The 124307-nt window shown below is 46.4% G+C and overlaps 2 protein-coding genes and 1 long non-coding RNA gene across 3 annotated transcripts; 1 reads left to right on the plus strand and 2 right to left on the minus strand.

Annotated features, from left to right (window-relative positions):
* Positions 1 to 974: 974 nt before the first annotated feature.
* PSMB7 (proteasome 20S subunit beta 7) lies at positions 975 to 19931 on the plus strand. The gene is made up of 8 exons (XM_053996362.1): positions 975 to 1089; positions 1196 to 1289; positions 1450 to 1547; positions 1836 to 1976; positions 2527 to 2642; positions 8983 to 9041; positions 19135 to 19286; positions 19767 to 19931. Exons 1-8 carry the CDS (start codon positions 1028 to 1030, stop codon positions 19876 to 19878), a joined length of 834 nt encoding a protein of 277 aa, XP_053852337.1. The 5' UTR covers positions 975 to 1027; the 3' UTR covers positions 19879 to 19931.
* Positions 19932 to 21352: 1421 nt separating this feature from the next.
* NEK6 (NIMA related kinase 6) lies at positions 21353 to 66370 on the minus strand. The gene is made up of 10 exons (XM_053996361.1): positions 66283 to 66370; positions 49807 to 49928; positions 42365 to 42505; positions 41400 to 41462; positions 40324 to 40434; positions 36980 to 37088; positions 35629 to 35736; positions 28892 to 28986; positions 25100 to 25213; positions 21353 to 22377 (listed from the first exon to the last, which is right to left on the minus strand). The coding sequence occupies exons 2-10, from the start codon at positions 49897 to 49899 to the stop codon at positions 22267 to 22269; spliced, it is 945 nt and encodes a 314-aa protein (XP_053852336.1). The 5' UTR covers positions 49900 to 49928; positions 66283 to 66370; the 3' UTR covers positions 21353 to 22266.
* Positions 66371 to 102037: 35667 nt separating this feature from the next.
* Positions 102038 to 103793, minus strand: LOC128817662 (uncharacterized). Its single transcript, XR_008440251.1, has 2 exons — positions 103735 to 103793; positions 102038 to 102587 (listed from the first exon to the last, which is right to left on the minus strand). It is a non-coding gene; the product is annotated as an uncharacterized LOC128817662 (long non-coding RNA).
* Between the last annotated feature and the right edge of the window lie 20514 nt (positions 103794 to 124307).

Here is a 124307-nt window from a genome sequence, read left to right on the forward strand (position 1 = left end):
AAATGATTTTAGTGACATACAGCAGAACTCCTGCAACTTTGAAAATGGCCTTTTTTTTTTTTTTTTTTTTTTTTTTTTTGTCACAGAACCATTCCATTGCCAGCACGTCACTTTTGGGTTGTTTTGGGTCGGTGTTGGGTCCGTTTTGGGTTGGTTTTGGGTCGGTTTCGGGTCCATTTTGGGTCAGTGTTGGGTCCGTTTCAGGTCCGTTTTGGGTCCGTTTTGGGTCGGTTTCGGGTCGGTGTCAGGTCGGTTTTGGGTCGGTTTTGGGTCCGTTTTGGGTCCGTTTTGGGTCGGTTTTGGGTCGGTTTTGGGTCGGTTTTGGGTCCGTTTTGGGTCCGTTTCAGGTCGGTTTTGGGTCTGTGTCAGGTCGGTTTTGGGTGGGTTTTGGGTTTGTGTCGGGTCAGTTTTGGGTCGGTTTCGGGTGGGTCTCGGGTCCGTTTTGGGTTTGTGTCGGGTTGGTTTTGGGTCGGTCTCAGGTCGGTTTTGGGTTGGTTTCAGGTCCGTTTTGGGTCCGTTTCGGGTCTGTTTCAGGTCCGTTTCAGGTCCGTTTCGGGTCCGTTTCGGGTCTGTTTCGGGTCCGTTTCGAGTCCGTTTCAGGTCCGTTTCGGGTCCGTTTGAGGTCGGTCTCGGGTCGGTTTCGGGTCCGTTTCAGGTCCGTTTCGGGTCCGTTTCAGGTCCGTTTCGGGTCCGTTTCGGGTCCGTTTCGGGTCGGTTTCGGGTCCGTTTCGGGTCGGTCTCGGGTCCGTTTCAGGTCCGTTTCGGGTCGGTTTCGGGTCGGTTTCGGGTCGGTTTCGGGTCCATTTCAGGTCCGTTTCGGGTCCGTTCCGCGCTCTCCCTTCGGACGGAACCCAACGCTCGGGCCGGGCGGCGCAGCGCCCCCCAGCGGCCGCCGCGCCCCGCAGCGCCCCGCCCCCTCCGCGCGCGGCCCCGCCCCTCACAGCGCGGCCCCGCCCCCCCCGCGCGCGGCCCCCGCCGCCATTTCGCTGCCCCGGAAGCGCTCGCGGCCCCCCCGTGCCGGCGGAACATGGCGGCCGTGTCCGTGCTGCGCGCGCCCGCCGGCGGCTTCAGCTTCGACAACTGCGCTCGGTGAGGCGGCGGGAGCGGGACGGGGCCGGGGGCAGCGCGGGGCCCGCGGCGCCGGGCCGGCCGGGGGCAGCCCTCCGCCCGGCCCCACTCGCCCGCTGTGTTGCAGGAACTCGCTCCTGGAGGCCGAGCTCGCCCAGAAGGGGCTGCGGGTGCCCGCGCCGCGCAAGACCGGCACCACCATCGCCGGCGTCATCTTCAAGGTGAGGCGGGCGGCGGGCGAGGCCGGGCCGGGCCCGCGGCGGAGGCTCCGCGCTGCTGAGTCACGCCCGGTGTGGCCGGGCCCACCCCGAGCCCCCGAGCTGCCCCCGGGAGCGGCCCTGTGCAGGGCTCGGCTGTGGGAATAATTCTCCCTTCCTGCAGGATGGCGTCGTCCTCGGAGCGGATACGAGAGCCACCGAGGGGATGGTTGTTGCTGACAAGAACTGTTCGAAAATACACTTCATTTCCCCTAATATCTAGTAAGTGTTCGTTTTGCTGGGTGGTAAATTGTTTATTGTGCACGTTGTTGCCGGGGTTTTTAGCCGTGTTCTTTGCTAACAGGATCTATTAAACTGTTTCAAAATGATATTTTATTAACGAGGCTTGGGGGTTCGTGGTATTTTATTTACACTTAAGCAGGCTCTCGTTTCATGCTATCTGTGCGAGAACTTAATTCCCTCAGTTTTACAATGAGACGGTTTCTGCCTGTTGCCTGAAGCATGGAGGCTCCTGTCTCCTTTTCCTCACTTGCTGATGACGTTCCTCAGCTGCTGCGGTGCGGGAACAGCTGCAGACACTGAGATGACAACTCAGCTGATCTCCTCCAACCTGGAGCTGCACTCGCTGTCCACGGGCCGGCTCCCACGAGTGGTCACGGCCAATCGGATGCTCAAGCAGATGCTCTTCAGGTAACTGAGGGGGTTTCTTGTTTATCACCAGTGCTGGTAAAACCACCAAATAATGCTTAGGCAGCATCCTGTGTCTCAGCCTGCTTGACCTTCACAACAAGACTCCAGGAAAGATTTCATAATTGCTCTTTGCTTCGTGGGCTTGTTAACTGAGGTGGAAGAGAAATGGAGTCTGTGGTGTTTTAGGGAATTACGTAGTGATCACACAACACAAATAGAAGGGTATTAGTTAATTACAAATACATAATCACACCCATGAAAACTGCTGTATCCTTGTGGTGAGAAGGCTGGACCAGTAACAGAGTAACGTGCAAGCTTATAAAACTGGGAGTGATTTGCAATAGAATCATTGCCTCAGAAAGTCTGCTGGACACTGACATAAGCCATATTTTAGTCCATTTCCTATTTTATTGCTGCCAGCTGGTAAAAGCCGCCTGTTTAGTACAGAGCTGTACCCGAGCTGTTGGGGAACAGTTCCCAAACCCTGTGTTGTGTTGGACAGCCAGGGCTGAGCTGTGGGCTCCAGACTCAGCACAAACGTTGCTCCCAGGTACCAGGGCTACATCGGCGCCGCGCTGGTGCTGGGGGGAGTGGACGTCACGGGCCCCCACCTGTACAGCATCCACCCCCACGGGTCGACCGACAAGCTGCCCTACGTCACCATGGGTGAGTGCTGCTCCCGCGGGGCCAGGGCGCGGGCCACGCTGCACGTTGCTACTTAAAGTGGTTTTAGTGAGATCCCGTCGTGTGCTCGGAGCTCTGCGGGCCTCAGACCACAAAGGTTAAGTTGTATTTTTATAAGGCAGGCGCGCTGCTCTGTTTCCTCACAAACGTGGGCTGGGATACAACTCAGCTGCCAGGAAACTGATCTTGGGAACGTTGCTCTGTGTGTGTAACACACCTTAAAGCACAAGAATTGTGGGATTCCCAAAATCTAAAAAAAAAAATCCTCAGAAACTTGATTTGCAGATTGTCCTAACTCGTGGTTCATACAAATTTCGCTTGGGGAACTTGTGTTTTGTTTGGAAGACTTGGGTTATTTTAAAAGGAAGGTTATGTTTGGTAGAGCCATGGAAGTGTAAGGGAAAGCTCAAATAAATATATCAGAGAGCTGATCTGAAAACAAAGTGTATCAGATCAGTAAATCAGTCAGCACGTGCCTGGTGCAGCTTTTATGCTGCTTCTGCGGTGGGAAAACATGCATTCATGGACTCATTAATATTTTCTGTTTGTGGCTGGTATCTTTGGCTAAAACACCTGCCCAGGAGGTGGCGGAGGGTCCCGTTTTCGGGCCGGGGCTCCCGGGGCCGGGGCGATGAGCGCTCGCCGTTAGCGGGGCCGCGCCGGGCCGGGCGCTGCGGCGGCGCGCGGCCGCTGGGTGGCGCCGGCGGGCCGGGCACGGCGGCCGGGCACGTGACGTCATCGTGGGGGCCCGTGGGCTCTGTGGGGCTGTGGGGGCCGTGGGCTCTGTGGGGCTGTGGAGGCCATGGGCTCTGTGGGGCTCTGTGGGGCTGTGGAGGCCATGGGCTCTGTGGGGCTCTGTGGGGCTGTGGAGGCCATGGGCTCTGTGGGGCTCTGTGGGGCTGTGGAGGCCATGGGCTCTGTGGGGCTGTGGGGGCCATGGGCTCTGTGGGGCTCTGTGGGGCTGTGGAGGCCATGGGCACTGTGGGCTCTGTGGGGCTTTGGAAGCCCGTGGGGCTGTGGGGCCCGTGGGCTCTGTGGGGCTGTGGAGGCCATGGGGGCTGTGGGGCCCATGGGCTCTGTGGAGGCCATGGGCTCTGTGGGCTCTGTGGGGGCCATGGGCTCTGTGGGGCTGTGAGGGCCATGGGGGCTGTGGGGCCATGGGCTCTGTGGGGCTGTGAGGGCCGTGGGCTCTGTGGGGCTGTGGAGGCCATGGGGGCTGTGGGGCCATGGGCTCTGTGGGGCCACAGAACCCGAACGGGGCTGCAGGAGCCGCTCTGCATTCTGCACATGATGGCTTTCCTGCCTCGGTTTTAAAAGCTTTAAAACGCAGCCTGTAGGGAAATCCTGGCAGCTCCTCTTTCCCTCCACAAAAATAGCATGGTAGCAGGCTTAAGTTCAAACAAGTGGGAAGGAGAATATCAGAGGTTTGAGTTTCGTGTAGTTTAAACTTCGGTTTGCTGCGGGCAGTACCAGGTGTGTGTGGTACCCACACATTCTTTATGGCCACGCTGTTGGACAAAGCCCTTCTCAGCATCAGGGTCCTTCACCTTCCCAGCCCTGGTGCACTGACACTTCCTCCAGTGACCAGGATAGGTTTTAGTAAAAAATTAGCTAATGCATATAGATGAAAGATAGAATCAAAACAGCAGAAAAACTATGAAGAGTCAAATTTAAAATAGCAATTGGAAATGTATTTCAGTCTTGCTTAGACTAATCTATTGTTTTTCAGGGTATTTTATCCCAAATGTTCTAAATGCGGTTTATTAAATCAGGGTAGGTGTGTTTGGCCAGTTAACTTCTGGAAATTCAGTATTAAATCGGAAGGGTGGTTGAGAAGTTGAGTTTTATTTTGGTGTGCTGGTCTGTCTGGATGGACAGAGTGGTGTCCTGCCTTGCAAGAGAGATTTAAAAGGTACACAGTGCTTACTCAGGAGTGAGAACATCAAATTAAACTGTTTATGCTGACAAAGGACAAAATTGGATTTCAGCAAACGATGCAAGATTGCCTGATTGCTTGGCTTGTCTAGGAAAGCTTCTGGCCAAGGCTTATAACGAAATGCATGCATAAAATTAAAGCACTTGAAGTGTGTAGTTGAGCTTTCGGAAGCAGGCGGAGTGCGCAGGAGTCTCTGGTGGCTGGAGCTGCTCCCCTGGTGCCAGTGGTGCTTCATATTCATAAATCAGCTCTTCACTGCAGTGGCAGTGTCGTGCTGCAGAGCAAGAACTCCCACTGCTGGGAGCCAGCCCCCAGCCAGGAGCCACGCTGAAAAATGATCCCAATCCAAGGGGCTGCCGAGATCATGGAATTCTTACCTGGGATGAGCAGCAAATTGAATAACAATGAGTGCTTGTGAATAAATGCCCTGTCAGGGAGCCTTGGCAGTGATGGATGAGGAAGTGCTAAATGTTGCTCTCAAAGCTCGGCACATCCTCTGGTGTGGCAGCAAACAGGTCCTTGGGTGAGGAGATGGACTGTACCTGCCAGAGAGAACGTGTCTTCAGTGAAGGTTCTGCTGAAAAGATCCAGTGCATCTCCTGCACTTTTAATTCACTGTGAAAATTACTGTGAGCTGCGCTTTTTTGCTATGTATCAATAGTTATCTTTCACTTTAAATCAGTACTGAACTGGTACAACTGCTCAAGTGAAGACCAGATGGTATTTTTAAAGTCAGTTTACTACAGTTGCATGCAGAAAATTTAACACCTTGGTTGGGAAATTCAGGAAATGACCAGTGTTACTTAAAGAAGAGAACAGTAAATTCTCTTATGGTGTCATCACGTACCTGGTTCATGCTAACCAGGAGACTGAAAAGCATTTGCCTCAGAGTAGTTCAGCTTCTGTAGTTATGTAGAATTTGTTTGCAGTCAATATTTTTACATATGTAGATGTTAGATTAATGGTTCCTGAATATTTGGTTATAAAGTGTAGCTTACTGAAAATATATGCAAATTCTTTGGAATTGAGATGGCATTTTTTACTTGATGTTAAGTGTAAGCATTCTTAGCAGATAGTGGTTTTAAAGATCTGAAAGGGTTTTTTCCTGAACGCTGTGTAATACAAATAAATTACGACTTTGCTAATTATCCTTTGTTTTTATTATTCTTATTGCTCGCATACAGAAGAGACATAAACTTTAAACACGTGGAAAAAATAAATCAAAAAAGGAAAATTTCCTACTTTTGCAAGCTTAGTTTGAAATCTTACCTAAAATAAATACCTGGTTTGGTGCTACTTTGAGCTGAGGTAAAGACACTATTTAATGACACATTAGCACATGGCTTTCCTGGAGGTTTTAATGGATTTGAGGTTGAACTGCTGCTGAATCTGAACTGGTAACTCAAATCAGTTACCGTGTGTATGAGGTGGGGAATCCATCCCAAGGTAATGGATGGTGTTGTGCTGTGCTTGGATTTTATCCTTCTCCAGACTTTATGTTTGGGAATTGTGAAGCTTGTTTCTGCATAAAGGCAAAGCATGCTTGTTAAAAATGAATTATTGGTGGGCACCGAGTGCACGGACAAGAGAGCAGCTGTTTCCCCACACACAAACAAGTTCTCCATAGACCCTTAATACCCAAGTTTTCTGTGTTTTTATAGGAGCTGCAGTAAGAAGACCGTGCTTGCAGTGTTTACTTAAGTTCCCGGTTTTATTGCCCGCTCTGGTGTCACAATGCCGCTTTCAGGAGGCGGCTGCAGCATTGTGGGGAGCTGGGAGGGCGGCTGGAGCTGCGCAGGGACAGGGGGTGCAGGGGGGCTTCGCTCTGCCCTGTGCTCCAGGGGATGTCTGCATGCCAGGAGGGGTGTCCGCAGCAGCTCCTGTTGCTGTTGTCAAACAGGCTTTGTTTTGGTGGAGACGCTCAGATGTGTGCATTGACTGGTGTTTCTGAAAACACGGGGCTTACGTCTGGTGCTAGGAAGAGTAAAGAATTTTCATTGTGCTACTTAAGATCAGGAAATTCTGTTCTTTCAGAGAATGCTTAGCTGTGCTGGGAGGCTTTTGCTAAGGCAGATTTTAAATGCAAGCTTGTTTAGGATTTATAAGCACTAGAGAAAAAATGAAGCAAGTCTATTCAGCTTTTCCAGCTTCCTGTTCTGCTAGAACCTCCTTAGGATCCTCCTTAGAACCTTCTTAGAATCCTCCTTAGAACCTTCTTAGAATCCTCCTTAGGACCTTGGTTTTCAGATGTAAATGTCTACATGTAGGTTTAATTAAGTTAAGGCTTTAAACAGCTCTTTGAAAATTTACATTATAGAACTGTCTGGATTTATTTATTTAAGGTTGATACTGGATTTGGCATTTATTTGTCTTGGTAACATAGTAAGATAAATAATTAAGTGTAATTCTTTATGTATAAAGGATTTCATGTACTGTAACATATGATTTCCCCTGCCTTTTTCCTTTTTCTGTTTTTCGTCTTTAAGTTACTGTTTTCCTGCTCATAGGTTCTTTTGGGAACTTCTTTTTAAAAGGAGTTGGAGGAATTCAGCATGAGCTGTGTATACAGTTGTGTTATTATTTTCTTATTTGTCACTAGAAGTTTTAAGAAATTAAGATTGCTTTTCCCCATCTAAATAGCTAATGCAGTAATTTTGGTGAGATATTACATTTTATACTTTCTTTTTTGCACTTTTTCTAGTCTCTGTACTCTGATTTTGTCAACCTTTCCCCAAGAATAGGATTGTTTTCCAGCTCTGAGGCTTCCCACTCAGCTCATGGTAGGCCTTCATTTGGGTATAGCAAGAATGTGGGCTTGGTTTGAGACCATAGCCCAGATTTTGTTCCCCCTCTCATTAGAAATATTCCTGTATAATTCCAGAATTATTGTTCAGATTCCTTTATTTGTTTTGGCAAATGCTTTATTTTGACCTTGTTTGAAGGGTCAGTAAAATTCCTTTTATTTGTGGTTTGTTCTGTGATACCAGCTGTTTGCATCAGCAGTTCAGTTTTGCTATTAGTTGCTTAAAAATCTTCTTTATTCTCAGTTTCAGCATTTAAAAAATGGAGTTGTGTATTGCTCCAAGGTGTAAATGAATAGTCATTGCCAGCAATACAAGTGCATACTTAGAGTGTCCTACTGCTTTTAGATGTGATGTATTTGGTACTGTAAAGGTAATGATCCTCAACCACAGCAATATTCTGTAACAGGAAAATCTGTCATATTCATCAGGATTACCATGTTCATTGATTTGTGTCTGTAAATCTGCTGTTTCAACCCTTTAAATTTGATCTATAATTGGACCTCCTTAAATGGTTCAGCTAAGGTAGTCTGTATTTTCTCAACAGTGTCACTGTCAGCTTCTCCTTTTTCATTATACATTCAGCAGACTTGATAAAATCAGCAGGACACCTCATTTGAAACTGTTTAATCGCTGCCTTTTGCTTTCACTAAACCATTGAGGTGGTCAAGCGATATACACAAATCATTTTAAATAGGAAATATGGCTTTCTCTGTGACCCAGCTAAACAGATAGCACTATGCAAAACAAGTTAAAAAGTAATAAATGCCAAAAAATCTTCTAATTGGAGTAAAAAATTGCAGGTAACTTTATTCACTCCCCAAAAGTAGTGCTCTGAAATATGGGTAGGGCCACCAACAGACAGGAGAATCTTCCTGAATGCTCACTCTTTCTGAACAAAGCAAGTTTACAGTTTCAAATAGTAGCATCCTGCTTTTTGTGTTAATTCACATTTATAACCCTGCAGTCACAGTGCTTTGGGCAGAGATGGCTCCTGTTCCATCACTGCACTTGTACTTCGTTCTTTCTGGAGAGGAACATTAAACTTATAGTTTGTCTCTGGCACTTTGTTCAGCTGTTATTGTTCATTATTGTAAAAATAATGGCACAGAGCAGGAGCACAATTAACTGTTTAACTACAGGGGAAATCTGCTGTGGTGGCTGCAGCCCCTGCCCTGTTCCCACTGTTGGGCTGCTCATCCCCAGGCTTGGAGTCATCTCCTCATTCCAGCACCCCTCTGAGAGGGGCAGGCACGGACGTGGGGTGGGAGGGATGGAGGAGTAGGGGCTGCACACTGTGGCATTCCCTTAACTCTCTGTTTCTAACCTCATTTTTGTACCTTATGTTCAGAATGGTAAGAAAGGAAAGGCTGTCGGGATGGGCCTGTGCCGAGTCTGTGCCCACAAGCTGTACCCCCAGGATTAAATCAGGTTCTGACTTGGTGTAGGCACTGTACAGTGCAGAGGTGGGCTGTGGTGGGCTTCGGATTGGTTTGTGCTGATGAGATGTACTGTGTTTTTCTCTAAAAATATTGCCATACCTATATCCACTGGCTGAAGGGGTGTCCTGGTGTTGTCACCGCAGGTTCTGGATCGCTCGCAGCCATGGCAGTGTTTGAAGATAAATACAAACCCGACATGGAGGTAAGTCCTGGCTTTTTAAACCTCAGTGTTTCTTCCCTCAGCAATCCTCACACTCATAAGAATTTAGGAGGTTTGAAACTCTAAAAAAAGGCAAATATGCTCTAGTTTTGCTGCACTTAAAATGTACTAATGTCAGCTTACTGCAAAGCTGTAAAAAATGATGGGTAAAAGAAATAAATTTGCAAGAAGCTGTACTTATGTATGGGAAAGTGTGTGATTTGAATGTAGGTGAAGGCTTTAAAAACATACAGTTTACTGGTTATAGTTTACTTCAGCAATTTACCAGCCCTTGCACAGTCAGTATTTTTGTTTTTCTGTCCCTCTGTCCCTCTCTCAGTCTTGAAAAGAGAATGCAACTAAAAGTCCTCAGATGCTCTTCTTTTTGTAATGCAGCTGCTGTGGGTCATTTCCTCCCACTGAAGTGCACTGTGGTTTCAGGTGATGGTCCCGTAAATCCTCAGCTCCTCTCTACAAAGCTGGTAAATTAAGTTTAAAATGTGAGATGATCTGTTGTACCTTGGTAAGTCTCCTGACAAATCACAGTGTGCAATTCCAGCAGATTTTTAAAAAAGCAGTCAGTTGCCCCACCTTGTTTTGAGGAGTTTGCCATTAGTTAATTGCTTCAGCATTAGAAAAAAGCAATTTTCCAATTATCCCTGGCCCCTCTCCTGTCAGTACCTAAGCAAGAGTTGTAAGTGTGCAAAGTTAGGGACACACAGTGGGAACAGGATTGCTGTGATTTGGGCAGCATCTGAAGATGCTGGACTTTTGGCCTCTAGAATATTTGCAGTTGTTATCAGAAATATTGGAATATGTGTAATAGCTCCCAAGCGTCTCTGGGAAGGATCCTCACACCAGATGGCTGATAGAGCCACTTGAGAGAGAGAGAGAGAGAGGAAGGCTCTGTGTTTCCTTCTCTCCTCACGCTGCTGTAAGAATGAGAGTCTCCTTTTCCAGCCTCCTGTGTGACTGTGCACTTGGCATGTGTGCCATTCCAGTGAAAACACGGGCTGCAAATCCCTGGAAGCAACAGCTACAGCACAATAGTCCTCTTTCCAAGATACAAATGGCTCGGAGCTGTGCTGTGGAACTAAAGTTTTCATTTATTCTCAGCTAGCTTTCAAGCTTGGATTTTAAGTCATTTCTTGTGTAAGAGCAAACGAAAAAGGCACCAAAAACTGGTAAATCTCTAATTTTTCCTATTTAGAAAGGTCATCCTCATTAAACTGTCTTCACACACAACCATAAGTGGCAGCAGATAGTCACTTATAACAAGCATGTAGAAATACAGCCTACCAATTTGTTGAAATAGATATTTAGATCTTTGAGACTTGCGTGCACCTTAACCCTTCCTTTGGTTTTCCTGGATAATCTGTTATCTAATAACAGTTCAGGAATTCTATTAACCAAACCAGCAGAGTTTCACGTGATAAAGCTCAACAGTACTCTTAAACACGTCCTCATAGTCTGTTACGGCTGTGAGTTTGTATTTACATTCTAAGTCAGATGTGGGGATTTTTTTTCCAATAAATTAATAAAATAACAAATATTTCTATTGAAATGAATCCAAATTAATTCTGAAATATGCTATGTATATTTTAGATAAAACTGGCTATGAAATGGCAATGAAGATAAAATTGCTGGAGATTAATTTAATAAAATTGGTAGAAAATTATTATTTTTCTGTCAAGATCAATGTTCCTTTCTTTTGCACTAATTGTCAGAATAGCTTGCTAGGGCTACTGGAGGGTAGTGGTGTGCTTCAAGACCATCACATCACAGAAAAATGATTCAAAGGCAAACTGTCCTGCACCCTCTGGTATCAACTTGCAAATTAGCATCTGGAATGTAATTAAACAAGCTTAATGAAAGTAGCAGCTGAATACTACCGGAAAAGACAATCAGCTTTTTTGCCTCTGATATATATTCTGTACTATTGAAGCTGATCACCAAACGCATCGTGTGAGCACAGTTAAAAAAAAATTAGCATTTATTTGAAGAATAGGAACTGTTTTTCATTCTGTTATGCTTTTGGCATGCACTGGTGTCCCAGGAGAGCCATGCCACAGCAGATAGTGCACAATATTTATAAATCCATGACAGGCAATAATAGCAACTTGAAAAATTCTTTTGCTAGAATTTCAAGTTGAGAGCTGCCAAAAGCTGAGAGGATCAAATCTGCAGTGGCAGCTGCTGTGCCCTACAGTTAGAATCATAGACTTTGAAGATGCTCAACTAAAAAAAAAATAAAAAAATAATAAAATAAAAAAAGACTGCAGGCTTAGCCAATTTTTGCAGGTTTCTAGAGCCCTGGCTCTCTGCCTTTTGAAGATGAGTTGCTGAAGCTTCTCCCAGTGCCTGAGGCATGCTAACACCAGCAGGATGTGTTTTTTTCCATAGACTTAGTGTGTCTTCAGATTTAAGTAGCACATGCTTTATCAGTGCCAGCTGTGATGGTCCTTTCCCTGGCTGCAGTGCTGGGAGAGGATCTTTACCCAACGTCCTTCAGGAGAGCTGTGGAGATGGATGGTGACGTCCCCGAGTGCCACTTGTGCAGCCTGATTTATGGAGGCAGGCTTTGTGGGGAAGGAGTGCTGGCCTCTAGAGGAACCATTATAGATCGCTGAGGATGGGAACACTTTCAGCCCTGAAGGCCTCTAGATGCTTCAAAAATGTAATGCCAAGCACCTAACTACTGTGGAACAATATTAATCTGTCATGTGGGCAGCTATAGATCTGCTTTAAAAAACATAAGTGGAAGAACAGCACATCTAATGGAGTGTTTTGAGCTTAGATCTTTCATTGCAGCCAATCTTTCTTCCAATAGAGTAACCACTGGTTTTAAACCTTACAGTCATTTTGCAAATGCATTTGTGCCTTCTGGTGTTAAACAATAGCAAAGAAATACTTTGAGTCAGTGGATATGGAAAGCATTGTGAGCTGGGAAAAATGTCTACAGTATTAAATGCTGGAATTCTGGATTTATCTATCCTGTGGTGGTTGTATTCCTCAGGAGAGGGGGAGGAGGATATATTTTCTTCTGGTATTTGATTTCCAGTGTTTGAAAAGTAGAAGCATTTTGTCTGTAGAATTACTTGATGCACAGTCAAGTAGACTTCTTGTTATGTTGTAGTCTTCTTGTTTAAGCAAGAAAAGGCTGCTTGTAACTTCATTTTTTTTCTGTGTTTTATCAAAACAGCCAGGTTTAATAAAAAGAGGGTCCAAAAGGAAGAGAATCAGAAGCAATAGAAAGCAGAACTTTTGCAAGGAAAAAAAAGTAAATCTTGGAGTAGTGAGTTCAGGAACAGAACAGGTGGAAAAAAGGAGATAAGAGATAGTCTGGCAGATACTTAATAATTATTTCTAGGATAGATCACCACAAATGTGTGAGATTATATTTACAGTCATTTATTGTACCATTTCTTCAGTGTGGCAGGAAATCAAGTGGTATTGAATAAAACCAAAAATACCCTGGAGGGTAAGAAAGACGAATAAGAAGAGAGGACTGTTCTGAGTGTGTTCCCCATGGAGCACAGGCCCTCTTGGTGCTGCAGCAGCTGTGCTGTCCCAAAACCTGCAGCTTGCTGTCCCACAAGAGGGGATGCTCCCCTGGCGTGCTTCGGTGACCGCTCTGCAGGCTTTGGCTCACCTGTTAGGGTGGGACCTACGTGGGCTGGGAGCCATCTGGTGAGCAGGTTTGGGAGAAGTGGTTTTTGAGGCACTTCTGGGTAGCCCCTAATCTGTAAGTGAAGTAGCTGAGGAACAGGGAGCACTTTCCTCAGGATGCCCATGTGCTCTGGGATCTTTGCAGCATCGAAATGCAAAGTAGCCTGAATGCAGCTTTTAATGTGCCCCTCTTATTTCAGTAAAAACATGCATCAGGCACACTACAAAATATTATGAAAACATGTAACTTTCTTCCATTTTTAAGCAGCTGACACACAGATCCTTCAAGTGTTCCTCTGCTCACATTTCCTACTGTCCCTCAATATGGTAGAATTATTTTTGTTTATTAACCGCTGACAACAATGCTGAGCTATTTTTGGAATCTGTCAAAAGTCTCTAATCTTCAACAATAGTTGTCTCCCCAGTCTTGTTGCCGTGTGTGTGACGGGGCAGCAGTGACAGGCTGCAGATGAGCCCGGCGTTCATTAGCGATGGTGATCAGCTCTGGGCTCAGGTGTGGCAGCGCGCTGATCCCGCAGCTGACACCGCAGCTTTAATGACTCCGCGGGACGGTGGCCACTTGCTGGGAGGTTTGTGGGCTCCACTCTGGCAGCAGACAATGGAGATCAAGCCAGACTATGGGAGTTAGGCTGGAGAGCCTGCCTGAGATACTTGAACCCCTGTTGGTGTCAAACACGGAATTAAGTAAATGGGGAGGGGGGAGATGAGACGAAATCTGACTTGGTGAGCAAAAAATCAGGACTTTGTGTTCCTATGCCTGTGTATTTCATTATCCGGTGACAGGAACTGAGGCTGTTAGTGGCATATCTTCACTCCTTGCTGCCAGAGCTTGTGGCACTGCAGTTTTCAGCTTTCCTGACATAGCTGTGTTCGTGTCTCCTGGAGACAGGGATTTCCATGGGTAAATATCAGGTCTTAGTGCATACAGTCAGCCAGAAAATAAAGGCTTATCATACCTGTTTCTTATTCTTAGGTTAGATCACAATTATCCTGTGGCAGCCTGGTTTCTGCCTGACACGTTGGACAGTTTGTACAGTTTTCATCATCTTTCACAGAATTGTGCCGTGGATCGGTTTTCTTTGTGGAACTAGTGTTAAACAGGAAATCTGGGCTGATCTGGAATATGCCAGCTAGGTATGCTCTGGCGTGGCTGGGATTGCAGGAGAGGTGACTTGTGGGGTGCTTTCTGAATGAATGAAAGCCCGGATTTGTGCTGAAGTTGGTGGGACACTGCCGGCAGCACCAGTCTGAGTTCCCAGAGATACCCAGCAGTGCTGCCTTCCAGTTTGCTGACCGCAGACTGTATCAAGGGAAATAAATGTTACCTTTGTGTAAATTGGGCCTTGCTGCATGTCAAAGAGCAACAATTTCTTCACCTTTATGAAAGTAACACTTGAACTTTGTCCGTAATAATGTAGACAAGCTGGCCAGAAGAAGGGCTCTGTGTTAAGAGATCATTTCACTGCACAGGGTAGGGGGAGGACAGGTAATTATTTTTGATGCATTTCTCAGGAGCAGGTGTTCCAGTTTAAATTGTTCCAGTTTGTATATCTCCCATAACTGCAGAACACAGGCAAAATGTACTGGAAGATATTTCACATGGCACGAAGCCCGAGTGCTGCTCCCGCGGCAGGGGCCGGCGGGGCTGAGGGCAATTGCTGTGAGGGAAGGGGAGGAGGAGGTGGGAGCCAGCCTGGGCTTTATGGAGCATTTTGTTGTATTAGGAAGAATATATTACCACAGGGCCCAAGGCTTCTTTTCCAAATAAAACGCTGACCTTCATTCCCTTCCATCCTTTTGTCAGAGGTAAAGCAATGGGCAGAGTTTGCTTTATTTGAAGCTAGACGTGTTATTGCTTGATATTAATTTTTTTATCTGCAGTAACATAAAGTAACTTTAACTGTAGTCTTTTGCAGGGTTTGCATATCTGGGTGGATAAGGGTCGGTGTGTTACCACAGAGCAGCACAGGGGGGGCAGAGGAGGAGCTGCAGCCTGGCAGCATTTACAGCTCTGGTGCTGTTAAGCCAGTTCCCATTTTGAGAATCAGTTCCCTAAAAACCCATGAACTTTACTAAGTGATGGATTGAATGAGTTTTTGTAATCATTCTTAGTTCAGAGAATGAGAATAGTGTTAAAAGAAATCCCATAGTTGTGAGAAGAGCTTGTAATGTAATTCTGTGCCATCGGAAATATGGATTGTACTAATCCCCGTGTAGGGAATGACATACAGCAACTAATGTTATTGAATAGTAGTTCCGAATCATAGAAGTTTCTTGTCTTGGCAGGTAATTTGGCATAAATTGTTAATGTAAATCCAGGTTAGTGGGGAAGACATTATTTTACTAAAAAAGATAAACTGCTGATTAATTCAGTATAGAACTCAATTACAAATTGAAAGTGTCTCTGCGGGACGCCAGTACCCTAAAGACAGCAGATGTTGAATTGATACTCCAGCATATTTCACCCTGGTATGAAATATTAACGTGGTTTATTATACTGGTGGTGTATGATATCAGAGAGGGGGTGGGGATGAGCCTGCGCTCACAGGCAGCTTCCTCAGAAAGGGAAAAAACTGTTATCTCTGAGAATAATTGTTAGGGACTACTGAGCAGTTTATTTGAAAGTTCTTAGCAGAAGATGGTTAGAAAAATAAACATTTACTGACACTTCAGTCACAATGAATCCAAACATAAAACACATAGGTCTAATTTTAAAATAAAAAAAAAGAGACAAGTTGTGTCATTCCTTATTCTGAGGCAGCACTGGAAATGCACTTTTTTAGGGGGAGACTTGTTAAACCGGAGTGGTTTAAATGACATATGCCAGCCCCTTTCCTGACAGCCAAACCAAATCTATTCTTGCTGTGGAGCCTTCCAGCCTTCCCTTGCAAGAAATACAAAGTCCTTTGCTTCTCAGGTTTGTTCTCTTTGGACTTAGAGCAGACTTCAGCATCTCTTCCAGGTACAGACTCCAGGTACAAATCTCCACCCCACAGCCCCTCACTCCCCGTACGCTGCTGATTCTCTTCCAGACTCTAATTATGCTCCTGTAAGTGCTTATGTCCTTCAAGAGGTATTGCTTTCCACCCCCAAATTCCCAACACTCCTTTATTGATTTATTTTTTTTGTTGTCATTGTCCTTCCTGAAGCTTCTGAGTTTTTTCCCTTCACTTCCCACACAAGTTTTGGGGATTCTCACTTTAAGTAGAACCAACATTTTATATGATAGCATTTGAGCAAATCTCACTGTAAAAGGCTTATGATAAGTATTTGCACTTGTTTATTCTTACAAAAACACTTATTTATGTTCATATTGTACTGATTGTCCATTGCATTTTAAATCTTTCTAAGAACTGCTTTGGGGAATTGCACTGTGTATTGCATCTCTAACAGCATCCTGGTGACCTGAAGAAGGGATTAATTTTATTTTGGTAAGAGAAAAAATAAGATCAGGAATTTCTAAAGTTTTAAAATCTGGTAAAGACATCTGTTTAATTTGTTTGTGAAGTTACAAAATGTGAGGAAATAGTGTTGACAAAGCCATTCCAGCTGCTCCCTTTGCTGCTGGAGCACAATGATAAACTTGTTTACAGGTTATTAGTGAAGACAGTATTAATACAATGTAGAAGTAGCCTCATCTCCTGTAGGAAAGTCTCTTTTTTCCTTCAGTAGCACTTGAAATTTGGAAATTGCTTAAGTGAGAAGAGAAAGTTGATCCAAGTCATATACAAGAATAATGTGTAAAAGTTGCTCCTCGGTGCTGTTTGGGACTCGTGGCACAGCAGCTGTGAGAGGCAATCCATCAGCTCTGAGTGTCTGCAAACTGCAACTCTCCAGATAACAGGTTTAAAGTAAAGATTTAATACAGGCTCTATCTACTATGATGTTGCAGTGACAGTTTAAAACTCATTCTCTAAATCTCAGCAGACTTTATAGCCAGCAGTGGGCCCATATAAAGCTTAATGGCATTACAACACATAAATCATCTTTTAAAGATGCTACCAGTAGCGCCAATATTAAATGCAGACAATTGTCTGCGTTATAAATAATTTATCAAACAGTGTTTCAGATTAGCCTTCCATGCTGAGTTATTTATTTTAGCCTTTGCTGCCCTATTCCTCAGGCAGCCTTTGGCCCGTAATGAAGCGGGCTGTGTCCCGCAGCCCAGCCGTGCTGACCGTTACCGCGCTCGCTGCGCCTGTGCCAAGCGCTGCCGTTTGTCACGCGCAGGTAAATGGAGCTGCACATTGGAGTCCAGGGACACATTGTGGGGGTGTGATGGGGACAGACAGATCGCTCCATAAAGTGCTGCCTGTCACCGCCGCCTCGCCGCACCGTTCATCACTCGGCTGTAATCTCATTTAAGGAGCAGTGGGGGCCCCAGAGGAGGATATTCCCAGTTAGCTTGGTCTTTGCAACCATAAAGCAGGAAGTGCTCCTTTTATATACTCTGAACTTTTAGGGTTTTTTAAGATTAATTATTATAGTGACTCATTGAGTGCCCTGTACTTGAGACTGTGTCAGCACTTTCCTGCTAACCCCTTATTTTGTGACTGTAAATAGTCCTTGCTGAACTCCATGCAGGATCTCTGTAAGGAATACTTTGGGTTTTTTTGTGGCTACTCTGTTCAGCTTTCTAAATTGTCAGAAGAGGAGCAGGAAGCAGCACTGAGGCAGGGTTTTCTAATGACAGTTATTCCATGTTCACAGACTGAGCTGCACTGTGTCAGTGAAGGAGCTGAGGTTACAGCCTGGGTTCTCTGTGCAGTGGCTGCCTCAGTGCAGTTACAGCTCAGCTCTTCCAACTGCACTTTATTGGGTATTTTTGAACTATTTTGATAACAGTAGGGTGATAGAGTACATTTTTAAAGCAAATCAGATTTAAATTAGAGGAGTCTGTGAGGTTTGCAGTGTTGACTTAAAAGGATGGAATTAAAAGGAAGAGTGGAACAAACTCCACCTATCTGCTGTAGTTTTCCTAAGCTGCTTTTCTTACACCTAACACTCACGTAACTTAAAATTACTCTGCTTTTGCTACCACTTAGTTTTTAAAACAGATCTACACATACCTCTTTGGTTTATTTACTTTCACTATAATACTAAAATAACCTTAGTCTGCAACAAATCATTGACAGTCTTTTGTCAGTTAAGTGAGGAATTACTTGCTTATCAGGATTTTATTGCCCAAAACACTGAAGGAAAGGTACAGGAATTATTTTTGCAACATGGCTTTATTGTTCTAGTCAGCTTTGTAGGAAGTGTAATTCAATTTACTGTTTTTTTATAAAGAGTAATAGTTGTAAAGCTGGGAGTGAAGTAAGCCTTGCTGCTGTTTCTGTAGTCCAGTGGAGGCTGTGCCCTACTCCTTTGGCTGCTGGCACAGGAATACTGTCATTGCCACTGTCCAGAGGGGCACCAGGGAGTGCAGGGCAGGCCCAGGGCTGGCAGGTGGGAGCTGAGCTGATTTTGGGCTCCTCTTGAGCTGCACTCGGGGCTGGAGCAGCTGCAGTCAGGGCTGCTGCTCCTGGCACTGCTGCTGTCACGTGGCAGGGTCCTGGCACAGACAGGCTGTGAAAATGAGGCACACTGGAAAAAGCTGTATTTATCAAATTCAGCGTTGACCCCATCTCTTGTTCCTGGTGTCTGGTGCCAGAAGATCATTCCAAGGTGTGAAATAGCAGCAAAGCAATGAGGAGGGAGCCTGGGAGCCTCAGCATTCCAGCAGGATCTGCTGGGTGAGCTGAGCAGCCACTGCTGCACAACCTGGGGACAGAACGAGTCCACACCTCTGTGTCCATGGATGTGTGCCAGCCTCACTATTTCTGTACTGCAACAGGCAGCTCTAGTTTTCAAGTAAGTAACACACCTTTGAGAGAAAGTAAGGGGTCTTACATTCTGTGGTTTGTATTTTCTATGTATATGATGTATGCATATGTCCATATGTATATTTATATGGACTCAATCTGTTTTCCTTGCATTCTGACCCTTTGGCCAGATGACAGGGGCACAGGCTCAGGGGAGCTGAGGGTGCAGGATGTCCCCTCGCTGGTCAGGGGACATGTGATCTTACACATCTGGTGTAATACTCTTAATGGATACTTTGATTTTGAAATGTTTCTGTGTAAAAGATACTCCTGAATGCTGTTGCATAACATGGGCACTGTTGCACTGGGGTTCCTTCTAACTAGTAACTCTTAGTTACATCCATTACTGTAGCAAAAGTTCCTCTTTTGTTTCACTTCAGTGGTACAAACTTAAGCAATCTCAGCATTTTGACTGCTGAGTACCTGATGATTGAAGGTTTTGGTGTATCATTTATTGTTCCAAGCTCAGCCTCCACAGGCACAGGGAAGCACAGTCCTGGAAAAGCCAGCACTGGGGCAGTGAGAGCTTTTTCCCTTTGCAGGAGGAGGAGGCCAAGCAGCTCGTGCGAGACGCCATCGCAGCCGGCATCTACAACGACCTGGGCTCCGGCAGCAACATCGACATCTGTGTCATCAGCAAGGGCAAGCTGGACTTCCTCCGTCCCTACGATGTGGCCAACAGGAAGGGGGACAGGTGAGTGGTCCTGAAGCTCTTGTGGGGTCCCTGCTCTGCCTGGCAAGGCCTGTTTTCAGTAATACCGAGTTCTGTCCGTGATCCCCAGTCTGTAGGACTTTCAACTAAACAGCGCGAATGAGCAGCTGTGGCAGCAGCTGAACTGAGGCTGATACATTGGTAGAATTATTCTAGAGTTGCAAAACATAAGTAAATTGCTTGTTCTTTGGTTTTTAGCACAAATGTCCCCCACCACTTTGAGAGCCCACTGATTTTGATAAAAACCTTTCCAGTTACATGGCAGTGTTTTTGTGAACAGTTTCCTGCAGTTGCTGGTTTATCTGAAACTCTGTCAGTTATTGCAATCAGTATAAATTTTGCACAGTTTCTTTACTTTGGACTTTTACAGGAAACATCTAAAGCTGACCAGGTCTAAAATTTTAAATGCAAGTTTTCCTCTGTACCATCTTCCAGACTAATTTTCCCCCATTTCTTTACTAGGTTTGGTAGGTACAAGTGTGAAAAAGGAACAACTGCTGTTCTCACAGAGAATGTGGCACACCTGGAGCTCGAGGTGGTGGATGAGACCGTGCAAACCATGGACACATCCTGAGCCCTGCGGGTGCTCAGAGAGCAGCTGGTGCAGAATAAAGAGGCTCTGCCCTATCTCCTGTGTGTGTCTGTACCTGGTGCTGTTGCTGCTGCTTCTCCCTTCCTCCTTTAGAGCAGGTGAGAGCTGTGCTCCCCCTCCAGGCACCACCTGGCACTGGGGGCAGAAAAGGAGCTGCTTTGTTACCTCACTTCAGGAACAAAACAGCAGGAGTAAAACTGCTCTGCAGAAGTCTAATTTGATAAGTTTTGATTTAATAGAATGTAAGGAAACAGTGAGCATTGGTGGTTCTGAATTGCCCCCTCAACAGACACTGCTCTCCTGCTACCTCGCTGCGGGGTATCACCTGACATGAGGGGATGTTGATGTTACTGCTTCTGTTTGCTGTAGATACAGGGCAGATCCAGCATCACTTCAAGTCTGATTGTCTTGTTATTCACCTCCACTTGGACCTTCAATATTGGACTTTTTTGTTTTTTAAACAAAGGTGTTTATTTTGGAAATTTTTTTTATTTATCTAAAAAGGCACAATTGCAAAAAATTACCTTTTGAAATACATTTCTTTATAAGCACTACGAAATTTCATGTAGCAAGAAAGTGACCAGACTTCTCCAGATACACATATTTGAGCTGAGCTTCCCTGGAAGCCATGGCTCCAAGGAAAGCTGCAGTGGAACCAGAGAGGTTCAGGCTGAACCCTGGGAAGTGCTAAAGAAGCTGGTATAAATAACCAAGCTGGTTGGCATGGAAATGGTGGGAGCAATTTGGTGCCTCCACAACGTTCTCCTGCTGATTTAAATTTCCCACATCTCTCCCAAGAGCAGCAGCCTCAACTTTCTGCTGAGAAGTCTCAGTAAAATGGCACCTTCCATTAATGATACCAACCATATTCACAGCAATTCATGGCTTCTTGGTACCCTGTACAAATATTCCCAGATTTTACAGGAAGTAGTTGAAGATGGCACTGCAGTTTTCCTTAAAGTAGAGAGAAGTAGGTTAAAAAATCCACTAAAAGCATATATATGTATGTAACCCCCTAACCCTAATCTTAGTTCAAAAAAGTTAAGGATTGTAAGCTTTTTTTAAGAAAAAAAAAAAAAAAAAAGGCACAGGCTGCATTTGAACTGTCACACACGAATCTATCCATTGGCACAAGCCCCTGTCCCACGTGGAAGCGGCACTGGAGCAGCACAGGCTGAAGGATTTCCTCTGGAGCACCGAGTGCAGCCCTGCTCCTCCTGACAGGCACATGGAATGGAGACACTGGAACGTGAATCCACGGCTGTTCCTAAAGCAGTGAGTATTTCCATTGACAGTAATGAAACAAATCATTGATTCAATGAATGAATTTAGCTGGCTGACAATTTTCATGCAGTTAAAGACGATGACTCCTTCAGATCAGGTTGAGATTTTATAAACATTCACATTCTGTAATGAGTTTTCACAGTTTGAGAGAAGGGGCTGATCCTATGCAGAATTCCATACACAAAGCATTTCATTTATTTTTTAAAAATTCTCCAAGTGCTTAAAACACTGCTGAAGTTCCATCGATAGTACCCAATGTACTATTGAACATGTAAAAGTCTCTGCACCAAAACTGAGTTGGCTTTGATAAACACTGGTTTTAAACAGGAACCTGGAGGTGAAGAAGAGCCATTCCAAAAGGGAAAAGTGAGGGAAAGGAGCAATTCTCTGCAGGAGCAAGGCTGGCAGGGGTTTGCTTGTCATGTTTATCTTCTTTTCTCCAGGCTCATGTTTAACTTATCTCTGACAGAGAAATGCGTCAGCAAAATACTCTTTAAGTTTTCAATTAAAAAAAAAATCATGAAACAAAAGGGTTTCCCACTCCCCCAACCCTTCCCAGTTCCTAAGTCTGAAGAGGAGGAAATTAATAAAAACATAAATGGCTACTTTAAAATATACCAAGTAAAAACTGAATTTGCTATTAACCATTTGCAGAAGAGGCAAAGTAGCAGTTATACAAATTACACAAAATCTATGGTAATCCTTACATTAGTATAAAGTGATTTCACTGAAGGAATTATTTCAATATTTCACATTACAGTTAAGATAGAAGGTCTGGCAAACGCTGAGCCCTCGGTAATAGCTGCTATCCTAGATTACACACGACAGTTTTAAGAAAGGACCCTTAAATGATCTACATCCGTAACATTATTTGCCTTAAAAATAAAAAATAAAAAGAATCACTTGCAATACCTCACAGAATCTTCACGTTAAAGCACAACCACCTGTAAGAGTCCTTGTCAAATAACCTGCAAATGATGGAGCCTCTGCTGCGAGTGCTCAACCTCCCACCTGTGTGACCTGGCACCAGTCGCTTTCAGCTGAGAAAAAGAATTCAAGTAAGACTGAGCTGTGCTGGCTCCCGGCTCATGTGCTCGAGGTCCACACGTGCATTTGTTTGGCTATTTGGTGCACGTAACCGATGTCAGGCCTTTGATCTGGGTCGGGGTATATGCACATGCTGACCAGCTCCCGCAGCTGCAAGACAGAAAAACAGGCAGACGTGAGTGAATCCTCTGCTGCCTTCCTGGGAGAGGCTGTGGGAATGCCTGCCCTTGCTCCTGTGCCAGGAGAGGGGAACCTCTTCTGTGCAGATGCTGCTGGGCAGAATGCAGGCATGCGTCTGTCTCGTGTCTGTGTGTCCCACCTCCAAAAGAGCCAGGAAGAACCTTTTCCACCAAATCTTCACTAAAGATTTAAATCCTCCCCAACCTCTGAATGTTTTACAACCCAGAGGAGGACCCAGCCCGTGCACCCAGGGCTGGGGAGAGCACGGGACAGAGGGAGGCACCGTGGCACAAGCAGAACACAGAGAGAGGAAGGAAGGAAACCGAGATCACTTCCAGGATGTGACTGAGGTGGGAGGTGAGGAGGGACCTGCCAGTGAAAGGGAACTGAGGAAAGGGGGAGCCTGAGCAGAGCTCTCAGGAACTGCAGTTGTGCTGCCCTTCCTGCACCACCCCCAGCACCCAGCACTAACCCTGCTCAAGCCTTCCAGCATAACGAGCCTGACCAGCACTTGTGGATCTTAAGCGACTGGACTCAGCTATGAGACCCTGGCGCTTCCTAAAATACCTTTATGAGGAAGAGAAACTGGTCATTGATTATGTCTAATAAATAAAATGCAGAAGGGCTGGAGTCTCCCCACCTCCCAGCCCTCTTTATTGTGCACATGAAAGATTGTAGCTTTTAATTATACAGATACTGAAAGCTGCTGGTACCCCTGAGGCACCAGGAAAAACAGCCTTGAGCCTCTGATCTTCTCACATCCTCCCAGTAGCCACAGTGCCAATTATTTTACCGGTAATTAAAAGCGTGGCCATAGAGCTATCAAGCACACAGCTTCAGCTGCATTAACGAACGTACCCAAGGTTTCCAGCTCTGGATGGAATGAGGCCCAGTCCTTGCTCCCAACCCAGAGCTGCTGCCTGGCCCTGCCCCATTCTCTGGTGACTGACCAGCTCAGGGCAGGGGCATTGCAGCCTTCATAACCCTGAGACCCCAATGACTGAACACGTATCAGCCCTGACCACAAAACTCCCACAAACAACTGAAAGTGCTTCTAGAGCTCTGCCTGTGCCATCAGTACCATTTGTCCAAAGAGTAGCTGTGCTCCCTGGTGCACGCAGCACTGAAACACAGCCCGGGCAGTTCTGTCCTCACTGGCATTCAGCGGCACCTACAGGAACCAGTGGGCTGAGCCTGGATCAGCACCGCCAGCCAGCATCTCCAGTTACCAGCAAATCTGTTCCCAATATAGAAAACCAATCCTGGCTGGATCCCAGCTCCTCCTCCTGCTTCCAGCAGCATGCAGTTGCTCACAGGAGGATCTGGACTGGTGAGGCACAAAAGGCCACAGAGGAGAGGAACATCCCTGAAAGGAAACTAAAGCAGGGGTTGTGCCCCAAACACTGCCTTGTTCCAAGGAAGTACCACGCTGGATGTGTTGGTGCTAGAGCCCTGTTCCAATTCCCTGTTTGTGTTGTTCCAGGGAGCACCAGCAGCAGCTGAGGAGCTGCAGCCACAGGCACAGCCTCTGCCAGCATCCCGTTAATAGTGCATGAACCATCTGCAGTTCTCTGGGACCCAGCACCTTTGAGCTCTAAAGCATCCTTCTCACCCCGACCGTGTCACTGCACTACACACACTCTTTAGCACTGCCAGAGGGAAGCAAACAGACAGTAATTGTAAAGACAGGAAACACATCTGTCAACTTACACTAATTCCTGCTGCCAACAGGCATATCCTGAAATGCAAGCTGCAGCAGCACAGCAAAGGGACGCGCGGAGCTGGGCGCTGCTACGGAGCTTGGGGCAAAAAAATTTTAAAATTCACTTCTACAGACTAGATCTCAAAGCATCGTTTTGCACGAGTTATTTGGCAAGGAAAAACGAAGCAAAAAGTGAAGTGTGGTGCAGGGTCCCTCCCAGGGCGGAGGCCAGACCGGCTGTGCTCGGCATTTCCCCGCATCCTGCCTCCTCCTCAGGATGCTGAGGTAGAGTGAAACAAAAGAAAAACCCCATAGGATACAGTGAACATTTAGAATGCCATTAGCCATTTCCTTTCAAATAGAAGGCAACTGTAAGGAATGAGGAGGTTAAGGAAAACCAGCTGCTTTGTCTAGGTGAGGCAGAAAGAAGTCAAGCTCATCTCAAGAGGCCCTGAGGAAACCCAGCACACGTGTGTGCAGCTGGGCAAGCAGGAACTGGGACATTGGGTTTAGGCACTGCTTCAGATGCTGCTGCCCATCCCTCATGTTCAGACACACAAACCTGGACAGCTGCTCTAGAGCTGCTTATTGCATTAAACTAAATGGCTTTTCTTTTTTTCTTAAAATGAATCCTTCCCCACTTTGTCACACACTGAAGACTTCATAAACAAACATATCAGTGCTCTTATGAAATGTTTTATGGGAAAGGAAACAAGGAGAGGGCTTTCCCACGGCTCACTGCTGGCTTCTGCCAGCATCACAGACTTCCAGTTTCACAATATTTCCCATATTAAGAAATCTTTTTTGTCTTGATTTAGCTTGTCAGTATTCAGACTCCACTAAAGTAATTTGCTCAGCCAGGTATCCAGGACCCGCTGGCCATCCCCTGTTCTTCCCTAGATGTGTGTGGGGGGGGTTCTCCTCCTGGGTTCCCTTTCCCTGTGACAAACTTCACCTCCCCATTCCCCTGCAACCACACTCCCAATTTACCTTTTCAGAATAATGTTCAGCTGGAAGAGGTGGGTAGTCACATTGCTCTATTTTTTGGCAAAGAGAAAACAGGTTCATTTTATCTCCATAGAAGGGACTTTGCAGAGCTGCCATCTGGAGAGAAAAAAACAGAAAATGTTTCAGAAACACAAAGGATTTGAGAGCCGTCAGTACTGCCAGTTTGCAAGAGCCAATTCTGTTCTCAGCCAGTGAGCAGAGCAAGGGATGCTGCTGCTCTCCAGGCCAGGCTGCTCCCCAGCAGAGAGAGACCCCAACAGCTCTGCAGCCCCTGTAGGGCTGGTGCCAGGCTCTGCCAGGGTTCCTAAGAAAAAAAACCCCAAGAATAGGATGCTCAGACCACCAGTCCATCAGCAAGAACTCATCTGGCTCTAAAACAACTCTGAAACCCTCTCAGATACAATCATCTCTATCTTTGGACATTTAGCTGCTTAGAAGATGAAGAATCTTGTAAGCCTGAGCAATATACTTCATCTTTTAAAAAAAACCCCTAAACAACCTCAAAACAAATGTATCCCCTGCCAGAAATCTGCTATTTAGAAAGGAGTATCCTAGGCAGATTTGAGAACAAAACTACTGAAAATGTTCTTCATCATTTTGGTCTTTTTCAGTTTCATCCTGAGGCCAGCTGAAGTTGATGCTTCTCACTGCACATTAAGGGGGTTATTTGATGATTAATGGTCTGTGCTCGTTACCTGTGCAGTGAAAGTGTCTGGAGAACTCCGGCTCTTTCTGACACACAGCGAGCTCCCAGCAGGACTGAAGAGAGCCAGTACCAAATCCTCCAATCTCTTAGCCCACAGTGAGGAACCAAGATTGATGGATTATTAGTGACTTGGTGACAGAGAAGTTTTGTTTGGGCTGCATTCCCAGAGGCACTGCAGGAAGGGGCTGCAGCCAGGGGGTCTCACCAAAACCTCACCACCACTAACACACATCCAAGTGCTGAGCAATGCAGAACACACCAAGTTAAACCATCCTGGGTTTAAAACTATCTTTTAAAGGACTTGGGGAAGAAACCTATGTTTCTTCCTCACTCCTCACCACTACTATCAGGAGTAACACTAAGTTACTCCTCACAAACCCAAAGACCTGAGGGTGAAGAGTCTCCTGACAGGATCCCAAAGAACCCCAGCACTGGGCGAGAGCATTTGAAGATTTTTGAAGGCAAAAGGTGAAGTGCCACTGTTACTTCATTACTGTCATGAACAGCAGTAGGCAAATCAGTAAGAGAAAAATTACACAGTCCAATTAGAGACTACTCCCCAAGTAGGACTGATAGCAAACTGCTCTCAATCAGCTAAAACAAACAGGAGAACCCAGCACGGACTGTTCCAGGGAGAGCACTAATGGGGGCATCAGGGAAAACACAGAAAGCAAGCAAGGGTTAAACAGGGACTCCAAGATCTCAATACACACATCAATAATGCCAGGGAGGCTGAGAGGGGTTTTCCAATTCCCATTAACGTTTCATTCCAGGCTTAGTTAAGTGCTCATGTGCAAAAGGGAAGGAATGAAAAGGACACACTGTGGGGCTCGGGATGGTAAATGCAGGGAATTAAAGTGGAAAGAGAGAGCACCCAGTTGTGACTACAGCAGTCGGGGCTGCAGGGCCATGACCACAGGCACTCCAAGTATCTCACTAACTACAGTTTGTGATGCTACGTTGGGGTTTGCTCCTGACATTATGATTAGAGCAATTACCCCAGGCCAGCCAGATCTCCATGGAAAACGCCCACCACGCAGCATGACTGGTTCAAACATCCAGAGATGGGAATCCCTGTTAGTGTTTAAATTGATCGTCTTGCCAGAACTGCTGAAGTCATTGCTTGTAGCTACATTCTGGGAATTAACAACTTATTTTTATCCCCTCCAAGTTATCTTGCTGACAGATATCTACAGGAAGTGAGGGATGAAGACAGTTACTACTATATTGATAAGAGTTAATAAAAATCACTATGATTATCAATGTCAAAGTTCAGTGGTGCTATGTGGCATCATGTCCCAAAGCCCTCAATGTTCCCTAAGTGGATTCCAGTGGACACACATGTCTCTGAAGGCAATTTGTACATTAAATCTTTCTGCAGCTTATCTACACAATCTATCTGGAGAAATATCAAAAGTGACTCATACCCAAACAAGCATCTCTTCCTTACTTCTAAGCCAAATGAAAAACATTCTCCTTACAAGACATTAAAGCAGATAAAACAGTTCCTTCAAAGACACCCAGATCTGATGCTTAATTTTCAAAATTCTAGAAAGTTTAAGAAGTCTAGTAGTCGTTTAACTACAAACATAAAATTGGTACTTGTCCTGTCCTCCCTGGAATCTGCAATACCTCACAGCTCCTGTTCCCTAAGTTAAGGTTTACCTACGTAGGAAGGAAATTTTAAAATGCTTCACATGCCAAATTTTTCAGATGTTACTGTAGTACTGCTACTCCTACCAGAGAATTATGTTTAGTGTGCAATTAATTCAGTTTCTTGAAATACAAGGAGTACCAAGACTCCTGTGCCATAAGGGGACCATATTGCCTGCAACAAAAACATATCTCAGCACAACGCTAAATATTTCTCTCTGCATAAATCTGGAATCCCATCTCCAGGAGCTCAGCCTGGAGTGACTCAGAGCACCCTGGCACTGCAGCAGCAGCCGGGCAGTGGAGTCCAGCTGGGGCCACTCCAACTGCTCCCAACTGCCCTGGCCAGCCCAGCACCCCAGGGCAGGGCAGGGCCCCAGCTCAGAGCCTTACAGATGTTATGGCAAAATTTACTTTTATCCCGTCACGTCCTACAAGGTTTGTTTAATCAACCAGCTGAAGTACCTGCTCAGCTATAGTAGTTTTCACATCTGATGTGCTCAAAAAAAGAATTACATTTCTGTTTATTCTCTTATTTCATGGGATTACCAGAAGTTGTGTTGAGAAGCAAAATGTCATCAGTTCCCATAATTTGTTAACCAAAGAGGATGTGAGCAATATTCTTGACTATATATCCCAGGGAGTTTTAATTCTCTGGGTGGGGATAAAAGCTTTCTAAATGCTGGCATGCACTGTCACTTGAACTGGAAGAAGCATCCATCTAAAAAAAAGATTTAGATTAGATTATAAAGAAGTACAACAGTGTTTGATACCCTTTGATCCCTGCTAAAAATGAAATCACAAAACCAAAAGCACAGTTACAAAATCACAACACTTCTTTTCAAAATACATGTAATAGCTTGTAAGAACAAGTTGCACACTGGGCAGTTCATCCAAATGTGTCTGCTCTGAGTCTGTGTCTGAAGCTGTAAGACAATGTACAATTAGAAGAACTTCCAGCCATACTACAGTAGTTAGAGACACTGGTTTCACATTACATAAAACCTCTGCTTTTCTTTATCGGAAGTTCCCAAAATTAAAATACCACACTTGGTCAGAATTCCATCTAAGAAACCAGTACCTTGCATTCAAATGAATTTGCTATTTTCAAAACAAATGCAGTCAGGAAAATCTCTGACTATGCTGCCCTGAGAGAGCTCTGCTCCCAGCAGGAAGGAGGGATGCAGTGAGCTGGCATTTCATGGCTTCATCCTCCACATCTACTGGGACCCCAATTCACTCTGGGTGGCACAACCCCTTCGTTCATGCTCAGAAGGTGCAGATGAACACAAAACGAGTCAGCTTCTTCTAAGGATTCTTAACAGGTTGACTGCAGGCAGTCTGACCTACTCAATTCCTGTCCTGAACTGCATGGTTATGGAAAACCCAGGGGAAAAAAGTGAGAAGATACTTGCCTCATACAATAAACAGCCCAAAGACCAGATATCAGACTTAAAGTTATAGCCGTTCTCGTGTATTCGCTCTGGGGACATATAGTAGGGAGTTCCCACTGCAAAAACAAACAAACCAGGGGTTATTGTCTTACAAGTGACTGTGCAACCTGTGTCATGCAGAGAGAGACTTCATTCAAGGGTCAGGTGTAGCACAAAGAGCTGATTAGAACCAAAATATCATCATAAACAGAGCAGAGAATGGTGAACATGGTTGAAAATATCTTGTGTGTTTCTGACATTTGGGAATTGTTTTGTTTCCCTTCCAGGCTCCCAAGAACCTTCCGAGTGTCTTGGATGGACAGAGCCACTGGAAGGGATCATCCCCTTGGTTCACCAGACTGCACTGGGTGTCATGACTGTGACACCAGAGCAGGACTTGGGGGCCAGCACATCACTGAGTGTTCACCTGGCAGGGCACAGAGTGTCACAGGGTGAGCCAGGCCCCAGGGGACATCTGACAGGTCACCAGGCACTGCAGGGGACACTAAGCCCAGCAACAGCCAGGAATGCAAAACCTGTCTGAAAAAATACAAGATAATAATTCCAAGCTTTAAAACCCTGCTCCAGCTTGCAGTTATGTCAGAAGCTGGGGGATTTCTATGTACTTCCACAAGTCTGTATTTTATCAAAAGAAATTTACTCAGTATTTTGGACAGAAGTTACAGGAAATTATTAATAAATTCCTTACCTCAAAAAGGTTCTTTTTAAAATCCTAAATAAGTTTCAGTTGTGGTACTGAAAATACAAGACATCCTGGCAGTCTCAACTACATCAAATAATCCTCAGATACATCATTTATTAAAACATCCAAGGACTGTATATGCTCTTTTCTCCTGCTTCCCCTTGCTTGTCCGTCCCCTGTCAATTTTTTTTTTTTCCTTTTGGCATTCCAGTGTATCCTTCTCCTAATTAAAGACCTTTCCTCACAAGATGGCAAATGCTTAATTTGCCTGTAATATTCAGTTTACAATTTCTCCATTTGAAATGCTGCCTGAAGACAGCTGCAGGACTAATAAGCTGCAGGATGGTGCTAGAGGTGGAAGAACAGCCACCACCTTCCCCAGCGTTCCTACGGAGGGATCTGCACACTGTGGGAAACAAATGAGTTCTGGGGCACAAAGCAACAACCTTGAGAGGCAAATCCCAGGCCCTGGCACCTGCACATGGGACCCAGCACAGAGAAGGTAATTTGTTTGGACCCTCAAGATGTTCAGCAATCAGCTGCCCTGTGCGATGAACTCAGCTCATGCTTTCAGGTCTTTCACTTTAGAAGTTACTTCCCTTTCAATGTGAAGAGTATCCTAATGAGAAGTTACATTTTTGCAAATTCTATAAAAACTACAACACAGGGAAAGTATCCCAGGGAGAGTACTTTGTTTCCATGCTCAGGAGGCGCAGGTCAGACTGGCACAGCCCCAGATCTGGCTGGGTTTAATCGCCCGTGAAAGGCCCCGGTGCAGGGAGGAGACCAGAGCCCTGCCAGCAGTTAAGGATTTTTACTGGACTACACAGAGTAACTTCCTGGGACACCAGGAGCAGACAGGACTCATTCAGAGGCTTTCCATGGCTCTGTCCCATGTGCATGCAACATCCACACCATGGACAGCACAGCTCTCCAAGTAATTCCCACTCATCTGCCAGGTTTCTGTACAAGAACTGACTTGGCTGGGGCAGCACTGATTCATTTTCCTGCTTAAAAATATGCAGCTGCAGAAGAAATGGTGATTCACTCCAGGAAGTTGTGGAAGGCACTTCTGGAAGTCCCCACTGAGCAGCAGTGTGAGACACTTCCCCACCTGCAACTCCTCCTCGCTGCTGCTGTGCCAGCCACGCCAGGAGCTCCGGGAGCAGTGAGCACGTGGCTGGCAGGAGGAGCCCAGCCCCGCTCCTGCCCCGGCGGTGCCCGGGCTGGGCAGTGCCAGGGCCCTCAGCCGTGCTGCTCTGGCACTCTGCTGTTCCAGGTCACAGCCTGGGCACCGCGAGCCAGCAACAACGTGCGGGCTCCAGAGCCCGGCCCCGCTGCCCTGGCAGCAGCTCTGCTGGGCCCCACTGTCGGTTCAGATCACGCCTGGCCGGGCGTGCCCGTGGTGACAGGGCTGTGACAGGGCTGTGACAGGGCTGTGACAGGGCTGTGACAGGGCTGTGGCACGGCTCAGTGCGTCACCGGCCCCGCTTCGGGGGCACGGGGCTGCTCCGTGCCATTAATGGCTCGGGGAGCCCTCCACGCCTGAGCTCATCTCGTGGAGCCCACCTTGCACATTTACCTATCATTACTGTAGTCTTGTCAGCAAATGTACAAACAAGCAGGCTCTGCGTTTCAAAACTGATGCATTAATTTTTAAATAACTGTCATGATAAAAGACTGACAAGGCCAATTCTCTTTATGGCCTGTCCAACATTACGTGGGAATCTCCTGTAATGAGCATCTTCTAGAAAGCTGCACAAGGCTTCCAGTGCAATCAGTCGGGGCTCGCCATTGCATCCCATTAGTCAATTTGACAAGAACAGTCTAATCGGAGACTATTAATCAGAAACTTTCTTCAGCATTTGCCCTGCTGAAAATACAAAATATTGCTCAGATTCAACATTACTCACCAGGTGGTAGAGTAATGCATTTGAAGTTATAAAGGTCACAAAACCATAGGGAAGATTATTGTTAAGGAAGGAGCTTTCTGCTCTGCTTCTGGAAGCTGGAGCCCTTCACTTGAGCATCAGCCACTTCAGAGATGCCAGAGCATTCCTGCTCTCCCAGCACTGCCCATGGGCAGCGACAACAACCCTGGGATAGCTTCAACATCCAAGATAGGGAAATGCTCATTATTCCCAGTTAGGATTAGAAGCAGAGTCTCTTCTTTCACCAGGAAAACACAAAGGCAAAACTGGCAAAGTTATTCCAAAAATGAAATTCAAATTCCACTCCTCTCACATCTGCAAACATGGCTCAGCAATGAGCAATGCTTCCTGAGAAATTCGTCCCTAGCTGCTCATGGGCACAATGAAATTTGAATTTTAGGAGGCTTTTTAAATGCCTACATGCAAAACAGGCATTAACAGTTTCTAATAGTAATAAAGTTTTTCCAGAGCTATCAGCTTAGTGTTAGGATGAGCAATGCTAGTGCATGTTCCATGAACACACATATAGCTGAGAAAAATATCTGCATCTGTTTTAGTGCTACCTGGTGGTGCAAACACAGCAGGGAAGCAATTCTGCTGGAAAATGAGAGTCTGGGTCTCACCTGGCTCACCCTCTCCATCCACACTTGTAGGTTACCAGGAAAAACATCCAGCATTATTTAAAAGGCGTCGAGTTCTCGAGTATCCCTTTCTAAACTTTTGCGTTCTTTGGGGTGTATTTCCAACAAGGCAGCTCAGGTCTTTTTCCAGGAGAATTTGGGAATTAGCTGAAGTAAAACTGTGGTCAAACACACTCAAATAGATTTTAAATTCCTTCAAATCTCAGTGTGAGATGCCCCCACTAATGTTCATGGGGGAAACAAAAACAAAAAAGCAGATGAAATCTTCTTACTCTTAGAGAAAAACAATAAATATTTTGTGCATAATATTGCAGCTGTTGTAACAAGATCTGTTGTCCTAAGCTCTTTATTTTTTTTCTCTTTTTTTTTTCATTTCATTCATATTATTGAATCACAGATCCCTACCAATCTCCTTAAAGTCCTGTGGTTGGGTTGGGTTTTTTGGTTGGCTGGCTGGGTTTTTCATGTGTAAACAGTAAAATCTATCTGTAGCAATTCTGCACCTCTCTTTTCTTCTGAACTAGAGGCAAACCAAGAACTCCAAACACACTTGGCTGGTGACATGTTCAGTGGATTTCTTGTGTCCATTTTTTTCTTACCAAGTCCTGATTACCAGCCCCTCCAAGCCCTGGGATTTTGTTTCGGATGGCAAACTGGCTTGGCAAGCAAAAGAAAGAAAAAAAGGCAGACAAATGCTCCATTTATTGAAGAGCTCTTCAGTTCCTCCCTGTTCACCCTGACATCCAAGCAGGAACCAGAAGGAACGTGTAACACCCCACGTAGTCCAATCCAGGGCTATTGGCATGTTCTAAACTGGGAAGATTTGACTTACATGAATCTCCCAGAAGGAAAATCTGCTCCAAGTATATTCTTGTCCAAGAATAAATAATAAATCATCTGCTCCAAAACAAGACTATTCTGTGTAAAATTGGTTTTTTTTGGGGTTTGGTTGGTTGTTTTTCTTATTCCTCTTGTTTCTTCAAAGTGTAAAGCCAGTCAGAAGCCCTGGATAATGCCAAGTTTATTTGGCTAAAAATGGACATTATTATACCAGTTCTCAAAAAAGTTATCCGTTGTAATATTAATGGAAATTCTCTGTATTTATTACAGCTCCTATTAAAACAAGATCTACCAGCTTAATATTAAGTTTGCCAAGTCTAAAATTAGGGAAGGAAGGTGAACCACCCTGTTGTAACAAGTAAATTCACCTCAGCTACACCCAGTACCTCTAAAACATGAATTTGCTGGTGAGGCTTGCACAGGCTCTTCCCTATGGAAAAGCATCTCCTGTCTTCTCTCCAGGGAGAAGCGGCAGTGGCAGCCGAGGTGTCGCCCTGTGAACTCCCACAGCCCCAGCTGGTTCCTGCTGCCTGTCCCGGCACCGTGAGAGGCTGGAGGTGCCCATGCTGCCCCTCTGGCAGGTGTGCCCCTGGAGGTTTTCCAGGGGCCAGGGCTTTCCCTGCCCCACGGTCTCCCGCTGCCCCGGCGCCGCTCCCGGCTCCCGCCGGCACTCGGAGCACGGCACTCGCCGGCATCTCACGAGCTGTGTACAGGCAAATCTTTCATTTTTCTTTCATTACCTCGGCATGTACTGTCACTTAATTTTTATGTATGCAATCCTTCCTGACAAATATGATCTGCTGCCTGGTAATTCATCTGACGTTCATTCTGTTCCTTGCTCTAATTACGGCTCCGTTCCCGCCGCGGCGGCGGGCGCTGCCGAGCCCCTGCTACACCTGTCAGCCGGGTCGGGACTGCCTGATGCCCTTTCATGCCAGTCTGCTGCTAGCAAATACAACCAAAGGGAGAAATGAGATGAATATATTTGCATAAGCCGCACATTCAATTCATGGGTCAGCAGCCAGAGAAATGATGGTTCAGGGCGGTTGCCGGGGCAACGCAGCACCGGGAAGGGCCCGGGCTCCGCGTCGCGCCCGGCCCGCGCGGGTGCCCCGCTCTGGTCTGGAGTGCTCGTCCCTCACAGCTCCTCCAGCAAATGTCTTAATTAAACCAAACCCAAGATCAGTCGATTTCCTGCTGCTACTAAACCTCTATCTCTGGCAAATTATCAAAAAAAATAGAAAGACGCTTCACGTCCGCGTATTTTCTGATTGTTAAAATATTCTTTTTCACTTGGAGCCAAGAACTGCTGGAAATGGTGATGTGTCCATCCCTCCCACAGCACCTCCAGTCTCACTCGCTGCCCCCTCTGTCCTGCACCTCTCACCTGCTTGCAGGACACTGGTGATGTGAGGAAGGGCAGGATTTGTGCACCAGGGCTGAGCTCTTCCTACTCCAGCTTTCTCAATTAAGAGAAAGCAGCCCTGGTAAAGGTCACAAGCTTGGCTTACATGTGCAGCCAGTTTCCAAGCCCCAATTTATTCTTATTAATATAATAAGTGCAGCAGTCAAACTGGGTAAGATCATATAATTAGACATGATCATATTTTGGCCTGTTCAGATGATGTGATTGTAACTTCCTCTGAAGAGGATTTATTTTCATCTATTAAGTATGGTGGGGATATATCCTAGGACAGCTTTTGATACAAAGAGAAATCTGAAATCTCCTATTTTATGAAAGGAAACTATAGAAATGCCTCCTATTTTTTAAGCACACACAGAACAAGGCAGGTGTTTTCCTTCCTTGTGCACTGAGAAGCCCAGTGCTGCTGGCCAGTATTAGCCATGAAATTTGTTCACGTCTAAGAAAGGATTCAGCAAGACACACTCAGCAGAAATTGCACAAACAAAAATGTGAAACAAATATTGTCTGTTCCAAAGGCAACTGAGAGACATTAGTTTAAAAGAGCTTAAATATTGCAACAAAAGCCAAAGTTCCTTCACTGCTGCAATACAGAAGCACCTTTGGGACTCAAAAAATTCAGACCCCTTAATAAAAATGGAAAATCAGCCACCTCTCAAGAGGTTACAGACAAAATTATGAAATACTTTATACTGTAAGACTTGAAGAATGAACTGCATAACTGTGCAATTTTCTATAGCACTAGAATTAATGTTAACACTAAAAATGAGGAAGACAACCTTGAGATATGCGGAAGGCACGAATAAAAGGATGTTTAAAGGATAGGCCAGATTTCATCCCTTTTTGGGACAGATGGGCAGTCCCAGCCCCTGTCAGGGCAGAGACCTGACCAGCAAAGGTAAAAAGGTAAAAGGTATTGGGGGAACACTGAATTCCAGCAAGCACCGTGCAGCCAAAGTGCTATTTAGAGTGGAAAAGCTGCATTTGCTACGTTTGCTGTAAAACACACACCAGGCCAGGCCTTCCAGAAAAAAAGAACGGATTTTAAAACAGAAGAGCATTTAAATGCAGTCCCCATCCCCTGACTCCCACTCGTGTCACCATGGGAGGATGGACACCCTGTGTTTGAACATCAGAGCTGACAGTGCACGCCAGGCCCTGCTTAACGAGTACCAGCTTACCTAAGGAATGTGCTGCAGTGGTTTTAGAACTAAAAAACCGGCCTAATCCAAGATCTCCCAGCTTCACCACCCCTGTGGCTGTTATAAACACGTTGGCTGGTTTTATGTCTGCAAGAAGAAAAAGGTAAAAGGTCAAAGCCACAAAAGGTTATTTGGTTCTAATGCTGCAACAGAAGCATCGCCTGGAGCGCTGACGGTACAAAGAGGCTCGAGCAGAACCCTGTTTCTTTAGAGCTTTGATAGGCTCAATCTTCCAAGGCTTCGAGCTCTGCACAGACACAAAAATCAGAGTGTACTTCCCAGCACACAAGAAATACCAATGAGGGAAAATGTAGGAAACAGCTCAACAGAACAGAAGCAACCTCTTTAACTGCTAGAAATCAAAGACATGAGCCCAGTTCTCTTTGGGAATGATCACTTTCCACAGGAAACTGCACTGCCCACCACCATCCCCTCATGGAAAGGATAATTCCTGCTCCACATATACATAAATTTGGGCTCTACACAGCCCAGTTGGTTCATGGAGGGTAGAAATCACTACAAGCCCAGTTTCCCAAGCAGTCATGTCAGAACTGAGTTAGAGGCTCTTCCCTCATGTTAGAGCAGACTCAATGTGAGAGGCTCCCCATTTCAGCCATTACAGACCTAATTCAGGTCCAAGTGATACACTGCATCAGGGGATGTGTAACAGAGTAAAAATGATACCACATTGCTGAAAAATATAGTGAAGAGTTCCCTCCTTCAAAGGAGCAAGGAAATAACAAGCAACCAAGATGGGTGCTGGTACCTTTTGGGAAATTTGCATTTCCTGAGTCCAGTCCTTCCCAAAGCACCCCACTGACATTGAAAGCAATAGTGTAATTTTTGGATAGAGCTCAAAGTTATAAGATGTTCTGAGACAAGAGATTCAAAAATAATTAATGAAAATAGAGAACAGGTTATGAGAGTGTGGGACATATTTGTATTAATATTTCAGAAAAGCCCGCAAGACAGGAAAACTCTTCTCAACTCTCTAAGGTCACAGCTAATATAATGAAGACTATTTCTTAGAGTTCACTGTATCCAGGAGTCTCAGCATTTTATTTCTGACACTTTTCTAATGGCAAGTTTGACACTTCTACTTAATATCAGTGTCTGGAATACAAAGCAGCTCATCTTCCTAACACCACCCTCACTTCGGCCTGAATGCTTTAACGATGAGGCTGAGACAGAAGGAGAAATCCATCTTGCAGGCTCCAGCCTCTCTAAACATGCATTGGCTGAACATCAGCATAATTGTTTTTGAATGTAGGCGCTTACTAATTGGAACATTATATTATTATTCAGTGAAAAGAGACTGAATTAATGTTACCTCTGTGCATCACCCTGCGGGAGTGCATGTGTTCCACTGCACTGCATAACTGCACAAAATATTTCCACACCGTCCTTTCCGGGATTAACCGTTTCTGCTTTTTAAAATACTGTGGGAGGAAATAAATAAAAGATCAGTGAAAAAGCAACATATTTGACTCGTTCCTGGAATTGTGTTAGTCAGCTGCAGGTTGCTCATGTCTTCCAGATCTGCAGCTGCATGACTTTTCTTCTGATTAGCTTTTAACTCCTCCTCTCTGTGCGGAAACTTCGATGCAGTTCACTAATTAACAACTATTATGAAAAATATGCTTAAATAGGTTTGACATTTTTGAATGGACACAATTATGATTAGCATTAATCTCCTTAATTACCTTGCAAAACATATTTAATGCCTCAAAACAACAAATGTCTCAAATATTTTGCCTTAAGAAACAAAAGGCCATTAAATAACCCCCTTGTAAACATTTGTTATTGCATTGACTACTAACAAGGACAAGGAAATCCGCTTCCCTTTTTTAAAAGATGTCCAGAGCATCAATAAAGTATCCATGTTCCTTCTGTGATCAGGTAGAATAATATATTCCATTTCATGCACAATAGGAATACTAAATGAACTGCACTCTCTAGTGAGACAGGACTCCTGATCAGCTGGGTGTGCTCAGGCGGCGCCGAGCGCAGCCGGGTCCCCGTTCCAGGGACCTCTGGTGCCTCAAAGCTCTCAGAATAATGGGCAGCACAAAGCAGCACCACCGAGTGCAGCGTGGCCCTGGCTCCTGCAATACTGAAGTCTTCTTCAAGCCACTACAGGAATAAAGAGCCAGCTGCACACTTCAGTGAAGGCCAAACGTTACAGACCTTCAGCTGCTCTCCTTCCTTTGCAGGGGGGCACACCAGCTGTGTCTGGCACCGCACCCAGGCATCCCAAAACTGCAGGGCTCGGATCCTTGGTCCCTGGCTTCTCACTGAGCCAGCTCTACAGCCAGAGCATTAACAAAATACCCTTCAACACTCCCAGAGGTTTCCCATTGCTCCTCAAGCCCTGCCACACAGGGTGGCACTGGGGGCACCACACACCGCCCTGCCTCACCACAGCTGCACTTCCTTTGCATCGCACCCGTGACAATTCCCATCTGCAGCAGGAATAAAGGAAGGGAATGGCTTGCTGCCCCTTTCTGCATCTCATGCTTTCCCCTCTCAGCACTGACATCTGATGTCCGTTGTCACATTCTCTACTTTATGTGAAATGCTGTTACCAGTTCGTGTTTGACTCGAGCAATGGCAAATTTTCTTTTGCAGATCAGCTGTGAAGGGGCACGACTGTGCAATTCCCCAGGCAGCAAATCTGACAGATTGCAACAGTCTCAACCCAAAACTCAAGAGAGAGAACAGAGGAATTACAGAGGGTGAGGGAGAAAGTGTTATATACACAATAAAATTATTTAATTCTCATTAAAATATTTAAGAGTGGATATGCAAGACCAGAAGTGATAATTTTCTAAATGTCATGTCCAATAAGGTTCGCCTGACATTTACAAGGAAGTCCCAACTCTCCAGTGGGTTTTCCTGCAGCTCTACATCCCTCATAAATAATGCAGACACTGGGGCGTGACAGAGACAGGCCCTGGGTTTATCACCCTCACACCTTGCAAGGGTTGTCACTGCTGCTCCACTGAAAATCCTCACAGGAGCTTCAGCTCCTGGGGAGGGGAGAGGATGACATGGAGGAGCTGGTGGGGAAACTCCCCTGCTGCAGTGGAGCTGCATTTAGGAGGAAACTTTTGTTCCCTCTTGGTTTTGGTGTTTCTACCTCTGTTAGAAATAAAAAAGAATTGAATTCCTAGATTTGCACCAGTTGAAAAACTTCATATAAATTGAAACCTTGAAAAAAACAAATGACCTTGAAAAAAACAAATGCATCTTCTTCATGTCTGAAATACAGAGGGAACACAGAGCTGTGGACACTGGAAGCCAGCACAATCCAGCACTGGGCAAGCACCAATCTGACACTCTATCAGTTATGTTTTGGAAAATGTAACTCTTATTATGACACAAAGTTATTTTTAAAAATTAAATAGCCAACCTTGATAAGCCAATTAACATATTTGTCAGTATTTTTAAACTAAAAACTACAGATGACTAAAAAATACAAATATTTCATATCGTGAAATCTTACAATTCTGTAGGTAAAACTTTTGTAAGCTAAGACTGCAAACTCAAGCAGAACCCTTGCACAGCCCAGGAAGGTCTCACACAGCCCTAACTTCTGCTCTCACAGTCCTGGGTTTTTTCCATCTTTGACCGCAACCACCAAAAGCCCGAGATGAGCTGCAAGTGGAAATGGTGGGAAAAGGGCAAAACCCAGCAGAAGCCCCAAGGAAACAGGAGGACAAAGGCAGAGCTGCTGCCTGGGCAGAAGGAGCTCCCCGAGGCTGGGGCAGATCCCCCTTCCCCCTCGAGTGAGGCTGGACTGGAGCTCCGGGGCTCTCCCCAGGGGTGACTCTGCCCAAGTGCTGCTCCCAGCCCTCGCCCAGGGGCTCTCCTGTCAGACCAAGCAGATTTTCCTGGATCCTCGAAATTTAGCCATTGACTATGGACTGAATGGGTAACTTGTTTGACAGCCTTTGGCCTAGTGCCTCATGGCTCTGCTGGCAAAGAAAACAAATCTGTTAATAAGATATTTTAACTGTGACAACAAGGAGGAGGAGAACTTTCCAAACATTCATTTATGATAATTACAGAATAATGATGGCAAAAACCAGGTAAAACATGGAGAGAAGGTTGAGAGTGCTAACAAACATGATATAACACATCTGTTCTCACAAGGGATGTATGTCTAAAGATTAACATGTCAAAGAAAATATAAAAGCAGGTGGTAACAGCTTAACTAAAGCTGGTTTGCAGCAATACAAGTATTCCTAAGAGCAACATAAAAGAAGAACAAGTACTTGAAACATTTTCTCAAACCCAAATCCCCATTGCAAAGGAAGTCAATAGACTTCCTTGAATGTCTTCAGTGTCAGACAGGCGACGTGAATAGTGAACCCAACAGTAATTAAATGTCCCCATCAATCACAGACTGAGTAAATCAACCTTGTAAATAACACACGTGTCCCACCAGATCACAGACACTCCCCTCTGCAGCAGTGACCAGAAACTCAGGGCACGGCCTGGGGTATTTAAAGTGCCACCAGACACTTGGGTTCAGGTCTGGAAGCAACTCATGGGTGTGCAAAACTGTAAGAGGAGAAAAAAATGCTTCCAACCCAGCTGTGCTCATCCCACTGCCTCAGGTCTGCCTAATCCTGGAAGCCTGCAGCACCTCCAGGACAGACACATCCTTACCTTAATCATCTGAGAGAGATCCCCAGCATCAGCCAGCTCCAGGACAATGTTGAGTTCATTGTCTTCAATGAAAGAATCCAAATACTTAATTATGTTGGGGTGGTTCAGTTGCTGCAGAGGGAGGGAATGCAAGAGGAGCAGTTACAACGTGCTCAGGACAACTCCCAGACACAACACCTGCACCTCCTGTGAGCAAAACCTTCACAGTGGGGGCACCCACAGCCTGGGCCAAACTGCTCCAGACAAAATCCTGGGAGAAATAGCATTTCCCACAGGCACAGCATCCTGGAGATGTCCTTGGCAAAGAGAATTCCACCCAAGGAGACTGAAACAACCTCTTCTATTGCAAACTTCAAAACATTTAAAAGCAACATCCTGAAGGATACCATGTTAAGCAATAACCAATTTTTCTCCTCCATTAAATAGAAACAAACACCCAGATGTTGGTTACAGTACTCAAGGTCTCTTTGCCCCTTAAAAGAACAACAAAACTAAATTAAAACTTTGAAGCAGGACAATAATACACAAATTGCAGACGTCAGTTTATTATCTGATTATTTATGCTGGCTTCTTCACTAATTAATTTCTCATTTCAGTATAGCTCATTCTTATATTCACAACTGATGCTTGAATGTTTTTTTCCCAAAACCCAAAAATATCACAGATCCTCTTTCTGAATGTAAACCTCAGCATTATTTTCCTCCATAACTATTGAGCAACTGGCTCATGTTTATCCTTCCCTACAGCCTACAGACTCAGGCTACAACTGCATGAATTTGAACAGAAATTCCTAAAATCACAGGCACAGAAGTAATTATTTAATATTTTTAGAATGAAATTTACTAGCTAAACTAAATTTTTAGCCTTTTACAGTCTGTTGCATTTACTAAAAATAGATATTTAAACTTACATGACATGCACAGGCAAAACTGCTTTCTCCTTTACTGTGTAAGCTTTATTTGCCAACCTGAAAACTATTTTTTCCACAAAACAAAACAAACAAAAACCAAAGCACCAAAAAAAAAAAAAAAAGAAAAAAGAAAAGAAAGGAAAAAAGTTATTATAAAAATTCTTACCTTCAAGAGGTCAATTTCTTTAATGCAATCTTGCCTTGCCTTGGCATCCATCATTTCAAAAATCTTCCAACACAAAAACATGGAAGATAAAAATGAAACAACAACAAAAAAATACTTTATACTTTAACAAGCAGTTGGTGTTTCCTTCCCCAGTTTGTACATCCTCTACTGTTATGAGTATTCACACAATCCCCAGATCAAAGAAAGATTAATGTTTTCTTTATTTTGAAACCACCATAGGGATAACATTGGGGTAAAACTAATTTTAAAACCCATAGGCAATATTCTAAGCAGCACCAAAAAAAAAAAAATACAAGTTTGTGAATTTGCTGCTGTGATCTTCATTGGTTTAATTATTATTAATTTCATATAGTAAATAAAAGACAAAATGTTTACTTTTCTCTTTAAACAGATACAGCTTCCACTGATTTCTCTGTAATAATTAACAATAACATTGAGCATGAACATTCATTCTGCAACAATCACTAAGTCACTGGAAATGAGAGTTTGGAGGATTTGTTGAAGGATTAAAGGCGAATTTCTTCAAACAAAATGCTGTTCTGAATACTGCCCAATACTTTCAGCCAAGTTTAAAAAAATCTACACTTCTGACATCCAAGTTGTCACAAATCCTTCTCCAACTCCAGCAGCAAGCTCCAGCCTTTTCCCCTCCCATGTTCCTGTGGCTCAGCTGTGTTGGGGTGGCAGCTCCTCGTGGCACCAGGGCCTCGCTGTCTCACACATTTAATAACAATTTGGTGAGCACTCTTCACAAAGCAAAAGGTGAAATGTAACATCACTATGAAATGGCAGTAGTGCTGTGCAATTCCTGACAGGAACCCACTGGGGGTGATGAGGGAGCAAGAGCCTGCAGGCCCTGCAGAGTTCTCAGCCTCCAGGTCAGCGGGCACGCCTTGGATCGTTCCCATCCCGCCCCGAAGAGGAGACTGCCCTGAAACGCTCACCTGCACTTTCTTCAGTGCCACGGGTTTCCTGTCCAGAAGACAAGTTGCTTTGTAAACTTCGCTGAACTGGCCTCGTCCGATCTTTTTCTCAATCTGAAAATCTGCCAAGGTGCAGCGATACGGGTACGACGTTAAATGTCTCTGTCAAAGGAAAGGCAGTCAGGGACCCCAGAGAGCCACGCGGCCCCTCCTGCTCCCACTGCTCGTGGGCGAGGGCTCAACCTCGGCCCGTCACGGTGGAGAACATCCCACCACAAACGCACCAATTCCAGCAGCAACGCAGGCTGGAGGAAGCCAAACGGCTTCTTTAAAAAGGGAATTAAAGTCTTGCCTTCCGTGTAAGTAACTAATTAATCCCAAGCTGCTCTCGCTCGTTCCACAGCCTCTCATCAGCTCTGCCTGCCCGCATCAGCGGGGAGACGCCGATGCCGCAGCCGAGCAGTCCCAGGTAAACACCCAGCCAGGCAGGGAGACACAGCCTAACGAGGAGCACGGAGCCCACGGACCGCGAGCGCTCCCGAGAGCCCCGCCGGTCTCCTCTGTAATTAGCACGGCTGCCAAACAATGTTTAAAAAAGAAATTATGAAAATTAATTACTCAAAGTTAGCACACGTGCCAAGCAGAACGTTTTCGAGTTTCAGCATCTTGAGCCATTTCAGAGTTTGCATGAAAAGCCACAAAAAGAGAAGTTCCCAGCACAGGCTGGGGGTGGGGAAGGGCTTCCCAGGGATGGGCCAGGCCTGCAGCCAAACCAGAGCAGCCACGCCCAGCACAAGTGTCCCGGGAGGGCTGCATGGGTTAAGGAATGGCTATTGCTACCACTGCCATTTCCTAATGCAGCAGGAGAGGGCTGGAATTGAGATTTGAAATGCAGGGAAAGCTTTCAGCCCAGCGTTCGGACCTGCAGCTATTTCTGAAGGCAAGTCCCTCAGAAAGAGGAAGGTCATTTCTCCAAGTGCTTCCTTCAAGCAGTTCAGGGCATGGTTCCCTTTAAGAACCCTCCAGTCTCCCCTACACTCTGGAACCAGTCACCAGCTATTAACTGCAATCAAAGTTTGGGTCAGCTCTCATGCTTGTGCTGTGCTTGGAATTATGCTGCATTCACAGAGAGAACAAAAACCAAACCAAAGTCTAAGGATTCATTTCTCCAAGTTTGGCAGTGTACACTATCCAATAAACTGGGAGCATCCTCTCAGTGATGAGGGAACAGGTATCCTGCAGTTATCAGGTAAAGGGCAGAAGGCTACAACTGCTTTGCTTTATTGTTTATATACATTCTTCTCTAAGTTACTAAATTATCACGAGTAAGGCAACACAGGATGAAACAGACAAAACTTCCAATTAATCAGCCCCTGCAGCCTTCTCAGTTCAAACTGGCTGCAACCTCCCTTTGCAGGGGTCTGATAAACAGAGCCACTCCTCAATCCCCGTCGCAGGGGATGGGAAGGCTCAGCTCATTCCAGGCAGTGTAACAAACACCAGTCCCCTGCACTGCTTGCCTGACAAAGCCAGCAGAGGCTGCACACAGGGATCTGTCCCTTTCGCCCGGGTCCCACCAGGAACATCTCTGCTTCCCAACTGTTTCACACACCAGCTGCTAAGCGAGTTCCTTGACCTGTACAGACAAACCACTTTCCCCAGACAAAACAAAGGTGTCAGCACATAAACCTCCAACGCACTTTTTCCTAATTTAAAAATAGAAAGGAATCACACATTTCCTTCACTGTGTCCATGTGCCTCCTGAGCTGTTCTTGAGCAGTAAGAAAGTCTGAGCAAAAGCTTTTCTAACTTGCAGTTGCCATTCACAATAGAAGCAGCGCTTCTAGCAACGTTTTATGAGGCAACTGCCACAAAACTTTATTTTTCAGAAAGAAATCCCCACTGAAATCAAGGACAGTTTCCACTCGCCTTCTCTAAATCATTAAAGTGTGTGATTATACAAAGAGTGCTTACATGCAAATTAATATTTTAAGCATGTGCCCAGAAATATCTACCAACTTCTGAACTTGAAAGCATAAATAAATGTAAGGCAAGTGTGAGGGGAATGTGCCCCAGCCCCTTGGCCACGGAGAGCCCCAGCTCGTGCTGGTGCTGGGGGTGATGCTGCCCATGCCTGGACACCTCTGCTGATGTGTTCTGGCACCCCCAGGACTGCAGCTGCACATTTACATATGCAATGACCTAGATTTGCATGGGCTATCACAACCTATCAGACCTAATTAAAGTAACGGAGCTTTCAGAGAGGGCAGGAGATGTTTGATTATGGAATAAACCAGAAATCATCCTCAGGTGAGCCCAAACTCAGAAAGCTCCCTACTGATCACAGGCCACCTTCCCTTATGTTTAAGCTTAACCTTCTCTTATGCCCTGGTGTACTTGAAGGTAAGCAGGAAACTCTGCTGAGAACCATTGTGAGGACACACAGAACACGAGGAAACACCTGCCTCCTCAGAGCCCACACCCTGCTCTGGCCTAACACACATTTCACCTATTTCATGACTTTTCACATGGGGCTCTCCATTGTTTTCAAGTCCTTCCACAACTAACCACCACAATTTTTCAGAAAGCTGGCAAAGAACCAACCCCTATTCATTCAAACAACCCCTGATCTTTATTTCTGTGAACCTCAGAGTTTTCATGTACAGATATAAACTGTGTGTATTAAGATACCACAGTCATCTTCTAACTCATCCATTAAAAATACATTTTCTCAATTTTAGGACAGATTTAGGCTCAGGTTTCCATAAGTGCAGTCAAATCAAGCCCCTGCCTCTACAGATCAAGTGTCAAGGTCAACAATGGAGCTTGAATGAAAAAAAAACTAAATGAAAAGAAGAAAAGGGGAGAAAAAAAACCAATCAAGCAAAAAGAACCCCAACCCTGGACACTACAAAAACTGGGCTCTTTGCACATTTCTGATCCCAGGGCAGCTGTAGGAAGGGCACAGTCTGGGAAGAACTTGTTTTGAGACAAAGGCTGTTCTCTTCATGCACACAAGGAAGTCTCATTCTTCTCCATGAAAAAAAAAAAAAGAAAAAAAAAAAGGCACCAAAGAATTCCTCATGCAAATAAAAAACCCATTCATTTTTAAGAAGAAATGCAGAGATCATTCCAAGAACAAGCTCTTCTGGACATCTCCTCTGGCATACATGTACTCTGTGAGATGGAACTGCTGGTGCCAGAGCACAAATTCCAAAGCTGGCAAAAGCAGGCAATGGCAGCCCTTGTCAGAACTTCAGGAAGAATTTTGCCAGGGCTTTTAGACTCAAATTTTGAGGTGTTACAAGATTGTCTGCAGAACAGAATTTCTAAGATTTCATAACACTAAAAAATCCCCAATGAAATAGAAGTTTCAGTTATCTTGTACACACCTGAACAGATTCAGGCAAGGAACAAGGATTCCTGGAGTCTCCACATCCCAGATTATAAAGGAACCCAAAGGCAGGAGAAGGCAGGATTAGGAAAGTTCTTGCTACAGACTTGCTTCTTGGATGTAGTTTGTACTTAAGAACCCCCATTCTGGAGCTGTCTGTGGCAGAGCCACCAGAGGCACCTGAGCAGTAAGAACACAAACACCCAGCTGTGCAACTGGAGATGGACAGCTCCCTCCAAACCCTGCCCTAAGGACAGGCAGGTAGGATCCTACATACCCTGAACACACCTGATGTGCTTTTTCTTCATGAGTAGTCGTCCAGAATTTGTGTTTTGGGATAGGGAAGAATAAGAAAAAACTGTTCTGTAGAAAGACTTTCAATCTCCAGAACAATTAGTGTTTGGCCAATACATTTACCTCTGTAATTACTTAAGAGCCAGGGAAAACCTGAACAGCCCCAAGAGAACTGTGGGGCAGCTCTGCCTGCAGCCTCCAAGGCCTTGTTTTGGGCCAAGGAGCACCCTGAGAGTAAACAAAATATCACAAATAGGGCCCCACTGCAGAGCCAGGCCTGTCCCCTGCTCCCCCAGAGGCACAGGGAATCCAAGCCTGGATGGGCTGAGAAAGGGGAATGTTCACTGCTAATTGCACAGTATAACCCAGAGTGCTAATGTTAATTAATAATCAAGTCAGTTGTTTTACTGCTGATTGGCATGTGGAAAACAGGCACCAGTCAGCCCAGCACAAAGGGCTGCAGGCATTTAGAGTATTTGTAATCAACATAAAAACTGTTAGAATTAGTTAACCAACAGTTAAAAAGTCAGACACTCCAATCTTCACATGCCAATAAAAGCATCTTTCCTGTAGAGCCATGAAATGAAATATTCTTTAGAAGAGTAAAAACATACTCGCCCAATTAATTTTCTGAAATCTCATTAAAAAATTTAGCCCGACTAAGTCATACACTTCTGACCTGAATTTTAATTATCTTTATGCTGCATATAAGGTTTTTTCTGATATTTGCAATGCATCATTAATTTTAAAGGAATGGTTTCTTTGCTTCTAAAGTGCATACTTCATCTGAGTGACATTTACTGTAACTAATTTCACCTTTAAAAGACATCTGCAGTAGTACTGGGGGAGCTCCAGCCCCTCCTGCAGAACATACACACATTATAAGCAATGATTTACTATCAACATCAGTATTTCAAAGCCTTTTAGTATGTCCAAAATTATACACCTGCCTCCATTCAATAATGTCTACCTGAAAAGAATTTTGCATACTTTGAGGCTGAAATTCCAGTGTGAATTTATGAGAACACATTAGAACAGATTGATTAAAGAAAGAACTTCTAAGCTTGCAAGAGATGAGGAAACTTTTAAAATATGGATTATCCTTCAAACAGGTAGCCAAGTAATTATTGAAGAATACATCAAGTTTTTCAATTTGAGCTTCAAAATTAGACTACACAGTCATAAAATATCCTTCACCTGACCTGTTACCTGGAATTTAAAGTTTGCTGAAGAACTTGGCTCAAGTTTCAAAGTCTCAGTATCCCTGTCAGCATGACTGGGATCTATCCTGATATCCAGATATTCTGTGCCTATCTAGATATTTGTACTACTACACCACAAGGGAAGAGAAAAATACCAGCTTGGAAATAGTAGGACAAGGTGACAGTCACAAAGATATTAAAATTACCATAGAAATAATCTCTTAACAGCTCTGCTGCTAAAATGTGAGTATATAAAAGAGCTATTTAAAAGTGAGTTACTGTGTTTATTTAGTATGAAAACTAAGTGAAAAATTACAACTCTATTTTTATATCACTGATCTACGCCTAAATAATTTTTATTGCTTACTGCTACTTAGTGTTTATACACTAAGTAATCTGGAGACTTAAATAATTAACACCTTCATTTTGGAACATTACTAGAAAACGTTCTCCCTCTTGCTGATGAACTTCCTTGGAGTATTTCTGGGCAGGTACGAGAGCCAAAAGCCAAAACTGTCATTTTACTGGACACTTAAAATTTTTTTTCATATTACAGATAACTTCTAAGTATCCAGCATTACTCAAAGGCTTCATCTTATTAACTAAACCACAGCAGTTAAAGGCAGAAAAGCCTGACACGGTTACTCATATTCTGTACTGATGAGTTATAAAGCAGAAACAACCCCTCTGTCAGAACGGACAGAAAAAGAAGCTTTAGGAAGCAGCAGAGTTATAGGAGAAGCTTCTGGGAGAGGAGCACGTGGTTGCTCTGGTCTTTTGGGGGCTGGCACAGTAGTTTGTAATGAAAGGGCTGGAAGGAAGAGAAGGTGGTGCTGTACCAAGCTCCCTCCTCATCCGAGACTCTAAGAACTCCTGTTCTGTTTTTTTTCTGCTTAAGTTTTTTATCTCTGCCATTAATGACATTTCTCATAAGACCAGCTTGGTCAATTTTACCTTCCCGAACTTCCCTCCCACAAACCATTACACAGCATGTCTGCATTACTCAGATTTCCAGAAGAAAGAAAGGATGTAATTTCAGATTCTCCAGGTAAAAAGTACCAGAGATTTGAAAAATTTTATATAAATATATTCCTGAAAAATGGAAAAACAGAAATGTCATCAGCAACCCTATCATGCCACCAATGTAAGGCTTCTAAACACTGCCATTTTTGTATGCATTTCTTCCAGTTCCTTAGTAGTCTGTATATTTCTGTTATTCAGGTCTTTTTATGTTATTTTGACAGCAAAACCAAAGGCAGTGTTCCTGCAATTCTAACTCCAAATTAGATCATTCTCAGAACAGTTTACTAGAGCCCTCCATTAGCAGAACTTGGGTATTACCAGAGTTGAGGGGAGGTTTCACTGAACAATGACCATGGAGCAAAATGAGCCCACTCAGCATCAGCATCACAGCAGAACACAGATTATTAGCTACTAATTACACTTAACTATGTCATTACAAATTCTAACATGTGCTCCAAGATGCCATGAATGTATCTGCTGCACAGGAACACTTCCTAATCTTGTTCATGAAATAATTACAGGGGCACTATCCTGCCAAATGAGGCAGTAATTAACCCTAATTGCTCAAAATGCAACTGGCTAATTCTAGGAGATTAATCAAGGGGATTCAATTATTATTAAATGACTTAATATGACAAATTGCTACATTAGGAGAGGGGGCTTTGCTCCACACCATGGTACTTTCCCAGCAGTGCCTTCACTGTGTGCAGAAAACTCCCCCTTAGCAGAGGCCGTGCTGGGCACTGCCAGAGCCTTGCTGAGGACAGCTCCTGGCTCGGGGACCCTGGCTCAGCTCTGGACTGACGTGGGAACACGAGAGGATCAGCCCCAGCCCTCCCCACAGCACAGCTACAATGCTCTTCTTTCTGACAGCTTTCCATGATGCTTTTGGTTTATTCCTTAAAATAACATAGGGGCAAAACTGAATTGCTCTGATCAACAGAAAACAGGCTGAAAAGTCAAGCAGGCAGAATTGACAAAATCCAAGTTTTGTGATTACGCAGACTGTGGGTTAATCCTGGATTTAACTCCCTTCTGCAAAAGGCAGGAAGAGAGAGGAGCTGCTACAGTGAAACTTCATTATAGTATGGACAAAATACATTGCAGGATGAGTTCCAGGGACTCACAGGGAGCCTACAGTTCCATGGAGAATGAGTTTTTTCTTTTATCTGGTAATTACTTCTTCAGCACTTACTATAAAAAGAGATAAAATACATTTATTCATTTACACAATAATCTATTTTACTTTGGCCTTTTCTTCAAAGACAAGAGAAAGCCAACTCAGTATGTTTCCATAAGATGATTTAAAAACACTTGCTTTAAGCAAAATTCAAACTATTTCCTTTTTTTCTTATTATAATCAAAAAGTGGGTTCAGGAAACTCTGGCTGGCTGGCAGAATCCCAAACTGGATATTCCCTAAAACTGCTATAACTGCACTAAAAACAAAAGGAGGGGGGCAAAGGCAGCTAAATGCTAAGAAATCAGGAGACCTTTACAGAACGAAGGTAAGAAAAGACAGAGGGAGAGGGGTCGGACACCCGCACTCACCTGAGGATCATGCTGGAATTCCTGCCCCGGCAGCTTGCACAGAGGGTTGTTCTGGTCCCCTAGATGATGAGGATGGTTGTGCTGCCCTTCCATGGTATCATACCAAACTCTGCCTCTCGGCTCTGCTGAGGCAAAAGAAAGGGGAGAGGTTGGAGTCTGCCTGCCCGGCCGGCTCAGGGCTGTGCCCACAGGGGGCTGCAGCAGCAGCAGGAGCTGAGCCTGACTCGCACAGCCCCGGGCTGAGAGCAGAGCCACTGCTGGAAGGGCCCAGCCACAGGTCAGAGGCACCCACCTCCAGCAGAACCACCACTGCTGCTGGTATTGCTTCACAATAAACAAAAGCGCAGAAAACGGGTTTATCCGGTCACTGGTTTGTTATTTACCAAAGACACTGCTTTTGTCACCTCTAACAGCATCTACTGTCACTTCCCCAAGGATTCATGGTCCCCAGTTACTTAGGAGACATCCCAAAAGGTCTGCCCATCTCCATTTGTAAAACAAAAATGACAAAGTCCCTCCAGACTGCTGCCACTTTCTTTGGTCAAAGACAAGAAAAATTTACCCACAGTCTTTCTTCCCCACCCCCAAATTACAAGTTTTTATGCAGATTTGCAAAATACGGGAAGCAGGAGCTAGAAACCATATTGAATTAAACAAGACTGAAGTGTTGTAGGAACAACAGACAAACAAGGGAAAATTCCATGAATTAATTCCTTTGCAGCAGTTTCAGGGCAGCCCAACACAGCAATCAGAAATGAGAATCTGCTCCCATTCAAAAATGGTACCAGAACATGCAGAAGTTGTAAAGAGCTACCCAACAGGCAGCTGAGACATTCCAGTACTGGAACAACACTGTGATCCCAGATTAACTAATTCTCTGGCACAGGGCTGTGCACGCATTTCAGGAACACCGTGGGCAACAGTGACAGGGCAGCTCTGGGAACCTCCTCTGCCTGCAGAGAAAGGAGAACTGAACATACCCAGATTTTCCAGCCCTTCTAGGAAATAAAACCCGTACTTGAACCATTTGTGTTGAAGCCTGAATCGGGGACAAACTCTGGTAATTCTATCAGCTGCTCAGGGAACCAGGACTGGATCACAGCACTCCCTGCTCCACACCAGCTCTGGGGCCAGGCTCTGGCCCCGAGCAAAGTCAGGCCCCAAAATACAGTCACAGCACTTAGAGAACACCCACAATAAATACAGCCCTCTCTCTTCCCCACAAAGGGCTGTACACAGGTTTTGCTTATCCCTTACCCACACCCTGTCATTCCCAGTTGCATCATTCCTGTCCTTGGCACTGGCTGAAGCCTAATGGAGACAAGGGAAGATTTAGTGGCCAACACAAACATTTGCAGAAACTTATTTCAAGAGTTTTGGCAAGTATTCACCCAGTGAAAGAACACAACCTGACCTCATTAGAGTATTAATAGTGCGTGCCTGGCACTTGGGCAATGACTAAGTCTTAATTTAAAATACAAAGGTATTTTAAATATTTGTGGGAGTGGGGGAGAAAATATGATGCAGAAGAATTTCTGCAGCAAGTAGTGCTCAATTCTTTTAACAGTTGTCTGTGAAATAAACCCTTCGCTCCAGCAGATCTTTCCCAACACCAGCTACCATAACACAGGGAAAGCAGAGAGAGGCTTTTCTTATGTCTCAAGCAAATGAACCTTCACTCTGACAAAAGAGCTGCAGTTCCTGCACATTACACAGGTGAACACATGGGTTGCTCTCAATAAAATCAGTTTTTCAAAGACAGTACCATGAAACTCCAGTGGGGGAAGGAGAATCACTGCTATTATGAAGAAGTTTGATTTTAAGATCTTTTGTCTAAAGCATCTGTAGGTTTATTAGTAACCAGGTGAAAATACCTAGATAAAACTATGTCTCAATATTGACATTAAAGTGCCCTATGAAATTCCTACCTTATGTTATACTGCTGGAACTATCTTAATTATTTTATTATTCAAGATTTGGAGACAGGCAGTTTACTTGAAGGGAGAGCCACGTGTTCTCTCTCTGCCAAGCCCACAGGCACAGAGCAAACCCTGGTTCCCACACAGGAACCTGGACATGCCACATTCCCAGCGCCAGCACGGAGACACGTCCAGGCAGTGCCACTGAAGTGTCTGCAGCCTAACACTGACCAAACTGGGCATCCACTGTGTCCTGCCTTCCGAAGGACTAACGCTCAAGAACAGGGAAGGGATTTACTTCTGGACACAGGAACCTGAGCGATCTGATCATAGCCCAGTCTGGGCATTCCCATCGGAACCCTCACTGTCCAGCTGCCCTAAGGAGACTCAAGGAGCAATAATCCCCTGCTGTGAGGGAGCACAGGGGCAGGCAGGTGACAGCCCAGGAGAGCCCACCTGCCACGAGCAGGGACGGGCCAGGGCAGGATCTGCGCTCGGGCACTGCTTGTTTGAAGTGCTACGGCTGGAAGCAGAGGAAGGAGTAAGAACGAAATAGCAGCTTTGAAAAGAGATCCAGCAGAGCTCACATGACAGCACCAGCCCGCTGACACCTCGGGACAGCGTGTCCTGCCTGCCCCAGGCTGTCAGCTCTGCTATTCCGGGCTTTGGCACTGGGCAGGGAGAGAGAAGGGGAATCCCCGGGAAGGGGCTTCACAGAGGATCCTCAAATAGCAGCCAACAACAACACAGGCACTGCACTATGTCAGAAAAGGTACAAGGTACACTCAGCACCGGCCCATCTTTACTTGACATTGTCTTAGCTCCGCCCTGTTCCTTTTCTTCCCGCTTCCAAATTTCCTACAAAGTTCTGCAGTTTCACACATTTCCACACTGAGTCTTGACTAAGATTGTACATCAAAACATCTTTAAATTGCATGAAGCATCAAAAAGTGAATAAAAGAACAGGATCATCATTACCATCACGTGAAAAATGGCCACAACCCACACGGGATGAACAGCTCCTTCTCCCAAACTACTCTCACCTTACTGCTGTACAGTTATTACTCCATGCAGCGGCACTCACAGGTAACCTGGAGCTTTTCCAAATACAGGGAAAACAAAAACCCTCTTGTGCAGTCAGCTCCCCCGTCACATCCCCAGCTGCAATTCCTCTCTAGGTACCCGAGTGTCCTTACACCTAATCAGTAGAAAGCAAAACACAAAATCCCATCAAACCCCTGATACCTTGCAGGTACCTGACAGGTGGGATTCTCAGGGCAGAACAGCCCAGGGCACTTGGTAGCAAAGGCCAGGATCATTAGTTACAAGACACTCATTAAGGAGCAGAACCTCATCAGCATCCTGGCATTCAGTCCCAGCCGCCCTGGTGCCCCGGGTGCTCCTCGCTGAAGCAGCTGTGACCAGTCTGATCGGGTATCACCATGTGTCTCGGGATGCCTCCAACTCAACTGCAGGCCAAATTATTTGCTCCCAGATGTATAATCAACATGACAGGACCGTGCACCTCTCGAGCAGGCAGCAAAGCAGCAGCTTGTGTTCAGTGTTACAATCGCTTTCTGTACCAGCACTTTGCGCCTTCCTGCAAGACACACCAGCTGCTCTGTGTGCCCCGTGCTCAGCCCTGCTGCTGCCCACCACACACACACACACACACACATAACTGAGTGTTAAAGCACAGATGTGTCACATATGCAAATCTGCTTTCCCCCTCAGTTACTCTATGCCTCTCTTACCCTTCTACACAGGGACTTGTGGGGGGAGCCAGGCAGGTCTGTTTGGGTACCTTGTGTAAAACAAACAGAAACAAAACAGCAAGTCGTATATGGTTCCAGAAATCCACAAGTTGATTAAAACCAGTCAAGTACAGGACTTAACCTACTGCACAAATGTCCATCTTTTAGCACACACGGGGTATGTGGAGACTGGAATGCAGCAGTGCACACCCAGCAGCCCCCAGCCGGCTGCGATGCCCGCAGGGATGCGCTGCCCTGGGAGCCAGGCTGCCACTCCTCCCAGAGCCACTGTGCTGCTCACCGCAGGCTCCCCAAAGGCTGGAGCAATGCAAACTGTTTTACAGAATAAACACAACCACATCAGCACCACTTTCTTCCTCTCTACTGCCCAATAATATTCTTCCTCTTCCTTGCTCATAAAATAAATCTGCCAGGATACTCTATGAGATTACTATATATTTAAATGATGACCTAGGCTTATGATTACCTTATCGCTGTGGTTCAGGGTATGTGCTCTGGGGAAGGCAGCCCAATCCTAGGAGAGTATTATTTTCCAGTGACTTTTATTGTCCATTACTTTACACCATTTCTGTCACAGCTATGATGCCTGGTAGGAATAGTTCACCACAGAAATATCTTTGTCGTTAGTATTCTCATTGCAATTTAGTCAGATCAACCTTTAAATCTCATCCATCATACTGAAGAGCTTTGGCAAAGCGAGCACAGTAATATATGCTTCCATGCAAAACCTAATTACAGGCTAGGTTAAAAAGCCTAGCCTGTTCCTTCTGCAGTGCAAGGTGACAGGAAATCCTGAGCATCCCTTGGTTTCTCACTCTCTCTTTTTGCTGGTGAAGTGTGTAACCCATTCATTACAGCAGACTGATTCTGTCTGGCACATGACAAACTTACTTGAACCTAACAATTAAACTTCTGACAGCGTTTCCAAAAGCAGAGAGTATTTACTGTAAATGCCTGACAATTTTTTTCCTCTCTGCTCATCTCTCTCAACAGTCACCTTATGATGACTGGAAATTACCATAAGCAAATAGCAGTCTTAACATCCAAAAAACCCCTCATGTTAATGTGAAATACACACCTGCCAACACTGAAAAAAATACGAATATGAATGTTAAACGAAACAACATGAGGAACGGCACTGAAATGCTTGAGGAGAGAGCACTGCAGGAGCACAGTTAGAGAATGTGATTCAATAAAAAACTGCCCAGCAAGAGCTGCCTGTGGAGGGTGGTGGCCATGGCATGGCCACCCCTGTCCTGAGAGAGGGAGTGGAGCCTCTCTCACCAACAGCTCTGGCTGCACCGAGGGAATTCAAGCAAAAACTGTTAAACAGAGTCCAGTAAATCACCCAGAAACAGTTTCTGAATTTCAGGCCTATCTTCAGGATGAAACCACATCTATAGAGTCACACACACAAATTACAGCGTGGGTTACCTGCAATCTATAACCCCCTGGGAAGGATGAGGGTCCTTGTAACAAATTGACCACTGAAAAGAAGAATGGTGGTTTAGTCAGACCTCACATTTCAGAGGGTGGGATTTACCCTGAGAGCAGGTGCAGATGGGTTTCTGTTAAGGCTTTGTGCAAACCAGATTTTCAACAGCCAGTAAGGGAAGGGCTCCTCAAAGACCCCAAATCCACTAACTGAGAATGTTTTAGTGAAATGGCTGAAAAGCCCTGGAGCTTTTTCATATCCTGTCAACAACTGATACTCATTAAACAAATGCTGTGACAGACACCATAATTCACTGTTCCATACCTAGAAGCAAAATGACATTAAGTCAACTATTTAAAGCTACACAAAGTCATCTCTCTGTGGATGTCAATAAAACAAATGCTTCCTGCCAATAATTAACTGTATGAAACATCCCACTCTGTTTCTAATCACTACCTACACCCAAGCTCAGGTCCATATTCCCATTCTAAGCAAGCACCATGATAACTTCAAACACTCTGTCTTCTAGTTTGGGGAAAAACCTAGCACAATGGCTTGAAAATAGCAGAGCAGAGTGTTCTTGGCTAGATCACTGTGTCTGAGGATGCCACTTGAGCTAATACAACACTTCTGAGAAAACATTTCAAGTGCTCATCTCTCACCAGATAGGCAGGTAGCTGACTTCTAATTTTATTTTTTTAAGTTTTAACTGAGTTAAGGGTTGGGTTTCATTTGGTTGTTTTTTTCCTGTGTTGTAGTACCAGCTCTCTAGAACTTGGTCCTAAACCAAAAAACATAATTGTTTAAGTCTTCTGGACACATTTCAGATGCTCTCCAAATCCATCCATTCCAAGGAATGGTTTCACAAGGCTCCTATTAAACAGCTCCAGGATCAGTGCCAAGAGCACTTGGTGATTCATATTTTAAGGTAAATGTTCCTTCTCACCAGCTTAGCTGGACTATTCCTGCCTCTTCTTTCACTGCACTCAATTTCCTAGTACAATACCACACGTAAATACTTCTGTGTGATGTTTGTGTAGGATGTAAACATCAAATATGTATTCACATCCAAAACTGAAGATGGATAGCAGTCAGCAGCATTTAAAGGGACAATACTTCCTCTGAAGAGAGGAGATACATGGTACAGCAACAGCAGGTTGCATTCTTCCCCTACCAGTTTTCACCTAGGTATGTTTCAGATAAAGTAACAAGCCAACATTAATTTATATTCTTGCTGTTGCAATTCTGAGCCCTCCAGAAAATTCACTGTATTCATTTTGATCACCTTTGAACCATTAGAGACAGATCTCTCAAGCCACCACCGCTGGTAACAAAACACATGTCAAAAATAAACACATACCAAATCTACCTGGAATTTTATTGTATTGCTTACCAAGCATGCGACAACATGCTCGCGTTTTAATTTATAATGCAATAAAGCTTTCAAACACGAAGCCAAATTATTTAAGAACACTTCTGTTATCTTTCTTGGAATTCATTCATTTCTGATGAAGGGAAGATTAAATATAGGCTGGAAATATATTCACAACGTAAATGTTCACAGAAACTGCCAGACATTTTCACATCATTAAATGCTAAGTGAAACGAGTCCCATCTCGTGGAGCCACGGAACACACACTCTGTACCAGCCCTGCCACCTCCGTTCCAGGCTGGCTCCTGGCACAGGAGGGAACCATCTCACTGCACCCCCAGCCAGGTGGCAACGACAGCTGAAATACAGCTCCACTCTCCAGCAACATCTGAAGAGCCCCTGTCAACATGAACAGCCAAGACTCAAGCACTTGGGCAGATGGATTGTTCTGAGGCTATGGTAAAACCTCTCAATCTAAACCAACCCCTAAAATAAGTTTCTACCAGACATAACAAAGAATCCAAACTGCTTCCACAGCTGGTTCCTGTAAGACACCTTTAATGACCCACACAGGAGCACAAGTGAACAGACCATCTTAAGGCAGTAAGACAAAACCAGAACTAAGATCCAAAGTTAAAAAAAAAAATTTGAATCGGCTCTGCTGCTACAGGGCCAAACCCTGAACGTGGGATCCATTCAGCCCAACCCGTCCTCAGAAAGTTTAACGAAGTTTTCTATAAATCTTTATGTACAAATGCGATTGGAAACACCACCACTTAGCACTTACAAATATCTTTTAATTAGAACACTTCCAAGCACTCAAGAAGTATTAAGTAAACCTCAGCAAATACTTCTGAAATACTGCTGTAATTTCTGAAATGTTTGAGAAAGGTAGATCAAAGTACGAGAGCAAGCCCCTGTCAGATGGGCTCAAAATCCACAAAACCTGCTGTAACCACCTCTGCTCATGCAGCTTCTCTCTACAGCCGTGCTGTTGGCTATTAAAGACTCAAACTGTACCTCTAATCCAGGGAAAAGGAATGGAGGAAAATAGAGATATATGTTCCCCCAACTTCAAAACATCAGAACAACAGCTTGAAGTATTTACATTTCCCATAATCAGAAGGAAAAGGATATGATGCTGAGAATTGTGCAGCCCAGTCAATCCAAAGATTCATGTGATTCAAATCCAAAAGCAACTTCAAAGCCACCTCATAAAACTCTACCCAAAATGTGCAGGGAGCCAGATGTTGGCATCACAGGAAGTGCTTTCACAGCATCTGGAAGTTGCAAGCAACAGCCAAACGGAAGCAGAAACTCTTCTCCACGTAAAAATACTTAACGTTTCTCTACTTACAAAAATAGCTATGCTAGAAATAGCGTTTGTGGTTTTTCCACCCCAAAATAACTAGGGCAAAAAAGTGAGACTACATTATCAATATTGCTACCAGATAAAAGTCAGCTTCCCTGCACATTCCTGAGTACCTGGAACCAATGGCACAAGTTTTCCAAAAACTAATGCAGCTCTTCAGTTCGTATGCCCACTTCTGTACCCCTGCATGCAGCACATCGACATCTCCCCTCCCACACGGGCACAGCTGTCCTTAAAGAACAAGACTCATTCACCAGTACCTTGCAGATCAAGGCCACAGGGTAAAACTAAGATCTGTTCTTTATAATGTCTGCAGAGCTACTTTTATTACTTATTTTGATGACAGACAGGGTTAATGAAGTTCTTGCAGAGAACTCTCCCTTTCCTGGGCTAAATGCCCAAATTCTTTCAGGATTCACAAGACTTGTCTATTTAAATTGGGTCCAATTTTTTTTTTCCCTACAGAAAGGCCTGCACAGAATGTTCTGAAGAGAAGCTGGGAATTAACCTTTCAAGAAAATGATAACTAAATGTGCAAGCTCTGCATAAGAGACAAATCACATTTCCCACTGTATTCTGCCCTCTGTAACAATTTTCTATTGCTCTAATAAGCTTCAGTGTTGGAGCATAAACTCAGTAGTATCAGATTATTAAAAACCATGAGCTTACTCACAGAAACAGAAGTCCTGCCCACCCTGCATTTCTATCCCAACCTCCCCAATGCTGACACCTTATTAATACCTGTGAATAACACACTACAACTCATCAAAAGAAAATTTTCAAGTCCAGCAAAATCCAGGTGCAGCTATGCCTGACCAGGGAAGTTGGAAGCCACGTGGCAAAGCAAGTGCAAAAGCAGAACAGTCCCTCTTCCTGCATTAATGATGAAGTAGAAAAGCTAAAATAAGACATTACAGTCACTTCAAAGTGCACACCAGGGGAACTAAAAGAAATCCCAATAAGTCAGTCACAGAATAAGTTATTGCATACCTTAATATACAAAGAACTAAGTGCAAACACAGGTAGAGAACCATCCCAACACTGTTTACTCTTGGACGGTAAAGTTCTTACATCTGACACAATGTTATAAATTGAGTAATTGACCCACAAGGAAGTAAAGAGCTCAAGAGAGTTAAAAATTACCCTATAAATACCATAAAGATTAACAGGTTTGTAATACCCACCCAAGAAGCGCTTACTCTAAGTAGAATGATTATGAACACACAGCAAGAATATTTACTCCATGGCCCTGGGTTCAGTATATACAAACTCCACAAAAGGCAGCACTGCTTCTTAATACAGTGACAGCTGAGAGTCACTCCTTAGGCTTCCCAGGTGATTAAAGGGTGGCACACAGACACTCAGTAGTGACTTACTTGGTTCCTTAAAATACACTCATGTATTTTTAAAACCTTTTAATTGTTTCTTGGGGGCTTTTGTTACAATTTAATGTTTCTGACACTTTCATCTTTTTACAACTCTAATAGAAGAGCTAATGAAACACCAGTAGCTCAAAGAATGATTTAGAATCTCCATGAAAGAGGAAGGAATTTTTGTGTTCATGTTTGGATCTATGTACCCTGAAACCCTTCTCTTGGGGGAAAGAAACCTTAAAATACCTACAGCTTTTCTCCCTGTCTCCTCACTGCAATGACAGAGATTTGTCCCAGGAACCAGAGCCCACCACAAACCCTCCAAGAGAGGCTTCGCGTTCAGTGTTCCTATGCAGGAAACAAAATGTTCCAACAAGGAGAAAACTCACACCTTTTCAGGATGGCAGCAACAAGTGTCCACAAGGTTAAGAACAGGACAAGACACTTCAACTGAAATTCCCAAAAGGATTGTATTGAATGTACTTTGAAGCTGTCATCAGCATTCCCCAATTATTGCACCATCTGCAGCGATTTTCCTCTCCAACTCCACAGTTTAAAAATCACCAAGAAAAAAGTACTCTCCCAAGTCAAAGGGGAGAGCTGGCTCTAAGGAAAGAGGAAAAATTGAAACTTACATTATCCTGGACCACTTGAGGCAGGAGACAGTGGCAGTGTAGGAAGTGAGCACCACCGAGCAGGGGTGAAAGAGCTCGGGCTGTGCCACCCCAGACACCCCAGCTCTCAGAGGCAGCAGTCCCAACCACCCAGCACTATTTTCCTGTCAGCAGGGACTTAAAACTCCACTCCATGCACACCATGAGTTTTTAACAGGCTGGTGGATTCTTCCCACCTCACAGCAAGCGGGCTTCCCAAAGACCCAATGACAAAAGTAACTGAAGAACAGGATCTGTCACTGAGCTCCACAAAATGAAAGACTTGCAAATCCTCCCCAGGGTGTGGAGCAACACCTGCTCTGTCAGCAGGCTGAGCTGGGACAGGGTCACAGCCCTTATCAGTGTGGTTTCTGGTCCCTGCAATACCACCCACGTGGTGAGGAGATCGTGATTCATTTGGAGACACTGTGTGGAGGAGCAGGATGGCAACAGCCTCCCCCAAAGGGACAGTCCCAGAGCGTCCCACCACATCAAACACCGAAGGGTGTTTGGGCTGAAAGGTGGGAGGATGCACTGAAACAAGACACTGAAACCTCCCCTGGAAGGTCCCTCAGGTCTGCTGGCAGTGCTGCCCTGGCTGGTGGGGACACTGACAGCCACTCATTTTGGAAGGCGCTGTGCAGTGCAAAATGTTATCACCCTGCTCAGAGGGGAATCTCTGCCCTTTTCTCCAGCTCTGCCACACTCAGGTTTTTCACCCTTGGTTCCTCCAGCTTGGCTGGTTTGGGAGAGGTTTGAGTTCACACATCCCCACGTGTCCTCCTACCACCAGCAGCACCGCATCAGGAGCGGTCCCTGCCCGCTAAGAGGGCTCACTTCCAAAAGGGGCTTCTGGAACAGCAGCAGCAGCATCTCCACACTTGGGAAATCAACATTTCAACACCATTTCCAACTGATGTTATGTGAACAATCCATTCATCCATCCATCTACTGAATTCAGAAAAAAAGCCTGTTACACCTTGGATTGAGATGAACCCACCCAGAGGTGCAGCCACATCAAGCTTTGGGGAGCTGAGGTGAGCAGGGACCACTGCTCCTGACAGGAAAAGCTCAACAGCTTCACAGAGAGAGCTGCTTCAGACTACAACCCAAACCAGTCAATACTTTGATAAAATAACAAAATAAATTGCCTTCCTAAATCAAATGCATTGATCTGTCCAGACTGGTGCCCAAGGTCTGTCCAAGGGCAGGGGATGGAATGGAGCACACTTTGATTCATCATGTGAAGCACAATTCAAAGGTTGGAGTCCAGAACTGGAGACCAAAGTCTCAAAACAAATAAGCACAAAAACTTTAATAAGTGCCTAAGAAGTGTAAAATGCCTATAAATAGTCCAGAGAGGTTAAAACAAGAAAGACAGCAAGGAAATCACTATAAAGGAGACAGCTGGACACCAACAGCAGCAACAACTTTGTCATTTAAAAAGAATGATCTTACCACCTTCTGTACTTCTGATCTGACATGTGAAAACTATTTTAATAAGTTTATAATAGCCACGGTGAACTAGCTCATAGAACAATGAACTAGCACATCCAATTTATAATCCCAAACTTCATGCAGTTCTGCGCATAACCTCAATTTCTGCCATCTCAAGATCTCAGCAGAAAACACTCAGTCTTAAACCTACATTTTTTCAGACTTACTTATACCTGGACTTGACTAAAAATGTGGATTTGCTGATAGTTTCTAAACGACCTGATCTTGGGCGAAACACTGCAAGCACAGGACAGGCAATACCACCTGATCTTACCAAAACACAGCAGACTATAGAAGTCATGAACTACCTGCAAGGCCTTTTTTTTTTTTTTTTAAAGATGCAATAAATAATACATCTGACTGCTTAACAAGCATCTGTGAGATTTCAAGAATGCTTTGGAGTACAAAATTCCCAGGGTTGCATTCATTTACACCACCTGGTTTCAAATAGATACGAGTCTGCTGACGGTTCACTTAAACGTGTAACAGGAAACTCGAATTTGACTAAAAGGCTGTATTACGTTACTACAGGGTTTATATGGAAACCTTTTTAGAAGGAAGAAGCTAAAGGTTTTTTTCCTCTCCCATCTGCGACAGACAGCTGTTCACAGCCTGGAATCTCTGATAGCAGACACTTAGAGTAGCACCAAGCTGAAGTAAATAATTTAGAAATTAAATTTAATTGTACTGACACTGTAAAATTATTTGCAATTTATTGTATCATGCCGTGTTACAAGCCATGTCACAAGACTTAACACTAGAAGCTACATATACTGTTTTAGCAGAATACAAAATACAGCTTTTTGCTGAAATATTTTTAAATGTTAAAAAACATCCAAGAGACTTCTCACGTGTGGACAGCAATGGCACTTACAGTGAGTCCAGATGTTTAAATACTTAGCACAGGTTAGAACTTGAAGTAATCTTGATTCAATTCAAGGCGCACATAAAAATATGTCGAGATAGAAAAATACTTATCTACCTGTAAAAAGATCTGACAGCTCCACAGGCCTCTGCATTTGAACCACTATTAAAAATAACTCCTTGTACTTTTTTGTTTATAAACAAAGCTTTACTTCCAGGCTCTAGAACTGCCACTTGGTCACACACTCAGAACCTCAGTTCTACCTGTCCTACATTTCAGCCAGCTCGAGACAGCAGCTCCCAGCCTAGCTTTAGAAACACACACCTCCTCACCACCCCCAAAACCTGTGAGAAAACAACTTTGAAGTACTTTATGCAGTTTAATTTTCTATGTAGTTTAGACACACTGCAGCAATTCCAAAAAAGCACTATGACTTTTAAGTCAGACCTAAATCTAGACTTGGCATGCAAATGTTTTGGCTTCTGGATTTTTTTTCTTCAAAAAGAAAAATACTGACTGAGACTACATCACCTTTCGGTTTGAACGCTTTGAACTCTTCTTTTACCTCCTAGCTGCTCCATTTTCTTCCATTTAACTTTAGAGACACAGCTCTGCAGTGAAACATGGAATTCACAAGTGAAGAGACCTGGGGTCCAGCCCGTTTGCAGGGCACACATCCCAGTCCCTGAAAGCAGGCTTGGATCCCTCAGTGCACCAGTCCCACCACAGGAAGAGGCAAGGACACAGCTTGGGAAAGCACCATCTGCCCTTCCAGCAGCCACAACTCTCTTATTTAATCAAGCTCCTTTTGGCTCCTCGGTTTTACACCAGTCCACTGTGAGCTGAGCCAGCCCACAGGATGGGGAATGCCAGCCTGGGAACACCAGGGGAACCCTCCAGCCTGGTGGCAGCAGCTGCGTGCCCTGAGCCCAGCCGCTCGGACTGCCCGGTGCTGACACACCGAATCTTCCCCAGTGCTCCCATCAGCTGTAGATAAACTGCTCTTATCTCCCGGAGTGCTCCCTGACCTGCCAGTGGAAAGCAGCAGGGCCCTTGCTGAGCACTGGCATGTGCTTGTACTGAAAGCTTTACAAAGGGTGAGTACAATAAACACAGCTTAACAGCATTTGGTAACAGAAAAAACTATTTTCAAGGCCTCCGCCTTTAGCAGGACAGTGTTCCCTTTGCCCATTTTAGCCAATCTTTAACTTCCGTGTGATTTTGTACTGGGAAAGGCCGCTCTGTCCAGTCCACGGAGTGTGGCACAGGCACAGAGCCTCCTCTGCTACCGTGCCTGTCTCACAACCAGGAGCACAGCAGGTCACCATTCTCTTGCTACATTTTCAGCATCTTCAGTGACAAGTGGTATCAAGGCCATCATAAACTATCTTTCAGCTGCACGACTATTTAGTTTTTGCCTTCAATATTACAAAATTTTTTCCTGCCTCTTGTATTTATACTGGCTACAACGTCACATATCACATAATTTCCTACAAACACCCCAGTAAAGCACCTGGGGAGGTGTACACTGGGTTAGTCACCATCTGCCCATAAAAGGTAAAACAGACTGGTTCAGTGAGTTTCCAAGACAAATGCAGGAGTGTGTCATGGGCAGAATGGCCATTCACGACTTCCCAAACCATAATTCTGTGCTCACACCAAACAAAGCATCACGACCACTCTCTGTCTATGCAAGTGCTGAGCTGCAGTAAAACTGTGGAAGTTGCAATTAGAAACAGGTTTGTTCAGTGGTGAAGGTGAGCCCAGCTTCTAAAATGAGGTTCCATGTACTTATTGCTCTCATTGCTGAAGATCACCATGAACAACCTCCTTTGCAACAAGAACCTCTAAGAAAAGCAAGTTAGAATGACAAAAACTAAAGCACGAGTTGGGCTATTAAATTAATTTCCCTCAGGGCCCATCTAAGCTTTCATTTAGGACAAAGCAAATGTCCTACAAGGCTCAGATTTCCACTTCCGTCATTTCATTTTCGAAATCTTCCTGCAAGTACTTCCTCTGCTCCTCCAGCCACAGTTCCTTTTTTTTCTTGCTTTAAATTCAGACTGAATGCATTTGATTTCTCTCACCTGCCCCAGCTGTTGGCTGCTGCAGCCACAGGGGTTGGTCTGTTCTGCCAGGCTGGCTGTTGTTATACATTTTTCATAGCCTTAAGGTCAAATATATTTTGCACCACATAAAGGAAGAAAAGATGCTAAAATATATCCACTAATTAATTCTTTACACATCTAGAAAGCTGCAGGTGTTCAGGAAGGGGGCTTGTTGGCAACCACCCCCATTTTACAGCTAAGAGGCAGAGCAGGAGAAATGCCCACATGGGCATTTCTGGCTCCTACTCCCATTCAAACAAAAATACTCATTTTACTCCAAATAAACAACAGCTCCTTCAATACGCAAAAACCTCTTTCAAGCCATTGCAAGAGCCTTTCAGACCAACAGGTAGGTGTGAATAAAGCCCAAAAACACGCTGCATGAGAAGCCTCAGAATCTCTATTTTCTCCAGTACAGCCTCAACAATCACAAGAAATGAGTAAAAGCCACTGTAGGCTCAATATTTTCAATGTATGATTCAGTGTTATAGACTGACTATAAAACTTTTCAGGCAGGATCACAGAGGGCAAGTACTGCAAAAAAAACCCTGTTTCCCAATATATATGGGCTTGGGGTTCAAGTTACTCATCTTCATCTGGTTTTCTCCCAACAAAATGAACAGTGAAGAATTTGAAAAGGTATATAAAATTATTCCAATTATGCATCCATCCTCTCTCACAAAATACCTATTTGTCCACAGACAGAATTCCAGAGGAAGGAGGGGAAAGTTAAACAAGCAGAAGCAGTTTATATGTCACAGGTGTTAAGAAAGCAAAAGTTTGGTTCTGCTCTGACAATTCCTTTGGGGTGACAGCAGTCACTCACACTCCATCCAGAATCTCACTTCCCACAGAAGACGCTCTTTTTCCATCATAATAAAAGTTTCTCACAGCTCCCATTTTTTTAGATCTCTAAGACTCAGAGCCAGAGGAAACAGGCAGCAACAGTCTTATCTAAAAGGAGTTCCTTCTTTTTTTTCTGTTGTTGCTTAACAGAATATGACTGTCACAAAGAATGTCTACAGGAAAAAAAAAACCAACAGTGGAAAGAGTTTGACTCAATGTCAAGAGATGTCTCAAATGTAAAAGCTGTAGAAATGTTGCAGAAGTTAAACGGTTGCTTACAGTGATTCATAAAAAATGAACTTTTAAAGGAGACACAGAACTGACAGCAAGACAGTCACAATGTGTCAGGAACTTGCATCACTGGACTTCTAATTGCTACAATATTTCCTATCAAACTACTTCTCCTGCAATAATGCCATAGGCAATCACCACGGGCAGAGTTGTTCCATGTGTGCGAACAGGCAGACAAACAGATGGGCTCAGAAAGTCACCCTTATTCTAACCAAGCATAAATCACACTTTGGAGGGAAAAGATGGCATTTGATAGTTCAGCTCTACCGTGTGCTCTCTCCAAAGCCATGTGTAATCCTCCGGCACCGGGGTTACCGCGGGCTTCCCACCCTCGGCGAGAGCGCGGCAGAGCGCACCCCGGGAGAGGCAGCGGGGCCAGGGGCTCGCCAGAATCGGCCCCAGGAGAGCCCAGCGTGAAGCAGCCGGGCAGGGTCTCGGGGCCTCCCGCACACCCCGGGGCTCTCTGCGCCAACCCCGGGAGCCCCAGCGAGGAGACAAACGAGCACATCCCGGGCTCGGGGGGGCAGCGGCGCTCGGAGCGGCGCGGGGCCGGGCACGGCTCCTCCGGGGAGCGTGCGCTCGGAGCACAGCTGCTGAAATGGAAAACCCCCCCAGACCTCCCCAGACCCTCCGAGCGACGGCAGAGCGCGCAAACGCTCGCGTTTGTACCACGCTCTCAACTTCGCTCAAGTCGCAAGGCCGCCGCTCGGCCCGTCCGGCGGCAGCGGGGGCTGACCCGCCCGGCGCCGCTCCCGGCCGCTTCCCGCTCCCGCCCGGGCACGTGCGGGCCCCGCGGCTCGGACCTTCCCCCCCCCCCCCGCTCCCGCACGGCCCCCGCCGGCGCGGCCGCTCGGTTCCCCCCGCCGCCCCTCGCTGGGTCCCGCGGCCCGGCCGGGGCTGGCCGGGGCCCGCGGCGGGCGGGCGCACCCCCGGCGCGGCCCGGCGTCGCCGCAGGGCCCCGCGTGCTCACCTGCGGCGCGGCGGAGGCGCGGCGGGGCCGGCGCGGGGGGCGCGGGAGCCCCGCAGGACCGAGCGAGCGGCGCCGCGTCCCGCACGGAACTTCGCCCCGCGCGCGCGCGCGCGCCCGCCCCGCGCTCCCGCGCACGCGCCGCCGCTCGGGGCGCGCGCGCGCCGCCGCCTGCCACGCAGGCCGGGCGGGGGCCGCGCGCGGGGGGCGGCGCGTGCGCGCTCGGCGCCACCTGCGGGCCCCGCACCTGGAGCGGCCCCGGGGGCTCCGGCACCGGCACCGGCACCGGCACCGGCACCGCAACGCCGCGCTGCCCCGCCGGACGGAAGGGGCGCCCGCGACTCTCCCCGCCCCGGCTCCCCGGGCCCGGGATCCCCGCCCGCCGCGGCTGCGGGAGGGCGGCCGGGACCGCTCGGCTGGGAGCGGGACCCCATCGCGGGTCCGGGCCAGGCGTTTCGCAGCCTCGGGCCTCAAGAGCGGCGCAGCCGAGTTCCTGAACTAACCGGCCTGAACGGGTTTGGCTCCAAAAGCTGTCCGGCTTTTGGGATAGAAAATCCTCAATCTGCAATTCCAGACATGTATGAGTACTCGACATAAATTGAATTTGAACTTGAAATTCAACAGGTTTTTTTCACAAGTGAACACGAACTTGGCAATAAACACAAACCAAACGAGCGAGGCTCAGCAATGGCCCCTGTGCGGCGCCAGGGCCCGGGACCAAGCAATTGGTCCTATTTTGTCAACTGTTGCCAGTTCTGTCAAACTTTCGTGGAGATGTTTGCTGGTACAACTGGAAACTCCCAGTGCTGGCACAGCACAGTGCCAACACCAGCGAGCCCTAGAGCAGCTCACAAATGAAACACGCTGTGCCAGCAAAAGCACCTCTGCCACTGAAACCATTTCCATGCAGTCCTTTGCTAGTAAAAATACTACTTTAAAGTGCTTTTTGTTCTTTTTGATCACTCCCGTAGGACACAGGAGTTGAAGTGCCCTAGCAGTGAGCAGGGAGCCAGTCCCAGCAGGAAGGGGAAGGGCAGCCCAGCCCACCCGGGCTAAGGCCGGGCACCTACGACAGAGGGGCCCTGTCCTTCGGGACAGGACTGTGGTTTCACCCCGGTGTCCCGTGCCCTGGCCTCGCTGTTTCCCAGTCCCCTCAGGTGTGCTGCAGCTGTCTGGAGCAGGCGATGGCACACAGGGCCGCCCTGCCCCGCAGCACCGGGGATTTGGAGCAGCGGGAAAGGCCCCGCTCTGCATTCTCTGCTCCCCAACACGCAGCTTCCAAGGAAATGCCTGCAGCCCTCGTGGCGTGCTGCTGCTCTGTCCCCTCTCTCCCGACTGATTGCATCACCTACACCTACTCCAGAGCTGTGGGGAACCTGCTGCCCAAGACATTTTGGTTCGAAAAAGTCACTTTTTCCAGCAGACCCCACTTACATACTTCAAAATAATTCTGTGTTTTACAGAAGCTGAAACATGATGGCAGGTCTTTGCTCAAATGGCTTTTATCCACAGAAACTCATACTTTTAGGAAAACCTTCTTGCTAAAGCAGTGCCACCTCCAGCATCCAGAGAGGCCAGAAAATGCCGTGGTTGTTTGGGAAGACTTTAACTGTTTCTTCTGGAAATGTCACTCAGTTTTGGTTTTGTTATAAAGCTGTTTACACCTAGCCAATAGAAATTCACTGTGTTCAGTTTGGGTGAATATAAACAAGATCCAGGGGCTTGAGTTTCTGATACATTTTAGAGACAGTGAAAGCCTATTCTCTCTCCTGGAGCATTTCTGATGGCACAGAGTTTCTCTCCGGGGTGCAGATGCCTGCACAGCTCTGCAATGCTTCTCACTAGAGACAGAGCAATAGACACAACAGATGGAAACTAAGAGGCCACCTGGTTTTAAAGCAAATCATATCATCAATCTATCAGTACAAAATCTGAAACATGGGAAAGTGCTTAGAGAAACAAAATTAATTCAATTTTTTTCTCCAAACTCAATTTTCCCAAAGTCTGTTGATGCACCATTTGCAAAAATGCATTTCTTTCTCTTAAAATGAGAATGTCAATGGATTGAGGTGGAAGAACTTAAGTGCTTTACATCAAAACAACAACCAAAAAGTATCTATTGTTAGGCTGCCATAAGTTACTGTCTTTCTATTCAGTAAAGCTGTTTTTTAAAATCTGCTACATTCTTGTGCACAGCTCCAAGATCCAGGTTTTTCATGGTTAAATTAGACAGACCAGACAGAATTAATTTAAATTATCAACAGCAATTCAGTTAAGAAAGAAAATTAAATTTCCTCAATTAAGTCTTGACAGAAATAGACTTTTGTTCATATCTGTGCTACAGTTCTGTGTGAAATTCTCTTTCAAACAACCCCTGAAGTGAGAACTTTCAGATGTTTACTTTACTTCTTACGTGGGTCTGTAAGAACAGCCACAGACCAAGTCTCCTGGAGTGTAAAAAATGTATTTTATACACACACATCTAAATGAGGGTTGCATCATTCACAGATCCCAGCTAATCATTTAATTTAATCAGTTAATTATTTTATACAGTTCAAGGATGGGTTGATGTACATCGTAATCCACACTTCTTAAAATTGCACTGATTCAATTGTCCAAAGGAATTCTTAGTTGTTACTGTAAGTCTGTAAGGAATGGAGAATTACCTAAATAAAAGTATTTTAAATAACTGGATTTAAATAACTTATTTTTTAACCTAAAATGCAAAGAAATTGTTTTTTATGCCTCTAATGCATTTATAGCCAATACTCACAAGGCTGTAGAGCACCCACGGCCTCCTCACTATTTACAGCCCAATGTTGTAGCACTGACCCACTGGGAGTGAGGCCACTTCATGATAATTGATCCAACAGAGCCAAGCACAGCAAGGGAGCACTGTAATATCAGGGGCTGAGAACATTAAACCAGGAACATTCCTGTGTTACTTGTGGGTGTGGAGATTCACAAGTCCGTTTTGAGAAAACTAGAAGGATCTTGACCCAAACCTTTAAGGATTTTAAATCAACATACAGTCAATACGATTGATTTACTTTATTCTGAGAGCTAAATGCAACTGTCACTGTATCCTTCATCCTCAGTCCGTTATTGATAAATTCCTGGCCTTACTGACTTAATATATGCCTATTGACTTATTTATTTTCCATTCCTAACAGCTCACAGTGAGCAGACTGCTAGAAGTTATTTTTAAGGGGAGGAAAAACAACACAAAAACAAACAAACAAACAAAAATAAAAACAACCCCAAAATAACCTTCTTCTTCAAATGCAAACTGTAGAGTTTAAGGAGAGCCAGTCTTCCAGCAGTAGCTGGAGAAGCCAGGCTGTGGATTCCTCTTTCCACAGGCAGGGCTGCAGCTCCCTCCACGCAGGCTGAGTTCCACAGAGCGGCTGCAGCCTGCACGCTCCGGCTCAGATTTCCATAAGGTTGGGTCCCAGAGGAAGCATTAATGCTGAAGGAATGCATACCAGCGTGGAACGAGGCGAAAAGGCAGCACAAAATCTCTCCAACAGATTGCTCACAGAAACACCTCTTTTGTACCATATTTAAGATCTGTAGATTGATCTCATGAGCATTTGTGCAGCAGTTTAGTCTCAAACTGATAAGCGTGCTCCGAAAGGAGAGAAACAGAATCAAGGGAGATTAAAAAGCGTAGGGCTTGGGGAAGATAAGGAGCCGAGAGCCACCACGTGACTCAGCAAGCGCTCCAGCCTGGCCGCCTGCGGATCTCATCAGGGAACCAGATGTGACCGGTGGCAGAATATCCTTCTCAGCGTGAGATCTGGAGGATGTGACTGCCATCCAGGAAAGGGGAGATGGGAAAGTATGATGGGGAAAATGGCCTTTTTTATAGAGTTTAATTGCTTAGAAGAAAGACACGTTTTCCTTTAAAGAAGAAGGGATGCTCAAAAACAGGCTCAGGAAGGTGTCTGGAGGAAGGAGCAGAAGGATTTTTCACATGGACAGAAAACTGAAAATCGCTTCCTCTTTTCTGGTGGTTGTGTGTTTGAAATGAGGAAGCTGCAGCAAACAGTTCTCATTCATTTCTTTGGTCAGTTGAAACCAGGGCAGGGCAGTGCGGAAAAAGTGGAAGAGGCCTGTTGCCCTCTTCTCATAGAGCAGGAAATTGTGCATTTTCATTCATGAATTTGCTTCTTGTCCTGCATGGAGAGGACAGCTGGGAGAGGTGTTCCATGCCAGTGGAGGGAACACCTCGGCCTTAGCACACTCTCCTTGTCACACCCAGGCTGGCTGCAGGGTGGTACCTACACCACCCCAACTGCAGAGAGTGTAAAGCATGAGCTCCACTGAGCCTCACAGGGGCTGTGGGGCTGCTGTTACTGTTGCTTTTGTGGAAGGACAAGTGGAAGATGGAGTTTTTCAAGCCAGTCTTGTGGTTGCTGCTCATTTTGGGGCAAGGAGGAGAAGGAAGTTTGCTGTACAGAGTTGGAGCTGGGACACAGAGTAAGCTATGTGTCCTGCACACACAGGTAGCACTGACTGTGCTCTTGAGAGAGAAGGAGCTGTGGATGCCTTGCCTCAGCCCCAGCAAAGGGTTTGGAGATGAAGCCCGTGCCCTTGAATCCGTATTGCAGCAGAGCACAGAAGTAGTGCAGGGAGCAGCGTGCTGGGGTGAGGCCCCCAGCAGCCTGTGCTGCCAAGCAGATGGGCTGCCGTGTTCTCAATCAAGTGCAGTTTTTAAGGTCATGCCTAGATAATGAGCATCACAGCACCCAAGCCTACAGATCATGAATATATGGATGAATATTGACGCACGCGTTTTCCTTTCTGCAGCTCCGTCCCTGGAGCCGTCCCTCTGCTCCAGCTGTGCCAGTCTGGAGCTGCCACTAACCACGGGTGTTAGAGCTCACCCTGCCCTTGCTGGGCTTTGGAGCACCTTCACTCAGGTGCCTGCCTCACTTCTCCGGGCAGGGTGTGAATGTGGCTCACTGGGCTGGGGCCACAGAGCAGCAGCATAACTGCAGAGCCTGGTCTCAGGTGTGAACCCAAACCATATGTTAAGCTGATGGTGAAGATAAACCCTTCTAACTACTTCATTATTGTGTAAGCAAGACACAAGCTTTATTGCTCTGTCTCCCTGTTTTCTTAATGAACTGCATTAAGTTGGTCCCTGTTTATACAGTTTATTTGGTTTATATAGTGTCCCTGGTCATTAGTGAGGCTCAAATGCCTCCCCTTGAGCAGGCAGAGAAGAGAAGAGAAGAGAAGAAAGAAATAGAGAAAAGAGAAGGAGAAAAGCAATTGAAGCCAGATTGAGCAGCTCTGGCTTTAACAGTCCTAGGCCCTTCCCCTGTTTTTGCTGACATTCCTCCTGGTGACCCTTTCCAAGTGTTCCGGGCGAGTTTCGCAGGAATGCACAGCTCTGTCTCCGTGAGCTCGCCTTGTTATTCCAAAGGAGCTGGCACAGCTCCCCAGCTTTCACAGCCAGATGTTACGAGGGTGACCCTGCCAGACACTGCAGGCATTCCCAGCCCCTTGCATGGGGAATAGTTTCTGAGGAATCTATTCTGGGTAATACTTTTCTTTTGTGATTTGTTGTCTTCCTTCACTCTGAAGATTGGCTCATAGCACCAATGCTGTATCATTTCACAGCTAGGGAAAGTGAGATGAATTTTGTTATAAACTTTATTGGCAGCAGGACAGATTGGTACCTGAAGGATTTTTAGGTCCTACTCGTGAGTCAGGACCCAAGCTGTGCTTGTTGTTGTGAAAAAAAAACCACAGGACAAAAGGAGACTGCTGCCCAGAGAAAGCTGTGGGTGGTTTTACATTTCAGACTAATCATATGGATCCACAGAGACAAAAGAATGCAAATGAAAAATGAGGCATTACTGGTAGCAGAACACACAGGGATCATACAACCATCTTTTCTTTGCCTGTCCCAGGTATTGCTGTAGCTTGTGGACAGTTCTGGGGATGCTCACACCGAGGTGCAGAGCCAGGGCCTGTCCTTTGGCAGAACAGCAATACACACTGACTGACAGCACAACAACTTTATGATCATAACCTCGTGTCCTGCGTGCTGTGGGACAGCCCACAACTATTTCAACCTCCAGCCTTCCTTCTCTTCTACTGCTGTTCGTAGTTTTGAACTAACTATAAATTCTGTGGGACAAAAACTTTGTCCATTGTAGGACCACACTGGATTCCTGACCACTGTTATGCTTTCCAAGAGCTACTGCACTGCAAATACTTAAAGTATGTCTCAGAACTAATGACTTGTAACTTCACTTAATTCATCAAGATGTCAAATGGAGATTGCACTTTAGCTCAAAATGAGCTGGGGTGGAGGTGGAAATAATGTCATTTAAATTTAATACCATTTTATGATGGTAACATTCAAACAAATTACAAATTTAACCTTTAAAATAGTATTTTGAAAGGAAGCTACAATAATTGCGGAGCGTAGCTCTTAAAGTTGAAGTGCTTTCTGTTTCTGCACTGAAAGGTGCTGCAGAAATGCAGAGCATTATGTTTATTTATTAATAATCCCACAAAGAAATTTTCATGATCGCCAGTGGGGACTGTCTGACAGGTGACACAGGCGACCTTCTGCCAGGAGTGACATCTCTCCCCTACAATTTACATTCTCTAAATGATTTGCGATCAAATTACTTACAGCACAAATTAGTTTCTCCCCCCACTGTTCACTCCCACAGCACCATATTCAACTGTTTGTTCCACAGGGCCATAAAAATAATAATATGGAAAGTCAGTGCCTCTGCTTCCAACATGGAAACAGTGCATTGGCCAAGAGATCGATTCCTGCACTCATTTTCTCAGGCACTGGGATTTGCATCTGGGGGAGATGCAGGTCATTGGCTGGAAAAGAGCATCCTGGGTTCACATTTTGATTGCACAACCAGATAAACAAACCAAGTGTCCCAATTAGAGGGAAGAAAATAATCAGCATTCAGTGGTACAGGAATGGAGCAGACTAAGGAACAGCTTTGGAACAGCCAAAGAACAAACCCCAGACATTTACTGGGTGTTAGGAAGACTGTAACAATCGGTGGCAGGGAAATGGTTAAATAATGGTTAATATATTAAAGGTGCAAAGGGTCTCCTGACCTCTGCCACTGTCAGTTCTGTCAATGGGCCAACAGACGCCAGAGGAATAATTATGGCCTATATTTAGATTATGGATGCATCGGACAGGGTGAAGGTTGAACATGGGGAACATGGTTGTTTGCAGTTCATTAGTGATAGGAGCAGCCAAGGGTGGGAGGAGGGCACTGAACTGGATTCATCCCACCTGGAGTACTTGTGCTGAGCTGCATAATGTCAGGGAGAGAGATCTGATTAGATGGGGAAACGAAAGCAATAAACAACTGTGTTCAGCCTGTCACACCCAGCAAGCCCAAGGAAGGAAGGAAGGAAGGAGGGAAGGAAAGAGCAGAGAAAGCAAGAGCAGGCTCTGGCTCTCAGCCATGCTGTTCCTGCAGCAAGGAATGCAGCTGAGACACGGGGTGGAAACGCAGAGCTGGGAGCTCTGTGCATGTGATTGTGGGGTGTGTTTGCACACGCGTGTGTCACACAGAAGAACATAAGGAGTGTTCTGCAGCTGTACCCTGTGCCTGTGCATCCTGCAGCCGGTCCCAGCCCGTGTCCCTGGGAGTGGGGAGGGTGCTGTGGGCTGGCGTGGGCTGCTCTCCACGGTGCACAGGCAGATGCACAGCAGTGAGGTGTGGAAGGACAGTGATGACCCTGCTGACAAAGGCCTTGGGGTGCTGCTGCACAGCTCTCCATCTACTGATCGGTCAACACAACTATTAGTAAATGGCAAGTCAGGAAAGAAGAGGCTGCAGGGAATGTAAAATGGAAACCAGATGCCACAGCATCACATTAATTCTTCAATGCATACTATAAATGACTGACAGTTTCCTATCATACTGACTACACAGGGCCCCAGTCAAATGGCTGGCAAAGTTTCTTTGGAGACACTGGGGATAATGAATTCAGAAGTTTCTGAACAGCTGCCTTTCATGGATCATTTGGAATTTGCGATGCAAATATGAAAAATCCATGTTAAATGCCCTCAACTAATTGAGTGGAGAACAGCGAATACAAAAGAATAGATCGCTGACCTTGGTAAAAACAGCACAAAAGCCTTAATCTGCCCAGAGAGACCAAGAAGGGAACTGAGGAGTAGGAGAAAGCAGAAGCCTGTATACTCTCCTTCAGGTTCCTAATTCTGCTTGCCAAGAGATAAATACAGACTTTCCTTTTGGGACTATACAACAGCACCTACCTCCCTTCCCTACAACCCACAGCAGCGGAGAAGGAGTGGGTGGGAACTGGGGTTCTGACAAACTGCCAGTGTCAAACTTGGCAATTCAAGGCAGAATCTGACACTGGGGGGGAAGAGACAACTGTTAAAGGGTAGCTGTTAGCAAAGGTGGGGAGGTGGGTTTTAAGAGTAGAGATGGCACAAGATAAAGGGAGAAGAAAAGCAGGGCTGGGTGGGAGTGGGGCGGGTGAGAAGCATGACAGCTCAGACCCCTGGGGTTACAACACTGCTGCTCACAGGCAGGGATGACATGGAAAATGCAACACTGGCAAAACATAAAACAAGGGACAACTGTGGCTTTCTAGGAGGACGTGGTAGAGCTGCTCACCTTGGAAAAACAAATTCATGTTGCCTGCGTCTATATTGCAAATCCCTAACACTTTTCACTAGCTAGGTGTATGTTCTGAAGGTATTAATTGTTGACCATCAGCTGCCTGGATGAGGGGCTGTTTCTGCTGAGCAGGCTGGACAGATAAGACATTGCTCTCCCGAGGCTCCCTGTATGGAAAAGAGCAGCAAGGTCCAGTGAGCGAGCAAGTCTCCCCAGTCGTAGTTTTCCAAAATTGGAGCGTCATGTCCGCTGGGCTGCACATACCAGCTCTGGTCCTGTCAGCTGTTTCTCACTTTATCATCGTGCTTCTTCGAGGGAGACCAGATAACTGCTCTTGTGTTGCTGCAGGCACCACCACACCTTTCCCAGGTTGTGTCTGTGAAGAGCAGCAGAACAGAAACACTGGAGACAGAAGAGGCCAATCTATTATTTATACTCAGCTACTCCCCTTGGGCCTGAACAAGCAAAAAGCTCTCTTTAAAGGCTTATAGTTCTTGGTCAGGTTCCAAGAGAGACAAAGGGATGTTGTAAAAAGAGTTTCATATGAGCTTGGTAAAACACTCTCCTAGGGAAGAGGCAGCAGGTTTCCTTTGTGTGGGAAGGCAGGAGGTAGACGATTTTGTTTAAATTTACATTCACAATGAAAGATTTTCCTGTGTGTTTCAATGGCTCTCATTCAAATTTACATTTCTTTGAGCAGTTTTCTGCATTTGTAGGGTTTCTGTGCCATTTCTAAAGCAGCAGCCCTGCTTTATGCCCTCTTAAGTCTGTACCACTCAGGAAGTTGAAAGTGCTGACTCAGCTCTCTGGAGAGCCTCTGAAGCATCGCTGTCCTCACTGTTTGCAGTTCTCAGATGTGAATAACCACAGAACAAAAATGTTTTGGTGCCCCTGGCTCAAATGCTGGGCAGATATGGGGCTTTCTTTTAAAGGAAGGAAACAGGGAGGTACCACAGGAGTGCCACTGCTGCTGGAAGAAGAGCAAAGACAGCAATCGAGTACTGGGAAGAAAGCAGCGTTGCAGTCAGGTGTTGTGCTAGAGGCCTGGGAAAACACTTGGAACGTGCTTTTGCTCCACTAGCTTCAGCCAAGATTTAAATGCCCAGAAAGGATTTGGAAGTTTGCCAAGACAACAGCGTTTTTGAAAACCGCAGTGTTCAGGTTTGGGTGGGGATGAGGAACGTGTTCAAGTCATCCTGCACTATCTGGAGTCACAAGCCAGCAAGAGAGCACATGCGGTCGGTAATGCCCAGCAGGAACCGACGCAGCCGGCACAAAGTTCTATTATTCCTTTTACTCTGCACAAACCACATGTTTTTCATTAGGTCCAAATTGTAAAAGAAAATATATACATATTAAACCAAATACCAGAGTTGTGTGAACGTGTGTTTGGCAGTTTGCGTTCAGGTTACAAATGCTCACAGTGTATTTTACAAAAATGCTGTTTTACAAGGTTGCGATCCGCAGTCAGTAATGCAAGATGTGCCATAGTCTCAACCATCATTTTGGCCCACACTTTCTCAAAAAGCAAATAAACAAAGTAAACTAAATCATCCTGCACTTCCAACAGCTTGCTTGGTTGGGTAGATTAGTGCCTCAGAACAAAAGGGTTCATGGATCAGAGACCTCTTCGGTTTCCTGAATATTTTAAGCCTGGCTTCCTAAGGACGCAAGACTCCTGCATTCACACCATCCATCTGTCATCTCCCCCCAGCTCCTCCACCCCCATCTTTTTAGCTCACTGGCCAATTTTAAATAATTTTATGTAATTTGGCAGGCAGTTGAAAGAGGCTCCAACACCGAATTCAGTTTGCCAAAGTTTGTAAAAGATCAGTGGGCTAGAAAGCGATGAGATGAGTGTCCGTGCTGAGCCCTGCGGGCCAGCCGCGCGCGCGGCCGGGAGGGCACGGTGCGGGCCCCGCGCCCAGGGAACAGGGGACCCGTTGTGCCCAGCAGGGCGGTGTCACACGCACACATCAGGGCACTTGTCACCGGAACGGCGGCTCACGCCGCTGGCTTTGGATGTGAGATGCTGCCGGCCCTTCCTCCGAGCATGCTGTTCCCTGGCATTGTGCACGGCCTGGATTTCACTGTTGAGAAATCGCTGAGAACAAGCAGTAACTGTTGAGCAGCAATATAAGCGAAGGTGGTGTTTATGCCATAAAAGTATGCTGTGCTGGTGAGACATGTATAGAAGGAAGCAGGATCTGGGAAGTGATTGTTTTATGAGGGACTGACTTTAAAATGACTCATTTAGCACAGAGCAGCAATTGTGACTTTATTAAAAATCACCATGTTCTGGAGTGAGCTCCTTGGCTTGGTTACATGAGCTGCCAACTTCAGCTTCATCAGAAAATAGGTCTTGCTGAATTCCCATGGAAAAGTCCTGGAGTGGGTCCCAACTTTGTCTCCCTCTGCAGGGATGGTGCTGGCACCCCTACTGCAGGGCAGCGGGGCCGGAGCCTGATCCTGCCCTGGTGCAATCACATCTCCTGCTGCTTTTGTAACAGCTTCCTGTTGTTATTTTTGTTCCTCCACATTCTTTAGGTACATTTTGTGCCGTGCTCAGACACTTCAAAGTGCTGGTATTAAATAAAGCAAAAAACGCTCACTTGAGATAAAAATCTTACTTCTCACAGTTTCAGGATTTCAAACTGCAGCCCCTTCCCCGCCACTGCCAGCGGCTGCGGCACACACTGGGCAGGATGCTCAGAGAACACAAAACCCAGGGAAAGCAAGTGTGGGAGAAAGAGGACTTCTTGTAGTTAAGTTTCCACTGCCTTTAAGAGGATCCAACAAATTCCAATATAAAACAGACTACTTCACAGTTTAAGTGTATGGACTTTACATGGCCAATTTAGAAGTCTGCATCAAACTGCTTTCTTCTCTCCCTTCCCCCCAAAACAGATTTTGGGGATGGAAATACTGATCTAAACTAAATCCCAGGAGCCTGACAATCCTTCTGCAGAACTTCCCTGAGACCCTGGGATGCTGCCAGCTTCAAGCGATGGAAAGGAAGATTGCCAGGTCACAGGGCATGCCACAGATGGGATTTGACTTCTGAGCAGTCATTTAATTTAGGCCTGGAACAAGATTTACGAGATTCTATCTGAAATCACAGAGAAAGAAAAAGATAGAGAGCTGGGGGGACAAGGCAGGGAGATGTGAATTCAGATGAGACAAACTGAAGTGTGTAGAATATTCCTGTGAGGCTCTAGTTTCCATCTCTGTTTTACAGATTGTGAAACTAGTGCTTCAAGTAAAAAATCCATGCTAGCAGAGAGAATATTAGCAGAGGGAAGATTAAGGACATGCAAGTCCTGCTGCCCAGCTTTATGGTCTGAGCCTCCTCCTCCTCCACACAGTCCCCGTGCAGGGAGGATGGGGCAAAAAGGAAGAAATTTTGTGTTATTTTCTGCTTGTACCAAACAAGGCCTCCACAACTGGAGATGCACCATGGGTTGGCCTTGCACACACATTAGGCAGGAGAGGTCCAACCAGCAGCCACAGAGAAGCTGCCCGAGAACAATCCCTCTGTGCAAATGAGGCCTCAGCTCAGTGAGAAGGACGAGTATCAGTCCTGTACCTCTGAGGCACTGCTGCTCCTATGGGGCAGCACCTCACCCAGAACAAGCTGGTCTTCCCAAGTGCTTGTCATTTTCTCTCTCTGGTCTCCTCCCCCTCAAACCAAACCAAACCAAACCAAACCAAACCAAACCAAGAAACAAACCTGTTTCCCCATAGGCTGCAGACATAAGTGGAGGCTGCAGGCTGCACAAAGCTCATGAGTTCAAATCCCAGCTCCCCACACTCCCAGCTCTGTCTAGGAGATGCCCAGCCCTTTGAAGAGTGAAAATGAAAAGAGAAGGAGCACAAATGAGTGCACCTGTAGGAGCTGGTGGCTGCTCCTGTTCCAGTGGTGTTGGTGGCAGGACCCTGCTCCAGGATGCCACACTCACTTCACAGTAATGTCTTTCCCTGAAGCACTTAAAAGCACAAGTCAAACTTCAGCCTTTGTAGCACTGCAGTGCAGACGGTCATTGCTGTCACCATATTACAGCTGTTCAAACCAGGGTGTGGGTACAACTGGGAAGCTGTCAGTGCAGATCATGAGGTTTGTCAGGACAAAGACACTGGGGAGCTGTGCCCACCCTGCTGTGCTGCTCCCTTCCCTGTCAGCTGTGGCCCCTGAGGTCCCAAAGCTCAGCCAAGGAACTCAGTTCCCTCCTTCTGCTAGTGGCAGTGACTGGTCACCATGGCAAATTTAATGTAGAGGGAGGAAATTATAATGTCTTCTTTCCATTTTAGAATAGCAGGAGCCATGTGAGACTCAAATTAGGTCAGGGGTAGCAACGTGCCACCACCTGCCCTGTGAACAGCACAGCTCACGGGTGCTTTCCACACCAGGACCCACAAAGCTCCCCACAGGAGAGATGCCTGAGCCAGGACCAGCTGTGGATGGAGCCAGGGACCAACATCTCATCTCCTATCTCACTTCAGATCCCTGTGAAGTCCTGTACCTCACCCTGTCCCACAGGGAAACCACCTAAGAGCAGCTTTACAGAGGAGTCCTGGCAGTGATGTGTCTTAATCACTGCAAAGCTCTGAAAGTCAGTGGGAGGAGAAACATGTTCCTACAGCTTTAGATGGTGCTTTCCAGAAGCATCTCTCATTTTGCTGCTGGCAGCTTAGATTCCTATTATTCTGCCTCTTTGGCACATCTGGAGATGGGGGGAAGCTGCCTCCTTCCCCTGCCCTTGACTGGCCGTGCTGCTGCCAAGCCCTGCACACCACTGCAGTGGAACGAGGGGCTCACACTGCCCTTGCAGAGACCCAGCTCCACGTCCGAGCTGTTCAGTTGCCCCTCCCTGCCCTCCCAAGGGCCACCTTTCCCCACTCCTCAGCCACAGCTCCGACACATGTCATACTGCAACTTGGCAAACTTTACAGAACGCTGCAGCACCTCTCCCACACCCCAGGCTGACAGGGACATTTTTCCGCTCCACAACATTCCCAGTCATGTCCCACAGAGCTCTGCTGTTGTGATGCTTCCTATGCAGAGACTGTAAATATGCAAACCCCGGAACAAAGACACAACACCCACTCCTACATGCCAGTGCCTGGATTAAGACAGAATCCACTAGATCCTGCAGCCAAGAGTGGATGGGCGCTGAAATTCCCCGGAGTACTACACATGAACCACTTAACAGGAACAGAGCAGCCCTCAGTGCCCTTGAGACACAGGGTTGGGAGATCCAGTTACCCATTGGATAGATTCCCCTTGGCTGGTCTGCCCAGAGGGCAAGACACTGCTCCTTGCTTCTTGCTGGGAGCAGCTGGTACTGGTGGGAGTTAACCCTTTTCCTCCATATGCCACCAGTGTCGCCTCTGCAGCTGGTGGAGCACCGCAGGCCGGGGCTGTCCGGGTGCTCTGGGGCTCTCCGGGTGCCACAGGCTGGGACTCTCCGTAGCTGCGGGCTGGGGAAGCCCCTGCGCCGTGCCAGCCAAGCAGCGCCTCCCCGCAGCGTTCCTGCCCGGGCAGCGTTCCCCAGCTTGGCTGCTCTGCATTTACTCATCAGGAAACGTTTGAGCTTCACGGAGTTGCAAAGTTCCTTCTGCCGCTGGTCGTTAACCAGGGCAGGGCTGCGGGGGCCGGGGGGGCAGAAGACGAGCTGGGAGCAGGGGGTGTTCACCAGACCCTGTGCACATTCAGCCCCAGCGTTACAGCTGACAAGGGGCTAAAAAATTCTCGATGCAAACAAGTGGGACTCACAGCCCAGCCCCAAAAGCCAGCACAAAACCTGGCAGGAGCTGGACCCCATGGGGTGGCAGGATGCAGAGCCCAGAGCTCAGAGCAGCTGCCTGTTTCCTCAGGGAGCTGAGCCGGAGCTCTGGCCAATGTGCCTGATTTCCCTCTCATTTATTTTAGATTTTCAGCAAGACATTTCCACAGCTACTCCCGATTTACACCAGTGGGAATAAGCGATGGTCCAGGCCCCTCCTCCCAGAAGCCTGGCCAGGGATCCTCAGATTTCTTCCTTACAGAAAGCATTGAGGGTCCATTTTTTCCCTGTTAAATCATCCAATTTTTTTGGCTTCCCTTTCAAGAGGAATTCTTTCTTTCTTTTGAATTAATTTTGCTCAGTTCCAGCACTGACCCATGTTTATGAAAGGGGCTTATGAGCTGTAATGTTAACTAGCCTCAGTTTGCTGATTCAGCAACAGAGTAAATAGGTAATTACACTCTGCCATATGTGTCTCTAATTCCAAATAGGTGGTGTCCAAAAGGCACTGTGCATTACCAGTGGATGACTGGAGTTGGGACTGTAAAAATGAGTAAATTGGTCCCCAAGGCCAGAAAAAGCTCTGTCAAATCCCACTGTTTATATCATACTGAGTGGCTGACTTGTGGTTATTTTGTAATTTAATACTGCTAAATGTCAACGGGAAATCCTTTCAACTGCAGTTTGATACCTAGTGACAGAAAATCATTCAAGACTTAGACAAAGCAGCAAGCTCAGAGAGGAGCATTTTTTTTCTTTTAATCTTTGCATAAAGAGTGATCCTGCAGCAGCTGCCCTGCCCCGGGGGGGACAGGGCAAACACACTGCTGCCCCCAAAGATGCCCCTGTGCTCTGCTGTGTCTGTGGCAGTGACTGCCAGGCGCTGGGCAGGGCTGCCTGTGCCTCCACCTGGAGCAGCAGTCAGCTGGGCTCAGTTACCTCAGTGCCTCCCCAGTCAAGCCCAGCTAGACAAGTTTCTTTAGTCCTTGTCTTGCAAAGCTCAGTGCGTGAGCCCAACACTTCTGGCTGCATGTTAGTTTTAAAAAAAAAACAGAAAACCCAGAATTGCCACATCGTCCAAATATTTTCTGTAAACAAATCCAAACATTCAAGCAAGGGCTGCTCAAGCTCTGCTGGTGAAGAAGCTGCAGAGGAGATTGCAAATGACTTGCAGTGTGTTTCCTTCAAATGCTGAGCTGAGTCTCACAGGCTGTGTTATATAAAAGTCCAAACTCTCCCAAAGCAGCCTACTGCACTTATTCACGGTGCTCTCTGAAGTGAGACAGCAAACTGGAGTCACCTACTCTGGTGCTTCCAGCTGCTGGTCACCTCCTCAGTCAGGGACAGTCATCTCCTTTTCCCTGGGATCAGAGCATCACAGTGGCACATTGGCAAGGAGGAAGGGACTGGGCTCAGACTGCCCGGGCACAGCCCAGGGGCACCTGCCATCAGCTCTGCGCTTTGGCAGGACTTCGTGCCGTGGGGGAGCACCAGCTTGTGGCACACACGGCCTGGGGGATTCTGGTACAGCCCAGACATGCAGGTAAAGAGTTTTCTTCTTCCCAACGTGCAAGCATGGAGCTCTGCTCAGCCCAGGCTCAGGCGGTGCCCCCGCCGCTCTTTGTGCTGGGCAGCAGCACTGTGTTTCCCAGGGCTGCTGTCCAAGCAGGGTCTGTCGCACCTGATCTGCTCTGCTCAGTCTGCCTGCTGCAGATCCCTCATCTCTGGGGGCTGAGCAGAGTAATTAGAGGGCTGAGAACTGGACAAAGCCTGTCTGGTGGATGGCTAATTTACAAATGCTCAGACCGTCCACAGTCCTAAGCCAAAGAGGAAGCTTAATTAGAGGCACAGGAGAAATTCATCTGGGAGAAAATTAAGGCAGAGAGAAGCCCCACCCCATCAGAGGCAGAAGGACACCCTCAGTGCAGCCTGATCCTTCAGGGAATCCTGCTGGCACAGGGTAGGGACCAGGCCTTTGCTTGGAAGCAAAGGGCAAGTGGTGGCCCTGTGCCTAAAAGCAAAAAAGGGCACTGCCATTGCTCATAGAGCCTCACTCCCTCCTGCTTTGGTGAGCTCTGACAGGATGCACTGTTCAGCTCAAGCATCTCTCCAGGGCTGTGGGGCCCGGCCTTATGTTGGCAATTCCAGCTCAGGCTAATGGGGTCTGTGGGGAAGCTGTTTCACACTCAGTTCTGCAGTTCAACACTGCTGGCTGCAAAGTGGGGGGAGCTGCACAAGCTGCTCTGGCAATATGTTTGTATAGATCCCACAGGATCCTCAGTGACCCCTTAGGATCCAGTCTGCTTCTTCAGCTCTAAAAAACAAATGAGTGAACAGCTCAAACCTTTCTGTGCCAGGCTGGGGTACAGCAGTGTCACATGGCAGGAGATGCCTGGCTCTGCGTCCCGGCAGGGCAATGGACACGATTCAGGCCAGGTTAGAGCCTGTCACAGCACCAGGAGTGCCAGCAGCTTGTGCCACAGCTGCTGGGGCTGTGCCACTAGCTCCCCAAGAATCTAGAGAAGCCCTGTGATCTAGGAAATCATATTCTTCTCCCACTGTCTTCTGTCCCAGTCATGAGGATGGAGCTATTTTATGGCTGAGGCAGCCTAAGGCTGAGGCACAGAGTCTGTGATCTGCTCCAGCCATTTGCTCTGGGGCTTTAAGCAAATTTGTTTTGGCCCAGCTTCTTGCATGCACCTGACAGAGACAGAAGCCAGTGTTTAATGCATTCCTGCTCTCTACTTCCCACTTTGTGAGCTGGGCTGATGCTATGGTAGCCCTTCCCAGGACAGGGCCTGTCTGCAATAGTGCATGTGATGCATGCCAAGATCTGCAGGTGAAAGAAACAGGAAAATGCAATGAAATTATCTCTGCGCTAGCCCAGCCTGCAGAAGCTGGTGTCATCTTTAATGATGATTTGAGTGCTATAACATCATTTCTGTGTGCTAAGCACTCCCTCTCCCAGGCTCCCCATTGAAAACCAGCTCTGTGAGGCTTTGGGCACCTCCCAGGTAGATCAGGTGCTCAGGGTAGGACTGGCTACAGCACAACCCACCCCCAGCTTCTGCTGCTGCTACCTGAAGCCAGAGAGGCACAGGAGAAGCAGGGGATGTCTCTACCCACTAGGAATTACAATTCATGTGATCCCTCTTTCCCCATGGCCTCATTTGGCCCCAACCCCAAATTCCACAGCACCCACACTGTGCTGCATCTTCACCCTTTGTCCTGCCTGAGGCTGTTGTGCTTTGCATGCCCACAGCCTCTGTGAGCAGAGATAAGGCTGGGGGAGCTGAGACAGGGTGTGCAGAGGATTTCCCAGCTTGTTCCATATCACAGATTTCTACTTTTGGGATGAACATGGAAGGGAAAGTCTGGTTTGCACACCAGACCCTGTAAAGCAAGGCGGCTGCTCTGTACAGTGGGAACAGCTTCCCTCTGATGCTCCCAAAGCCAAGGTAACTCCTGAGCTGCTCACCCCTAAGGCTTCCTACAGCCAGGTCCACCCTCTGGGGTGCTGAGGGGACCTGTGACACCGGGGGGTGTGGCTTCCCTCTGTTCTAAAAATGTACAGCTGAAGACACCCGGTCCTAGTTTGTTTGATGAGGGCTCTGGGATGGTTGTATCTCCTAAGTGAGGTCTGTTTTTCCTTGCATCCTTGGGCCTTTCACTTGTGCATTTGGGGCTGCCTGGGCACACAGAGTGGCACTAGGTCCTTCACACTGAGCAGGGCTACAAAAGGGAAGAGGGAACAGGAGAAGAAGAACAGAGTGTGACTGACCAAGACAGTAATTTGAGAAAAACTGGGATACCTGCCCTGGCCAGGGAAGTAACAGCTCCTAGCTCCAGGGAAAGGAGAGATGAACTCCAGAGCTGCAGGGCCCATGGAAACAGGGACATTCTCTCTGCCCTGTGGTAAATGCTCCTGTCTCGGGGAGGAGGCCCCAGGGAGGGGACAGGGGACATGTGGCTGTGCTTTGGCAGGCCAGATCTGCCCTGTCACCCCAGCCTGAAGTGACACCTGCCAAGCCCTTCCACTGGCTGGGAGAGATTAAAGGACGAAGTGGCTGGCAGTTAAGGCTCAGTTCATTAGAAAGAGTCCCGTTAATTGGGTATTAACTGGCCTCTGCTGGGGATCAGGGACACATGGGCTGGGAATACCGGAGCTGCAGTGTGATGCTTGTCAGACATTTGAACTTTGGCAGGCTGGTGTAGCTGGCATGGGGAGGGCAGCCCAGCCCTCAGCTGGCACGTCAGGCCATGCCCCTCGGAGATTCACGGCTTCTATTGTCTTGGCCAGACTAATCCCTCTTACTGGGATGCTGGTCTGGTGTTTCCTCCCCATCCCAGATTGCCTATCACACCTCTTGGGCTTTTCTCAGTTTAAAAATACATTTTTAGGGCTTAATCTGTGCTGCTTTAGGGCACAAAGACCAGGCTGGCCCTGAGATCACCTGATGTTAAGTCCTGAAACAAAGCCCTTAGGGCAGAGTCCTCATACTCTGGCACTAAAGTCTCAATTCCTGTCGCCTGGAAACATAACAGGATTGTCTCCGTTTAGTGGGATTATGTCTGAAAAAGCCTTTTGTTACTGCCACTCTCTGCTCCAGGGTTGACAGCTGAATCAAACCAGATGGGAGTCCCATGGTCAGAAGGAGGAAATGGTGCAGGGCTCCCGACCCTGACACGGGTTGACCTTGGACAAGCCCCACCACTGCCCTACACTCAGCCTCTCCTCGCCGGGGCAGGGGCGAGGAAAGGCCCTCAGGGATCAAAAGCCTTTTGCTGCAGCCATGCCAGGAAGCTGTGAGCAGCTCGACTAGGGCAGGGGTTCCTGTCAGTCGTGTCCCTCCTTGACTCCAGAAGCCAGAACACATCCTGCAGCGTGTGCTCTTGGGGGACAAGCGGGGACTTCTGGCAGTGCAGCAGGTCCCAGTCACAGGGCGCTAAGGGAACGTGGGGAGCGCCGAGATCAGATGGGAACACGAGGCTTCCCAGGTATGGCTCCTGCCTCCCCGTTGTGTCAAACCCCAGCAGTGCCCCTCCCAACAGCACCCTGTGCTACAGGCCAGCCCTCTCATGGCTGGTGCCATGAAACTGCCCAGCCCAAGCTCACCCTGAGCAGTACCCAGGGAGGAGGAGGAGGAGGGTGCTGAGGGGCCTCTCAACACCAAGCTGCACCCAGCCCGCTCCCCCTGACGCTTCCAGAGCTGCAGCATTGACGGAAGCCTCTCTACCTCTAAGGCATGAGGTATGCTGTACACAGCAAGAAGGTTTGCCTAATTAACTCCGATTGTATATGACATTGTCATGTTGATTTACTAAATATACGCGGGAAATCTCTTTATTTCACCAGCTGATTGGTGACATAATCTGGGTCTGTAAGGAGCAGCCTTGACACCAATTCCCTCTGGTTATGTTACCTGTCTTTTCCACCTGCAATCGCATCAATGAAGCCCACAAGGAACTTCAATAACTAATTTATTCATTTTGCTTCTGATTTATAGTAAAAAGGAAAGGATGTCAGGATACACTTGTCTAGAATGACAATCAAGCCCAGAACCCTTCCAAGCTCACGCCTTCTCAAGAGGTAGAAGGCTTCACCTTAGCAGCATGCGCACCGTGCTGATCGCAATTACCAACGCTTCTGTGTTACTGCAGACTCTCACCACCTGCGAGAAAGTTTCCAGGTAACACAAGCCTGGAAAAGTCAATTACCTTGTTCCCTTATCTGCTAAAGGTATGGCATCGCTGACTGACACATGGCATGGTCAACCACGCTCCTCGTGTCCCCACTTGCCCCAGTACAATTCTCCAGGTTTACCAGGCCGTGCTGAGAGCCTGCTTTTGTACAGTGGTGTCCATAGAGCCCCTGGGACAACTTGTATGAGCAGCAGGCACAGGGAGAAGACTCAGGTTGATGCAAAAGAATCCACAGCTGTCCGTGGATGAGTCCCAGTAAACTGCAGTATGGCTCAAGGACTTCCTCCTTATTCAACTTTATTTACACCAAAGTACAGCTATTCAATCAGTATTTGCTGTCTAAAGAAAATGGACTCCAAAACAGCTCTGCAATCTCATACTAAAGCCTCCCCTCTCATGGGACATGGGAAATTTTCAGGAGTTTGTATTGGCAGGAAAGTGTTTCCAGTATCTGACCATGTGCCAGGAGGTCAAGGCTTTCCTCCCCAGATGGAGAGCAGAGGAATAATTACTGCTCTCCTCTTTGGAGGCCCCAGTGAAATCTCTTTCCAAAAGAGAATACAGTTCCTGGTGATGTTCTGAGGAGCAGCAGTTGTTAGTGAGTGGTGTCTGCAGAGCACTGCTGAGACTGCCAAATGCTCAGGTTTGCACTAACACGGCTGGTCTGTGCACTGTGCAGCTCCTGCAGAACCTGATGTGAACTTTACCAGCCTAAGAGAGACCAGGAGCCACATTCCCTCTCTCAGCACAGCAGTGGAAGGAGAACTGCTGTGCACCATTCATCCCACCCTGGCTCAGCACATCTGAGGCTTCTACAGTGGCATTTCCCATTTCCCACAACTCTGCTTTGATTTGTTTCCCACATTGGGATGTGTTTTTAAGGCTTAGACCACAATGAAGCAGTAGTTCTCAGGGGCTGGCAATGTCAGTGGCCTTACACTGGCAGAGGTACCCTGGGAGACCAAGAATGCCTCCTTCAGCAGTTCTCTGAGCTGCTCCAATTTCTGCCTGGAACAACTAAAGTTACAGACCAAACCCACTTCCTCCCGCACACAGACTGTCCTCATCAATGCAGCACTCCTGATCACAGTGAAACCAGAGCCTCATTTGGCAGAGCAATCAGGGGAGCAGGGTTAGCTGCTCAAGGGGATGTGCAGATACTCTGCATCAGGCGTGGAGCCCAGCTCAGCAGCAGGGAAAGCAGGGACAGGGAACACGCAACTCCATTGGAGGAGAGCCTAGTTAGGACCCGTTTGTGTCAGCCCAAAGCTTAATCTGGATTGATGCAAACTGCAGAAAGTATCATTAGAGACTGTCTGGGAAACTCACAGAGCCTCTCTGCTCCCTTCTTGTCTTCCGCAATAATAGAGATATTTCTGTTTACAAAGGTGGACTTGATCCTCAGAATTTCCTCTGTAGATCTCTAGTATTTGCATGTGTCACCCTGTTTTCCCTGGCTCATTAATCACTCCCTGTGCTTGTCAAAGTGCAGCAGCGCCTGCTGTGCTCCCACAACCTGCTAGAGGGGCCCCAGGCTGAATGTTTGTACTGCTGCATTAAGAGCTGTGTTATGGCACTCGGGCCAGCCCCTGGTGTGCCCAACATGCCCCCACAGCCCCTTGGCAGCTCAGGGCACAGCCCTGGCACAGCACATGGCTCGTGGCTGCTTTCCTGGCTGTGGAACTAAAAGCTTTCCCTAAACTCCATGAAACACTCTTCCCCCATCCCAGGGACCAGTCTGCTGTCCAACCTTCCCTGTGCCTCCACTGACCCTGGGGCAGGGCAGCTACCCCGGGGATTGGGAGCTCTGTGGGCAGAGAATGTGTCAGCAACATGTCAGGATTGCTCCTGGGCCAAGACACAGACAGGTCCAGGTCCAGTCTCAGCAAGGTCTGTGGCTCAGGCCTGTGTGAGCGCAGCGAGGTTTGTCTCTGCAGTGTGCAGCGTCTCTGGCTGATTAGGAGCAAAGCCCATCTCCTCCTTCCTGCCTTTCCCATCAGCTGGAGCACACAGCTTACAGGAACAGTTCCTTGTTTTCTTGTCTCCCATTTTTAATGACCAATCTCTCTGATTGGCATGAGGAGCTGAGTCCTGGTAGGGCTGGGGAAATTCAATATTGCTAAGACCAGGACAGGAAACAGCAATGTGCTCCTGCAGTCACAACTCCACATTAAGTAATTTGTGTATTAAACTGAAGATGACACTATGAAATGCTGAAATTATCTGGGTCTATTCCAGCTTACAGGGCACAATAACTTAAAGGGGTTTTGTTTGGTAATTCTAGGACACCTATCACCTTTTTATCAAGCTTTGAAGCATGTATTTAGGCATTTTGCAGAGCTGATCTATTGGGGTGGAGGCAGCACCAAGGGAGGTTCAGTCACAAAACCTTGTGCAGAGCAAGGAACGTGCTGATAGCCCCCTTGGTGAGCCCCAGGGCCACGGGACAGTGCGGTCCCTGATCCACAGGACAGTGGGATGCCCGGTCCAACGCTCACCTGCTGTGCTGTCGTAACAACTGAAGCTGCAAGAGCTGCCACGTGGTGCCAGATATGGAAGCTCTGCAAGATCCCTATTGTACCAAGCAAGGCAGGGATGACTAGGGCAGGAGATGTTTCTCTGGGCACTGAAGGGGAAAATCCCACAGGCTAAGGTAGTTCTTTCCATTTGAAGATTTTTACAAAAATGTCCCTGTGCTTCCTGCTCTGCAGAGCTCGGTGAGAGACTTCTGCAAAGCTGGGTGTCTCAGGAGGTTTCCAGACTGCCTATTTTTAGTCAAGTTAGAAGAATTCCAAGATAGTGCCAGTCAGGGCTGAGTGACACCCAGGAGGGCAGCTGGGCTCTGACTCAGGCATGGAAAAAGTGAACTCTGCCTCATCTCCAGTGTCAGAGTCGTGGAGCTGAGAGCTCCTGCAGCCGAGACTGGCACATGCTGCCTTTCCTCACTTTGCCCTGCTTTGCTCTGCACCCCACACTGAGACCAGGCTGGGACCTGGGCACTTGCTCTGAGTGTTCCTGTAACCATGTAGGGCTGTGAGACTCACTGAGGCTTCTGTTCTACCTCCCCCCGTTTAAACTGTTCCCCAGTGAAAATCAGAATTTGAAGGACAGTCTGAAATTTAAGTTTAATGTAAAGGTACTTCTGAAGTTCTATTGAAAGTTAAAATGAAACCCTGCAAAACTCTCATCGAGTCCCATGAACAGTTACTAAATTTACCAAAGGAGTCAATAACAAGTTACTGATTTGTATGTTCAGCAGCAGAACACTGAAAAGAAAAAACCAAGACCACAGAAATCTGGGAGGGCATTGTCAGAATCACACTTTAACACAAACAACCACTGGAAGATATTTCATTTCAGGTTTTCAAATGTCAAGTTAAAAGAGGAAATACAAAAAATATCTGTTGTCTTCAGAAATGCAACTGAACTGCCATAATCCTATGGATTGTTCCAGGTAGAAACACTTGAAATGCCTTTTGCACAGCATTTGATTATTTCTTTCCCACTGTTCATTAGGAAATTGCAACAAAAGCCTTACAAATGTGTATTGCATGTCTGTGACAGGGAGGAGCAGGCTGGTGGAGCAACTCTGCCCTCCTCGCTAACTCACCTAATGATGTGCTTAAATATAAGCTGCTGCTTAGTCACATACCCACAGATACACACACACTTCCAATCTAATTTCGTTCATCCCAAACTCAGTATTTCTATTAAAAACCTCTGCAAATGCAGAAAGCCAAGACATACCCCCAGCAATTAAGCAATTTGCTTTCCTCTAAAACTTGTCTTCTGTAATCTTCATCAAGAAAACCAAGCAAACCTAAAGCAAATTAATATAGATATGCCTGCTCAAAGTAAATAATTGTTAAAGCAATCTCCCTACTGGGGAGGGCTTAATTCTCTTCTTTTCTTACTGTTCACAGGGCCACTGCCAAAGAAAGGACATGTTTCATTTTCTCCAGTTCAGTGGGGTGATCTAATGGACCAGAGTGGACTCACTAAAGCTCCAGAGCATGGTATAAATGGGCAACAGCCATTAGGCTATGCAAGAACAAGACAAATCAACCCTTTCTAGCTTCAGGTCCTCTACATGGCCCATGGGATTGAGCTAATGCAAGAACTAGGCAAATAGAAAACCAAGGATGCAATCCCTTAATGACAGGAGCTGCCTTCCCTCGGGGACAGAATGCTTCCCTGCAAGCAAGACAGAGGGATATTGTGAGGGGACATGGTGGCAGGGAGCCACAATTAGGGGGGCTCTGTGGTGAACGTAGCAGGGAAAGGGGATTTTCCACATTGCATCTTTTAGGGCTCTTTGAGGAGCCTGTGGCACAACTTCCCTGGCCCAGGGAAGGGACAGGACTGCTTTCAGCTGAGGCTGTGGGTGTTCAGGACAGAAACAGCCCCACAGCCCAGCCCCACGTTGCTCTGTGCTGTCCCCCACAATCCAGTCACCAGTAAGGGCAGTTCAAATTCCCTTTGACTTGTCCCTCTGGGGAAGCTCTGCATTTATTTGACTGACTTCAGAGAGCAGTCCTTGGCATAAGTGAATAGGAAAAGAGATTTCTAAAGTCACCTGAGTCAGCATCACTCACTCACCAGCCCAGCGTGCCCCTCCCACACAAGGCACTCAGACTGGCACTGCTTACAGGCTCTCCAGTCTAGGCACCAGGAATAAGCCTGTGGCCGATGTCACCCTCAGCCCAAAAGGGCAGAGCTGCAGTCTGGAACATCTGGATCAATATATGGAATCAGAGAGTCTGAAATAGTTGCAGAACAGAAGTGAAAGTCCTGCTCTGACACTACAACGTGTTCTGGGAACAGGCACAAGAGGGGACAAGAGGAACAGAACAAGAGGGGATCAGTAACTGCTGTGCCCTTGTGCTTTAGCCAGCACAGAGTCACAGGGTTGAAACAGTGCCACTTTCTGTGAAAAATTATTCAGATTCTAGTGCACACCCCAGGTCCCGGCCCAATGCAATTTCTCCCAATTCTGCTCTATTTGTACCACTGCTCCAATGCTATGTTCCTTTAAAACCCTGTGAACACAGCTGTTCTGACTTGCCAGAGGGCTCCATTCACCCTTTTCCCCCACATCTCTTTCCATAGTCTTGCTTGGCTTCTCTGCTGTGAAAATGACCACACCAGTCTTGCCACAAGGTTTGTCAAGAGGAGTTGCTCCACTGAATGAGAGAAAAAACGCTGGATGAAGATCCAAGGAAAAGGCAGGCAGCACATCCTGCATTCCCAGGGTATGTTGGAAGATGAGTATGAAGACCTGCATTGCACTTGCTGCTGTTGGGGGGGTGTGTCTGTGCCTCTGTGTCTGCCGTTCAGACAGGACAAGAGAGCTTTGCTGTTCCTACTGTTTGCTCCATTTGGGCTCAGCCCTGTGAGTGGACCCAGGTCCATGCTGGGTGCCTGTCTCCTACTGCCCCGATGCAGCACCGTGCACAGCTTTGGAAAGACAAGTGCACTTGAGAGTGTGACCCACTGAAAGGCATTTACAGCTAATGGGGAGCTGCAGAGAGAAAATAAATATCCATTCTTCAAAAGCCAGTGTAAAAAAAGTATAGAATTAAGTTAGAGAAACAGAAATTACAGCTGGGGCTTGTGATCCAGGCAGAATAACTGCACAGCTGGAGGCCTCGCCCTTGAGGTGCCGGGGTGGTTTGTTCTTTGGACAGGTATTTACCACTTGCACTTCTCCAAATCTATTTCAATGTCTTGTTACAGTCTTGTTTCAAAACAATGTTCCCCTCTCTTTACACCAACATAACATTTTTAAAAAGAGAGTCATAAAATACAGAGTAGCCACGCAAGGAATTGGAAGTATGGCAGCTCCTACCCACTGGGTATAATTTTTAACAACCCAAACCAGCTCCAGAATAAAGCACAGAAAATGTCAGCCCTTTGTATGAAAGGGCTTTTGAAAAAGCCAAGCTGATTCCAATTTGCCAGAGGCATTAAGACAGCATATGCCGCAGTGCCTGGGAACTGAGAGGAGCAGAGCTGGCTCCAGTGCCGGGTAACGGAGCCGCTACTGCAGGTCCAGCGAGCTCTGGCTGCCACCCTGCTCCTGGTAGCAGTTTCCAGCACGCTGGCACTCGGTGCAGGCCACCTGCAAGCCAGATCTGGTCTGTCGGAGGAAACTGGGACCTCTTTTGGTTGCCCAGCTGCAGCTCAGCTCATTTGCACGAGGCAGGCTGCCACATGAGAGCTGCTCGAGGAAGCACCAGGAGGGAAACCAATCTGCTGCCTCCACACACAAGATGGGGAGGAGGGGGCAGCCCTGCCCCTGCTTCCACAGGAGCACAGGGGGTGCTGTGGCAGGCAGGAGAAGGCAGGGGCTGTCTCCTCACCAAACACCCTCTCTTTTGCTGTCTCTTCCCACGCCTGGCCTTTTATTAGATACAACTTCCTTCTCTTTAGTCATACATTCCTGCTCTCCTGCCAGAACTCAGTCTCAGACCTAGCAGCAGAGACGGCTGAGCTGTCCATGCTCATACATACTCCTGTGATCTCTTTCCTGCTCCAGTTGCAAGGTGTCTGCTCAACTACCTGCAGAGAAACAATAATATTGTCCCTCTACAGTCAGTTGTCAGTCTCCAGGAGAGCAGAGCTGTTCAAGGCTATTTATGTTTCAATAAAAAGCAGTGAAACTACAACCACAGCAAAGAAAAAGAGACCTCTGTCCTCTGGACAGAGAAAAAAGAAAAATTGGCCATTCTCATATCTATTAGCCTGTTTTCTTGCCAGAAACCAGTGGCCAGGTGGGATGGACACGAATGAGTCAGACCCAGGACTGGTTATAAAGTGAGTAGGAAATGAGAAGTACTGTTTGTGCAAAATGTGCTTATCAGAGGGTTGGAATGAAAATGTTCATTTTCTTAGGGAATGTTTTTAATGGAAATGTTCCAAGTATTTTTGTTAAGAAAAGGGCCTAATGCTTCAATTTTTTCACTGTTACTGTTTTCGCTACAGAGAAAGGTTTTTAAACCATGTAGAGGCTGTTATTTGAGGGATAAAATGTTCTTCTGACATTAGCCTGCAGCGAACATCCCAGGAACGCCGGTTTACTGGTAGGAATGATCACAGCCCAGCAAGTCCTAAACCACCCTGAAAGAATGTTCCATAAAGGGAATTATGGGCTCATAAACCAGCTTTTGCACCTGATACCATGAGTTATGCTCCCCTGGTTTGGGAAGGGAAATGCTACCACGTGCACTGCATGTCAAACCAGAGTAATGCAAACTTCAATTGTACAGGCTGGCAGCTTCCTGTCACAAACAAACTGCAGACCAAGAGCTCCTCATTACTACCTCAGTAATTTCAAAGCGTAAATGTAATTATCATGATCTGATCAGGGACAACAGAGAAAGAGGCATAATTTGCTGACAACAGTATCTGCAATAATTAATCTCCCAGATCTTGTCTTACAGGGTCATGGACGTTTTGAAATGGGAAATAGGATGTTTAAATCATTTGAGTCCCTTTAATCATCTGCACCAGCCAGGACGACTCAGGGACTCCTGCCCCAAGTCTGGTGTATCCAGAGGGGACAAGCAGGGGCTTGGGCACTCCCAGGGCTCAGCAGGGTCTTCTTTCCTTTCCCTTTCTTTCCAGGGATCAGAACTCAGCAAATCAGGAGGAAAAGCTTTGCTTTCAGTTAAGAAGGAGCTGTAAAGCCTTTACAGACATCAGTCCAACCAGTATTTATCATCTGGAGTAGTTCATGAAGGCTGCAGCCCTGAACTGAAATGCAATCCAATTCAGTCCCTAGCTCTGGATTTACAACGGGTGGGCATGGGGAAGTTTCAGCTCTACTGAAGACTAAGGAGATGCCAGATAAGGTGTAAGATCAGTAACCAGACAGCGTGTCTTGAGCAGGCTTGTAGGCAGGGAGGAGTCAGGCACAACAGACAGGGCACCAGCAGGGTTTAGAGAAGCCAAGCCAGGCATTAACCCTGCCCTGCAATATGCTGGAGGAGCTCAGCACCCAAAGCCTCACTAGCCCATGGACTTGTTGACACTGCCCACAGTAAAGCAGCGACGGTCTGTGGGAATAGCTGGATGCCGTGCTGAAGACGCTTTCACTCCCTCACAAAAATTAAGGATGTGTCTCACATACTCCCTGTGCTCTGTCTGACAGCAAAGGGCTTCATTTCAGCCACCCAGCTTGCCTCAGGAGGGAAGGATGGCATGAACAGGGACACGTGTGTTCCCAGGTCTGCCCACGTGCTGCTGGTCCTCACGGCATCCAGGCAGGTGGGTGGTGCAGCAGGAGATGGGAATCGGCTGGTGCTGCTCTAGCAGCAACACACTGTAAAAATGAGCCTCAGAGATTAGTATTTCTTTCATGGGGGAAAAAAACCCTGCTCACTTGAAAGGCAGCTGAAGCAGAGATTAAAAAGGGAGCCTGAAAGAGGCAAATGGAGCCGGAATGCAGCTGCATTTGGAGGCACCATTTCCACTGCTGAGCTCTGGCCCCTGGGCTGAGATTGCCTCACTTTGCTCCCTGGAATGAGGCCTGTCAAAACTCTCCTACCTTTGATCACCTTTTGCAGGAAAATTATGTACACATTAGATGCTCATTAACATTTATGTAAGTCATCTGCTGCAGTAGCAGCTTATCTTGTCTGCTACTTGCCTGTGGGAGAAAAAAACTCACAAAAGGCCTGCACAGAAAAGCACCAGGACCACAGCACTGGAATGATGCTGCTGCAGGGTCCATCTGATCCCTCAGCACCAGCCTTACCCCGTGCTCCCACAGTAATTCCCACAGAGGCAGCTCCCAGGGAGCTCCCCAGCCCAAGCCTCAGCACTGCTGTACCAGGTGAAGTGGTTAACTGGATGCACTCTGCTTTTAGAAAATGGTTCGGTGAGCACAGCTGTCACCAAACAACAGCAGCAGAGTCTGAACAAATGCATTCGGGGGAAATCAGATAATAGAGGTGGGAAGTGTCCTGTGATCCATTTAACTGTGTCTGCTCCCACAGGAACACCACAGAGACTGCTGGATTTGGTTAACCAGCATGACCGCGCACAGGCACAGGGCGGAACGCGCTCACACCAGCAGCCCTGGGAAGGGCAGGACGTGTGGCCCTGCCGGCAGGACAGGACGTGTGGCCCTGCCGGCGGCTGCGGGCACCGGCATGGACTGCACTAATGGGCTCTGGGAGCAGGTCTGCAGGGCGGGGTGGGCTCTGTGCTCTGGCCAGGACTCGTTTCGCTGAGCTTGTTGCTTCACCAGAGCCTGTTGAGCAGATGAAATCTCATCAAAGCACTGTGTGGCATTCACACTGAGCCAGGTGAGTCTCACAGGCTCCCCTGCTCACCTGGCTCAGACAGACTCAGACCACTCTTCCCACTGCTGGCTTAATAATTAAGGAGTTGTTCTTACCAGGTTAAGGACACATCTTTCTTTACAGAGCAGCCGGCTCAGTTTACCCCTAATTGCACTCTAGGTAAGAGGTTAAGAGGAGAAAGGATCTTATTATCTGGGTAAGCTGAAAAAAAAATCCCCAACCAGGAGGGCCAGTGCAGCTGTTCCTGCTTCTCCAAGGGCAGGACTCTGCGTCTGGAGCCTCCCCAGAGCCTCATCCCTACTCTAGAGAATTAATTATCTGCTCTTTGTGCCCGGGCACAGAGTGGAGAGAGACGATTCCCTTGTGTTAGGAGAGGAATTCTAAGACAGACGAATTAGGGCTCGCTCCGTGTTCAAAGTCAATCCCGGCCCAGCCCGGCACGGCTCAGGTCTGCACAAGGTGTGCAGAGTCCTGCACGTGTCCACAACCCCCGAGCTGTGCTGAAACAAGAAAGGGTTGTTCCTGCAAGGGCCTGAACCCGCTCAGACCAATCCTACAGCCCAGCAGGACAACCCCCGGGCCTCCGGCCGTGCTCTGCAGCCCCGGCACCGGCAGCGAGTGCCTGAGGTGCCGACGGCCCCGCGGCGAAGCTGCTGCTTCCACAGCTCCCGGCAAGGACAGACCTCGGGAATCGGGCGGCAGTGGCTGAGCTCTGCTCAGCCCCGTCCTAACCAAAAAGGAGCAAGGAGGCTGCAATGCAGCCGGTGACCTCTGCAGCCCCGCAGCTGGTACGAGGTGGAGCTGTCCGTGCCCAGCTCAGGGATGCCGGGGCAGTCCCAGGGCACCCAGTCGGGATCCCTGCCGGGCTCGCTCAGCCGGCATTGAACGCAAGACGCACGGAGGACTTGATACAAACCACCAGGACAATTCACCCACCTGGCAGAAAGAGGGCTTAAGTACAGAGTTTCAGAAAAAGCAGGTTCAGGAATGCTGAATTTCTGCAGTTGATTTGACTGGAAATGGACAGTACAAGACACCCATGGCTCAGCAGTAATTCTGCCAAAGGAATGTGGACCCCGTTTGGGAGGGCACATGGTCTGAGTTAATTTCCTTGCAGGTGTACTTTGATTTCCTGTGCTGCTCAGAAAACGTGCTTACCTTTTCCAGGTAGGGCTGCTTCTGGACACAGCTAAGAGATGCTGGAATACACTCTCTGGGAAGCACAGTGTGCTCCCGGCAGGAACTGCCTTTCCATTTCCCGAGCGCACCACTCAGTTCTGCAGCAATTTCTCCTTCTCTGTTAACAATGTAAAGCTTTGGCAGATTACCCAACTTAAAAATAATTTAAACTGCACTTATAAAGTATTTCATGAAACATTTCTAAAAACATTGCCACTTTCACTCCCCAGCCATGACAGCAGCAGTTGAAAGGAGGAGAGTGCAGTGAAATTTCTCTCTTAAATTCAGATCGCTTGAAATTTCTGCTGCTTCAAGCTGCTATTTCTATTCTGTATTCACTTAAAAGGTGTGGAAAATAGGCATATTCAATATCAGATTTTGTTGTTTTAAAACTCATGGAAGTAAATACTTTGATCTAATCACATGTAAATTATGTGTCACTGTTAAAATATGGGACTGCATGTAAATCTCAGATACAAAAGAAGTCATCACCGTCTCCATGTAGAATGAAAAGAAATATAGAATATTAAAATCAGGAGGTTCAACTTTATTAGCATAACAGCTACAGTTGATATTCATGTGCGCCAAAAATGCATTCACAGCAAAATAACTCAGAAAGAAGAAAAGCCCTGATTCAGCACAGTAATTTAACTCATATTTAGCTTTGAGCATGTGCTTAAGTCCAGCTGGGCTTAAGTCCAGATGAAAAAATGTCTTCTGATAGACAAGGCAAAGTCAGTAAAAGTTGAGCAAATGATTGCAGACTGAGCAAAAAACCCATAATAGTTTTAATTTAAGTTCAGTCTTTGTTCCAAATAAGTCCTGCTGTTACAAACCTCTTTGTCTGGGCCTATACAAAGCTGTCTCTGATAAATTCATAATAAACACTCTCCTTGAAGGATGGGGGACAAAAGCTTTCTGGCTGCATCAATTTTCCATTGACAGCCAAAGAGAGAGAGAGCAGTTACAAGTAACACCAGCACAAGTCAAGTGGAGCAAACTGGTGTCCGTGGAGAGCTGAACAGGAGCTGCTCTTCCTCTGCTTTGTATGAAAAAATGCAGGAGGGGCCTGAGCTCCCACCTGCTCCCTTCTCCCTCCTGAGCTGGGCAGCAGCCCAGCGCTCTATGGGATCCCCCTCCCTGCCCGTCCTCCTGGCTGGGGCACACTCCCGTTGCTGAGAGGTGTGGAGAAAGGCCTCCAGCTCTCCCACGGGAAGAAGGGCAGGAGATCGCCGTGTCCCTCCCCTCCACGCCAGGGGAAGGCACTCCTTTTGCAGGAGGGGATGCCCATGGGCAGAGGCTGGTGCGGAGGTGGCCGTGGGCACCACACACAGGATCCCTGAGCTGCCAGGCGGCCGAGACTCCTCAGAGAGCCGGCAGTGCCTTGTCAGGCTGCTCCCAGATTTCCCAGCTCACTGATCAGCGCGTTACGGACCATCAGGGCACTGAATCCACAGCTCAGGAGGGGGAGAGCTGAGAGGGCTCCTCTCTGCCTGTCCATCACTATGTTTGTGTGTCTGTCTGTCTGTCTGTCTGACCCACCTCCAGCCCATGGGAACAGGGGAGGGCTTGGGGACTTGCCTGGGTGAGACCATGGCCCAGTAACTTCCACACTTGAAGAGACAGGGGTATGTTAAAAGCTGAGTAGGATAAAAATGATAGGGAATGGTTTTCAGCCTCTGTGAAGTGGAGGAAACTCGTGTTACATTTTAAGTTACAGCACCTGGCTCTCAAAGAGAAAAGGACGGAGTCTCAGCTCACACGCATGCCAAGGCCAATAGATGCCAGCTGAGGGTAACAGACCCCTGGACTGCCTGGGGAGGCTGGTCTGGGGCTGCTGGGCTGCAGTGGGCAATACTGGGACAAGAGGGAGGAACTCCATAGAACCACTGCTCACACCAACCCTCTGCTGATATCAACAGAGCTACTCGTTAAACCATGAGCCTTTCAGGGCAACAGAAATTCTTACTCACTATGGACACAAACCTAGAGAATGAAAATACACTGTCAGTGAAGGCAAAGACCTTAGGATAAAAATTACAATCAAAGAGAACTGTTCTCAAATTGAGGAAGAAACACACCTGAATAATCTGGGCAGTGGACTGTGCCTCTTGAGAGCAGCAGGGTAAAACATTTTGTCCTATCTCCAAAGACTTGATGCCCTAAAAGCTCTAAACTCCAAAAAACCCTCTTTGGTGACATGAATTCAGCAATTTCCCAGCAATCTGCTTTTCCAAAGCAGCAGCAAGACACCCTCTTTCAAGGCACTGTGGAGAGTCGCTGGCCCCGTGCACACAGGAGGAGATCACTGCTTCCTCTCGCTGCACATTAGGTGACTTCACTCTGTTTGCTGTGAGCTTTTGCAAAAGGTTCCTTTCATCAGCTGCCTTTGAGGTTCTTTGAAAAATGGAAATAATTAGGCATGTGTATTTTCATTGGCACAGAGAGGCTGAAGCCTGATCTGAAAGGCTTTGCCTCTGCAAGAAAATAATAGGTCCAATTAAATGTACTTTATTCTGTGAAGTTCAAACGCCATAGCTTTGGGGGCAAGAATTACGTGCAGAACATGGCTAAGGTATATATAGGACTGGGGTTAAAGATACTCTGCTTGGGTTTACCAAGTGACAGTGCTGGTGATTAATCGAGACGTAAAGGGTACAAGATTGACAGTCCTGTCCAGAGGGACAAGGAAAAGTCCTGTGTCCACTGGCACTAAGTCCACTGAGACCCCAGTGACTCCATCTGCACCTGCAATATCCAGCAGCCTGCTACAGTGATGGACGTAGCTGTGATAAAAACACACTGGCCCTGAAGGGAGCTCGATCAGACCCCTAATTATCACTCGTGATCTCTTTTTTAGTTAATACTTGCAAGAAGTTTCTAAAGTTTCAAAGGGATATAAATCTTATCAAAGTATTTCTAATTGCACATAAATGACAGGTACCAAGTCATTTATCTCGGGCTGCAGGGAAGGGGCAGCACAGCTCTCCAGAACCTGTGCAAAGGTCTAATACTGCATTCAAAACTAACAGAGAAATCAAACCTTCATATAAATGCTAACTGAGAGCAAAATTGCAGTTAAAAAAGAGAGAGGATGCTCTAAAAGTAATTAAAAACATGTGAGACAAATCAACACGCTCCTCTGCTTATGGGTCTGGGCTCTCTGGGGGCTAACGCCTGTCTCTGCTGCCTGCAATGGCTTTCTGTCTGTATGCTTGGACAAAAGACGTTTTATTACAGTAATTTATCACCCCATAAAAGTGGCTTTCTTGTATTGCTGAATAATTTTGAAAGAAATATGTTTTAAAAATTAAAAATGCAGTCGGTGTACACACACTCAGGTCTGCTGGGAGACATTTCTGCAACTACTGTAACTGCCTGGGTAGTTTTAATACCTCTACCTTCTATTATTTAAAGTATGATGATATTTTTTCCTTCTCTGAGCTTTGTCAGCTATAAATAAAAGATAAGGGTTGAATTGTACAGGGTATCTGTAAGCACTTCCATTATTGATACTTAATGTTACTTGGAGGGGGTAGTGAGACCCTGGTGCTTCTCATTTGCACCTAAACCCTTAAGGCCCAACTGAGAAGAGTGGTGGGTGCATGTTTGAGAGGTCATTTTCTCTGTGTATGCTTCCATTTTTCATCCTTCATGTGTCACCTTCCAGCATGAAAATGAGACCTATCTACAGATATTGAATGAAATATTAAACAAAGATGTTTGGGGTAACTGTGAGGACTGCCTGATGGGACCTAGGATCAACAGGAAAGGCTTCCTAGGATAATTTCAGGACTCAGTAGATGTTTAGACAAGGTCTAGAATTGGGTCTGTGATCCTGAAATAACAAAAACTTGCTTTGCATTTTATTCTCCTAGATCTAAAGTGATCTTTGCCTGCTGAACTGCAGCTGCTTTCTCTCCAGCTCCAGAGAAAAGGAAACCCTTTTCTTGGCACACTATTGTCATCCAAGGTGTTGCCCTTGTTTTTAGCACCACATCAGTCTGTGGTTTCTCAAAAGCAGTAAATTGCAGGATGACATAAGGAAAAAGAACACACTGAGATGGGATTTGTAACAAACACACTCATCAAACTGCTGCAGAAGCAGAAGGGTTCTGTGACCTGGAGTCAGTCTGAAGGAAAATGAATGTGTTAGCAGTGCTGCTCTTAAGGCAGAGCTGTAATTTGGTTTTGCAGGTTCCAGTGTCTTTGTTCCTCCCTCTGCTGTCCCCACCTGTCCCAACTCAGCATCCCTAGGCAGGACATTTGCCCCAAGGTGAGCGTCCCTATAAATACTTTATTTACGGCTGACTCACATCCTTGTTCCTCAGGAAAGCTGTGGCAAACCAAACCTCTTGTACATTTTTCTGCCCACTGATGTTGCTATTTCAAGAAATTTTTTGCTGTTCAAACAGACTCTTCAACAGGGTGAGGACTACCCACTCCATAGGAATCTTCATCTCCACAACCCCCTGGGATTTGCAAAGTAGCAGAAACTGGGCTTGGAACAAACACATGGAAGTAATCCTGATGGATAAACTGGCATGAATCCTGCCCTTTGTGTCATTTCTTTGATGCTTTTAAGGATCATGTGGCAAATTCCAGCCCATCCAGCCAGGTACAATACCAAAGCTGGACAATAACTGGGAAGGGGAGTCAGTGTCAGACAGCTGTCCATGTATCCACAGGGTCACACAGGGAAAGGGACCACTCAGAGCAACACTGCTTTGAAAACAGGGAATTTTCCTAAGAGCTAATGACCACTTTGGTATTTATTGAAGCCCAGTGAGATCAGAATAACCAGATTGTTTGACCCTGGAACACCCTGCATTTCCCTGATGGATCAAAAAGCACCCTGAGCTGAGTATCTCCTTCGTGCTCTGTTTTCCATCTTGCCTCGGAGCTGGTGAGGATTGTGTCAGATACCCCGTGCCAGCAAACTCTAACTGCGGACCTGCAGCCAGTCTGATGCCTCTTCAAACCACAACGTGATAAAATTAGATCATTACTCACATCACCCTCTTTGCTAACAGTTATCAGAGGGATGCAACAGTATCTCCCCATTTCATTTTCTAAGAAGTGACTTCAAGATGCAGAGAGTGAGACAGTGACTCATGCTCAGAGGTTTCTTTATTAGCTTTTATTTAAGCAGAGAGCTAACAATGAGAAGAACTGCTTTCTGTGCACAGAGACCTAAAAACTGAACACACATGTTTACACTGCAAGAACAGCCACACAAACCCCAGGCAGTGTGTAAATCCAAATTACTAATATACATTTTAAAACTAAAGGGGCTGCTAGGCAAATTTCAGGCACCACTGAAAGCAGAAGAGTGGGAGCCTGCATCCAACCACAAGCATAAGGCAGAGTCCCTTATCTCACTGGCAGATGGGCTCCTTCTGTGTCACACATCCTTGAACTGCCACTGCAGTTGGAAACACGCAGCAAAACACGACAGAGACTCAGCAGGATGCTTGCAGGAGCCTCGACAGACACTTGTGTATTGCACTGGCAGGTTTTGGTAGAGGTACAGAGCTGTGTGCGGCCACAGCAGAGGTTCATCGAGCCAGTGTCTCATTTCCAGCAGCAGCCAAAGACAGATGCCTACAGCAGGGTTTCAAGTTAGGCCACTGTCTGTTAGGGCTGACCCAGATCAGCTGTTCATTTAGGGGCTCCTGCGGGGAAAGACATGCCGGGTTGAGCTGGAATTTCCCTCATAAGCATGGCAGCATTCCTGATTTCCCAAAGTGCTACAACACCCGCAGCCCCACTGCTGACACTCTCCTGCAGCCACCTGTGTGTGTCCCTACCAAACACTGCCACCTTTCCAAGCGTTCCCAGGCAGTCCTGCAATATCACAGATACTTTGCAAACCTGTCCTGATTATGCTTCATGTTACAGTCCCAGTTTTACACTGCTCAAAAAACATTAATAAATAATGAATTGGAATGGTTGGCCTGTTATACATATAAGCAGCATGTGTTCAAAATGGTTACCAGCACATCAGTGCCAGTTACCATAGATAATGATAAGCTACAATTAAAAGCAATCTATTGCTCTGCTGGACTGTGTAACAGTATGTAATAAAAGATTAATCGCTTATTAAAACAGCTACAAGTATTTCATTAACCTTTATGCATTATTTCTAATGGGGCTTGCCTACACTGCAGTCACTGCAGTGACTAAGTGGGCTCAGTGGCAGGAGGGCTGGGCAGGATTTAAGCAGCCCAGTTCTGAGGAGCGTGGTGGTGCTCAGCCCCTTGTGTTTACCCAGCTCCTCGGCTGGGGTCTGCCCTCGCTGAGCCCCAGCAGGACACAAAGCACAGGTTCTACTGACTGGGAGCTGCAGCTCCTGTGTGAACACACTCAGAGATGGCTCTGCACTGCACAGCCTTCTACCACGCTGCCCTGGCTGCTGCTCCCTGGGAAGTGCCCATTCCCAGAGCTGGCATCCCAAACTGAATGTCCTGGCTGTGTTCCTGCACACTTTAAAGACATGCTGCCTGTGCATACTGGCCATTCTCTAGTGACCAGCTGAGCTTTTGCCACCTGGTTTCCCTCCCATAATAGAAATCAGATAGGTCTGTTTTCTGGAAAGGGGCTCTCCAAAGAGCCCTGAATGTCTGTGCTTGCCTTTACTTTGTGTCACCTATGCTGGGAACATCCATTTTGCCATTTGCACCTGGGGAGCTCATTCCATATAGTGTGTTCATCTTCCATTATCAGCTGGACCTGGATTTACATGGCCATAGGGAAACTCAGGCAAAATCTTTCCCTGTGCACATGCTATTAGTTCTGCTGATTACTCCCAGCAGTACTTACCACTGGATAAGAGAGGCTTTCAGAACTGAAGTACTTCAAGCACTGTGCTTCCTTCAGAGAAACCAGTCTGCTTCTTCAACACCTTGCTACTTGAAGCTCCCTGTGCCCATGGCAGCCTATCATGAGCCTGCAGAAACTAAACCAACTCAAAAATGATGTGTGCAACTGAAAAGTGGCTATCAGGAATGCTTTTTAAGTGTGTAAAATAACTCAGTGGCTTGTTGAAAGCCATCAGGAAGCATGCTTGAGAAATAGTGTTTGGAGACAGCAGAAAATAGCTCTTCATTCCAAAGGACAGTGAAATATTTTTAGTTCTTTCTTCCTCTCCTATGGAAATGTTGTCCTTTAATGCTGGTCCAAGGGTCATAAAGGACACAACATTCTCCATCAGATGAAAGCATAATCTCTTCACTGTGTTCCTTATCACACTTCCTCTGTGCAGGAGGGAATGTGAATTCTTCCTTAACTTTTCAGATTCTGCTGTGTTTAAGCCCAGCAGTACACACTATTTGGCTCTCCAGTTCTTCCACCTCTCAGACAGAATCATCTGAGGCATTTCCTAGGCTGCAACCCTCCTTTTTGTCATATTAGTGGGACCTATTCACACGTAAGGGACCTCCATTATGCTTGATCTGAAAGATACCTGACATGTGGAACAACATACTTTGAAACATTCATGTAGCAGTTCCGTAACCTCAGCCAGAGTTCACAAGTTGTACACAGAGAGATTCCCTAAATCACTCCACTGAAACACACTGCTCAGCAAAGCCACTTCTCCTGCGTCTGGCTGCAGTTCGTGCTTGTTGATACCTTTTGCTTTTGAAAGCTGGAATTCGTCTGATATATCAAGGCTGGAAGAGGAACAAGTATTTTGCTCACAAAGGTTTGAAATCCCCATCAGTTTGCACCTGTGCCTTTCAAGGCAAACAAAGCTCTTGTATTGCTGGATGTTACCACAACAATGAAAGGTGCTACTTAAGCCTGTGGTGCCCTCACCCCGAATTCCCCAGCAGCAGCTGCTGGAGAGAAGGGCCAATGGTGCTGCCCAGGGTGCTGCCCACGAGTTCTGCTGACCCTTCAGCACGGGGAATCTGTGCCTGAGTAGCCAGGTTTGGGTACCCGGCCCAGAGCCACCAGCTTTGTAAACTCACCATCCTACAGCACTAATGAGACAATCCAGACAGAGATGCCAAATACATTTTTTTGCCCTGATAAGTTTTTGACCCATACAATAATTTTGCCAAATTCAAAGGATAATTTACTTAAAGAAGACTCTCTTTTTTTGTTATCTTAAGACTCCTGCTTTGCAGAACACTGTCTCTCTGCAAGACTTTTCACAGTAGTGGAAACTGCCCCAGTGCTGAAATGGGGGAAGGTTAATGAAGATTCAGGAGGTAGTTATGATTCCTTAAAACTTTCCTTGGGCCTATGTCTCCCTTGGCAATAAAAAGGGGTTCTCTGCTGTGGACCTTACAGAGAGAGTAAGGTCTCACACAGAGAGAGTGTGGAGCACAAAGGAAATTTATGAACTGTTTTCTGGAGTGCAAGTGCCTTTCAGTTCTGGTATGTACAAACTTACATCTTCTGCTCAATTTGACAAGAAAGCAGAGTTTCACTAAATTGTCCCTGCATTTGCTCCATCCCACTTACTGCTTTCACATGCAGAAAGCATTCTTCTTCTTTTCAAAGATCTGAAGAAGGTAGGTCTCAAAAGAGAGCATTCCTGCCCAGGGTTGGATCCAGAGCTCTGTGCTTGACTCAATTAATAACGGGTGTCCCTGAACTCACTGTTCACAGGATGAACGAAATATTTTTCACCCTTTGTTTGCCTCCATTCTTGGCACTTCTGCAAACTATGAAAAGCTGAAAAATCTGGAGCTTGCCAAGAACTGTGAATATGAAAATGTAATCTTTCCTCCTGGTCTGGCAATCAGATGTGTCAAACAACATCTCATCTCTGATCCTGGACAACACCTGAGCTTCTCCATAAAAAATGGAGCAGAGCTGGGGCTCCACACACATGTTGTACAGCTTTTCCTTCTCGTGCAGCATCAGGAGAAGTCAGGCACTGCAGCACAGCTCAGCCTTCCTGTGTGTGGCTTTCACACCTACCTAGCTTGTCCTGTGCTGCCAAGTGGTATCTCTTGACAAAGCAATATTCTTCCTAATGTTAAATATTTTGTCTCCAGCCACGCCAAAGCTGAGTGCAGTTTCCCTCAGAGGAGGACACACTAATGTGTAACTGGGTGTGTTAAGTCCGATACTAGGTCTGGTTTTAAGAAGTGCTGAGCACTCACAACGCCTGTCACAGCCAGGAGGTGCCTTATGTTCACTGAAACCACAAACCCTGCAAGTCCAGATCTCCGTGTCCCCATTCCTCAGTTCTGAAGCCAAGCCCACTGTATTCCCAAGTACTCCAGACTCTCAGCTGATGTAAATGAGCCGGACTGCCCTGAGGTCAGCTGGACCCACAGACTCGCACTGGTGCTCTGACCCCAGCTTTGGCAAGGACACCGTGGAGCTGTCCACTGTCTGGCCCATATTAGTGTTTCAAATGTATAAAATACTGCATGCAAGCTGAGATGAGATGGCTTGAATGGGATAGGGATTATCAGGAAGCCAGGCTGGGCAAGTAATGATGTGATGTGCACGCCTCGTCCCATGGCCTGAAAGGCAGCAGCAGGCGCTGCTCTGCAGATCCCTGCTGGAACACCCAGCGGCAGCGGCCACGAGCAGAGCGGCCCTGCACACACCAGCCTTGGCAGGCTGTAACAGGAGCTGTGCACCCAGCTGCACGTGCTGGAAAGCTCTCCTTGACACCACCACAGTCTGCTCTCTTGGAGCCCTGGAATGGTTTCAGCATTTCTCAGACAGTATCATATCAAATGACTGAAAGCATTTTCAAAGAGGTGTTTGCTTCCCTACATTTTGTTTGAGTTAATAAAAAGTGACAGAGTTGGAGAGAAAGCAAAGCACATGTGTTCCTGGAAAGAAAAAAAAGCCAGTCAACAAAAAAATGTGACCAACTGGAGACCAGTGCAATCAGGATGGCTTGAAAACATCTGCAGCCAAAGAATGAGGGAAGGGCACGGAAAAAGAAGGAATGAGGAGGGGAGAAGACAGCTCTGCAAACCTCAGGCTGCCCTCCATGTCCTGTCCTCACTGCATTCTCTTGCAGATGCTTATTTAGCTGTGACTGAGTGTAACAAGCAGATAAGGTCAGCATGGCACGGGAACCTACTGCACTTCAGCAACAGCACTCAGCTCCTCAGGAACAGACACGGTCTCCAGGCTAGGAAGGAGAATCAATCTCCAAGGTTGACATTCTGGTACCTTTTAGGAGCACTAAATAAAAGATGGTGGCAAGAGGAGAAGAGGACTATTTTATTTACTTGTAAGTGCCAGAAAACAGTTTTTTGTTTCCTTCTAAGGTCAGGCATGTGTTTGTAGCTTAGAGCTAATTAAAATGCTAAATTACCTCCAGCAACTGCAGAGAAAAATTGTAAATTAATTACACGTGACAAAAAAAAAATTTAAGTTTCTTAGTTCATTTTGAGATAAACAAATGAAACCACTAAGATTTGTTGCATTGGTGGCTTTTCATAACAGGAAATAGTAATAACACATTTCTGTCTGTAGGAACTTCCTCTGGTTCCCCTCTTGGCACCAAGGGAACTATAGGAAGCTGCCTGAAACAGGCACAAAAGCCTTTCTGTGGCAGGAAGCCAGTTCCGTTCACTTTCTGTCTCCTGCTGAGGGTATTGGGAACCCCTGAAAGGCTGCTGGCACTTGGCTGCAACAGGAAAGGAAAGGTCTGTGTCCAGCAGCTCTGCATTCCTAACTTAGACACACAAGGGAATTAAAAGAGGAAAAGTAATGCCCAGATTTCCTCTCCCAAGCTCTGTTTCTCAAGGCAATGCAGCCAGTCTCCCTGAGGACCAGAGTGAGGCAGTCTGATCCCAGACTGAAGCTGTCGGTGCACACAGACAGGTACTGCCCTCTGCATTCATGGCAGCCTTCTTGCAAACACTAAAAGGCAGACAACCCCTGTGGCAACAAAATGAAAGCTGAACTCATCACAAATCGAGTCCTTTGGCATGTCACATAAGGTCCCATTAAAGTGTCCACATCCCAGCCTTAGACATCCCTGCCTGAAGTTCCAGCCACTCCAGCTGCCATTCTGCCCCTGGTCTGCCAGTGTGGCCCAGCTGCAGGCTCAGAGCAGGGGCTGCAATTCTGCCTCTGGTTTTAAGGAGCCTGTTGGTCAGTGCTGCTGAAGTTCTTCTGCCAGTCAGTGTCCTGCCTCTGAGTACACAGAGCTCTACAATGCCCTGTCACTGCTGTGTGGGGCCAGGCTGCCTGGGCACAGGAAACAGGACCTACAGTGCAAAGAGCAGGCAAGGGTAACGCTGCAGATGCTCTGCGTGGGACACGTGGAGGGGCACATCTGACACTCCCCTGCCAAGTCTGTGCCACTCCAAGGGGCCTTCTATGTGCCAGAGCAATAGAGGTCCCTGAGTGTCACTATTAGCCACTGGAGTACATATCTCACTTAGACACACTGCTAAAACACATCTTTCTAATTTGGAAATGCAGATTTTGCTATCCTCCCCCTCTTCAAGCTCAGAATTGTTAACAAATGCTGCAGTTCAGAGGTATGAACACGGCTGTCCTAATAATGTGTCTCTCTAGATTCTTGTCATGCTGCCCTGGTGATATTCAGCGTGATAATGAAGGCAGCAGGGAAGGAAGAACAGAGAAAATAGCAAACAACCTGGGAATAATGTGGAGTTGCCATGAAGAGTCACAGATTTGCTTACTGGAATTTAGAGCAGTTTGATTTTTTCTCCAAAGTCCTGCTTGCTGTAGCAGAAGCCCATATGCAGCAGCAGAACCACTCAGTGGAGCTCAACACTGCAGGGGCAGCTCAGGTACAGATGAAAAGGTTTGTCCTGGGCACTTTGTCAGCTCCAAGATGCTCTTAGCCTACAAGATCCAGATGGAATGAGAAGATACAAACAGCCCCAGGGCTGACATCACCTCACAGCCTCGAGACATTCCTAGTTAAAATGCAGGAATGACCTCTCCTTTCCAACCATCCCTGGAAAGCACCTGGGCTGCCAGTCACTGAAGAGATCAAGGGTCAAGGGAGCAGAATGGAAAAATAGCTCCTCCATTTTGCTGCAGGGCCTCAGAAGGTTATTGCAGCTGGGAGTGAGGGAAAGTGAGAGGGGATGGAGCAAATGAGAGAGGCAGGACCTCCTTGTAGTGGAAGGTGCAGGGGCAGGAGGGCCCAGAACGGCTCCATCGAGCACTCTGGCCTTGCCCTTTGTTCTCTCACGCCAGCTGCCTCTTGCCTGCACTTGCTCCTCACTCCCAGCACACCCAGCCCTGTGCTCTCCATTGCTCCCCAGCAGCCGTGGGGAGCAGCTGTGACAAGGATTGAACTGAGATCAGCAAGGGATCCAGACTCATCTGTTCCCCCAAAACCGCAATGCATTGCAATAAAGTTAGCTTTTTCTTTCCTGCTCATTTAGCTGAACTTCAATGATATGGTCAAGGTAGCAAAACTTCACTGCTTAACTGGACCTAAAGCAGTAAGAGCCTTTTCATAGTTTCTGCAGAACTGTGTACATATAAATTTATCAATTTGTGAGATGATTTTTTTTTGTCTTGACATTTGTTTTTTATCTTTCTTAATAGACACAATGTTTAATTCACTGTAACTAAAGACACTGGGATTTTAGTGAGTTTTCTGTCAGTTCCCATAACTCATTTTGATGGGAACCCATTGGATTTTAATGGAAACCTATTAGGTGAACATATTGTGATCATTAATGAACTTGATGTGCAATTATACGGAGAACCACCTAAAGGTAATTAAAACCTATCAAGACCACTAGGGAATAAAGAGAAAGGAAGTTACTCTTGTTTAAGACAATTAGTGTAGACAATGATCTGAAAACAAAATAAATGATCCCTGATGAAGAAAAGCTGTGTAGGTGGCTACCCTAGAAGACATAGGCCATGCAAACAAGGGTTTCTTTAGAAAACAACAATTACTGTAGATTTTTCTATTGCAAGTACTGCTTTCACAGGGAAGTTCACCATTTTCCTTCCTATTGCTTAACTCTCTGACATTTTGCTAATGTCTGGTTCTCTGGGTCTAGGGCAGAAGAGCATAGATTGTTCTGACACCTCTGTGCTTGTAGATCCAGGCAGAGGGAAGCAAAGTAGTATTAATCCTTGTTATTAGTATTATAAGTATTATAAGTATTATTAAGCAAAGTAGTATTAATCCTTGTTATTTCAGAAGGATCTGCTGATGACATTGTGCCTGGATTGTGCACCCACCCCCCATTTTCTCTGTGTCCAGGGTAGCTGGAGAGGCTGCATGGGGCTAACAGAGCCACTTGGCTGGAATGGCTCAGGGAGCTCTCAACAGAGCCCAGGGACAGCAATACCCCAGCAGGTGGGTTCCAGCATGGAACAGAGGGAGCAGAGCTGTGTTCCACCCTTGTTACAGGTACTCAAGTGCAATGAAAATTTTTCCTTTAGTTCTTCTACTGTTCTGCCCTAGTGAAGCACTGCTTGAACCCAGGGACATACCCTCCTAACCGTGAAAGACCAGCATCTCACTGAGCAAGCAACCTGCAGACTCAGAAAGTGCCCCCAAATCACTGCTATATTCCTCAAAATCACAAGAAATCTTGTTGCTTGCTGACCACTGGACAATTAAAGGGCCCCTCACTCCATTGTCCCTGATCCACTCTGCATGCCTTTGGTGCAGAAGCAGGGAACAGAACGTAATTAGCTGGCGGGTGATGTCCACCAAATGTCATCCCTGAACACATTTGCTTTAGTCCCTATTCACCAGCATCGACAGCAAGGCTGCTTCCCCATCCACTGGCAAAGGCTTTCGCCAAGATTTTAGAATTCAACAATGAAACAGGCCTGCAACTAAAACATTTATCTGGCAGTTTTCCCTCTTTAAGTCAAAGTGTTATGTTGGCACACGGCACTGTGGGTGGCGATTTGCCAGAGAAAAGCATGTGTTGGAAAACCTTGCTCAATATTACAGCAATCTCGTGCTCGCAAGCCTCGAACGAGTCGAGGAGACTCTGCCAGGGGGGCTCCCGGCATCCGCCCCTTCCCAGGGCAGGCACAGAGCAGAGCTGCATGCTCGCCTCCAGCTACGGACAAATGAGGTGTTGCTGGCCACAGCCTGGCGTGTTACATGTCCTGCTGAGGAGGAGTGGGAGAGCTGGGGGCTCTAGGGTGACTGCCTGGAGTACAAGTCAGCTGGTCAGCAGGAGGGTTTGTGGAGGATAGCACAGAAAGACATTGTTTTATATTTTTTAAACAGTGCCCTGCAGGTCCTTAAGTTTCTTTGGGACCAGCCCAAACGTTGGACAGCTCTGGTAGGCTTTTTATATGGGGCAGATAATCCTCACTAAAGCAGAAAGAAAGACCAGAGGGACTTGCCTGTAGTACAGAAAAACATATTGAGGAGGCAACAGTAACTTAATATGCAAGAGAGGCCTGGATTCAGAAGTCAGTTGCATCATTCATTTAGCAACACTCAAGCCATCGAGCAAGAGCTGGGCTGCCAAGTGTGTGCACTGGGCATTGTGCTCCTGCCAAGTTACGTCTTAGAGGAGCCAAGGAATGAGCCAGGACAAAAACAAGAGGATGGAATGGAGTAGTACTGAGCCAAACAAAATCAGGACTCTGTTCCCCCTGGCCTCAGCTGCCCAGGTATGTGGCCAATGATGGGACCAGGAGAACAGGGCCTGTGAAAGCTGTGCCCATCCCATTTGCCAGGTCAGAGCCTGTTGCCACAGTGGAGCTCAGCGCCAGCAGAGCTGTTCCCCTGGCAAACACTGGCAAGCCCAGAGCTAAAACGTCCCTCTGGCTATCCAGCTGAAGTTCAGCCCTTTGGGGCACTTCTAAGCATGTGAGACATGTCAGATGCTTCTAAGCACGTGAGACATGAAGTCTGCTGCTGAAAGAAAGGCTCCAACTCAGCCCTGGCTTCTGAGGCTGGCGCTGGGGGTCACTGGATGAGATAGGGACGTCTGCTTTTCAGCCAGCATGGTCAGAGCAAACCCTCTTCCCAACAAGAGCACGAGCAGGACAGCGAGAACAACACACCTTCTGTTGTAAGAACCGACAAAGCTGTTACCACAACTGGCAGCTAAGTTAGACATCAAAAAGCCACAAAATAGGTTACCATTCATTCTGCTTTTTCAGCATTATGTACACCTGTATTTCAAAGTCTTCAGACAAAGCCTTATCCTGCTGCCTCATTTCACTCCTCTCCTGCTCCCTCCTCCATCCCCATGACAGCCTTGAGGCCAGATGTTCACCAAGCATGTGGCTCTGTGAATTGCACCAGACAATGGCAAACTGCACCTCCTCTGTCATCTGATTTTTCTCCCTTAGCTATACTGAGTGACAAAAACACTTTTTCGCATCAATCTTTTTTATTATAAAGTTGTGCAACGCCTCCAGGGTCTGTCTGAGACTCCGGCTGTTGTGCTGGGGCAAGAGTTGTCACTGTGATCACCAGGAGTTACAGCACCCCTTGAAAAATGCAGTTTCAGCTTCGAATTCCTTAGTTTGGATTGTAATTTCTCACTACACTTTAAAAATGAAAGCAACAGACTTCAATCCTCTCCTGTGTCCATGCAGCAGCAACACTAGAATTGGCTTTGAATCACCTGGATCTAGAAGATGCAGGACACGCAAGTGTCCAAGGTTCGGGTGCAGTGTCACAGCATTGCAAGCTCTCGAGCCAAGCCAAGCCCTAGGAGCAGGGTAGCAACAGGAAGTGACAGGCCAAGCTGCTACAGCTATCACTGAGTGTGGTTAGAGCAAAAGCAGTTTCATTTCCCTTTAATGAGGTTTCCAGGTAAAGCCGTTCTGGGTTTTCCAGGACCTTCACCTTGCTCTGTTTCAAACTGCCGGCAGGGCAGATGTCACACAGGACATCCCAGTGCTGGGCAGCTCCTCCTGCCCAGCAGAGCCTGCTCTCCTGAGCTGCAGAGCAAACACTGGAATCTAGCACACCTCAGTGGAAGTCAGTAGAAGAGCCCCCTTGTCGGGCATCCCGTGCTTGGAGCACTCTCTCCTCCAGCTGCCAGGCAGAGCAGGAGCCTTTCAGACTGAGAGGTATTGGAGGGCAACCACTCTGGAAGAAAGGATCACAGAATAAAACAGCCCTGCAGCAGGTACTCAAAATTTCTGTGTAAGCAGAGGAACACCTCACTTCCTCTGAAAAACAACATAAAATTTTAAAAAATATTGTGTGTAGAGCAGGAGGAGAAAAACATGTGGCTGTGATTCATACATCAACCTTTTGTTAATAAGCCTTTATATTTCTATCTGCTTCATTTCACTGCTGTGTGGAGCTGCTGTGTTTTTACATGTCTCACAATGCATACAGGGTCTTTAAAAAAAAAATAAAGATAATACAGTAATATTGTACTAGTGCCAGTAGCACAAGTCATCCTTCAAACTGCTCCCCTCCTGACAAAAGTGCATGCAATGTACGTGCCTGAAATCCTCCTTAGGAATCCTAGCCTGTTTCATCTTTACCCTCCATTTGAAATGAAGCAGGAGATGAGAATAAAATATTTTCATTTTCTGCAGTTCTTGCCTTTTGTCTCCATGGTGTGGCTGCCCTTGCCCCTGCTGCAGCTGAGCCCATTCTTTTGCTCCAAGTACCAGTTGGGATTTTTGACCTTTGGAACCACCAGAAGGTTCTCAGTTCAGAAATACTTCTTCCATAAGGGACATCACTCCGTTCTCCTTTCCTCTTCCCCCAGACCACCAGCAAAAGCTTCAAAAACCTTTTCTTGCCTCCCCTGCAAGCCATTTAACCCTCTACTTTGCCCTGGGCAAGCTCAGTAACTGATCTGCCATTGCTTTGTACCTGTGTCTCCTCAGCTATCTGAAGCAACACAGATCAGAGGGGCAGACACACAGCAAAACTTGAGGTAGGAGGTGGGATCTGGAGTGGTTTCACCTTTTTGCCTTTGTTTCCTATGTCTCTCTTCAACCCAGCTGCTTCTGATAGACGCCATGAAAAGGACTTGAAAATGCCCACAGAAATGAGGGAATAACATGGGATCCAGGATTTCATATTGTATTTGTTGTTCCAATCTAACATATCTAAACATTCATATTGTCCTTGGATAGATTTACATTATTTTTGGTGTTTGCATTTCCTACATTTGATGGAACCGTTCCAAACCTGTCACAGTCCGTCCCAGGCCCTTCCCATAGGGTGAGTGTCAAAGCCACTATTTCTGTCTGTCTGCACCCACCTAAACATTGAGTGCCTGCTTCCCAAGACACACAACTTCCCTGTGCCAATATAATACACAGATCGTACCTGTATATCACATTAGCACTGTGATGGCCTATTTTCATCCCAATCCTCACACTTACTCCTGGCTCTAAATTGTTCTTTATAAAGAGGTCTGCAGGGACCTTGTTATTTTTATTGCTGTAATAAGGCAGCTCTACAGGAGAGAGGGAAAGTGTTTAGAAAGATAGTAAAGGCCCCGAGGCTGTCTGAATGTCAGGGAAGGCCTGTTGCAGAGGCCAAGCGACTTGGGCTCTCGCCTTGGTGAACACCAATCAATTTGGCTTGCAAAATGCGTGCCAGACAATAAAATACAAAGGGTGGAGGTGCCCAGCTCAAGGATTAACTGGCATCGGCAACTCTGCCCAAGAAAGGAGCAAAACAGAAATACAACCCCTCCTCAGAGGTTGCTTCGGGGTGGTGCTCTTCCTTCCATCACCAGGGAACAGGCACCTTCAGCCACAATGATCTGAATCTCGGGGAAGCACTCTGAAAAAGCAAATTACCAGCAGCACTTTTATGTATTTCAAGTAATTCAAAGCACAGCTCATCAGGCAGGTGATTAATGGTGTTACCCAAGGTGCGTGCTCAGCAGGCACCAATGCTCAGCAGCCCTGTTAGAGGACCATGGATAGATAGACAGACAGACAGACAGATAAAGTGTCCCATGGACTTGGAGGAGAGTAAGTAGCACACTGACAGGTGAGAAGTGCCTGTCAGAAAAGAGGACCAGTACACTCACTGAAACAGCCATCGATCCTATCAGTGCCACTGTCTACTCCAGAAGCAAATCCTCCAATGTGCATGACAAAAGGTCACAGCCTGGATTTAATTTCCAAATCATGCAGTAATAACACAGAGAGATAATGCTAAAGGTAGAGCAAGAATAAGAGACTTTCAGGGTTACAGCTGAAGCAAAAACAAACATTAAACAAATTGGGTGACAAGAGCTGTGCCCACCCTTGCCACAGCCACTTTGGCTGAGCAGAGATGCTCCAAATGCTCTTGACCAAATGTCAAAAATCAGGAAATGCTATTTCATCAAGAACAGAAGTGCTCCCTGGGAACGTGGGCAGCTCAACAAAGCTTGAAATAGGAATACTTCTGAACAATTTGTTCCTACATTCTGAACTCTATATCCCTATATACTTTACTGTTATATATCATCTCTGACACTTGGAAATTATTGCAAAGAAATGCTTCAGTATAAGAGATTTGTAATGGTTTGATAATGTTACTTTGCAGGTTTTTTCCCAACTGAAATATTTCAGCTATTGTGACTAATAGAACATTTCAACATTTTGATTTTAATCACAATTTAGGACCAAAAAAAAAAATCAGAAATACTAGAATTTCTTGAGGGACCAATATTTTGTTTTCCAAAAAGCCTTATTGCTGAGGAGAAACTAAAAAGTTAGTGTCTTGGGAAGTGATTCAGTGCTGCAACAGCATCTCTGACATGAGAGCACACTGTACTAATAGATGAGGCTGTTGTATGATGCTAATGTGGAAACTGGAGCTCCAGCAAACCGTTCATCTCCCTGGTGAACAGCTGAGCTCAGTAGCTCACAACTGTTTGCATTATACGCTCCCTTGTTGTTGCCATGAGGCCAAGAACACATATTCAGTTCCCTCAACATTCCTGCAAGACTTAATACCCATTCCAGGTTCCCTCTTGGCACAGAGAATTTGCTGGCTTGATCCAAAAGTGAAAGCCTCTTTTCTTGTCTCAATCCCATTGCTTTCAGCAAAGTGGCAACTCGCTTTTCCGAGCACGCTGGGATGGAAAGAAAGAGCTCCCCACTCCATACCTGTGTGACCCACAGAGGCTGGGCCTGGAAGATTTGCAACGGGAGCCATTCTGCCACCATTATCTCAGAGCTTCTTTTCACATCTTACAAGGCAGTGATTGATCTGCCCATTGCAATGGGTTTGACTAACATTTCATTACCTGTCCCCACTGAAAATGTTGTTTGATTTAGGTTCAAAGAGCTCATTATGTAGGGCTTTTTTTTCCTCAGGAAAAAAAAATGAAATGCAGAATAAGGTAGTATCAAGTCCTGAGCTAATTACTATTTGCCAAGGCTTGGTTGGTGTATGAGTGTGTCTGAGATTTTGCTCATTACCAGTTGTATAATATGATTTCTACCTCACAGTTAATTAGTACCCAAAAAAATAACCTAAGGATTTTACACAAGCCTAGTTGGAGGACAAGAAATAAACCACTGAGGAGTAGGTCTGGGGAAAGTCCCCAGTGAGGACACTTTCACTATTGATGTAAAACACTCAGAGGTTTAACTTTCAAAACAGACATTTTGGGAGAAGCTCTGAAGCATCTCAAGGAGAGCCTCTGTGCCATAATCAGACAGTTGAATTCCATCTCATTCCACAAGCTCAGTGCTTTTATGTGGCTGATGTCAGCAATCTCCAAACAGGCCCCAGCCCAGGCTGGGGACCCTGGTGTCCATTGCCTTGGCAGAGGCACTGAGGTGATGCTCAGCCTGGCTGACTCTCATTGCAGCACTTGGCTTCCAAGAATCTCCTTCTTTCACCAGTTTTTTCCAAACACCTGAAGCTGACCTAGAGAAACTTGACTTAAGCATTAGCACAAACACCTCCTTCTTCCACCACCACAGTATTTACCCTGAGACAGTGGAAAATGTCAGTGATCCTTTGAATTCAGGAGAGCCAAGACAGACCAGTTGACAGATCTGCTCCCCCCCATCAACCAGGCTCCTTTAGGTTACACATAGACATGTGAATTACCTCCCCAGCTGTGCAGTGTGACTGAAGGATAATCATCTTACTCCTAAAAGGCTTCATCTTGGCTAGTGCTGTTCTCTACTGCAGGAACGAGACATACTGGAAAGATGCCACTTCAATTTTGAGGCAGATGGGTTTTACTATATGTGTGGGTTTAGTGGATTTAGTTTGTTCTCCAAGGTCATTGAGCTATTCTGACCTTTGGGCTGAACCTGAAAGGACCCTCTGTATATTCCTTCTAAACCAGTTCATTCAGCCCTACTTTCTGCCCTTTTCAATTCAAGATGCTTTTGCCCTTTCAAACATGTGCAGTTGTTCTATCATGAGTTCTACCAGCCAAAACAGAAAATAAAATTTACGATGTACACAAGCAGACACTCAGTGAGCCTCTTCCAGCAGCTTGGCAAGAAATAAAGCCTACTGGGAAGTATTAAAACCAATGACCATCCCAGACTCTTTAAAAAGAAGTTAGATACCAGTAACCCAATGTGTGGCTGTAAAATGTCTTGCTCTGTCTAGGTCTGTGTTTGTCATCATATCAAAGCCTAGAAGTGGTCTCCACTTTGCCTGTATTGGAATTCTTCATTATTCACTACTCCTCCCAAATCTGATGTGATCTGCAAACTAGGAAATCTTGCTTTCTATGTCCTCAGCCAAGTCTTTCATACACTGTAACTATCAGAAAGACCAGGATCTGCCAGTGCAGTCTCCTACAGTACACGCTCCTTTATTAACTTGTCTTTCATCTTGAAAGGCTTCTATTTATGCCTCCTTTCCCCACTCTGCTCCTGTCCTCTGGCCAATTTTCAATCAGTGAGCCAATTCTTCCCCTTTCCAACTCCCCACCTTTAGACATTAACCTCCGACGCGGGACCCTGTCAAACACCGTCTGAAGATCCAAGCCTCTCCTGACTCCTGCTTAGCCTCTTGTCTATGCCGACAGGAGTGTATGTTCTAAAAAAAGAAATTTCCAAAAGTTAGCGAGGCAGAAAAGGTCCTTTCCGGAAACCATACTGGCTATCTTTGGTCAAGCTGTGCGTTTCTCAACAGGCCACCTTTCATCTATTAAAACATTTTCTAAGACTTGTCTTCACCTGAAGGGAAACGAACTTCCCTGCAAGACCCTGGTGCACATCTGGGTCGTTCCTTAAATAATGGTGGGAGGCTGTCCGCCTTCCACCTTTGAGGAATCTCCTGCAAAACACTTCAGCTCTGTGAAGTGCCTGTGAAAACCTTTCCAATTTAGACCCACAGTTCCTTTAACCTCTTTAATAAGAGAGCCATGGAGTAGGGGGTTTGGTACCAACCATCCACTTCACACCCTTCAGCTCCCTGAAAGCTTCATTTTCTGTGCTCTCTTAGCCTTTGAGGAATAAAGTCTGGTTTCCACCTTTCTACTTACAACTTTGGTCCAGGCAGCTTCTCTCTGACTCAGGTGTATTCTCTCTGCCAGTAGCCAAGCCTGATATTTCTACTTGCCTTTTCTCTACTCTACAACCAATGGATTAGAGCAAAATTAGTTTCTGTCTTTGCAGCCAGCCCTTTTCCTCCTGCTGACGAGCAGACTCTGGCAGCTTGTTCTCACCTGCTCAGCTCCAATGCCAAAATGTCCCCAATTACCAAAGAATCCCATATATCCTGCTCTGTGTGTGATCATTCCTACACCATTACCTGCCGCTCAATTCATAGCCTCTCCCAGAAGCAGCAGTAAAGCTGTCTCAGTGTGCCACTTTACACCCACATTGAGTCTCCCTGGCCTCCAAGGAGTGTCTCCACTCACAGCCACCTTTCTGCCATGCCACTTACTGAGATACCTGTGTGCACAAGCAGCTTCCTCACATGCCACGTGAGGAGTTGAAGATCCTGTGTTGCTTACACAGCTACATAAACAGCCTTTTTCCCAAGCCAATAGGTTGTTCTGCATTATTAGAAAGAGCTGATTTAAACACATTCCCACAGTTTCATGGGCTTGTTACAGTCCATCACAGGGAGTGGCTGCAGTTTGTTTTCTCTGCGTGTTCTCATTGCCCTGGACAAAGATGCTACATTTATAAAATGGAAAGAAGCAACATCAACACTTATTTGGGCAGTTGTTTTTGAGTTTGAGTCATTGTTGGTGCTTAGTGTGAAGCAACAGAAGGACCAGCTGTAAATAATTTCTAAGTCCAGCAAGGACTGAACTCTTCACAGGCTTCCCAGTTTATCCACAATGTACAGTGGATGGTGCAGGGAGAAGTAAAAATGGTTCTGCTCTATCTGCCTGACTTCCATGTTCTTCCCACCAAGGCAAGGCAAGGCAAGGCAAGGCAAGGCAAGGCAAGGCAAGGCAAGGCAAGGCAAGGCAAGGCAAGGCAAGGCAACTCTTCCCTTCAGCTTCTCTTTCACTGTCCTGCGTTTAGGTCATCCAAGACAGAGATGGTTCCTTGCCAGAAACCCTTCCAATCTCCAGGCGAAACAAAGCAGCAATTCTTCTGGCAGCTGGTGGAACAGAGGACTGAGAACCAAGCTTGTCGCTCTTCATGGAATTGTTCCAGGCAGACAACCTGGCTTACAAAGCTTTACACTGTGGGCTACTCTGAGCAGCAGCCATGTGAAGAGGAAAAACAGCTGCTCCTCCGGGTTTTCCCGAATTCTTCTGCGTCCAAGGGGTCCTGAGCCTCAGCTGCACCCACCCGGCCAGGCACGGCCTAGGGACGGTTCATTCTGTAGGGAAGAAGGAAAGTCAGGTCTCTCACAGGTGCTTTCCAGGCCGCCTCTTAGGACCACAACGAGATCTTAATCCATCAGTTCAGCAGAGGTGGCAGGAAAGGCTGGAAAGGGGGACTGGCCCTCCCCAGCACAGCCAGGGCTGCAGCAAGGCCAGGACAAGGCATCTCCCCTGCTCTGGTGTCCTGGCTGTGAGGTCATCTGCCACTACAGCTCCATGTTGAGACTGCAGCAGACTCTCCCTGTCCTCTGGACTGAGCCTCTTTCCCCTTGGCCCAAAAGACAGCCAAGGTCACATTTGCTGAGCTCCAGGCTCCACAGAATCTTTGTTTGTTTCAGACAAGCCAGGGGGAGCAGACAAGAGAGAGTCAGTTAGTGTTATCACAACTAATGCAGCTCATTAGAATTGTTTTAAGCTCTGAGAGCAAATGAATATCTAATGAGATTTCCCCCCAGGTGTAATTAGCAATAAGCTTTACATTGCTCTAAAAATACCCTCCAATTTTTTGAAAAACTAAATGCAGATAACTGGAAGCTCTAGTTACACTTAATGAACTGAACAAAGCACATTGAAAACTAAGAATATTTTAATTGTGTTTATTTAGCCTTCAGCAAAGGATCCAAGACATTTTCATAATCATCAAATTAATTTCAAAATGCTCCTTTGTAAGTTGTCCAGCCAGCAATGTCGATGTTGATCATATTCAGAGGACTATTTCCTGATCGGACAGTCCATTTACTAAACAATGCATTATTCAAGAAACTGGAGCCATCTCTTCACCAATTCTTCCTCCCACGGGCAGTTTAGAATATGAAAAGAATTTATTGATGCAAGAAGAAACACTGCAGTTCTGGTTAGTGAAAATAATTATGATTACATATCTTCTTTCTCCACATTTGTCCCAAAAAGAATGGTGAGGAAAATACTCACTTTCTTTAAAATTCCCAAATATTACTAAAGTAGGTATTACCTTTCACATTCACTTCAGTAAGAAGGTGACTTCATATCACCGAGTAACCCAAATGACCAATTAATTTTGGCAACTATCAACCAGAGCTGTCTAAAACTCTGACCTTTGAAAGAAAAGAAGCTACAACTTAATACACATATCACCTTTCCCTAGAAGTGTTTAGGACCCAATCCTGGCTTTGATTAAACCAGGAAAATACCAGTAAGATTTTGTGTCATGGTTTCTCTGCCTCTGGTGGCTGCTGCCAGGCTTCCAAGATGGAGTGTGAAGTGGCCACTTGCCATCAGATACCTCCAACCTCAACCTGCAAGCAGAGCTTGAGCCAAAGAAGCAAATTCATAGAATGGGAGCAGTGATGAGACCTTTTCTAGCAACTGTCAGTACCATTCTACTAGAAAATTCAAAATCCCACTCAGTCCCTTAGACTCCCCTGCACTTCCATCACAAATAACAGGATGGCTGCTTCTTCACAGCTTCATCCACACGTCCCTGAGCAAGCACAGAATAGCAGGACACAGGAAGGGACCATGGCAACTCTCCACCTTCTTCTGCTAATTGTGCTCCACGAGTGGCTGCTGGAGCCCGGCTGGGGCCGGCCCGGCCGCGCTGCCTCAGCCAGCCCAGGTAGTCACATCCCATCCATGTCCTTTGTCTCCATGCTCACTGGCTTCCTCTGAAGCATCGCAAAGGAGAGTTAATTAATTCTGATCACTCCTAATAGTCTTCTAGGTCACAAATTGGTGATTCAGCTTCATTAATTTGATTTCTAACATTTCATCCTTTGCACTCTCTGCCCGATTAGCTTCTTGAAATTTAGTTTCAGTAAATGGGATGAGCAAGGCAGAAACTTCCAAAGAGATTTTCCTCATTGGCATTTGGAGGACACGCCACAGCGCAGAACCCCCGGACTCGCAGCCAGGGTGCGGTCACCTCCATTTTGCAAACTTCCTGATGACGGGGTGGTGTGGCCAGGCTGCAGTCCGAGTCACTTTGCAAAGGAAGCATTGATTCTCCTTTCACTCAGACAGGCCTAAATGAGGAAAAGCACCAGCGCAAATTGCACTACAGCAAGACTAGCACAGGAGAAAAATCAGACCATCGAATGTCTGAAAAGAAGAAAGAACTAATTTTTCTGATAGTGTTCTTAAATAAAAGCTGACATTGATTTGTAGGAGTATGTAAGCAGAGATTATATATACTGAAAAATTCTCCAGTCCCTCAGGCATCTACACAGGCAATGTTGGGAAACAAAGCCACACTTTGGAGGAGTAAGGACACTGTGAGTCACCAAATGCTGTTCCTAGTCTTAAGGCATTCTTAGACAGGTCATTGCTATATGACCCCTAAAAAGAAATATTGCAGGTAGAGCAAGTGAATATATTCTACTATATTTGGGATCTTGGTGGGGTTTTAAAACGAAAAGATTTTTTTTAATGACCCAGAGATGATTATGGCTATATTTCTGATTTTCAGACAAGAAATCCAGATTGTAACATGGTATGTTTATATTTGTCTCCCTGTGATAAGTTTTTAATGTATTCTATTGTACAGCATAACTCTTCCAATGGGAGATCAAACCAATTTCTTCTTTGGGTAGGACCTAGTCCTCCTTCCCAATAAATAAAAGCTTCAGAATACTAAAACATTCTTGCAAATCAATGCTGCATACACAAAAATCATTATTTCAGCTGCAGCAGGGGGAAAGAGGCAGGAGTAACATCAGTTGTGTAGAAAAGCAGCATGTAATTCTGTGACACTGAAAGTTTCATGAGAAGGTCAGAGGAAAACTAGAAAATGTTCCATGGTCCAGGCAGAAAATTGTACCTTTGTCTCCATACAGATTCCTGAGAAGCAATGTCTTCTGGCCCTGAAGTTCATTGTGAACGTCAGCCCAAGCCACGGCTTTTCAGCCAGGTTTGAATCAGAGAGGTGTGTGTGGTTTTGCCGCAAAACCACGAGGCAATACAAGTTTGGGGATATTCTACCAAACCTAAGCTAAAGTTTATCAGAGCAGAGCCATGTGAACTCAGCTCCCACCTGCCTGGTGGGTTTCACTGCAAACTCATCACAGAGCTCCAGCTGCAAAAGGAAACAGATTTCTGAGGCCAGTGTAAATCTTGGGGAGAAAATATTTTCTAGGAAATTAGTTGAAACATGCAGATGTACACCCAGAGCAGCACAACCTGAGAGAGAAAACAAACCACAGCTGTGGCTGGAAAACCCCCTGCCCTGTCGGCAGCACAGCTTTTCACATCACAGGAGCCAATGAACAAGTGCTGGAGTGTTCTCACTGCTCAGACATGTGCAACCTGGACCCTTCGCTGGGCTTATTGTTCCCTTGCAAAAGGCCCATTTAGAGCAAGCCCAGCAAGCCTGAGAGGGGAAGGAGGACAATGGCAATCTCTCCCATTCAGCAGCACAGGCCTAGGAAATATTTGCTACTCCAGGAGAGCAGCAGAGGCGCCTTTTCAAAGCTCCCTTTGCTGGGAGGTGAGTGACAGCTGAATCACAGTGCTGCTTTCCAAGAGCCAGACCTCAGTAGCACTGCCAAGAGTGGCCCGTTGTATTCAGAGCCCCGACACAGCTGCAGTTACTGGGAGGTCCTGCCATTGTCCTCCCCCAGCAGAAAGATGTTTCTGTCCCCCCTTCACAGACCTCCATCGCTGCCCAGTACAGGCAGGCTGAATGAAAATGTCAGCAGCAAGCACGGAGCAGATGTGAAGGGACCATGCTCTCTGACCTGGATTCACCCATCACGTGGGCTAACGCTGTTCGATTGAGAACCGCTTTGTGAGACAAGTTCAGGGGGATGGGACGCTGCCACCCCCAGCAGCCCGAGCACAGGGCACAGATCTGACCAGCTCAGGAACGGGCCTTCGGGCCAGACTGAGAGAAATTCTGCCAGGGAGTCACCCAGGGAGAGATCAGCACCATAAGAGCTTTGCAGGAATGGGCACTCAGAGTATACTGAAAACTGTCCCCATCTAATCCCACCCTTAAATTCTGCACAGTACACATGGGTCACAGCTAATACCCCTCTTCTGAACAGTGACTGTAGCTTCAAGTCCAAGCTTTAGTAGAAATAAAACCAATAAAACCCAAAAGTTTTAGAAAGCATTAATAATATAATGTCTCCTGGAAGTATGGCAAACAGTTTGTGATACCATTCTGCCTCCAGAATAGTAAAAGAAAGTTTATTCGAAGCAAACAAAAAATTAAAAGTTAAAATAACTAGTGTAGCTTCACAGTCCAAAGTAAATAAGATGCAGAAAAAGCAGAGCTGAATAAACTAAGAGAAAAATGCCACAGATGTTCAAAACAAATTTTAAGCAAATTTTGTCCCCATTATGTTTGTGACACTTCTTCAGTAAATGCTAGAACTGCAATTCATTAGCTCAGTGCTCACGGTGAGATCTTAAATATTCATCAGAAGCACATCCAAGTGCCTGCCTACACAAAGACTCATCCCTGGCCTGTCCCCATGCCCCAGCAGAGCACTCACCGCCTGGGACCTGCCACGGCTGCAGCCAAACATATGGGCACAGAGCTACAGCCACTGAGGAGAGCACCAAACAGCACGACCGTGGTGCGTAAGAGAAGGAAAGGGAAGGGAAGGGAAGGGAAAAGACTTGGGAGGTCTGTCAACAGGGCAAGCAGTGTGGTCCAAGGGGGATTTCACTTCATTTGGGAAACAACAGGACACTTACGGAAGGGCCTGTGTTCCTGGGGATAGTACAGGAGAGCAGCTGCTTTACACTGTC

Source organism: Vidua macroura, chromosome 21 (genome assembly GCF_024509145.1).
Source record: "Vidua macroura isolate BioBank_ID:100142 chromosome 21, ASM2450914v1, whole genome shotgun sequence".
Taxonomy (NCBI): Eukaryota; Metazoa; Chordata; class Aves; order Passeriformes; family Viduidae; genus Vidua; species Vidua macroura.

Bases quoted from the DNA above. Each gene is read 5' to 3' on its own strand.
- PSMB7 (XM_053996362.1), top strand. From the start codon at position 1,028: ATGGCGGCCGTGTCCGTGCTGCGCGCGCCCGCCGGCGGCTTCAGCTTC. The intron at 1,290-1,449 runs GTGAGGCGGGCG...CCCTTCCTGCAG, and splicing joins TCGCCGGCGTCATCTTCAAG to GATGGCGTCGTCCTCGGAGC. The intron at 19,287-19,766 runs GTGAGTGGTCCT...TTTCTTTACTAG, and splicing joins GCCAACAGGAAGGGGGACAG to GTTTGGTAGGTACAAGTGTG.
- NEK6 (XM_053996361.1), bottom strand. From the start codon at position 49,899: ATGGAAGGGCAGCACAACCATCCTCATCATCTAGGGGACCAGAACAAC. The intron at 41,463-42,364 runs GTGAGCGTTTCA...TTGTGTTGGAAG, and splicing joins TGGCACTGAAGAAAGTGCAG to ATTTTTGAAATGATGGATGC. The intron at 25,214-28,891 runs GCAAGTATCTTC...TTTTCTCTCCAG, and splicing joins TGGGCTGTTTATTGTATGAG to ATGGCAGCTCTGCAAAGTCC.